A 144179-nucleotide genomic window follows, 5' to 3' on the forward strand; every position below is an offset into this window, starting at 1 on the left:
CTCTACTAGAAAAGAAGAAATAAAAGAGTCTGATGCTTCAAAATCAAATAACATTGAAGAAGAGATACCACCTATCACACCTGATGTCCCTACAATAGTGGCCTGATGCTTAGCTTGATGGTTATCAACCACCACAAAAATGTGATGAGACTTGCCTATATCTCCAACTATAGGCTTAGAAGTAGCTATCTTCTATTGCCCTGACATCTGAGAAGTACGTTGAGGATAATGAACAGAAATGTGACCTGGCTATCCACATGCGAAGCAATCTCTCCTGACAAACACTCTACTACCTGGTGTTGTATTCAACTACTGAACATTGCCTCTAATAGAAGCTAGCTAAGAACTCTGCTCTGGTTGAGAAAGAATAGGTCTCCTATCATGCTGACGACTATGACTCCTATCAACCTGAAATCTGGAACCTCATGCAAAGCTCTGCCCTTGAGAAAACCTCTTCTTGAATTGCTGACCACCAAAAAAAGAAGGATGGCTCCTAGCATATCCTGAAGACCGATGTTGTGGTCCTCTCACCATAGATCTTATAACAGATGCACTAACTATCTGTCCTCCAGTCACTCCTCCTCATGCTAATGAAAGATTATCCTCTGCTAGCCTTGCCTTCTCCATACTTGCCACCAAGGTCTTAGGTCTGTGCATTCGAGCCTCTCCACTAATACGATCACTAAGACCTCTCACAAAGTGTTGAATCAATATTAGCTCATCATCTGCATACCCAACATACTTCCTAAGCTCGAAGAATCTGCACTCATACTGCTCCACCATCATCCTCTTCTGTCTCAAATTGTGGAACTCACCGACCTTCCTTTTCCTCCAATGATCTGAAAGAAATCTAGCACGAAACCGCTCCAAGAATAACTCCCAAGATATCATTGCTATGTCCAAATGCAGTTTCTATTCCTCCATTGCCACCATGTCATCGCAAAATTGCGAAGGTGCAAAATCGCACATCTCACCTTGGTGTTACTGCTACACTGATGCATAGCAAAACACCTACCTAAGTCCAATAACCATGTCTTTTCCTCCATGCCACTGCCTAAGCCATCAAAAGTAGGAGGAAGAGTCCTATTTAGATCTCTGATGTGACTAGCTGCAAGTGCCTCCTGATCCACCTCAATTCTCCTCCTAGTAGAACACGAACACTCTCTCTCTTGATTCTCTGAATGACGAGATCCCTCTTGCAGGTTCTCCTCCTATCCCAGTCCTAGGCTACCAAGAATATCCTGAAGCACGTTCACCAACTGTGGAATCGAATCATCTCTAGGCTGCTCCTGCTCCTATTCCTCATGGTGTGACTCTTTATAAACCTCGAGACGAGGGTTCCTATGAGTACCCATGCGACCAACACAACAATGATCTCTACCCCTAATAGGCATCTTATCTAAGAAAAACACAAAGGAAACTATAAACTAAATATCTAAGCGAACTATAACATGGAAAAAAAAATAGCAAGGATAAAACTGCTAGGATACCCCATGCCAAATGGTAAAATGCACAATGGGCTCAATCAAAACCAAAGTACCTAGTGTTGAACATGGGCTCTGATACCAAGTTGTAATGCCTGCCAAAATACAGTAAAGAAACTAAACAGTAATATGCAAATGGAGATAAAAAAAAATTAATTAACATCTAATAACAACTAATGCAACACATAACATCTCCATCTATTTACATTCATTAACCATTTAACCAATATGAACATACAACATTGCTCATTTCATGAAATAATGCAAGTGGAAATAACACAACATCATTAACCTTTCCCTAGGGTACTTTAACATCATTACTTAATTCATTACCACAATAACATACTACACACATGATAGGTATATTTCATCTTCATTTAAGGCATCATATTCTAATTTCCTAACTGTGAGATATGCAACCTAAAATATTATTTATTCCTCATGATATGCATAATTTCCTCTCTACCAATGCATCTATATGAATCATTCATCTTTACTAGATCCAATTAATATCTTCTAACATATTCACTTATTAATCTACGAATATTCCTCTTTTAAGATTAATTTACATTCTAACCTGCTTCCTAACATTCCATGAGATAATACAATTGAATCCATAATACAAATCCATTTCTATTCCAACTATAATCCACTTATATCCATGATTCATAAGATCACATCTCTAAAATAGTATAATTACAAATATGTCTTAATTCTAATTCCAACTACAATTCCTCTTACAAATACAAATACATTAAATACATCATGAGCATAGATCTTTCTACTACAAGAATTCATCTACTATATACAAGAATGTTACATTATATGCATTTCATCTTATTCATTACATAAAATCTGCTACAAGGTGCATCCATAGTCCATCATGAAGAAGAATCTACATCCACACAAGAAGAATCCAAGAGAACATCCCAATGGCTAAAAACCACCAACCTCCCTACCATGTGGAACCAAAGGAACCACCCCCCATGCTAGGAGATGACACAAGGCGCCAACACACACTCTAAACCTAAGCTGACACTCTAACCAAAGAGACTAACCACACACAGACTCTCAAGAAAGAATGAACTCCCAGAGGCATAAAACTCATCAAGACATAAATGTATCCAATAAACATAATCGTAAATCATAAAGGGGAAACACATGTAGGAGTGGAGTGTCATCACATGTCATCCTCAAAACAAAATAACATGATAACATAAGGCACTAGCCTGATGGACATGTGGAGCCATCTCAAGCTATGAGAGCCTAAGGGAGATTAGCTTACCGTCTTCATGGCCTTCTCATGCTTATCCTAAAATATCCTCCCTAGGACTAACTCATGAGGCTCAAATCAATTTATCATCTTATTAATCAATCTAACTACCCAACCCATCAATTATTTACAAATCATGGAAAACTCCAATGTGCCCTGGTGGTCTAGACTGCATGCATCCTTACAAGGAAACTCATGCAAGCCTATCTCTCATGACCCCATTTCTCACAAGGAAGCCAACAATAAATCACAACAATAAATCACAAGAGGCTCTACCAACATAATTCATGAAAATAATACTCAATGTAGCCAATAACTTCCACACATACTCTCATAACATATGCAAGGCTACAACAACATCAATATAGAAAAATGAGCCTCTTAACTAGCAATAAACAAAGGCATATCAAGCCATCAAATGCTGACATCAAATAAAAGATATCATCACATTAAGGCCTACCCACTTGCTGGTCCAAGACAACATAATAATCGTCTCAAACATCCATGGCCTATCCACATGGAAGAGAGTCTAAACTATCTGCAATGGCGTAGAGAAGTAAATATACTTGAACCATCAAAATACATCAAAACTGATCAAACTAAAAACTGGAAAATATTAATAGACCTCAAATAAAGCCTCTGGTACAAAAATCAATTTGGCAAAATACCTCAAAAATGACTAAAACTGAGAAAACACAGAACACAGACAGTTTATCGCTTTTGTCTCATAGAACAACACTTCTATAAAAAAGAATAACACCTTCGTTTTGTGGAACAACGCTTTCATTTCTAGAATCGCGCATACATATCCTGAGAATTTCTTCACTGATATTATCAACAATTGGGAAGGCTTTGATATGCAATCTCAAAAAATAAATTTTGAAAGGGGTTTCTCACTTAGTTAAAGATGAGAAAAATGTTATGTTGTTAGAGAGATTTTTAGAAGCATAAATTATTAGTTAATTAAACCAACTTCATCTAGACAAAGCTCCATGTCTAGAAAAATATATGGTGGCATTGATTGAAGACTCTAGGATCTTTGGAAAATGCTAAAATAATTGAAAAACACTTTCATCTTGTTAATCTCTAAAATATAGAAACAATATTTCATGGATGAATTTCATCCCATGTCTTTGTATAACACCATCTACAAGATCCTAGCTAAAGTTGTTGTAAATGGAATCAATAAAATTTTATTTGATGTTATCTTAGATGATTAGTTTGGGCTTGTGTCAGGTAGATATATTCTTGTGGTGTCATCATTGCATAGGAAGTGATTCATTCCATAAAAGAAAATCCATGAAGCAAAGCATGTTGATTAAATTAGACATAAAAAAAAGCTTACAATCAAGTCAATTGGAATTTTCTCTTCAAAGTGTTGGAGGTTTTTGGTTTTAATAATGTGTGGGTCAATTATATTTTCAATTGCATCTGTATCTTTAAATTTTTAGTGCTTTTAAATGGACACCCAAAAGGATTTATTTCAACTTCAAGAGGTCCACAGCAAGGTGATCATCTCAAGATCCCCTTTCTCTTTATCATAATGGTAGAGGATTTAGGATGTTCAATTTCAAAGAGTGTAGATGCAGGTAGAGTAGAAGGAATCAAAATTACTAAGAATTTTCTTATCATTACACAACAATGATTTGCTAGTGATACTAGATGCTTTTTGGTGCAACATCAAGAAAAGAAGCTCTATAGATTAATGGAATTTTAGATCTATCTATTGTATCCTAAGGACAAGAGGTTAGCAAAAATAAATTAAAAAATATCTTCTTCTTCATGAATCCTAGGCAAGAATAAAAAATCAGGTGATCTCTTAGCTTCAACAAAGTATAGTTGCCTTGCAAATATCTTAGCACCTCTTTCAATTGGTTTGAGGATGATGAAACTTTGAGATCCTTCTGGGGACAAAATCAAGAGCTAATTGTCTTCTATTAAATAACCATCTAATAAATGTGTATAACATCTATCAAATAATCATCTAATAAATGTGAATATGAAAGAAATATAATCATGTTGAGATAAAGTATTGATATTAATAGAGGTAGGTGGTGGAGATGGCATAGTGGCACTAGTCCCAAAACTAAATTAGAAGCTAGAATACCAAGATGTACATATCCAAAATTTATTAGAAACATTATTCTCATAGAAAGTGCAATCAATAGCCAAAGGATCTAAAGCATCATCAAGAGAAAAATCTGTCAATATGTGTAACTAAGATTTGTGATTGAACATCCTAGTACTAATGATCTCTATGCTTTCCAAATCTCTAATAGTGAATATATCAAGAATGAACTCCATTTTCTTCCATGTACCACTATGGGTAATCTAATATATAGAAATAATGTTGTTTGACAATGATGACAAACATAAGGCACCATTAAAAGTACCCACACTAATTTCAATAGATTTCGTAACGATAATTTTTATACATGTGATTACTTAACAAAATAATTGCCATAATACAAGGCTCAAAAGTAGAAAACATTATTTGTGATGAAGCCATACGATGAGAGGCTTGACCTGATCCATGAGGTGTTCTACCACTTGAAGCACTCTACCTTTTTATTTTTCAACCCTTTTAGCTAAATCTATATGCATTTGTCTAGAAGATCTTGACTATGTGGATGAACTAGAAGACATGGTCGAAAGCAAACTTACATTATTTTTTTAAACTCATCAATTTGTTTCTTGTAGAAATTATGTTCATCATACCAAATCCTTTTGCAATATGCATATATAAAGGTCTTATTATATTTTTTCCTTTTTACTAGATAAAGATGACTCAAGGGTAGCATATGATATTGATTACTTATCTTTATTACTATTTTTTTTTTTCCTTACCACTTGAATCATTTGATCCTTGGTGATTTTATTAGCAATAAGAGACAAATATTTTGAAGAATTTATAGTACCCATCTACATTGAATTTTGTGTTCCCAAGTGAGTGATGTAGAAAAATAATGAAGTGAAGGCATTCTAAATTTAATACCAAGAGAATATTTGTAGTATAAAATGTAGATATAAAAACAAACTAGCAAGAACCGAATTCAGCAAGAATAGAAAAAAATCAACTAGTAGTCATCTTTTTCAATGCTATATTATTCTAATTACAATCTAAGAGATGTAATCTTGCTGAATAAACCTTGCATGTCGTCAAGATTAAAAGAACTAAACCCAATAAGTGCGTTTTCCAATTGAAAACATTGCATAGTATGAGGTTCTTGCCAAACTAACTCTCTAAAGCAGTGCATATCTCACTTGATGAGGTAATAGAATCAACATTGTAGTGCCCCTCAATGCCTTGCATTTGAGACATGTTACTTTAACTTGATAGACTATGTTTTGACTCTTTATGTGTGGTTTATTTTGTTGTTTTGTGCTTTTGGATACATTGATGTTATTCATGTTATTGGACTATTTCATAATGTTTATGTTTCCGAATATGATTAGATGAACATATTGATGTTTATGGATTTTATGTGTAGAATAGATCTTTGTTGAATTGTTTGCTTGGGTAGGGTGAAAGGAATGATTTTATATTACTTATTTGTGAGCTCCATACGATGTCATGATTTCCTTTCAGTAGAGGGGATTAGAGATAGATATATATGTATATGTGTATGTTTGTATACAACATGTTTTTGGTGCAAGATTATAGGTACCGGACATCGACTCCACCAAGCTCCACGGGTCTGAATGTGTCTTTATAATTCCTAATGGTAGTAAAAGGAGATAGTGCAAGGTCCAAATTATACGTAACCCTAGTCATTGTCCTAACTCAAGGACATCTAATCTTTATATTTTATCCTATCAGATTTGTCATGTGGACAATATCTAATTACCCAGTTGTCAATGGTACGTCTTGTTTTGATATTGGTGATATTTTATGGTTTATTTCAGTATGTTGGATTTTATGTTATTTTAATTATTAATGTTAATTATAACCTAAGTATTAGAAATTAAATTAATAATTAATTAATATTTTTGGTGGCTTTAATTGTAATTTTGATTTAATAATTATATATTTTTGGTATTGGATATTATTTAATTAAATGATTTATTATTTATTAAATAATTATAATTTATTTATTATTTAGTTAATTATTTATGATTTATTGAATTATTATTTATTATTTATTATTGTGCATGTGCTATTTTTATTGTGGGGATTATTTTACTGGAGATTATAATTTTACTGTGGAAATTATTTTGGAATAGAAATTCTATTTTATTTTATTATTGTGGAACTAACTGTTCTTTGAGGTGGAACTAAATGTCTTTTCTTGGCTGAACTAGTTGTCCTATATTTTATGGATAATTATATTTATTTGGAATTAGTTATTTATTATGAGAATTATTTATTAATTGTGGAAATTAATTATTATGATTTATTATTTATTATTTTAAAATGATTTATTATTTGTAGTTATTAGTCTTGAATGATTTATTATTTATTTATTTCTTATTATTTTGTTGGGTAATTATTTTATTATCTAGTTAAGTGAGTGTAACAATTAGTTCTATTTTTAGTGGATTATTATATTTTTAATTGGAATTAATTATTTATTATTTCTTGGTTGTTAAGAAAGAGTTATTTATTTTTAGGGGATTTGTAATTGGTGATTTAATATTTTATTATTATTTATATATTTGTTTAATTACTTTTATGGGGATTTTATTTTTGATTTATTAATTTAATATTATTGATATTTTTAGGATTAGGGTTTGTGATTTTAATGTGAGCTTAATTAGGAGATTGACTATTATTAATGAGTTTTACAAGAATTGATTTGGAGTCCTTTTTCTTTTATGATGTTTTGGGTGAGAGAAAATTATGTTGCAATTTTGTGAAGAAAGTTTAGAGAGTGAATTTGAGGACAGGGTTTATAGCTTTCAATTATTTCCAAGTTATTTCGAAGTGTGAATTGGATTGCTCAAGCTTGTTTGATTTCTGTTTCGAAGGTCTTTTGTGTTTAGAAATCATAGTCAACTTTCTCTTCTCTCTCTTTCTTTCATAGGGTTTCAAGTAGGTATTCAATTTCCTTGTTTGCTTTTAGTTAAATTTGGCAATTATGAATAAATATGATTATTAGGGGGAATGAGATATTGCTTGAATTTTGTTCTTAATTCCTGAATGGAAAAAAAATAATTTTTGCTCGAAATTGAGTATGGGAATTCAATGTTTTAGTTTACCAATTTTTTTTGCATTCTAAATTTGTTCTTGATTTGGCTCAATTTGATTCGATTGGTGTTCATATTCCCTTTCCTAATTTGGCTTGTGAAGACAAGCAATGTTTTGTGTAAGTGGATTATTGTTATCCTTATTGATGGTTATGTGAGCCATAGGAGATAGGATGTCTAGATGCATTAAGGGGAAGTGACTATCTATGGGGGCCAAGACCCAAAGTAGTCATTGGGTTAGCTCATATCTTATTTATTTAATTAAGCTAGTATTAATAAAACTCTGGTTTTGGGTTACACACACATGAATAAGATAATGTTTGTGCCCCTATCATGGCCTCATGTTCTTGTATAGCCAGAGGATGAGATTGGGAAGGTCTATCCACCTATAGAGGTGTTGATCTAGTTACTTTTTGACTTGTGAGGGTGTTGAGATGGAAGCTTTTCCATCCTTAGTTATGTTGATCTGGGCCTATTCACCCAAAGAGGAGTTGACCTAGCATTTGTCAATCTTGAGAGATGTTGATCTGGCATAATCATGCAATACCTTGTCTCCATGAAAGGATTGCATGGTTTCACATGTCTGGAGACTATGCAATGGCACTCTTTCCTTCATTTGTTCTAGTACATCTATCATGTGTCTTATGTGTGGAAGCCTCTGAGAAGCTTTTGATTATCTTATGATTGAGTATTTGTGGGTTGGTGTATTTTGTGTTATGATTCTCTTCTTTATTCCTAGCCCTTGTTTGTTATTGTTTGGGGCCTTGTGTCTATCTCCAACATGAGGGGTGGACTAAAAGGATCCACATGGTTGGGTGTTATTGTTTTTACCATCCATTATGTTTTGGAGTCCTTGTACGTGAGCGGCTAGATAAATTTTACATTGTACTTAGATGCAGATTATTCTACTTGTAATGTATTGTTGTGTATTTTTGGTAGAGATCTTAAGAACATGTAATTGTATCAAGGTACTTGTAATGTAAAAATGATATTTGTATTGGACATTCCTATTGGAAAAATTGTAATAGGACTTTATGGTATCTTGTATGTAAGTTAATGGATATTCTATAATGGTTATGCTCATATGGTTTTATGGATGCTTCTTATTCTTGTTGAGGTTATCATAGGAATCTTTCCTTTGGTGTATTTGAAAAAGAAGTTAGATTAGATCTTTGTGTGATGCATTTAGTGATCCATGATTAAGATTAATCGGTTAACTTAATGTATTTGTTGTATGATTTTCATGAGATTTGTTATAGAGTTATGGATTTAAGTTGAGTTTAATGCATGCTGTGTGAGTGTTACTCATGTAGCAACGTTGGGGAACCCTAGAATAGAGTTACATCGATTAAGCTATTTCTTTAATGATGTTATGACTTATACATGTTGTGTATGTGTTCTTTTAGTGTTGCATTGAATTAGGAGATGAAAGATGTTTCCTTTGAAACAAATATATATATATATATATATATATATATATATTCAATGCATTAGAGTTATTAGTTGTTGTTACTTTGGGGTTCTCTGGCGGGACATTACAAACATGAAATATAAGATCAAGATAAATTGATTGACATGATTTCTAATAGGATTCATTACACATATCAAACCATTTTCTCTTTTCTACAATACCTCCTAATTCAATATATGTACTCATCCTCACCTAATGTATTTTTAGTATCTTCAATTGAATATCAATTTGATTCTTCAACTCATGATAATTATATGAAGTGAGAGTAACAACTTGGAGCATATCCAGGATTATTACAATAAAAAATTAAAATAAAACTAGCACTATATCCCTCACAATGAAGAAAGCAACCATTCCTTAAAAAAAAACTAGTTGAATTTACTTTTTCTAGTAAATCAAGCTTTAAAAATAAAGATTTGAATTTAATTTTAAAATATAAAAACTTGATAAATATTTCTTAGAAAATATAATTTTATGGTTGTGTAAGGAACTAAACCATCTTTTTCATGCTTTTTTATATGAAATTTCATCATTGTATACCCAAGATATGACCATTCTCATGAAATCACTCTTTTAGCCAAGCCTGAAGATTGTCAAAGCACTATTCATAGCCTAAAAACATTATTCCAAGCTTAAAAACACTATTCATGACTTGAAAAAATTGTTGACTACCTTGAAACATTATTTATTTCTTAAAAGCTCTATTCATACCTAGAAGCACTATCCAAACCTAAAACACTATACAAGTTTCTTAAAATACTATTCACAACCAAGGAAAACACTATTCAAATTGAAAGTAATGCTCATGTTGGAAACATAGTTCATAAGGTTGTACAACATAAAAAAATTGTTCCAAAAGCTCTCAAGTCTAAATTTTATGTGATTTATATGGATCCATCGGTTTTCACATCTTCTATGTGCATTGGAGACATCCTTTTGCACTAGGAGATATTGTTTATATCCTTATGGCAAAAAACCTCAAAAATTAGATAAAAAACTTACATATATGGTGCAGCATTATCATGTTAGAGTAAGGATCTCTATAATATTTCTTCTATACAAGAGAGAATAAAAAAATTATTGCTACAACTAATGTGATTTCTTATTCACAAAATTTAATAATTACATAAGCTATGCATTTCACATAAACAAAGAAAAAACCTAAAAAACAATCTTATCCTAGATTATAAGATAGATAGCTAAAAATAGGAAAATAATATCCTGATTCCCTAATAAAATTAGGATTATAAACATATCTACGATGTTAACAAAGGATAAGATATTGTAGATTGGGGAACAAATTTCTCTTCTACCAGCTATACTTAGTTTAACATAGCATACTTCTATCACAAGAGGACTATACTTCAACTCCCTAAACAAGTATCGTTGCAATCCAATCTTGACCATAAGAATACAAGTAGGAACTAGATATCATCATAACCCTCTTTTTGGACCTTGATATGATATTATTATTACTACTACTACTACTAATACTACTATTATATTATTAATTTTATGAGTAATGCTAGATAAAAGAGATAAATTGAATGAGGTTGAAGTTTTTAAATAAAAAAGAAGAATTAATAAGTGGTGACTCGCACATGAGGTCATAAATTATTTGGGAAATTATTTATTCTCTCAATATTATAATTGAGCACATGGTGTAGGAGTCAAGAGAAGATTCTAGAAACGAGTTCAAATTCAGCTTTCAAATGCATGGTCAAATGTAACCACCACTATGACAAGTTGTAAGGAATATGTCTTGCATGAAAATATACCTTTTTGGGGGAAAGAATCTCAATTTTTAGTTTTTAATGCATGGTAAGTGTAATTGTGAGATTTTGCCAAGATCTAGAGGCAATGGAAAGCGCAAATAAGAAAAAACAAAATAGATGATAGGAATAAATTGTATTCCATCAAGATGAAAATATTGATCAACTGGATCATCAAACGTTGTTTTTAAATACAATGAATATGAGCCTTCTTATATAGGAAAGGCTATATGTATATGTGAGCACACAAACATGACATGTGGCTCAATAAGAAACAAGGGTAAGTAGGAAATAGTTGTGGTAGGTAGGAGAAACAATAAAATATTCCACATGAAGTGGATAACCCACTGAAGGTGGAATTATCACTCCACAATAAGTGGATATGATAGAGTAGTAACAAGATCAACACCATAAAAAGTGGAAATTCTCCTACACACACTATCCCAATGTAACACAAACACCCAAGTGTCTCATACCCAAACAACTATGAAATGCATTTCCTAAGTAAACTTAAGTAAGGTGTAATAATATCCAAGATGAATAATTATTTACACCAACACCCCCCCTTAAGTGCAACTTAGGGGAATGCACTTAAGTCTACAATGCAACTAAGCAATGCAAGATGGGTCCTAGCTACGAGGCCATGTTAGGTACCCATGTACAAATGTAAATGCATGCAAAAAAATGCAATGAAATCTCTCACAAAGTGAGGAAAGAGAGAAAAACCCAATGGGAGAAACCCCTCCCCCAAAAGAGAGATGAAAGCTATACAAGAGAACTCTCATAGAAGTATGTGAGGAACAAAACCTCATGTGAGGAAAAAGTCCACCCATATGAGAGAAGAAGAGAAGCCAGGAAGCTTCCCCTCAATGTGGAATATGCACCAATGATAGAAGCTTGATGATGTATGAAGAAATTTCTCCATGAATGTTGAACAACATTCCTCCCCTTTGGAAGAAACAAAAGAAAAGGTGTATCCATGAAGTCTCCCCAATCATGAAGAGAAGATGTATGAAAAAAGCTCATGATGAATGGAATCTCTGAAAACTACTCAAGTGTCCCCATGTCGATGCTAAAAGATACCCCCTCCAAAGGTGGTAAACTACTGAAAAAAGGCACTCCATGATCTATTGGAGATGGATGTATAACAATGTCCAAAGACTCACATGTCTCCTCTAAACATAAAGAGACCTCCTCCAACTATTGTACATAAGTATCCACAATCAAGTCAACCTTGAAAGAATGACATGTAGAGAATGAACAAGAGGGTCAGAGTGTTCCGTCACAACAATCGAAGAAGGATCATCTTCATCAAAGAGAAGATAAATATCATCAATTATGTCTCACAAATCTGCAATATAGGATTCCAAAAACAAACCTGCAATGTCTGTCAAGTACTCATCCCATGAAACTGAAGCTGGAAGACAAGATATATCCTGCTGCATTGAATCAAAAGAAGGCAAAATTGTTGCACTATCTACATCATCAGGTGCAATAGGTGATGTCATATCAATAGGAGGAGATGAAACACAAGGCTCAAGAATAGGGTCACATGTGAGAATCACCAAGTTCAAGTACCCAAATTTCTCCTCAAAATCTGAATCATCGTGCAAGAAGTATGATCATCATGTGTAGAATCATCATTTGTGAAATCATTATCATCAACAAAATCTGAAAAGGAGTATAAACGAGATGCATGATCAACCACCCCAGTCGCAATGATCTCTAGTCTCCAAGTCTCTAATGAAAACTGACTCAGGTGTGAACTCCATAATTCTCTTAGTTGTGCCATGTGTGATTTGATAGATGGAAAGGAGGTTATTTGTCAAATAGGGTACACACAACACATCATTGAAGGAGTTATCCCCAATGGAAATAGTTCCTTTCCCAATCACATCCATGTATGTATGATTTCCCATCAAAATTTGAGGCATGGTGCAAGGCTCAAATGAAGAGAACATAGACTACAAAGATGTCATGTGATGCTCAAAGCCCCTAACTCTAGAAGCCATCTCCCTAAATCATGACATGTAGTAGCACAAAGAGTTTTTCCTTTTCTTGTTCCAAAAAAGTGATTCTTCCTACTTGTAGAAGCCATGAATGCTTGCCCTTTCTCTTTTGAATGTGAGGAAGTGGAAGTTGATGAATCATCCTTCTTGTAGACATTAGGCAAATCAATGTTATGCTTTTTGAGGATATGTGTGAGCTCATCAATCTTCTTAGAATGGCAACGACGCTCCTCGTGACCATAATTTTTATAATAGGAACAAGTAGGTCTCTCTCTCTTTGGTGAATTGTCCTTCTTGGAAGAGGATGAATCTCCTTGTTGTGGAGAAGGTGGTTCTTTGTCCTTAGGCTTTGATTTCCATTTCTTCTTGTTTGAGTTGTCCTTTCCTTTATTTCCTTTGTTCCCTTGATTTGCCACTAATTCTTGAGACTTAGAAGTCTTAAGAATGCCCATGCTTATCAACTTAGTTTGTTCCATCATTAACATTTCAGAGGAAGCATCAAATGTAGGCATTGTGTAGCTTGAACCCATTGTCATCCTATGGGTTTGGAAACTAGAAACAAATGTTGCATATTCTTGTGGAGGTTTTCCCATCAAGTTAAAGATCAATTGAGTATCCTTCTTATAAATGCCACAATCTTTGAGTTGTGCCCTCAACTCTTTTTCCTTAGTGACATAATCTTGTATAGTATCAAAGTTCTTGGGATCTAACATGGTGAGATCACTATCAATATGATATCCCCTAATCTCATCAACTTGACCATACAAGTCTTGAAACTTTTGCCAAGCATCCTTGATTAGAGTACATTTCTCAATATGAAAAATGAGATCCTTTGATACATACTTTCTTAAGCTACCAATTGCCATGATATTTTTAGTGAGCCAGTCCAAGTGACGAATAAGATTATCCTTAGGATCGGTGGGAGCAACAATAATTTTATCAATATAATGAGTTAGTCCTTTTTCCATAAGTTTATTCCATGCATCAATTTTCCAAGTAGAATAATTATGAGGAGTTAAGAGGAAACTTAGGAGAACCCATAACAGAAAAAATGAAAAAAATAGAAGATAGAGAGAGGCACAATCAGAGAAAACACCCCCCCAAATTACTCAATCAAGAAACCCCCCCAAAATCATGATTTGGCACTTTATACCTAGTGCCTATACAATGGGACACTTGCAAAAAAGGCAAGGTGGACTTCTGATTTAAATTTTACAACTTCTCAAAATGAGATATAAGAGACTTCAACAAATACTGCTAGTGAACTAAACTAAGATCCAAGCAAAATACAAGTATCAAATAGGCAAAAAAATGACCAAATATTGAAAGTACAATTTCTACTCAAAATCACTACAAAAAATGGTAGATTATGAAAGTAGACAAAAAATTATGCACTTTAAAAAAGGAGACACCTGAAAAGAAGTCCATATGAGCCCAAATGAAGCCTCCAAAGTTGTAAAAATCGGGATTTCATGATTTTAGAAAAACCAGTATCCGAAAATCATAAAAATCATGCACCATTGTATAGATCAGGAAATTATACCCCAAAACAAAAAACATTGCTCGAAAAAAGGAGTCTGGATGAGTGAGATATCACTATTTGAAAATTGTCTGCAAAATTATAATTTCTGGAAAATTTTCGTCGTAGCTTCAAACTTCAAATGCCTCTAGATTTGGCCTCCGAAGTCCATTTTGGATGAAACAAAAGGTAAAACTGACTTTCTTGGACCTCCTCAATCCAATGGTGACCTCAGATTTGACCCATTAAGCTTCAATAATAACCTGCAATAGAAAGCTCCAAAATATACAACCCCAAATAGCATCAAATTTCTCTCAATTGGCATTCCAATGACACTCTAATGGCTCTGATACCATGTGAGATTTTGCCAAAATCTGAGGCAATGGAAAGCACAAATAAGAGAGAATAAAATAGATGATAGGAATAAACTGTATTCTATGAAGATGAAAATACTGATCAACTAGATCATCAAGCATTGTTATTACATACAATGAATATGAGTCTGCTTATATAGGAAAGGCTATATGGATATGTGAGCACACAAAAATGACATGTGGCTCAATAAGAAATAAGGGTAGTTAGGAAATAGGTATGGTAGGTAGGAGAAACAATAAAATATTTCATATGAGGTGGATCACCCATCGAAGGTGGAATTATCACTCCACAATAAGTGGATATGATAGAGTATTAACAAGATCAACACCATAAAAGGTGGAAATTATCCTACACACGCTATCCCAATGTGGCACAAACACCCAAGTGTCTCATACCCAAACAACTATGAAATGTATTTCCTAAGTAAGCTTAAGTAAGGTGTAATAATATCCAAGATGAATAGTTATTTACACCAACAGTAACTCCCAACAATCATTTTTGCATGAAATTAATTGTAAAATTTCTTATTTTCTCAACATGACAATTTAGCATGTGTTATAGGAGAAAATGAGAAGCTTTTAGAAGTAATTTAAAATCCCATATTATTGCATGTGACTCCTCCACTAAGTTATCAATCAATTTTGCATGAGGACAAATTGGGAAAAGAATCTCTGATTTCAATTAATTCATTCGATAGTGGAAATGTTGCATATTTTTCTATATAATGTATGTTAAACTTTCAAAAAGGGAGATCATGGTTTTGATGCGAAAAAGTAATTTTCTCAAGCTCTTGTAGATGCTTGTTAATAGTATTAGGATTTTGTAGCCACTTTTCATTGTAGAATTGTTAAGTTTGTTATTGAAGAATTTTCACCAAGCTACAACGAAGTATTGAAGAAGGCTAGTTGGGAGATTGGAGATGATTCAACAACAAGAGCTTCGTCAATCCAGGTTCCCCTCTTTGTATTCACTTAATTGCATGTATGTATCTTGTATTTCAAAAGAAATATCTTTTATCTCTCTCTTGAATTTTAATGAGAATTTTCCTTCAAGAAATCCTCATTTAATTAATTAGATAGATTAAATTAGATAAGAGTAATCTTCCTTCTTAATCTTTCCAATTTCTTGACAATGGAAATAAATTAATTAATTAATTAAAAAAAAAATCCCCGTAGAAAAGGATTTAATGAAGTAACCTTTTAATGTGCATATGCAAAACTTTACTTAATCGGTTATCATATTATTATTTTTATTTTATTTTATTTTATTATATTAAAAAAATAAAAATAAATCAAATTTTAGGAGTAAAATGATACAAATAAAATGCTTTTTAGAAAATAGAAAGAATCACATGCATTATCTCTATAAGGGAAAAATCTTTTTTTTTTTTTTCAAACATATTTACCCTCCTTGAGTAAAGATCTTCATATTCGATATTAGCTTTTATCTCAAATATGCATTCAATAACTATTGTTTTTTTAATGAAAAATCTCTTTCTCTCTGAGTAGCTTTTATATTATTATTTTTTTATGAGAAATCTCTTTCTGTGGGTGAACTAATTTTCTAGAAAACTCCTTTTCCATGAAAATATTATCTCAAAATATATATTTATTTCATATAAACTATCTCTCTTGTGAACTTTTTCTTTCCTCTAATATATATATATATATATATTGTAGCATCCTAAAATTGCGACACTTGCAATTTCGACTGCATTTCGGTCTTCACGAAGGTGACGCAACACGCAACCTGAATGGAGACCCCAAAACTCGCTCACGACACCAAAAACTGCATTTTTCAAGCACCCTGGCCTGAACCTCCTTTGCACCTCGCTGTCCTGGAGGTGGGACCAGAGCGCCCAGCGCCCTGGTCCCTGGGTCCTATTTTGGGCCCGGTCTCCTAAGTGATATCGGGTCTTTTTGATTGCAATTTGGAAAATATACTTCCCTGGTCAGCCTAAGGTCGGGAAAATCAGTCTAATAACCCTAATTGACAAGTATATAAACTACATTTTTCTCTCTCATTTGCATATAACAGATGAATGAGGAAAAGGCGTGGAAACTATACTCAAACATTCAAGCATTCAAGCATTCAAACAATTGATCATTTCAAGTCTCCATTCAAGGCTAAGTGTTGCATTCAAGTCAAGGATTCAACCATTGAAGAGGAGATCACTTACTTCATGCTACAACATACTACAACATACAACATCTAAACCTTCACACATAAGGATACCAACATCCTTAGAACAAGGTATTAGTACTTGTTTGTCATTATAGTCATTTACATTTACAACACTTGCTCATTTCTTGGTTAATTCCAAAACCAGGGTTTGACCTAAAGGCAAACCCCTAATCCCTAACCCCCCATCGTCTTCACTTTTCTGTGTGTAGGTTGCAGGTACGCAGCTGAGATTGAAGATTTGGAATCCTTGTGCAGAGACGAACCGATCCCACTTCGTTTCGTGGATTTTTCGGAGGACCGTGGCACCGGGCGCCATCGTCCCGGCAACTTTTTCTCAAATTTGCAGGACAGCGCCGTATCGACATTCTACTGCTAATTCCAGGTCCGCAGCTTCATTCTATAACCTAAACTCAGTTTATAAGTGAATCTTTATGACTTTCTATGCATTCCTAGCTTAATCAACATTCTTTACAAAAGAGGGTAGATTTGCTTTCCAAACCCTTGAAATTCATTTAGCATCCAATCCTACATTCTGTGGGATTGGATCTTATGAGTTTCAACCCCTCTTTTGAATGTAAAGTCTATCTCCCAAGTGAAAAACCCATCGAATCCTAGCGAACCTCCCTTCTCTCTCCTCAGAGTTGGAAGAGGGGAGACCAACTAGGGTTCGACCGCGATTTTTCCGCTTTACATATATATATGTATGTATATATGTACATATGCCAATAATATATCTTATTTTATCTCAATATATATATAATATAGATGCCAGATTAATATCTATGTTTTTCTTTTCATGCCAATTTAAAATCTTATTTTATATATATATATATATATAGTATATTATATTAAATTGAAAAAAGTTGCTTTGCTTTTTTTACAAAACAATCGTTATTATTTTAATAAAGAAAAAAAAGAAGAAAAAGAAAAAAAAGAAAAAAAAATAAAATATAACCTTGTTCTTATGCAGTGTTAAAATTAATTTTAAATTAGTTTATTTAAATAAATAAATAAATAACCTTGTTATTGTGTAGTGTTAAAATTAATTTTAAATTAGTTTATTTATATATAATTTAATTTAGAGTTGGTTAAATTTTATTTAAGGAGGTTGTTTTATATTAATTTATTTTAGATTACTTTTATATTAAAAGTTGTTATAAACTTAAATGAAATTTTATAAAAGGATGCTTTTAAAATTTAACAAATTGATTTATTTCGAATTGAACTCAAATATTTATAGAATAGTTATTTGTCCCTTTAATATTATTTGATTATCACAAAAATAAACTTTAATTCCAGATGGGATTTGAAACTTATTATTTAAATAATGCATTCAAATTTAACTCACTTTATCAAAAGGGGATTTACTCAAACTTAGACTATCTTTTTCAACAAATAATTAAAGGAACAGTTATCTCTTCATAATGGGAAATGATTACCTTTGAAACAAAAAATGGATCTTATCCTACTTAATTGATGCTTATAAAATTTAAATGGATAATTAAACTTTCGAGTTCATTAAATCTTGTTATTAAATAAATTAGTTGAACTAGGAAAACAAAGGAATGCAAAATAATATTTCATTGATGGTACATCTGGAAAAGATTTTGCACATGGATGATATAAAAATAAAAAAGGTTGGCTCTGCAACTACGTCTACATCTACATCACGCCCCTAGGGTTTCACATGAGGCTGTAGGGGTCGTAGCCACTAACATGGGGGAGTGCAGCGACCTCCTCCACGTAGGTAGGTTTCTCTTGCTTTCTTTTCTTTCTTGTCTTTTGAGTCTGCTTTTTTCTTGCTTGTCCTTCCCACCATCGTTTGCACTCCTCTCTACGTGTGTGGGCTAATGCGCATTTATGGAGGGCTCGTCCGAAGGTGTCTCCAATTTGAACAACAGATCAAGAGTCAAAGATGTGAAGAAGAAAACCTTCAAAGACATCGTCAAACAACCTTCCTTCGCCATTGCAGAGGGTACTAGGTTTGTGTCTCTTGATAATGGCGACCCCTGTGGAGAAGGTAAGGACCCTAACTCTATCTTGGGCTCCATCTCCATTGCTTCGAATGAATTAATGTGTAATGAAATTGCTCTGGAAAACAATAGATTAAAGGATATTTTTATTTTCTTTGCTACTGTTGATGTAGATAAATGTCCAGCCCGAAAATTTCTTGATGACTGGTTTAGAAATGTCTGGAATATTAAATTAGGATATCATGTCTCATTCTGTAGATTAATACAAAAGGTTTATTCGTAGTGTTTTTCAAGGATCACAAGGCTCAATTAGAAGTCATTAGCAAACAATATTGGATGGTGGGTAAATGTACTTTTCGAGCCCTAGGGTGGTCTCTTGAAGCGGTCAATGAAGAAATGTTAGCACTTTCGTGCCCTAGGTGGCTTCTGGTTAAGAATGTTCCTCCACTGCTATGGAGATTCATACCACAATTGCTTGAATCGATTGGCAAGACTATCCAAATGTATAACTCGACCTCTCTCATACCTCCCTTGGATGCTAGGGTTCTGGTTTTGATCAACCCTGGCCGTGACCTTCCTAATTCAGTAAACATTAACTTAAGAAATAAAATTGTGATTTTCCCTATTGAAATCCTCGGAGGGATTAATGTGCTCTTCCTCTATAGAAAAGAGGGACATATTAAAAAGAATTTCCCAATTGTTAATCGACATAAATGAATGGAGAAGCCCCGCAATGATGCTAGTGACTCTCCTCCGATACACAAAAACCATGCTCTGCTCATTGACAATCTTAACTCCCTTAGTATAAAAATCAATAGAGTTATGAATGAAGAGAGTAATAGAAGCCTTGATACTAGCAAAAATGATAATACCAGTATCTCCAATAATATCCCCGGCTCCCATTCTACAATTTTGGAAGCCCTGAAACAGATGGGTGAAGATCAGCAGGATGGTTTTCAAATTGTTGGAAAAACCCCTAGGAAAAAGAGAAACAAAAATGCCCAACAATTGGCTTTGGAGAAAATTAGAGTGAATAACCCTAATAATTTTAAGCATAAAAAGGATAAATCATCTGTGGTGTACAACCTGGCCTCGCCTATGGATGATGATGTGCAGGAGATCCCCCTAGAAATGAGATTCTCGATCTTGAAAGCAACCTCTACCAATGATAGATCCATAGATCAGGAGTTAGAAGAGAGGGACGGTGTCAGTAGTGAGTTAGGTAAGGGAGGGAGCCATAGTGGGACAGTGAACTTAAAGGCTACTCATAAGAACTTTGTAGATATGGATGTGTCCTATGAGCTTTCCTTAACATGTGTCATTGATAATGTAAAAGAAACCCCCTCTCTTACAAAATCCACTCCTGAAATGGTCGTGTCCCTTCCCCATAAGAAGTTTGTTGAAATTGAGGATAACTATGTGATTGAGGTCATTGTTGCTGACCCTAATAGTTGTGATGTCGGGTGTAGTAAACCATTACCCCTTGAGGATGAAACCCTAGACTGTTGTAATAGCTTGAAGGCACTCGGACCTTGTTCTGAGAGTGGTGAGGCCCCCAGTCAGCCTGATCCCAATAAGGAACCTGATTTCGAGGATGACTCTCAAAATGATGAATGCACTGATGAAGATGGGGAGTGGATGACGAATTCAAAAAACCCTGAGGTTATACCCAGAAGAAGAAGAGGTAGACCACTGGGTTCAAAGAACAAGGGCTCAACTAATAGAAGGAAAACTAAAGAAAAGAAAGATCCCCCCAGATGTTTTAATAGCTTCAAGGCTACTAAAGAGTAAAGAAATCACATATATTTATAATGAAGTGCATCTCATGGAATATTAGAGTTCTGGAGTCACCAGACAGGAAGCAGATAGTTAGGAAGTTTGTTAATCAACAAAAGGGTGCAAATATTGTCATGTTACAAGAACTCAAAGAAGTTAAATTTACCCTAGAGGTCAATTTAGAATTCACCTGGAAAGACTCTATTAAGATCTATTCAAGCCATGATAAAGGTAGAGGGGGAGTTGCGCTCCTCATCAACTCCAAATAAAAAGACCACATTGTTAACCAAGGGTTCTCACCGTGTAACAAAGTAGTGTGGGCTTCACTAGACATTAATAAAACTATCATTGGAGTGTGTTCAATTTGTGTTGCCAATGATTATAGGGAAAGGACTGAACTATGGGATTGGATTGCCTCCCTCCTTGATATTCTATGGATTATTGGGGGAGATTTCAACATGATTGAAAGTCATGAGGATAAATGTGGTGGTATACCTATGGAATGGAAAGGAGCGAAGAAATTACATTGGGAAAGAATGAAAAATTATAGGAAACTATTTGACCCCGTACATGGTAACAAGAAGGATGCAAAAGAAATTAGGTTCACTTGGTGCAATTACCAGAGAGGAAAACATAAAATATATTATGGACTGGACAGGTTTTATGTTGATAGAGAACAATTCACCTTTGCACCAGATAATCATGGTAACATTGTGACAGTATGGCCGGTTTCACTCTTAGACCATCACCCTGTGATTTCCCTAATTAAACTCAGAGACACTCCAGCAAAGCAAGGGAAAGTAGGAGATAAATTCATCCTCAATACCGATCTCCTCAAGGATCTGGATGTGTTGGTCACCTTAAAAATTATTAGACTTCTCAACAAAGGAAACAAGGAAATTAGATCTCATGTAACCAGATGGAACCAAAATGTTATGAGTTGGCAGACACTACTCCAAACTATTCGAGAAAACACTTTCTGATGAATTGTACCAATGCGAGTTAGATGTCCAGAATAGCCCAAGCAAAGTAAAATTTTCAGACAAAGTGTCTTAGGCGAGGGATGCTTTGAGGAAGCACCAACAAGTTAAGATTAGAGGTCCAATTCTTAGGAATCGAAGTTAGTGGATGCAATTCGGTGACAAAGGCTCTAAATTACTCTTCAACATGCTCAAGCAGAAACAATTTAAAGAAAAGATTGATAGGATAAGGATAGATAATAAAGAGGTAGTGGAATTAGAAGATATTAAAGAGGCTTTTTGCTAGTTTTACAAAGAACTCTTCTCCTCGAAAGATACCCTTAAATCTCAAGAAGCCAGAGAAAAGTGCAGAGCTATTATTCCTAGTAAGATTACAATGGAGGACGCTCAAATTTTGAGGGAAACTATCTATGTGGGTGAGCTAAAAAATGATATTAGGAACTTGAGCAATGACAAAACTCCAGGCCCAGACAGACTACCTGTCGAATTTTATAAAGCTAAAGAGGAGTGCATTTTCCAAGACCTCCATGAACTATATTCAGAGGCTTATGAGAGGGGATCTCTAGGAGAACTTATCAATAAAGGGACTATTAAGTTATTACCCAAAGAAGGGTACAAATCACTTATAAAAAATTGGAGACCCATTACTCTCCTCAATGTGTCCTATAAAATTCAAGCCAAAGCTCTTGCACTCATACTAGAGAATGTGCTACCCAAATTCATATGTCCCACTCAAACAGGGTTCATAAAGGGAAGATTCATACTGGAAAACCTAATCACCAACTAGGAGGCAATGGACTGGGCAAATGTATCAGGACATAATATGGCCATGTTTCCTTTGGATTTTGAGAAGGCCTATGACAGGGTTGAATGGGAGTTTATCTTGATGATGTTAGAAGCCTTTGAATTTCATGTGGAATTCTGCAAATGGGTGAAGATTCTCCTTAAAAATGCATCTGCTCAGGTAGAGATTAATGGATCTCTCTCGCAGATTATTAAGCTTGGTAGGTCTATTAGATAGGGTTGCCCTCTTGCCCCTACACTTTTTGTTATAGCCTTTGATGCCTTATATTATATCTTAAGGGATTATACTATATCCCCTAAAGTAGGAGGTGTTAAACTTCCTGATGGGTTTGAACTGATTAATACCCAATTTGTTGATGACACTGCACTTTTTATAGAACTCACCAAGAAAAATATGGAAGCCCTGGAGTGCAAAATTAAGTTCTTAGGTAAGATTTAAGGGGCCAAAATATCTCAGGTTAAATCCACCCTGCTTGGGTGGGAGGAGGAGCCTCCGGATTGGTTCCACCAGTTTGGAATCCAATGGGTGGGGCCTAATAAGATTGTCAAGTACTTGGGAATACCCTTTGCCATATCCCCTTCTCTCAAGGAGATGTGGCTATGGTTTAGAGGAAAATTTGATAAGAAGATCAATAAATGGAATAATAGGTATCTTTCACTTGCTGGAAGAGTGCAAGTGTGTAAAAAAATTCTATCCTCATACAACATATACTACTCCTCGGTGCGGATGTTCTCCAACTATCAAATCCTAGAAATACAAAAATTTGTTAGGAACTTCCTATGGTCTGACAGGAAAGGAAATAAAAAGATACACTTTGTTAAGTGGGGGTGGTGCCACATAGAGTAGAGTCTGGGAGGGCACGGGTTAAAAGACTTGAGAATACAAGGGGTTGCCCTTGCTACAAAATGGATCTTCTAGGCTTTTGATGGCAATGAACCTTGGAAAATTTTGGTAAGAAACAACATCTTGAGAGCTGTTCTGAAGAAGGCTAAATCCTGGAAATTTCTACCTTTTTGTGACCTAGCAGTTGGAGGTTTTGCAGTCTCAGTGCAAGGTTCGAGTGTCTTTAAGTCTATTTGGAAATCCTGGGAAACTATTAGACCTTTCATCACAAATAATAAGGCCAACAACAATGACCACATCCATGGGGAAAGGTCTATCTGGTGGAACCTTCTCCATTCGTCTAAACCTCTTGCGCTTATGCAAGGGTGCTCTACTAAAGCCTCGGTCGTTAAAGGCATTCGCTGCTTTAAAGACATTATTGAGAATGATAGGCTTCTTAGCTAGGAGTCCCTTAGAGATAGATTTGATCTGCATAATTCCCATAAGAGAACCTATAACATGATGAAACATGCTTGTTCAGACCTGCAGTTTCCCAAGAAATGCAAGATTATTAATGAAAGATGTATTGATCTTATGTGGAACAATAATATTTTTGTGTCTAATATCAAAGCTATTACTATTTATAATACCCTAACATATGATGAATCTATTATAATATATTGTAACAATCTGTGGTTTGCAGAACTCTGAGTGAAACGATGGCAAAATATATTTTCACGACTATGGATTAGTCCTATCACACCCAAGAAAAACCATTTTAAATGGTTGATGATAATTAATAGGCTACCATTTAGAAAGGATCATAGTAATAGTGATATCTGTAAAGTGTGTAGAGTACCTGAATCTGTTAGGCACATTTTCTTTGAGTGTAATATTGATAGAGAAATTTGGCTTTTATTTGGTATATCTATTCCTAAGCAGATTATTGTTCAAGATGTTCTCACTGGATATATTAAGGGATTGAAAAAGGATATTAACTTATTTTGGCATATTATTTCCACTAAAATTTTATGGTATATATGGAAAATTAGAAATGAAGATAAGTTCCAAGGTATAGCTAGGGCCCTTACTGAGTCATTTTGTGGACTCACCCTTCATCAAATTTTTCTACAGGTATCTATTACGATGAACATTGAGAAGCACAAATTCCTTAGATTCATTAAAGACAGAAATGCTAAGATGTACCTACATGAGATGGAGAATGGATACAAGTAGAGGCAAGCCACAAGAGAAAATCAATTTGTTCATTTAGCAATGGAGAGCTTTGGATTAGAGATTGGGAAAATCAGAGACCCAGCGAAGGATCACATTTAGATGCTTACTCAACTCCTTGAGGGTAAGCAGGCCATGTGGATGGCGGCCTTTCAAGAACATGAACAGACTTGATCTGGCTTCAACACTCCATTACCTCACACATGATCTAGCTTTGATAGTACTTTCTACAAATATATGCATAATTTTGTGTAAATTTTGTGTATAGTCCTATATATTTTTTTGGATCTATGATCCATATGTACACTCAGCTGTAGTTAGTTATACACTCAATATGAAATTTTTATTTTTTCCGATTTTCTCCTTATATGCAATATAACAAAAAATGATTTTGCATAAGTTAAGATAAATGAAATTATTCCAAAATATTGATTTTATTTTCATCATGTATCACTAACTAGTCTCAAATAAAACCCAGTAGTAAATAGATCCCCTCAAGATATTCAATACATTTCAATTATTTAAGTCCTTTATTCGTTGAATATCAAAAACACCCTTTCTTCAATTAGTGTAAAGTATTAAAGGATAAAGGGATTTACCTCCCAAGTAAATGTGTTTAGATATGTAATTACCCTTTTTATGTACTTCAAGTAATATGAACTAATTCAAAATTTGAATATTAGATCATTCTTTAAGCAAAGTTAGATTTAAGATATAGGGTATAAAAGGAATTTGAATAGTCAAAACTATTAGTAAAAGGAGAAGTTTCATTTACATTGCAAGTAATTAGTATAGATAAATTTAATTAAGATTTAAAACGTAGAGGTCAATTTCATAGTTAAATCTTCATACAATCTAAATGGTGTTATCTATATTGGAAGAATATTAGTATTAATTAGGATTTAAAGAAATTTTATTGAAAACAAAAATAGTTTTAGCAAATGGAGATGAAACAAAAAAAAATTGAGATCCTTTTTCATTGTTTGTAATGAAACTTAGTTTTTAAGGTGAAATAAAGTAGAATTTCATTGTTCTAGATTATTGGATCCTATTCTTATCAAGCCAAAGAGTTCAAGGAAACCTTTCCCATGATCACTTAAAGAATTAAATAATAATTCTAATTAAAGTAAATTTTAGTAGGAAACATTAGCTCTCTTCTAAGAATTTGAAATTGATAAGGAAAGTTATCTAAAGATAAAGTTAACATGAAGGAATAGTTAAGAGCTCAACTAGAAATAGATTGATTAAAAATTATTTATTAGGGAGCCTTATTATTATTTACCTTGGTTAACTAGCAAGTGTTTAGGCTCTTTTCTAATCATTAGTAATAAAAAAATAATGTGATTATTTTAAAGTTTATTGTTGAATAGTTTCGCCTTCAAGCAAGTAAGTATTAAATCCACTTCCAAAGCATTTTTTTATTGATAACTTAATTTTAGGATTCATATTTAAGTAAGGGTATCATTTGTAGATCATAATTAAAGATAAAATTTATTCTACTTCAAATGGAAAAATTAGGGCTTATTGTTAAAAGGTTTTTCCCTTAAACAAGTAAATGTTAAATTCTTTTCCAAAGTCTTCTTTTTTTGTTTTTCTTTCAAGCAATTTAGTACCTTTCAAGTATTAGAATTCATACTTAAAGTGTAATGGTCATTTTCATAGGTTATCTCCTATAAGTATCATAGTTTTTAAGCGATTAGTGCTTTCATGTATTTGATTCAAGTTTTATAAATTTAATTATTATCATAGCTTTCCTTCAAGAAATACTATTTCAAAAGTGGTTGAATTGTTTAGCATGTAATACTTATATCTTGGTTTTTAATTTCAAACAATAATTCTTTGCATGTACTAGCTTCTTTTCATAGTTGTTTTAGTGTAATGTTTGTTTATGATTTCATGAATTCATAGTTAAATTCTTAGATAGACACCTAAATAAGAGGAGTTGGAAACAAAAAACCTTAGCAGCATTTAGTATCTATGGTGCCTCTGGGTCACACTTACTGGTAATCTTGTCATGTTGAAGTACTACAATTAACGCCTAATAAAGATGCAACAACAACGTTTGTGGCATTATCCCTATAAATCATTGGGGAGAAATAAGGTTATTCAGAAGTTAAAATCCAAGGGGTGGGTAATCCCTCTTGGATCGATAATCTAAAAAGAATAATTTTAAAATGAATTTACATTCGAACAATTAAACTTTATAAAACCCCATTACGTTTTAGATGTGTGTGATGATCTTAGAAAAAAATTTTATCTTGATGAATTCAGTGGATGATAACGGATCGAGGGTGATGAATTTAATAGTAAATAGGGTGTTGTTATTTTAGGCCACAAGCGAAAGGCCACTTTGAGCCTTTTTTCTATAGAGCTACCATCGTGGGTAGCAACTATATGGGACATTAACCCTAGAAAGGGTTGTGTACCCACCAAACAGTTTACATTAAACCATAGTTAGAAACCAAAACTACATACTTTACACCTTGATCACGTGTCGAAACGGGTATGTAGGCAGCCTAGGGATGGAGTTGTCCCTTGTACTCAAGCGTTTGGGGTTTAGGTTATGGGTAAGTAGTTGGTTCTCGAAGCTCCTTGGTCTTTTAATAAAATGGCGCAAATACTAATTGAAAGGTTAAAATTAATTCAATGCATACTCAAAAGGAATCCCGTATGGATTCGCTTTACTTCCCAAGGCTTTAGGCCGAATTCCAAGGCGAAACTCAAGCTTGTTTATGTAATTATTTTTATACTCCTAAGGATGGTGACCTTGGTGCACTCCTAGTAGGGCAGTGTAGTCTTTAGAGAGTGGCTCAGGACCCAGATGGTCCTGATCAGTCTAAAGTCTCTGGCTAGAGCATATCCTATTCTTATGAATAGATGCCTACCTCGTTTAGGTAGATGCCTATCCCAGATTAGATAGATGAAACCTCCTGTATTGTATGGATAGATGCCTAACCCGTATGGTTAGATGTCTAACCCATATGGTTAGATGCCTAGTCTCGTAGATGCCCATCCCGGTTGGATGGATGCCTATCCCGTTTGGATAAATGTACCTGAGTATGCAATTGAATCAAACACAATTAATAATAAGTAAGAATAATAAATCTATATATATATATATATTAGTTGAATTTTGGGTTAAGTTAAGTGGGTTATTACAGATATACCACTTTTTTGTACTTGAACCAAGTAACTATGCCAAGAGTTTGAATAAATAGGACCTCAAGGTCTTGGAGATTGATCAAAGATCTTGACCTCACATTTCACTATTGAATGAGATGCCTTTGGAGTAGGAAATCTCAAAATTATGATGTCTTTAACTTTATTGTCAATCTGTAGGCCAAACTAATGAGTTCAATAAATTTCTTAGGTAGATTGGTGACCAGGTTATAAGTTAGAGCGAGAGGAAAATAGTTTGCAGCTCATGATAATAAAAATGAAAAACCCAAAAATTAGTGATAATTGCACAAAAGAGTGTCACTTTAGGTCCATAAGCAAGAGCTAGATAGGGAGTCTATGAGCAAATAAAAATTTATTTTGAATAGGAAGAAAAAGTAATAGAGGCAAAGAATACCACCATGTTAGTGTAAAATAGGTCAAAGAAAAAATATGCATTCCATTTAGTGGAAATAAGCATTATGCAAAATAAATAAATATTAATGAGCTACAAGCTCCACAAACAAAATGTCTATGTAGTATCTAGAATGCACCTTTGACAATATTTATTAACTAATTAAAAATAGAAAAAAAATTCTATTGTAATTTTCAATTAATTAATAAATACGGTCAAAGGTGCATCCTAAGTGATGCATATATGTTGCATTTCACAAATAACTCTTTAAAATGTTGAAAAGTGGTCGTTAGTCAAAATAAGCTAAGTTGCATGGGGACTTGTCTATAGAAACTACAAATGGAGTTTGTATCTCTTTACTTGAACTTGTATTTGTAACTTGTAAGGGTATAATAGAATTTCATGATATGTATGTTTCTAATGATGCAATAAGTGTACATTTCTAATATAAGATTTTTTTAACTTGCAAGATCTTATGGCAATTTTGTAACTTACATGGATATATTTTAGTCCTCTCTTTTTATTTGGATGTATTATTAAACCGTTTGACAACAGTGCAAATTGGCATCTATTTTGAGTTTGTTTTGTTGATTTTTTTTATTGCAAGAGCAAGTCAAAATGACCTCAAAGGCATTTCATTTAGTGCTTTGTTGAACTCTACAAATTTTCTTGTAACTTCACCAAACTATTAATGGTGATAATAAATTTACTACTTGAGTCACTTAAATTCACATAAAATCTCACAATGAGATTTTTTCAAAACCTTAGGTTGTCCTAACATTTATTGCTTTTTTTTCATTGCATGAAATCTCAAGCACTTTGTGCATCATTTTACTAGACAACTATTAGCTATTTACACACATGTGCTCTTGGAATGTTTTCTAACCCTTTACCAAATCATTAAATTGATCAACAAGGTTTGACCAAGGAAAAAGGGGAAGTCACCTCCATACCCTTATATTAGCAAAGATTCAGTGGTGTTTTTTAACACCACCAAGTTTTTCATTTACAATTGCCTTACAAGAGAACATTAATTAAGCTTATAAAGTCCTAAAGATTCAAGGTTTCAAGGTCATATAGAAGATTTAAGGTTGTACTTTTCAATACAAAGTTATAGGTTTGATGATTACAACTACAAGAACAAGCTTAATTAATTTTCCTCCATAACTCCAAAATTATTATTTTGCATTTCATTTCATTTACTTTATGATATTTCAAATCTATACTAAATACATGTTTGAAAAGTCAATTTACATACCATATCGAGTATGATTATGCAAATGAATATGCCATTTCCAAGTATTAATCTTATTGCTCACTATAAGATTAAGTGATGAACTTGGATGAACATTTTGGTTTTCTACTCTATATTGCTAAAAAAAAGTGTCTAATGTATTTAAGAAATCTTATAGAATCTTTGGAAGGAAAGAGTATTTGAATATATTTATAGATACCTTTCAGATTTTGAGAAATGTAATCCTCTTAAATATGTGTAAGAAAATAATAGATAAAATAGACCAAAATAAAAATACACTCCAAGCAATCTTCCAAAGGAAGGATATTTGAATCTAATTATAAAACATCTATCTCATAGATTTTGAGATGTGTTTAAGAAAATAAAAGAAAAGATAGACCTTAAAAAAGAGTACATCATAAAAAACATATCTAGAAAAACTTATTAAGATCCTTGAAAAGAAAGAGTATTTGCATCTAATTAAAGGATACATCTCTCATAGATTTTAATATATGTAATTCTCTTAAATATATATAAACTAATAAATTAATGAGATAGACCAAAACAAATATACATTCCAAGAAGCACTTGTTCTTTCTTCCACTCTTACAATATCTGATCTTTTGTCCATATTTTGTATTATACACTATTCCACCTTTTGTCCTGTCCTTTACTTTGTATAGAAGGCATTGCCATGTAAGAATTCTCTTTAAAATTCTCCTTAAAATAGATAACAAATCTTAAAGAGATGCTACCTGGCAGTAAAATCAACATGAAGATAGACTTGATTACCTGTAAAACATTACGATCCACATCTTTAACGTTGACAAAAAACCATTAACGGTTAAAATAATTATCTGCGTTAATATGATACTTGCCTTGAGCATACAGTATTGTTTAATTTATAAAATTTGTTTCATATTAATCTTCTTCCTTATAATAAACTAAACAAACCGTCTGAGCAATTCACTTCCGCGGAGGCGCAGTTGGAACAACTTACATGGCGTAACCCGCCAACTATGAATACAGACATTTCCTGCGCGTTTAATTAAAACCGCCACGTTCTCTACTCGCCGCTTTGATTTCTTCTAGCATTATATAGCTTTGGAAAAGACAATAAATCGTTTACCAGTTTCAGCAAATGGATTCCGAGTTTCTTGACAATTCTGAAATGGCGGATGATTTCACGCACTCTCGTGATGATAATGTTTCTGAAAAGCCGCAGTTTTATGTGGGGTTGGAGAAACGTTTTGCGGATTTGAAGGGGCTTTTGTTCCACAACCAGGTGTCGGTCATCGGTGTACATTGTATGGGAGGTGGTGGAAAGACTGCTCTCGCTTTGTCTCTCTGCAATGATCTCCAAGTTAAAGGTATGTTCTGTCTAAATTCTTTTCATGATTGTCTGAATGTTCTCAGCCTTTATTTTAAAAACCATTCTATTTTAAATCTATGGGTTTTCTTTTGTCATGTAAGGATAACACAATATCTTCCTCCCATTCATATATCAACTCCCTCTCAAATTATTTGCAAAGCACCCTCAAAGGTTTTCCATCCACAAGTAATCATGCCAACTCCTAAAGAGATTCAATATTTCTTTATTGTAGCAATTACATTCTTCTGGTTCTATGGTTTTCTTCTCTAAAAATAACTCTTGCTAACATGGTAAGTATTTATTCTTACCAATTATTTTCGCCTTCTCACATCTCTTAAATGTTTTTGTTTTAATTTTATTTTCTTTGCTTCCAATTTTCCTTTGCCTCACACTACTCCAACATCCACCATAATTCCTCCAACTCAAACTTCATTTTTTGTATCTTCCTTTGTTTGCCTTTTGTTGGCTTCTACCTCTTCTTTTACCTTGTTTCTTATTCTAGCTTTGTTATCCTCTTATTTGTGTTGTGACATAACTACATCTATGCATCCACAACTATAGTCATAGCTCTCCTATGAGTTATTCAGAAATTTTGCTATATAAAAACTAAAGCGATCTCACAAACTTTCTACTTTAGGCATATTTAGATGCTTTAATAACAAAACGATCCAAATGAACATCTCTTTCTCTAGACTAATATTGGAAAAGAATACCCTAGTCTTACAACTCATAATCAAATTGGAAGCTAAAAGACAAGCAAAAGTCAATTTGAAATAGGAAAACACTCTAAACACATGTAGCTAATAGAACCCAATGCCTTATTTTCTCAAAATTTAAAAACATTACATATAATATTTCCCCTCTTCAACCAATTGAATCAAACCTTTATTTATAAAAAAAATAATTGTTATTTCAAAATAATGTAAAAAATCATTTTATTTTTACATCTAGACAACTCAATAAAGAATTTAAAATAAACGCAACAAAAGAAAAGAAGTTATTAACAAGGAAACATAAACATATAAAAAAAACTTAAATGTGGGAGGAAAATATTTAAGACATGTTTCTATTAGCAAAGAAATATTTACAAATGACATGCTTCTTTCTTTCAAATTAACATGTAGATAATGATTGTTTTTTTGATGTAAAAAATAGAATAATTACATATAATTGTTATTATTAGAAAAAGTAATTTATGGTAATTTCTACCACTATACAAACACTTGGATAAGCTAATCTCTTCTTATAAAGTCAATATGATTGACATGTGTTCTTTGCATCCAATTTAAATTTTTTGTTCAATCTTTCTCAATTTACCTTGACATGTGTTATTTGCATTCAATTTAAAGTTTTTGTTCTATCTTTCTCAATTTACCTTGTATAAGTAATACCACTTCTTGCTTAATTGTCATCAACTTCTTTATTGAGTAAATATTAGTCTTCGTGTATTTTGATTTCCTTGAAAGTCTCTAATTATAGAAAATTAAACTTGAACATCAAATAATTCAAAAGTTGGTGTTAATTTTTTTTTTGTCATTTCATGGAAGACATTTTTTATTATTCTATGTATTGACGAGATCTGAAACTACGTTTGATTATTTGATGATTGTAATTTTTAAATCTAAATTCATATATTTAAAATTTAATAATTATTACTTTAGAATCTGTGTTATATTGAGGTCTCTATGTTGCATGCCCTAGGTTAAAATGGCATATTTTCATCCATGTCAAGGTATTTAATCTTAAACACACTTGTTTTTTTAATGGATTCCAGATTATTTTCACAACAATGTGATCTTTGCAAGAGTTTCACAATCTCCAGACCTAAATGGGATATTAGAGACTATTTGGGAGAAGATAACTAGAAGCAAAAGAACAGAGTTTAAGGATGTGGAAGATGCGCATACAGAGCTACAACAATTCATTTTACATCAATCCAAGCCAATTCTAATTATTTTGGATGATGTTTGGTCTAAGGAAATTTTGGAAAAGTTATTATTTGAAGATTCAGGATGCAAGACTCTCATAACTACCAAAGACAAGTCCACCATACCCACAAACCCCTCTACACAACTCTATCACCTACCATTGTTGGGCCCAAAGGATGCTCTCTCACTTTTCTCCTTCTGGGCTACTGGACAGACATCAATTTCAAGTGATACAGATGCAAATATAATGCAGGAGGTATGGATTTTGTAAATAATTGTTGTTTTGTATAAGATAAAACTAGTTAATTATTCATTACATAGATTTGTTATCCTTAAGGACTACTTGTAAATTTTCTATGACTTGTAGGTGGAATCAAAATGTGGTGGTCTGCCACTTGCTCTAAAGCTGTTTGGCAGTTCTTTGCAAGGGGAATCTCAAGATGCCTAGAAGAACAAGCTTTCTAATGGAGAATACATGTCGGATTATCACAAAGAGGGTTATTCAGATCATTGCAAACCAGTATTGACTCCTTAGATGATGTAACCAAGGAGTGCCTTTTAGACTTAGCAATATTTCCAAAGGACAGAAAAATATGTGTCGATGCACTATTGGACATTTGGGTTTATGTTCGAAAGCTACAGAAGCATGATGCTTTTGCTATCTTATCAGAACTTGCAAACAAAAAACTGTTAAATTTTACCAGCAAATCAAGGTAATTGTCTGTCCTTTTTAGTATATTGCATTTCTTGTTCTTATGCTTTTCAACACTAAGCTGACATGCTCTCATTTCAACAGGGGAAGCACAACAATCTCATATAAAAATGCCTCGGAGTTGAACATTTCTCAACATAATGTAATGAGAGATTTGGTATCGTATTTGGCACACAAAGACAACGCAGTCCACAGCAAGAGGTTGGTCATAACAAGGACGGAGAGTGGTTTGCTAAGTGAAGAGGAGTTGATTAATGATAGTGTTTTGGACACTCAAATCCTCTCTATTCTCACAGGTGACTTATTCAAAAACTAACACAAGCATTTTGGTTATTTCTTTGAAATACTAAACCAGTGTTTTTAATGTCACCGTTGATGTCAAATTGTAGAGTAGAATTGAATTCAAACATGATGCTCTGCTTGTTATTACCGAGTTTACATCACTAAGTAAACTCGACAGCCTATTATAGAGCTTTGATATTCAAGTCATTTGTTCAGTGCATAAACTCAACAGCCTATGTAAACTATTCAAGATATCTAGATTTTTTTGGATGCTTCAATGTCCTCCCTGATAAGTAACAATGCCAAACTATATTTTCAATCTTCATACTTTTTCATGGTGTGACATTAAGGACTCTTCTTGATTGCATCACAAATACAAGTACTCTTTTCCCCATACATTTTCCCATTCCTGGATTCAACTTCAAAATTAAGAGAATATAGCCATTATAAGTAGTAATCATAATTAATGCAAATTGGTCTAACTGGATTTCGTTCTGATTTTGATACATGCAGAACCTATGGAGGAAAATCACTGGCCTGATATTGAATTTCCCGAGACAGAGGCTCTGTTGTTAGCCTTCACTTCAAGAGAATACTTTCTTCCCTCGTTTCTGAAATCCATGAAAAAACTTAAGTTTTTTATGGTATTCAATTGCTGTACAAAGAAGGCAACAGTGAAAGGTCTAGAAGTCTTATCTTCACTCCCTCAACTCAGGAGTGTCCGTTTGGAGAGATTGATTTCACCGCTTGTTGAGAAACAGAGCATTGAAGAACTACAGAGCTAAGACAAAATATCTTTGAGCTTATGTTAAGGACTCAGAAATATATCCACATTCTACACAACCAAGGTACAATATTTTAACCTGGACCACAGCAGTGATTTGGAAGAGTTGCCTCTTGAGATCTGCAATATGCCGTCTGCCCTGTCATTGTCTATTACCAACTGCCATCTGCTTCAGAATTTACCATATGATCTTGGAAATATTAGCCAACTAAGAATATTAATGTTATCGGCATTACCAGGCCTGAAGGAGCTTCCAGTTTCAATTGGAAAACTTGAAGAGTTGGAATATCTGGACATTTCAGTATGCGAGCGCTTGAAAGAGCTTCCAAAGGAAATAGGGCAACTCAAGAAATTAAGGGAGTTTGATACGAGAGGATGCTCTCGTTTGAGAAGGTTACCCACAGCTGTTTGTGAACTAAGCTCCCTGAAGCTTGTTGTGTGTGATGAGAAGATTGGAAAGCAGTGGATGAGGGCTAAGAACATTTCTATACCGGAGCTTACAGTTGAAATTGTGGAAGCACGGTTTAGTTTGGAATGGCTTGATGATTAACGTATTGTGAGACAATCTTAACATCCTTCATACCCAAATGCATGCATAGTTTAAAAGATGAGGGTATTATCAAGGATGAAATCATGCTGCAGGCTAAGTGTCTTCGCTCAGCATGAGGGTAAGGTCTCGCCATCAGCGTGACACTTTAGCTCTGATCATACTCTCCATGCGTCTACAGCAAATGGCGGTATTACCTGATAATGCCCAGCTTGATTTGGGAGAACTGTTTCCGACGCTTGTTCAATACATCTGAAGAGGCTTGGAGTTTATTCTGGATTGACTGGGGTGCTTGAAAGATTGCCCATGCTACCTTCTTGCGTCGCTAATTTGTGTGGATTGAATAGTTTGTATCAACAATGTAACTGTTCTTGTAATTTTTGTGCCCCAAATGTCGGGGGCTCTATTATGGTTTGCCTTGCTGTTCGCTTCTTTCTTGTTTTGCTTCTGTAGCTGTTCCTTCTCGAGCTGGTCAATTCGCTGCTATGACATTGTATTTGTAATCTGATTCTCTTCTTTCAAATAATAAATAAATATATATAGAGAGAGAGAGACAGCTATATTTTCAGCTTATGAGTCGTGATTAATTATCTTGCCATTATCAATGCAGTTCTACGGTTTGCACACTCATATGATCAGATTGGATTAATTGTTGCCCTGTACTTAGCGGTTTAGACTGTACTCATTTTCGATACATATAGATTAGATTAATCCAAATGCAAATAAATTTTAATCAATTTTCAGTACTGTTTTGTATTTACTGATTTTGTGCAATATATAATTGTGAATTATTTTTTTTGTGTTTCCTTTCAGTAATGTAGACAAGTTATTGATTTACTACTAGTGAAGTTGAATGGTTCTAAATGAGATTAGGGGGGAGGACCCAGTAATTGAGCCCATTCCAATTGTTGTGACAGTAGTTATTAATTTAATATCCATACTTGTTGAATTAATGTCCGATGCTTTTTTGGCAACATTGCACCAATAGTGTGACCTTAATACCCATAATTGAATGAAATGTACCCTTAGTTTTAAAAAGCAAGCAATCATCTGATGCCACATTAGTTGTACAAGTATGGGAGCCCCTTATGCACCACTATTGGTCTCACCTTATTTTTGGGCTGTTTTGGATACCTTGACAAAAAGCATGTTAATGTGACATCATATTTGATGATGTGGCCCTAAAACCTCAATTATAAGCAAGAGAGTTGCCAAAATAAATATAAATTATAACATTTTTGTCAAAAAAATAAAATTGATTAAACTAATAAAATAATTAAACTGTATGAAAGCAATAGTATCTTGGAGGAATAGGCACGATGAGATCTAGAAAGGATGGTTTGTTCTACCCACTACCACGATGAACCCCAGGATTGGTTGCTTTAAGGAAAATACATATTTGGCTAAATGTTGTGGGATTGGCAGCAAGAGCAAAGAAATCATGGATTGGTGGACCTCATCCTTCCCAGGTATGGTCTCTATAGACTCCATCGTAGTCCCATATTTTATATTGGCATGACCTTCCACTTTATTAATATAGTATGGAAGTCTCGCTTTGACCTTGCCAACCATAGATTTCAAAAGTCTGTTGGTTGGCTTAATCTAGTTGGTCTTCCCTCGAAGTTCTGGTGCTCAGAGGTTCTTAAAAATAGGGGATGCCTTAGGTTCTCTGGTCGGTATTGAGGAATCGGATTTCCTAAATGGGCTGAACGAAGATGTGGCCAACATCTATGTAGAAATAGACTTGGGACTAGGCTTTACAATGAGCTAGAAATAGTCTCAAAGGTGGGCAGATGGAAGCATAAAGTCTAAAGGTTGGTTGAGGGAACCCCTGGCAGATGCATTCTAAGAAACCAAATAGTTAATAGTAACTCCATGGGAGGATCTAGGGGCTCACTTTTTCATTTACAGGGCCAACTTTAGTATTCTACCTCAGTTGGCAAGCCACACTAGGCTCATGACATGGTAGTTCAGGTTCAGAAAATTTTTAGCAATGGAGCTTTGGCTCAGGATTTTGAAAAAAAATTCAGGACCAGAATAATAATATAGAGCCTGAAAATTCTCCTAATAATGAGCATATTTTAGAAAGCCATAAGATAGTAGAGCAGGTGCAAATGACCCCTTTTGTACCCCACTCATATCTTACTCCCAGTAGAGTACCTAGTGAGGATAGCCAAAAATGGTCGAGGCTGGGTCATAAGACTTGTACTGTATCCCAAGTTCCTCCTGAGAGCTCTCATCTCATTTTGTCCCTGAAAGTCAAGATGAAAAACAATACTCTAACTAGAAGACTTTTTGGTCCAAAAAAATTTCCCATTCTAAATTGGGGAGCATTTAACGTTTTCATTTAAGCCTAGAAAGGCCTCTAAAAAAGGAATCGAGTAAGAAAGATGTTGGCAAGGGGGCTTCATCCTCTACCAACCCCAAATAAGGACAAAGTAACTTCTTTATTTAATCTTTTGTTGGAGGTAGAGACTCTTAAGAATGACATCATCCAAGAAATGGAAGAATCAAAGAATTCCCCATCCCTGGTTCAGGACCTGGAGGACCAACATTTGACTCCCAATAGAGTCTCTCAGAGAAGTCCAAATGGAGAGCCCAAAACCCCTCGAATATCCCCACTCATTGATCCCTATCTTTTGAAAAAGGGTATTAAGCTTTCTTTAGAATCTCCAAATCCATTCATGGATTCTCCCCCTTTGCAAGCTTCATGCTTTGATTTGAATATGGATTCAAAAACTCAGTTCCTGCTTCATGAATACATGGATGATGAAGAAGTCTCAGTACTAGATATGGAAACCCCCCTAGCAGCCATGTATTCAAAAATCAAAGAGAAAAGGAAATTGGGTCTCAAGGAAATGATAGAAGGGTGTCACGACTCGAATTAGACCTTAGTTAGATTTATTTATTATGTCAGATACCTTTTGATTAACTTTTAATAATGATAGATGATATTGTGTGGTTTAGTGACAATGATGATGGTTAGTTATTTTATGATGATAATGTTTTAATGCTACTTTACTGTTATGATTAATAATACTTAATAATGATGTTTTATTGATATGATGTCGTTATTTAATGATGATAAATAATAATGTTATGATGTTAATATTTTGCTAGATTTTTATGTAATGGGATCTGACGAATTTTTGTCAAGTATAAGTTGCAGGGTAACCGTCGAAGGCGGACATATGATTGAGGAGGGGTTTTTCTAGCTCTCCAGTAGCAACCTAAGTATTGGAACCTTGTACAAAGTACCCAATTAGATAAGCAATTAGTAAATTAAATTAGGGAGTCTAAAATATATTGATAAAATAAAAATAATAATAAGGATAAATTATTAAATATACAAGTATTTAATATCACAATCAAGCTAGAAATAATTATAAAATAATTATTTAAAAGAGAGTAAATAAATTAATTAGTTGAGTAATTAAAAATAAAATTATTTGATAATTAAATTATAAAATATAACAGATATTTAAGATATAATATCTTATAAATACTAAAATTAGAGGACTAATTAAAATAAATAATGAGATTAATTCAAGAAATTAATTAAAATATTAATTAATAAATTTAAATAAATGATCAAGGCATGCAAAAATACAATGTTGGAGTAAACTTATGTACTAAAAATATAGACGATATGTGAGAGCCTAATAATTAATTATTTTCTTAAAAACTAAATCTTTAACAAATTGTAATTTAATAAAATCAATTAACTATTTTGTGAGTTCTAATTTTAATAATTAGTTTTATTTTAAGAATTTAATCATGCAAACAATTAAATTTTATTTTTAGAGAATTCAGTGTTTATAAATATAGGAATAAACCTGTTATTTGATGATTCCAATTCTTTTTGAGCTTCTTGATTCGTGTGATTGCTGTGAAGTTGACAAGGTAGATTGAAGAGATTGTTTAAAATTTGGGAAACGCCTGCGATTCTTCTTTCTTACAGCCAGGTTCATTTATTTTACATATTTTATTGAGTCTTTATTTGATCTTTTTCTTTTAAAATTGGGTATTGTGGATTTAATGCTAGTTTGTTTGATGTGTCAGTTGTGTTGTCAACACCTTCTTCTCAATTTATCATAAAAAGTAGAAACTGGGTTTTTAGGAAATTTACTGGGTTTTTGTGTTTCCAATATTTTTAGTTATTGTGAAAATTTCAGAGAAATTGGGATCTAGGGTTTTAAGAAAATACTGAAACATTACGACTATATTTGGAGAGTCTTGATAGTGGTAAATTCTAACTTAAATAGAGATTCTTAATTTAAAATTATTGAAAATATTAAAATTTAATTTTGATTTGAGCAAATTATATTATAAAGGGAAAATTTATAAAAATCTATAAAGAAAACATATAATAATATTATTCTAACATTAATCCGCGGAGGGTTAATTATTTTTCTGTCTATGAGGGATGATTATGGAACGAGAGTGCTTGTTTATGGGCTAACCAGGGAAGGGTGATTTTCTTCACCTCCCCAATAGGGTAATGATGGCCATCATATTTATTTATTTATTTTTCTCCCTGCCATAACACATGTAGTTAGTTCAACCAGGATGGGTTGTTAGTTCTACATGATCACACATGATTCTTTTACTACCAGTTGGTACCGGCTTGCTAGGATACTCCGTCGTGACGGACGGGAGCTTATCAAGAGCACCGGGAAGCTTATGCTTCATTTGGTTGGGCGGATAAAATGCCTAGGTCATATGTCCGTCATCCGATTTGCGAGAGGAGGTTATCCAGATCAAACGGAGGCGACACATCCGGAGACAAAGAAAGTCAGAGATTCCAGATAAAATTTTATGTAATAAATAAATATGTATATTTTATTTCATTGCAAAGACCAAAATGGTCGCATGTAGAGGTTATGAAAAAGGACCTATAAAGGTCACATGATGTAAAGCGACAAGAAGTCGCCATGCAATGTAACTAACAAATAAAAAAAGAAGAAAAAGGGCTACTAACATACTAACCCACTAACATGCATGATTTACTTTCTTAGATTAGTTTTCATTTACGCATGCACGCATATTTAATTATCTGGTAGATTATTTAATTATGAGTTTTTGCATGTTAATTTAATTCGTAATAATTTCATGCATATGATTTACGCTACTCATGCGCACACGTAACTCGACATCGTAACTAATTATGGTTTGCATTCTATTGGACCTCATACGTAATTTTAGATTGTTATTGTTCACATGCACATTTAATTCCTACATGTTATTTATGAGTTGCATGGTTGTTTAGTTACTTATCTATTACTTGCATGTTAATAATTATTGCTTTTGCATGTGTAATAATGGTTAATTTAATAATTAATTAAAACAGTGAGTTTAAGTTTGGTTTAACTAGGGTTAGGACAAGCGGGTCCTTACATTGGGAAAGAGAAGTCAGACTATGGCTTAACATCTCCTAAGAGGGGTAGGAAAACACTCAATGAAAAATTAGTCATTGATAAAGAAGATAAGAATCAAGCCAAGATCATTGACCTTTGGAAAGTAGGGAAGGGTACCCCCCTTCCTGAACAACAATGAAAACATTTTTATTATAGAATGTTAGGGGCCTCAATGCCACTAACAAACAACTAGTGGTCAAGAGAAGAATGTTCTTGTTCAATGCAAATATTATTTTACTTTGGGAAACTAAGTTAGATTGTCTGCAAGCAATGACATTTGGGTCTAGTATAAGTTCCCATTTTTCAGGCTTCTCAACATGTGGTAGTGTATGCAGAAGGTGGATACGGGGGCCTTTTGATAGTTTGGAAACCTTCCTTTGTTCAAGTGGAGGGAGTTTCTTCTAATAGAAATTGGCTTCTTGCGAAGGTTACCAACCTTCAATAAAATGTCTCATTTAACTTGCTTAATGTTTATGGTCCAACATCTCCTCTCAACAAACATAGTCTTTGATTGGCCCAAGATGGTGTGATATCCCAACTTTCGGACCAATATCTCTTCATTGGAGGAGATTTAAATGTTATTAGAAACTCTTAGGATAAGAGGGGTGGCATCAATAGACTTGGAAGATCTCAGCAAGACTTCAATGACTGGATTGATAGAAATGGGCTATTAGATATTGACTCCGGGGATAACACTTTTACTTGGAACAACCAAAGAAAAGGTTTCAGTAACATAGCTAAGAAAAAAGATAGATTCTTTTGGCTGGAGGACTTCTCCTCTTTTCCTTTCTCTTTGGAATGCTTTGTTCTACCCTGCTCTAGCTCCGATCACTTTCCTCTTTTGCTCACCCTATAGGGGGATAAGGATGGTTTAAAATCGCCCTTCAGATTTGAAAACATGTGGATGAAAGATCCTAATTTTTTATCAATGATTGAGAAATGTTGGAAAGAAGGATCCTTTGAGGGATCGAGATTATCTGCTTTGTGTCCAAGCTAAAATATGTTAAGCAGAAGCTACTCCAGTGGAATGCCACACATTTTAAAACACATTTTCACTACCAAAAAGAACTTAGAAGATCAACTTGAAGCAATGAATGAAATAATCATCAAGGATGGCATGAATCAATCCACCTTTGAGCAAGAGAAACAATTATTGTTGGAGTATGAATATATTCTCTCTAAAGAAGAAATATTTTGGAAGCATAAATCTAGAGAAAATTGACTTTAAGAGGGAGACAAGAACACCAAATTCTTCCACAATGTGATGAGGATATGGAGAAGCATAAATAGAATTTCTAAGTTGGAGCTTCAACATAATTTCTTTATTGAAGACCCAAAAGAGATTAGAAAATAAATAGTTTCCTTCTTCTCAAAGTTGCTTAACAATGAAGTGGGTTCAAATCTAAATGAGCAAAAGAAACTTTTACCTTTGATTCCAAAAATAATCTCTAAGGACTAGAACAAGAAGCATAATGAGAGACTTACCCTAGAAGAGGTGACTATTGCATTGAATCAGCTCCCCTCGGGTAAGGCCCCTAGGCCAGATGGCTTTCCAACAGGTTTTTTCAAGAAATGTTGGAATATTATTGGGTTGGACTTATTGGAGGTGCTGGAATTCGCCAAAAGATTATGCAACCTTTTAAAAGAGATAAATAATACATTCACAGCACTTATTCTGAAGAAGGAGAAAGCTACTCGCTTAGAGAACTTCAGACCAATCTCCCTCTGGAACACTGTCTACAAAATCCTATCCAAGGTTATGACAAACAAATTGAAACCTCTTACGGAAATCATCATTTCAAAAGAACAGACAGACTTTGTTCCTAGGTGCTTGATCATAGATGTTGTCATTTTGTCTCAAGAAGCAATCCATACTCCGTAGAACACAAAAAGACCAAGTTTGATAGTGAAATTGGATATTTCCAAAGCATATGATAATGTGGACTGCCATTTTCTATATAAAGTCTTGCAAGCATTTGGGTTCAGTAAGCAATGGATCAATTGGATCTCTGAATGCATATCAACACCTAAGTTTTTTATTCTTGTGAATGGGAAGTCGAAGGGTTTCTTTTCCTCTTCAAATGGTATCCGATGGGGAGTTCCAATTTCTCTTTTTATCTTCATAATAATGGCAGAAGCATTGGGAAGAGCCATCAATTCTAAATGCTCTAGCAGACAACTGGAAGGAATCAAAATTACTGCCAGCTTTGTTGCTACACACCAACAGTTTGCCGATGATAGTCTCCTTCTGGGTGTAGCAAAGGTTAAGGAAGCAATCCAATTCCAAGAGCTTTTAGATTCCTATGGGAAAGCTTCAGGTTAGACAATCAACAAAGAAAAATCTGAAATCTACTTCTTCTCCACCTCAATGCATTTAGAAAATAGGATCTTAAGAATCTTTAATTGCAAAAAAGGAAACCTTCCTTGCATATACTTAGGAATTCCCAAAGACAGGGGAGTTAGAAATTCAAATCAGTGGGATCCTTTAAAAATTAAAATGGAGCAGAATGCCAATTCTTGGAAAGGGAATTGGCTCTCCTGGGCAAGAAGATTGGTTATGCTTCTAGCGGTCATTTCAACCCTCCCAATCTACTTATTGTCTTATCTATCCCTCTTGATAGGCGTGAATTCATTTATCATAAAGAAGATGAGGAACTTCTTTTGGTAGAACACTGAAGAAAAACATAAAATTGCTTTGATAGCTTGGGACAAAATTATCAAACCAAAACCATTAGGAGGCTTAGGAGTACAAAATCTTCAAATTCAAAATAAGGCTTTGGGAGCCAAGCTGGTTTGGAAAATGCTTAAAGATCCCAAAGCAAGATGGGTTAGGATGATAACCACAAAATATGTAGAAGCTAGGGAGTCTCAGAACCTCTTGAGATCTGTTACTCATCCAAAGGGATCCAGGATATGGAACTTTGTCCTCAAATGCAGAAATCTAATAGCAATTTTTTTCTCCTGGGGTGTTCATGACAAATCTTCAATCCTTTTTTGGGAAGACTCATAGGGAGGTTACCCAAGCATTGATAGTTTATTAGATATACCAACAATAAAACAGTGGTTAAAGCAACATTGGGGCATCTGGGTTAGTGACTATGTGATCTTTGAGAGGGAGAATTCCCTTCTAGAATGGAACTAGAAGAAATTGGAGGGACTGCCCCTTTCTCCTAATGTAATAAGGCAGTTGATAGAAAACATTAAGGACAGGCAGTTATTTTTTAAAGGTGTGGATGCATTGATTTGGGTCTCTTCCAAATCAGGTCACTACAATGCAAAGGATGGTTATAATGCACTAATAAATCAAGATGAATAGGAGGATCAAGGCATCCCTCAAAAGCTTTTTGGAACAACAAAATCATTCCAGAAGTAGGCATATTTGCATGGCTTGCAAAAAAAAAGAAGATTCTCACAATAGAGAGGTTTTGCTAAGATGGGCTATGAGGGCCCATCCAGATACATCGTATGTAAAGCCCAAGAAGAAATAGTAGATCGTCTACTCCTATGTTGCCCATTCACTTCAAAATGTTGGAGATGGCTATGTGCCAAACTAGGATGGACAACAACCCTTCCAAATGATATTGTCTCACTCTTTCAATGCTGGCCTACATACTCTAAGGAAAGTACCATGAGTACAATATGGGAAATCTCCCCTTAATGCCTTGTCTAGGAGATATGGAAAGAGACGAATAGAAGACTATTTGATGATAAAGAAAGAAGGTTTGAGTTAGTTCTATCCTCACTTGAAGCTTCAATTGTGGAGACTATAAATAGCAGATTAGCCCTATCTTCATATTTAAACAAAGACTTAATGGCTTGGGATAACAAAATCAAGTTCAAATGGAATGATAACAAAATTCCTCCTCATGTAGGGAAACAAAGCAATGATAGAAAGTCTGCAAAGTGGACTCCTCCCAAAGAGGGTCGGCTAAAAATGTACTTTGATGGGGCCTCAAAAGCTAACCCAGGTGCTTCTAGCATAGGATGTGTAGGAAGAGACCATAAAGGAACTATCATAGCAAAGATGGATATGCCAACCCCTTCGAACAATAACAATATGGCAGAGTTTAAGGCCCTTCTCTTAGGCCTCATAGAATGCTCTATACGAGGGTTCAGGAACATAGTCATTGAGGGAGTACTCAACTATAGCAATAAATGCTATTAAAACTATGAACTCTCCTAATTGAAGATTGCAAGCGCTATTGGAATTTTTTTTTGAAGGCTTTATCTAAGCTTGATAATTTTATCTCTAAGCATGTTTACATAGAAGCTAACATAGAAGCAAATGCCCTTTCAAAGTCTACAACAAAAGGTATCAATTTAAGATGGTGGGCAGATGATTTCAATCCTAATTAGGGTAGTTGCTGAAGCCACGAGTTCATCCTCATTTCAGTTGTTGGAGATGCTAATCTTTGAGTTCACATACATGGAATTGGAGAAAAAGTCTCGTTGGTTTCATTAACAGATACTTTTTCAATTTAAGTATAACTTACTCGCCATACGCTTCCCCTCCTCAGCTGAGTTGGCAATCTTCGCTCCCACATCAAATCAAATCCAACACTTACTCTAAACTGTTAAGCTGGCACTTCCAGCTAACTTTATAATTTTGATCTAAGATGGCGTGAAAAGGGTTGTTTAAGGATGTCATTCAAATCTAGCATTCCCCTTTTAAAGTATGAAGGACACCGCCATCCGCAACACCGTGCATGAGTTGTCAAGCGGGTAGTAGCCCAAATTCCAAGCATAATAATTTCACTCTCTTGAGAAAATATACTCTTGCCACCTTATCTCCAGGTCTCATTAACTCGAGGTGTTTTGCAATTAAATCTACTCGAAAACCACGATAGGGAAGGGAAGTTTCATCTCCTTTTCCAGATTATACGATACCATTTCTTTGCCTTCTAGTTCCTTCTCCTGATTTCCAGTTTACTTGAGCACTTCCAGCTTCCTTTGCAGAAATGGCTGGGGGAGAACCCTTTGGTTTCATCCTGAGGGCATATCTGCACCCGATTTCTTGCTTTGGTGTTGATACCCCAATCTCGCTCACCTCACCAACCTGCCAAGTCTCTTTCAGGGAAATCACAGATTTAAGGCTTAAACGGCTCCTCTGAATCCCTAAGTCGACGGTCATTCTGGCAGTAAAACTAATTCTCGAGAGTGGTCATATAAACAGGCAGGAGTTCTCGCGAGACAATACCAATATCTCCTCAAGATTCGTGCATGGCTTCCCTTCTTGACAACATGGTAGAGAAAGAGGTGGTTTGGTCGTTGGCTAAGGAACTTTTTTGATGAAAATTTCTTGGGTGGCTTGCAATTAGTTTTGAATAAAGCCCTTCCCGACTCTGGGATTCCTCGTCCATGTGATATGGTTTTATTCAATGTCCCAGGGGAGGTTATAAACTACTACCCCTTTTTGTTGGACCTAAAGGATTCTGACCTTACGCAACACAGAGCATTTGCAATAATGGCCTTCAGATTCCTCAAATGGAGGTGTTTGGGGGACGAGCCTGAAAACAGAGATCGGGAAGATGAATTTCTGGACTTTGCTAAACTGTTTGGGATACTCGTCCCCAAAATTGAACAAGAAGACCAAGAGAATGTGGGGGACAACAATGCAGGTCTACAACGGGTTCATGGTCGTGGTCGAGGCAGGGCTCCTGGCAGAAGAAGGGGTCGACCTTGTGGAAGTGGACGTGGGCGTGCCCAGGTAGCAGCTCCAGCCGAGGGCTGAATTGCAGATATCTACAAATATGATTTTTTTGAAAAATGTTTAAGTTTTGCTTAAACTCTATTTCCGTTTTTTTAAAGAATCTACTGTTGGTATGTAAACTGTGTTTATGAGATGTTCATATTATCTCAGCTTTCGGTTTTAGAGGCCTCAGATGCCTCCACTTTTATGTTCAAAAAACATTATTCTTGTTGGAACTACACTGTGGATGTAGCTAGACTCTCTAGAGCACTTTGCCCTAGTTTAAGATTTTGGATGATCCTTTTGAAAATTTGCTATCTATAAAGCTAAAAATTAATATAATCTTTCGGCAAAACCGTTTATCGATCAAAAAATATTTAATATCTTGGAGGAGCTAAAAATTGTTACAAGGAGCTGATAAAAAAAAAATCGTTACAAGAAAATTGATTCTCTTTTGTTCAAATCCCTTAGTGAAAATTTATAAAAATGATGCACAACGATTGAACATGATAGATAAATTAAGACTAGCTATAAGACGTGGTGTCACTGCATAAAAGATAGACCGTATATATATAGATCCCAGATGTCGAACACTAGGAATTATTGTCCAACCTCACAGTGCTAACCTGCTCGAGTTTAACAGGAAATATGCAAACACTTTCTTCGTTAGCGTAAATGCTTGTTTGTGTTGGTTTGAAACTAACAGAAATCCTTCTTTGCAATCCATATTCGAATCATCACAAAATCAATAGGAATTGACTGCTTTAAGATACTCGACCCAGAAGTACATGCACAGTGAATTGAGGATTCAAGGAAGAGTTAAAAGATTCAATATGCCTTTTCCTTAATATGCAGTCATTGTAAATAGTTAGTTTTAAATATCATCTAGTTCATAGTCAGCAGTAACTTTTGATTTATAAAACTAATATTGTATTCTTTTGTAAAACTAATATTGTATTCTTTTGTACAGATGAAGTATCAAATCATTCGGCAATGACTGGGACAACCGATATCTTCGAAGACAATTGTTTACATGTATTTGTCTGTTTTCGGTGATGAGTAGGTCGTAACTTTTCCATCGGCCACTTTCTTAAACCCTTGGAGAACCTTACAAAGCGGATACGATCAGATGTTTAAATCGGATATTTACAGAGAGGAAAAGGAGTAATATCAAGCTTCAAGTTTTAGATTTTACACGTGTAAAGTTGAGAGTTGTATATAGCTCTTAACTAACAGATTTGTGTTTAGCAGTCAAAGATGAGCTTCGATTTCAAGGCTCCCTGATGTAGATCCGACGAAGAGCTCAAATCTCTAACCCGAATTATAACTTCGTTTATCTGAGCTAGAATTACCCAAGGATCAGCAAAACCCCATTTTTAATGTGTTGTTCAACATCCTTATCAGGGGTGAAATGTGAGAATATTGGCCCTTATAACCCCTTTCTTAGATATAGGTATCCTTGGCAGATAGTCCGCCTAGAGGAGGAGATTCATGGCATGAATCTCATTCCTGCCCATATATTGCTAGATTCTAGAAAACTTAAGCAATAATTGCAAGATTATTAGAGCAAATGTACTGACACAAGGTATCATTTTATCAGAGTTCATAGTAATGGCGAATTTTATTTTTTAAACATTGTAGGTGTGCAGACATTTCACCAAGATATTACGAAAACAAATTTCATCTATCAAGTATCATAAATGGTTGTAATTGTGATTAAGGGGAAATCCCGACTACCCTCAGTACTGTTCACTCTGTAAGCTTCACTCTCTCCCACTGTTTGTTGTCTTCTCGATGTCACTTATACGTGCGAGATTTATTTTCTACTCATCTCTGCACCATTTTTCTTGTTTTCTCATTAAGTTTTTAAAAAAGAAAATTAATTGTCAAATCCTCGTTTTCGAATTTTCCTGGGCTCAAACAAGATGTAGAGTTAATCACATTTAATATTTTTTATTTTAAGATTTTTAGGTATAAAACAGCATCTGATTAAAAACATAAAATCTGCAAATCACAACAGAATTAAACACTATTTCTACTGGTTCAATCTTCTTAATCTGCCTTCTTAATATTATAAAAATACAAAAATTTGATAAAAAACTGATAAAAAACAATTTTGTTATACAAATTTATATTTTTGATCAAATACCATTTTATATTGTAAATAACCGTATCCAAGAAAGGCAGGGGTAGAAGGTAGCCGCTATCCAGCCATCACCATAGCATCCTTTTTTCTGTGGCAGTGCTATGATTTCTGAAACGAGTAGATGGAGAAAATCTGAACGCATGCAACTGCAATGATCCTTTCTTATGCTTAATATTGTCACTAATAATAAAAAGCCACGTTAACTAACGTTGAATTGCAGTTAAGTCTCGCTGAAGTTAAATTGTGTTAAACTAGAGTTAAGTCTCGTTGAAGATATAGGCTTCATGGAGCATTATCTAGGAAGCATTCGGCAATGACTAGGACAACCGGTATCTTCGAAGACAATTGGTTACATGTATTTGCTTGTTTTCAGCGAGAAGTAGGTCGTAACTTTTCCATCAGCTGTTTTCTTAAACCGCTCTTCGATTGCCTCACAAAGCAGATACGATCCGATGTTTAAATCAGAAATTTGCAGAGAGAGAAAGGAATAATATCGAGCTTCAAGCTTTAGATTTTATTCATTTAAACTTAGAGTTGTGTACAGCTCTTAACTAAAGTTTCTACTCATCAATCAAAGATGAGCTTCGATTTAAAGGCTCTCTGGATGAGAGCAAATGCAAAACTCAAATCCCTAATCCCAACTATTCAGCAGCTTTAATTATCTGAGCTCGAACTGCCCAAGGATCAGCAAAGTCCCATTTTTTATCAGTTGTTCAACGTCCTTATCAGGGGTGCAGAGGTGTTAAAGAAATGTGAGAACATTAGCCCTTTTAACCCCTATCTTGGATATAGGTATGCTCATCAGATCCACCGCCTGGAGCAGGATATCCAGGGTTTCATGGATCTCATGCCTGCCCATATATTGCTAGATTCCAGAAAGCTTAAGCAACAACTGCAAGATCATTACCAGGAGTTACAGCCTGAGCCTGCAGATCTGAGCACCATGCTGAATGAATCCATCTGCGAACAAGCTTCTACCCTTGCTAATAACGCCCCTCGTAATACCATGTTTCTTCAGCAAATATCTGGGTAGAGGAACTTGTGTCAGAATTGTGAAATGGAAGAGGGTTTTAATTACTCTGCTCATGACGTTGTTTCAGTGAAACCTCAGTTTTATGTGGGGTTAGAAAAATCTATTGGAGACTTGAAGAAGCTTTTGTTCCAGACACAGGTATCGGTCGTTGGTATGCAGTGTATTGGTGGTGGTCGAAAAACTACTTTGGCGCTGGCTCTATGCAATGATGGTGATATTAAAGGTAAACTGATCTTCTCCTCAATTTTGAGTTTTTAATCCTTTGCCAGAGATCCAATCTATCTCAGATTTCTGGTCATGAATGTTAAGATTTTGCCTGTTGTTCTTCTGTATGTGATTGTGAGATAAAATATCCGACAAGATTTCATGCAGTTCAGACTTAAGGAACCTCTAAATTGGTCTCAAAATTCGCTCTGTTCCGCCTCACCCTTGAGAATAAAAATTATTTTCAACAGCAGAGAATTATGAAGGCACAGATATACCCATTTAATTAACCAAATAAATGCATACTCAGTTGTTCTTATAAGATCTAAGAAATTGCAGAATAGCTACAGCATTGAAAAGCTAGTGAAATATTAACCTGATAACATTATGTTGTTAAGAGTCTCCTCTGAGCTCATCAAACTTTCTGATGCAAGCTACTAGTCTCAAGGATGATGCAGATCATCTACCTTGAATGCCGCCTGCACGTCTGTTTGTTGCTCAGCATTTTTAGGAATCGGTTTTACTAGTTTTAGTAGTTAGTCTTATTTGTTTATTTATGAAGGAATTTACAGACAAAGAATCGGATATTTCTATTTTGCGGATTAGAAAATAAATGGAGGTGGATCATCATAGGATGTAGAGGTTGTTGTAAGATATTTATAACTTGGTGTACAAAGAGTATGTTGTAGAGGTGTAGAAAGTCAATTGGAAAAAAAAAATGGTTTATTTTTTGTACAAAAATTGTGTAGTATATAAGGTCAATTGGTAAGCCATTAAAAAAATGATGTTATTTGTGCAACAAAGGTCTCAATGGAGAAGTGATAGCTTCAAATCAAGTATGCATCTACTTACAAGGATCCAATCATAACTTAAACAAATCCTTTGAATTGGAAAGATAATCAAGTTCCATTACCAATAGGCTCATGTTATGTTTGTGATATGGTGAGAGGGAGAGAGAGGTAGAGATAGCAATAGAAAGAGGGAGAGATGGATGGGAGAAGAGCCAAAGAGAGACAGGTAAAGAGATATATATGGATAAGAAGATAGAGATATAGATGGAGATGGAGATGGACAAAAATGAGAGGAATATGGAGAGAGAGAGAGAGAGAGAGAGGGAGAGTAGGGGGCAAGTGGGAGAGATAGAAAGATAAAGATAGAGATAGTAAGTGATATATAAAGTGAGGGAGAGATACAGTGGTAGAGACATAGAGATATAACTAGATAGAGATAGATGGATATATGAAAGAAGAGATATGGAGAGATAGATATAAAGAGGAAGATGGAGGTAGAGATAAAGATAGAGTGAGAGAAGAAGAGTAGAAAAATAAATAGAGCAATAAACAAAAGTTGAGGAGAGATAAAGATAGAAAGATAGGGGGATATAGAGGGAGAGGTATAGAGATATATAGATGTTGATAAAGAGTGATAGAGGGATAGAGATATATAATGAGATATAGAGAGAGGGAGAGAGTGAGAGAGATAAAGAGATAGACAAATAGAGATGGAGAGAAGGTGAGAGAAATAAGGAGAGATAAAGGGATATATAAATATATTGGAAGAGAGAGAGAGATATGGGATAGTGAGAAGAGGAAGGGAGACAAGTAGAGATAAAGAGATAGATATGGAATAGTGAGGGAATGAGAGAGGGAAATATGGAGAGATATAGAGAGGGTGAGATAGAGAGGAGAAAAGGGAGAGAGATATGTAGAGGGGAGAGAAACTGGGATAGATAGAGGGAAATATAAAGAGATGGAGAGGGATAGGGAAAGATATAGAGAGATAGGAAAGAGATATAGAGATAAGGAGATAGAGGTACAGAAAGATATGGACAGAAAGATATAGAGAGAGGAGAGAGATCAATATATAGAGAGAGGGAGGAGTGATATAGATAGAGGTAAATATAGATAGATAGATAGATAGATAGATAGATAGACGAGCAAGAGAGACATAAAGAGAAATATAGACATATAGGTAGTGTACAAGAGAGATGGAGTGAATAGCAAGGGGAGAGACAGGTGGAGATAATGATATATAGATAGAGAGGGGGGCATAGATAAATGGAGATAGAGATAGAGGGTGCAAGAGTGAGAGAGAAAGAAGTTGAAGAAGTAACAAAGAGAAATGTTTAGAGAGATGGAGATAGATAAAGTAGGTGAAAGATAAAGACATAGAGATAGGGAGGGAGAAATGGAGGGTGTGTGTTTGTATATGCATTAGAGGGAGAAGAGAAATAGAGAGATATAAAAAGACAAAGTGATGGGGAGAGAGGGAGAGATGGGGATAAAAAGAGGTAGAGATGGGATAGATAGGAGAGATAGAGTAGATGCAACTTATGAAATATAAAGGGGTTGTGAGAAAGGGAGAGATAGAAGGGGAGAGAAAGAGGGATAGAAATAAATGGAGAAAGAAAGGAGATAATAAGAGAGGGGGAAATAGATAGAAAGATAAAGATTTAAGAAGTGATATCTATATATATATATATAGATAGATAGATAGATGGATAGATAGATAGATAGATAGATAGAGAGATGGAGAAATGGAGTGTGTGTGTTTGTGTGAGTAAGAGAGGTATAGAGATAGAGATGTAGGGAGAAACAAGGAATGTGTGTGTGTGAATGAAAAAGATATGAAGATAGATACATAGAGGGAGAAAGATATATATGTTACCGCATCATTCTTCCTTCAAAATAAGAGTAAATTCCCCTTTGAAATTTCATTCAGAGTCCTTGTCTTTCTTGCAATGCCTCGGTTTGAGCCCTTAGTCCCTTTGTAAATTATCTTTAAATCAAAAATGTTGAGTTTTAGTAATTGGTTGAACTCCGTGAACACATTGAACCATCTTGAATCAGGTTCATTCAGTTCAATCAGGTTCATTCAATCCAATCAGGTTCATTCAGTTCAATCAGGTTCATTTAGTTCAAGCAGGTTCAAAAGTTCAGTCGGGTTCAAAATGGTTCAAAGTAGTTCAGCAGGTTCCAAAAGTTCAAGCAGTTCAGGAATGTTCAACATGTTCAATGAAGTTCAAAGGTTCAACGCACAACCAAAATGGAGAGGTAAAGCAATCAGTGGACAAATTTGGTCAACCAACAAAAGTTTGGAAGAGGGATAATGATTCACCATTTACTCAAGCAGCAATTGGTTATTTTTTTTAGAGGATTGAGAAAGAGTTAACACGAAGAATGTTTATAAATTTCTATGCAGCCTGTAAATACAAATTTTCTGAGATAGCAAAATTAGTCTCTATGCAGGGGGTATATCTCTCACTTCAATCGTTGGATCAAGCTGGATTTCGGATATCTTTTATGAAACCTATTTTTTCAAGTTCTCACCAAAGGAATTGTGGAAATTCAATGTGATCTGTAAGATACACTTAACAGAATACAAGTCCAAAACAGAAAACATTTTCTGATTTTTGTGACAGAAAAACCATCATGTTGCGGGGGGCATATCTTTTCATTCCACCGTTGGCTTTTTACCATTTTTTTATATGTCGTGCATAGACAAGTTACGCACGTTTCCACTAGAGTGATTAACAGAATTATGTCTCCTTCAAAAGATATGGATGACTGAGTGCGGGTCTGTCCAAAATGACCAGCAGCAATCGAGTTTCTTGTTTTCAAATATTAGCAAGGCATGACTTATATTTGTAACGAAGGAGCCCATAATTAATTCATAAAACTTATGTATTTTAAGTTATAATGTTTTCATATTAAAACATTATGATTGAATATTACTTTGAAGCCAAGTAAGTGTTGATAGAATGAAGACAGTTATTTATATCTAGCTGTCAGCATATGATATGCCAAGATTCAGTTTTTGAAACTGAAAGTGTCTCACCAAGAGGAAAAGAAGGACAAATATGCAAAGAAAGGGGGAGAGAGGGGGTTAGAATAGGGGAATTAGTTTTCTAGTTTTTAGAGGTTCTGTTTCGGGGAAGGAAGTCATCAGACTTTGAAAATCTGAAATTGGAAGGGATTTATACATGTATTGATGTGTCTTTGTTGCATAAAATACATATATATAAAATATCATACATGTTTGGGAGAAGGAAAACCTTTGAGTTTTGAATCTGTGTAGTGATATTTCTTTGCAAATATTAATTTAATCAAATGAAAGTGATTGTCTTTCTGATGGAAAATATTGTTCTTATTCTGAGACTCCTTTCTGTGTGATTTTAAAAGATAAATGTTTGAAAAGAGATTTTATTTCTTTTACCTGTTTTTATGAGGTGTTGAGTCAAAGTTATTGAACTTTGTTTCAATTATTTCTGAATCTCATGGTGAAACATCTTGAAGATTGTAAACTATTAGCCTCTCATCTAAGAATGAAGCAGGTAGCCTTACTTGCTTTCCGGTTAAAAGCAAATGTGTGGTTAGAACCAATTAATTTATTGAACATTTGACCGGAGAGTTGTACCCTGTAAAATTCAGAGGAAGATTATCAATCTCATGATAATCGATCCAACTATTAGTGCTTTTTGTCCTTCATTCTGGGCATTGGGAGTTAATTTGCATATTCATTTTTGAAAGACAAATCTGTTCACTAACAATATATAAATTGATAGAGAGTGGGGCATACAAAGAGAAATAGAGAAGTAAATAGATAAAAAGAGGGAGTGATAGGGAGAGAGACAAAGAGGGAGAGAGAGGGATATAAAGAGGGAGAAATAGAGAGATAGGTATAGTGGGAAGGATAGAGGGAGAAGATAAATAGAGATATAGGGATAGATAAACCTTACCACCAAGTATTTGAGTTAGAATACATAACATTATGTTGTCATAATGTAAAGGAGAGTTTAAAAAAAAAATGTTTCTCAATGGATATTTATTGAGAATTGTATATTCCATTTGAATTCTTTATAGTTGTGTTTGTTATCATTCAAAGAGAGTTTAACAATTCCCATATTAGAATTAGAGAAACGAGTACATCAATTTTGTATCACAAAATTTAAGATGTCGGGGATAGAGAATTTTTGTGAAGCTTTCTCTAGAAGAAGAGAAAAAAAATAATTTTTCAATAAATAAGAAAAATAATTGAAGTCATAGAAAAACAAATAAATGTGTTACTAAATCTTCAAACTCAATTAGAAGAAGGAAATAAAAATTACAAATATTGAAAGAAGAAAATAGAAAAAGTAAGAGAGTTAAGATTGTACATAGAGATATTTGACAAATAATGAGACTTTCTTGATTAGAAAGGTGAATAAGTGAATAAGGAATTAGCAATAGTTGAAGAAGAAAAGAAGAGAATATAAAAATGGCTGCAATATAAAGAAGAATTATTAAAGTAAAATAAATACAGAAAGAGAATGAATTAAAAATCAAATAGAGGCTACTCTTATTACTCTTCTTCTCTCATAGTCTCATCACACTCTATGTTGCTCTGGGATGTTTCCTTTCTCTACTAAACCTTGCCGGTTTGTTTAATTGTTGAACGTACAGTTATACCGGTACTTAATCGCTACCGGTTAAACCCTCTCACCAGTTTTCTTTCTCTCTAACTCTGCGACTTTCTTAGAATAAATTCTAAGGCTAAAATCTTCTCAGCACTTAATCTTTTTCTTCTCTTTTCCTTTTTTGCAGCATCATCTTGCTCTGTCTCGAGCTCATGTATTTATGTCATGGTTTTGTGCCAAAAGGCAATTCAAATTTAGAGTGGCTAGCATTTCCTATTCCTGACATGATCTGCATGAGATCTGATCCAATCTATCTAGGATCGATCACTTGTACTCCAGGGATGCACTTGTACACGTTTTCCATTGTCTAATGGATACTTGCTAAAGATAGCAATCACGAACTCGATTTCCTGCCTTGAAATCCGTCGACACATAAAAATGCCTTTCTTTTTCCTTTTTACGATCTTCTTGCAATTAGATTTCCTTTTCATTGATGCAAGCGCAAACTGCTCCCTGATCTTCCTTTGTCATCCTTTCTTCCTTGAGCCGCAACAATTAGATACAATCCCATGTTTTGTGGCTATTTCATTAATGGCAATTATTTGTTTCAATAACCCTTCCGATGGAGGCTTCACTGACCACAACAAGTTTGCCACCTCAGCTCCACATAGCATCACAACGATCAACACATGTCTCACCGACACACAGTCGGTTTAAACCTGATGATTTAGCAATCTCATACCAGTACATCCCTTTGCCGATAGAACCTTCTTCTTCTGCTAACCAATAGAGTACACTATACCGACATAGAAGTGATTTGGAGAACAATTTGTAAGGGCCAAAGAGAAATGTTATGTCGCACTTGGGGCTAACTAGAGTAGTTTAGTCAAACTAACTTTGGCCAAACTTTGTGTTGCCACGTGTCACTCATTAGCGTAGCCATGGCACCTAGATGAAACCAAAATTTTAATCGAACTAAGTTCATCCGAACTTTTTTTTTTATGATGCCGACTAAAACCCCTAATTTTTAGCATTTTTCAACAATAAAAAAATATCAATTTTTTTTTTTAATTTTAAAAATTACAGACATAAATTTAATTAATATTTCTACATTTTATCAGTTTACATCATTTTGAAATTCAATTTAGAAATTTCACTTTTGTGCAGTCAAAGTTAAATAATTTTAGTTGTGTTGGCCACTTCCTTTATAAATGTGTGACACAACATTTTGCTTTTACCCGTAGAATAGGTAAGAGAAGATTTATAAGTACTTTGCTAGAAAAGGATTGTATTTCAAAAAGACAAAGATAGCGAGACATAACATATCAATACAAAAAGTGAGTTGGTCTCCAAAGAAATGGAAGACTATTATCATACATGAAATAGATTGAGTTCCTAGTAGACAAATAGTGAAAGAGGTTAATGGTACAAACTTTTGTCACACTTTTACAAGGAAATGGTCAAAAAAAATAAACGAATTCACCTTCGACCACATAAAAGTGGTCTTTAGGTTTTGAATTTCAAAATGATGTAAACTAATCAAATGTATAGCTTTTGATGAAGTTTATACTTGTAAATTTATTTAAAAAATTAAAAATTGGTTTGATATTTTATATATGAATTTAAGAGTAGTATTTGATCTGCTAAAATTTTAGAAAAAGGTGAGGTCAAGTTGACATCACAAAAAAACTATATTTAAAAAGAAAATCTCATTTTCCCCAAATAAATAACTTTAACACCTAATGCTTGAGAAAAATTAATGAAAATTTTTATTGTGATAACATTTTTAAGTCAAACTTTATAAAAAACATCAGAGTATTTATATGACATCAATTTTTTTCTAATTTTTTGTACTCTTAAAAAAATAGATTATACCATTTTGGTGAGGATTCTCTTCTCTAATGCACCATATATTTTTGAATTTTTTTGAACATGTTCTAATATTTTTTTAAATTTTTTTAATCAACCTCATATTGTCTTATAAAAACTCACTTGTATTATATTTTAAAAAATTAGATTAATATTTTAAAAAATGCTTACAAAAAGATTCTATACTCAGAGGTTTTCAAAAGGGTATTTCATATTTTTATGAATGTTTCCTTAATTAAAGAAATTTAGAATTGAATTTGTTTTTTTTTTAATTTGTTCAGAATGAGAGGTGAAGTTGTCAAATAGGAAACCATATAAACAATTTTATTTAAAATGGTGTCGATTGAGACACTTATGATTGAAACTCTTGTTGGATGAAATTTGTAAGTAATGTCGAAAGGAAGTTGCCTTTGAGGGAGACTGTTAGATAGATGTCTTCTGTCGAGTTTTAGTCTTGCTACTTTCTCTTGTTGCATCTGAAAGGTTGAAGAAAATATTTTATGATGTCATATTAGAGCATCTTGAGTTGTGATAGTTCCATTGATTGATATCACTATAAAGTTGGTTGAGACATGTAGGTATTATCATGGTGTATCTATTCATGTTGATAGGAGTATTTTGGAAGTCTATCCCAAAAATTTGGATGTTTTTACCTTGATAGTATGCTTGCCGAAGTAACTTGTAGTTGTCCACATTTGCTAACACTTTGGAGTTGTAGGGCTTTATCTCATAGCTCAAACAATCAGTAAGGTTTTACAAAGGCTTTGGGTTCTTCCCATGTAGGTCCAAGGTTCAACTCTCATAGGCTAAGTTTATCCAATGACTATGTTGTTTGAGCTCGCCCATTTGTCCATTGATTTATTCTCACCTCAACTCACTCCCTCCATACCCAAAAATCAACAAAAAGTAAGACCAAGGCAAGGTGTCATTGGGTCACTAAGCTAGGTCTCATTGGGTTATCTCACGATATCAAAACACCAAACCTTTAGAGTTGTGGTTTGAAATTTGAATGGAGATTATGCTTACACATGTTCTATCTATATCCAATATTTTTAAAATTTTGGTGTGGTGGAACTCAGTGTTTTTTTCACTTGTTTTCTATTGCATTGCAAATAGACCTTATTCATGTTGTAGTGGTGTGGTAGATGTTTTTCTTATGTGTTGTTGAAAATTTAGGGTGGATGTTCCTAAAGATCAAATTGATCCTCAATAAGATCCACATAAAATCCAATTCCTTATGTGGAACCATGTGTGAATTTCTTATCCCTGACCTATTACACATTTGATGCGGTCAACTTGTGGATGAAGTGTATTGTGTGTGTTTGTTGGAGATTGTGAGTGAACAACCCATTGGAATTTCTTAAGATATCTTGTGAAGCGTGTGGTGTGGTCCATCATATCAATTTATGTATAGGTTACTTCTAGGACCTAGCCTACTACATATTTTGTGAAGAAAATTTATGTGGCCAACTTGTAAATGATCTATTATGCTTTAGGCCAACTTATATTTGTAATTGTACCTATGACACACATATATATGAGTGTCTTAGATTAATTTCAAGCGTGTCAAGTATGCAAAATGATATAATTCTAAATATACAAGTACATATCATGCATGCTAGAGAATGAGACAGAGTGTGGTTTCCTGATTCATGTGTGTTATTATCATAACATCATAATTCACAAAGGAGAGTGTGTGAATATTGCTTGAAGGTCCTAATACTATATATTTTATGTTGAGATTAAGGTTTTAGTCCCTAAGTTTGTGCTTAGACCTAGGCAGATGAGATTGGTGTCTCTAGTGAGGTGCTATGTTTTGTTCCAACTTTTCAACAATAGAGTGTTACACTTCCATTCAATGTTGATTTGCATGTTTAGGGGAATGGAGATTAGACTTCACTACACCCAAAGGAGTTGTTTTTCTATATGTAGCCAAGAATCATGTAACCTATGTAGAAGCCAATAGCTATGTATGGGGTTGAAACATGCAAAAATAATCGTTGCTAGATGAATATCTATAGGATATGATGAAAGGATATAGACACGATGGATGTAAATAATTTTGTAGGCTACATGTGTATTTTTTATTGCATTAGATTAAACCCATTCTCATTTGTATATAATTGGCAATAAGAGGAACTCATAGTAGTCTTATGTAGATGTTGTCAATGGTCTTGAAGATTTTGGTCAATCAAATTAGATTTGAACAAAGAGGTTCAAATTCGAAAGAGAAGGGGAGGATGAGGTGGAACATCTATCTTGAATGCCTCCTCCACATATGTTTTTTATTCAATTTTTTTAGGAATTGGCTATACCAATTGTAGTAGTTTTTTTAATTGTTCTACTTTATTTAATATAATTGACAATAAGAAGAATTCATAGTAGTCTTATTAGTACTTGTCCGGATGCAATACTATTGCATTCAAGTGAACTATAGTTACGTATTAATAAATTATTTGCTGACTAATTAAAAATTATTATTATTTTTAAATAAATTTGAATTTTATAAAGATAAGATGTATCTTTTTTAACTTTATTATTTGTTAAACTCATTTTTTCTTGCTATAATTGATTGCATAATTATTATTTTTTTAAGAAAATAAAAAAGTAGTTTATATTTAAAGATAAACAAAATGATATACAAGAGTTATTTCATTGTTTGTGCAACAAACATTTTGGTATTTCTTTTTTATTTGACTAACCATTGATAATCCTATCTTTTTAGTATTTGAAGGTTTGAAAGTTATTTTTTTAACTATATGTCTCGTAGTACAAAATGGATAAAAGTAAAAAATAAAAATTTGAATTATTTTACTACACAATTAATATACTATTAAATATTATTAAATTTTAATATTTTATTTAAAATTTATAATATCTTTTTATTTATTTATATTAATTTTTAATAAATGAATAATTTGAAATATATAAGTGAAAGATGCATTCTTAAAGTATATCTCTAATATGTTTATATTTTTTATCTATTAAATTAGAATTAAGATTACAATTAGTGTTAAAGTTAAGGTTAGAACAATTAAATTAAAATTATGATTGTAGTTAATTAAAATACATTGATTAATCTATGTATGATTTAATTTTATAATTAAGAATAAAATCAAGTTTAAATTCAAATAATTCTAAGCTAGAATTAGAAATAAAATTATATAATTAAAATTATAACTCTAATTAATATTTTTTTAAATTGTTTTAATTAAATAATTATTAATTACATTATAATTAATAATTTTAAGGTTACAATCACAACAATTGATTATAGTCTATTTCCAAACTATTAATTATATTATATTTATAATCAGTAATTTATTATTATTATTATAATGAAAAAATCAATATAACTATGATTAAGGTAAGAATTACGATTCAAACTATAGGAAAAATTAATGTTAAAGTTAAGCTTACTCTTAGCAAAAATTAATGTTAAAGTTAAGCTTAGGCTTACACTAATAGTTATTGCTAGAGTTAAGTGCAAATTTAGTTAGAGGAATGTATTTAATGTTAGATTTAGGGGTAGCACTGAGCTAGAGTGTAAATTAATGTTAAGGTTAGAATTAGGGAAATGGTTACAACTAGAATTTGAACTAAACTAGAATTGAGGTTAAAATTAGGGTTAGGTTTAACTTTAAATGGGGGTTAAAGTTAGAATAAGGATTGTTATTAAGGTTATAATTAGTGTTATGTTTGCGGTTACAATTAGGATTAGAATTATGATTAGCATTTGGGATACATTAGGGTTACTATTAGTGTTAGGTTGTGAATAGGATTGGAGTGAATGATATTGTTAGGGTTATAATTAAGGTTATGTTTCCTCTTAGTATTAGGTTAAGAGTTTAAACTAGGAATACATTTAAGGTTTAGAATTAGGGATAATGTTATATTTAAGATTAAAATTAAGGTTATAGATAAGATTAGGTTTAGGTTAGAGTTAGTGTTAGCATTAGAATTAAGGTTAGGATTACAATCAAGATTATGTTTAGATATACAATTAGATTTTTTATTACAATTAGGGTTAAGGTTAAAATTAAAATTAGAGTTATAGCTAGAATTATAACTAGGGTAAGAATTATGACTATAGTTAAGGTTAAACTCAGGGTTCTGCTAAAAAATATAGACTTACAAATATATACCTATATCTATATATTAAATCCTTTACAAATATATAAAGTTATTTTTATAATTTATATTATTATATGATATTGTACTATACTATATAAATTATATAAAATTATTTTAATATAGGCAATTTATTTATGTTATTCTTAAATTAAAGTATCTAGTTACATCAAGTTTGTTAACTAGTAATCAATATATTTATTAACAAATGACAAAATAATTATAGTAAACATTTCTTCTATCTATCTATAAGAAAAAAGCTCTAAAACCAGTTATGATACTAAAAAAATATGTCCTAACCACTACATAATTTAAAATCAATAGGTTTTTATAAGTTTAATGTGTTACTTTGATTGTCTCAATTTTATAATTGATAGATCTAGCATTGAATTCAACTTTAAAGTTCAATTTGATCACTGCAATATTACAAATGCATGTACTTTCTACTACATGACTACAACACATATGCCTTGCAAGAATCTACTATCTCAAACTATTATCCTACATATCTCAAAATTGGTATGACATAACTCATCTATCAACAAACCTGAAAATTGTGATTAATTAAACTACATTTGGACAAAGAAGTTCAGATTCTAAAGAGGAGGGGAGGATGATGAGGAACATCTACCTTAAATGCCTCCACGTTTGTTTGTTGTTCAGTCCTTTTAGAACTTAGTTATACTAAATTTAGTAGCTTGTTCAATTGTGCTAGTTTATTTGTGGAGAGACAACAATCAGTTCTATTACGGGGATTGAAAAAATGAAGGTCAATCATAGTGGGATATAGGATATAGAGGTTATTATGGGATATTTAGAAATACTTTTTAAGAAAAGCAGGGAGTGTATTTCTACGAAAGAGAGCTGATCGCTACATATTGACTGTTACGATCTGTTGCAACGACCTTTTTTTCATTGCATGTTTATCGAGAGTGGTACATTCCCCTTTTCAGTCTTCTCTCTGTCTTTTTTTACAATAAGTTTTAAGCCTACTACGATTGTTTTCGCTCAACGTTTGTTTCAAAATTATTTTACTATAGGCCATAAGTCAAGGGATGTAAGTTTCCTCCTATAGTTTCTAAGATTTTCTGGTTTCTCTATGATTATCAGGATATTTTCAAAACGTGGTTTTCCTTACTGTTTCACAGTCACCAAATGTGAAAGGACTTATAGAGACACTGTGGGATAAAATTATCGGAATGAAGAGTCCTGAGTTCCAGAATGAAGAAGATGCACGTATGCATCTGCAGAAGCAGCTTCAATGGCAATCTAAACCAACTCTGCTGGTATTGGATGATGTCTGGTCCAGAGTAAATTTGGAGAAATTACTATTTCAAGATGCAAGGTTCAAGACTCTTGTCACAACTAGAGATAGCTCTACGATCCCCAGAAACCAATCTACTCGATTGTATCAGTTACCATTGCTGGGCCATGAAGATGCTCTGTCTCTTTTCTGCTACTGGTCTTTCGGACAGACATCAATTCCAACTAATGCATTAGCAAGTTTGGTTAACGAGGTATGAGCTATGAATTCAGTCAACAGCTTTATTAGTTACTACCTTGAAAAAGAAAAAATGTGATTGAAGCTAGAGCTTCTTGTGATTTTACGAAAAATTTGCATTTACTAGATGTTTCGGGACTCAAAACAATTGTCATACAACCTTAGTTAGAAGTTGAAAGCAGTTAATTTATGAGCATTGTGACTTAAATTATACATGTAATTTCTTGGAACCTACACTCTATCCCACGGATATTGACAAAAATTTCCATTTGATGAATTACAGGTGCAAGCAGAATGCAAAGGCTTGCCGCTTGCCCTAAAGGTGATTGGAAGCTGTTTGAATGGAGAACCTCGTGCAGCCTGGGAAACAGCAAAGAAGAAACTTTCCAAGGGAGAATCGATATCAGATTATCAAAGGAATGGGCTAATTACGTGCTTGGAGACCAGTATTAGTTTTTTGGATGACGTAGCCAGGGAATGTTTTCTAGACTTGGGGTTATTTCCGGCAGACATAAAAATCTGTGCTGATGCGCTGTTGGATATCTGGGTTTATTTTAGGAAGATGGAATGGCAGGAAGCCTTTGCCATTTTGTGGGAACTTGCAAGTAGAAATCTGTTGAATCTAACCAGCAATTCTAGGTAATTGCTGATCCTTGAATATTTAGTTTTTCTTGTTGTTACGTATTTGAAACTGACCTGACATGGTGGCCGAATTTATCAGGAGCGCAGCAGCAATTTCTTATGGAAATGCCTCCGAGCTTTACTTTTCCCAGCATGACGTAATGCGAGATTTGGCCATACATCTGGCAAGCCAAGGCCATATAATCAACAGGGAGAGATTATTATTGTCTAGGAAGGAGCAAACTTTGCCAGGGAAATGGGAGTTGCTTAATGAAAGACCGTTTGATGCTCAAATCGTCTCCATTCACACAGGTGAGTTATAAGACAACACAGACGGATTGCTTCCAATTACTATTTTTTTTGGCTGAAATGCTAGCCATATATTTGAGAAGAAAACTAATGAAAAACTAGATTTTATCTATTACATCAAATCCACCTCTATATAACTTCTCCTAAATTATCAAATTTTCTGAACTTATTAAATGTATATTTCTTTTATCCTTGCATATGAGAATCTAACGCACCTCAGAGAGATTAATTACCCTAAATCCAGAATGTGCTAATTGGAATCCATCTCTGAATTTTCCATACAGGTCCGATGGACGAAAGCGAGTGGATCGAGATGAATTTACCAAAAGCAGAGGTAGTGATAATATTCTTCGCTGCAATTGAATTCCATCTTCCCCCATTTATAAAATCCATGAAAAACTTGAAATTTCTCGTGGTATGCAATTACAGTTCAAAAAGGGCCACGATAGAGGGTCTGGATGTCTTATCTTCTCTCCCTCATCTAAGAAGTGTTCGCTTGCAAAGGTTGGTTGCACCCAACCTTCAGAAACAGAGCAATGCACTACACAACTTGGAGAAGCTGTCTTTAAGTGTATGCGAAGGGTTTGGAAGTGCTTCCACATTCAATTACCCCAAGCTACAAGAGTGTAACCTGGATCACTGCAGTGATTTAGAGGAGTTGCCCCAAAATATCTGCTATATGCCTTACGCTCAGATGTGGTCTATTACCAACTGCCATCAGGTTCACAAGCTACCATATGACCTTGGAAATCTAAGCTCTCTAAGAGTGTTAAGGTTGTCAGCACTGCCAGACCTAAAAGAGCTGCCACCATCAATTGGAAACCTTGGGGAGCTGGAATATCTAGACATTTCAGTGTGCGAGGCCTTGAAAGAACTTCCAGAGGAGATAGGCCAACTAAAGAAATTAACTGAGCTAGATATGAGAGAGTGTTCTCGTTTGAAGAGGTTGCCTATAAGTGGTTGTGGACTGATCTCTCTGAAACATGTTATTTGTGATAAGGAGATTAAGACGCAGTGGTTGTGGGCCAAGAAAATTTCTATTCCGGAACTTAGAATTGAAATTGTGGAAGCGCAATTTAGATCTGATTGGATTGATGATTGAACTTCTGCTCCTCGCACTCTTGACCAAACACATCACATTATATGGATCTTAGTAGACGTACATATCATAGTTTACAGGTATCATGACCCCAAATTTCGTACATTTCAATTTTGATGAATACACTTGATACTTCCTAGGCATTTTGTTATAGGCAAGCCACTTGAAAAACTTGGTTAGAAAATAGGAAACCTTTTGCATGCATCTGAGTGTGAGGATTGAAAAAAGCTCTGAAACCGATCTACATTTTTCTTTACTGCATTGCAGGAGTATTTACCATCAATAAAGAATATACTACCTCCCTCCATGATGCAGGGCTTTCGAGCGCGGACATACCTAAACGAGGAAGTCAGCAGATATGATGCAACTAAGGAGGTATGCAAAGGCCATAAAATTTTGTATGTAGGATTGAAGTCCAAGTTTCTATTTAATTCTACGTATGCTCTGAAATAGAATCTACATATATGTATTGAGCGATAGAATAGAAAAATCCTATGAAACTGATCTACATTTTTCTTTACTACATTGCAGGAGGAGTATTTACTAGTGATTAGTCAACCATCCATCCAGAGCTGAAATGTAATTGCTTAGGAGCGATTGAAATGTTGAAGATACTTTATCCACCTCTTATATATATGTATACACACTTTAATAGTCAAAAAGGTTTTTTTCTTAAAAATAAAAATTCCAATACTAGTTTGTTTAAATATTTATTTATGTTTATTATAAATTAATTTTTAAGGTATACTTTTAATAACATATTAGTCATATAATTATTAATTTTTAAGATATAAATTAATTTACAACATAAGATTTATAATATTATTATAAAACGTTTCTTAATATATATGTATGATTAATTAACAAAGTTATAAAATTAACCTATCTATTTAAAAACTCTAACTCATTTTATTGTTTATAAATATCTTTCATTTAAGAAAAATCACATGTATGTGTAATGAAAATGTGGTGTTTATGATATTTTCGTGATTGTGTGAATACAAACATTTTATTCAACTTAGAAAACATTTCAATAGTCAAATATTATTCTTGAAAAAAAATTATGTCATTTAAAATATTATACTAGCATAGATATGTTAAATACATCTATCTAAAAGATGTTGAGAGATATATGTCTCAAACCACCTACATTGAAATTGCTATTGAGAATAGATAGACAACTCCAAACTAATATCTCTCAAAGTCTTTTAGATAGATGTATTTAAGATATCTATGCTAGTAGTGTTTGTAGTGCACCATGTAAAATTTTGATTTTACACTTTTTTTATGATTCTATAAATATATTATCCTCTGCAAATAACCCTCACATATTCATTGATATATATAATATAAATTATATTTATTGAACAATATTGAAGCATTTCATTTTTTTCAAAAGTTTAATAAATATTCTAAAATATAATCAATGAGATTTCATATTTATCCACAAATATAATATGATTTATATTTAAAGAGTAATTAAATTTTAATAGAAGAATTATGTTTAATGATGTATAGAGCAAATAAAATTATTGTATTTTCAATATTTGAGATAATCTTCCTCAGATTTCCTCTTCAAGAGTTGTTTTCCTATTTTCATTCATTTCATAATGATAATGTGAAAATGGTGGCAAAATTTTGATTCCATCCAAGGACTCAATATATAAAAAAATTAAGCATCCTCTTTCTCTTGGTTATATATCAATTGTTGTCATAGTCAAATGCTTGTCATTAAATCGAATCTCAAATATTATGTGACCTACAAAACCAATAGGCATGTGTTTATGTCTCACCACCTACAATCATGGTGGAATATTTAACTATTTGAGTGCACCTAATATACTGTAATTCACACAATTGTAGAATAATATAAGTCCAAGCCATATGCTTCAACAAACACCTTAAATACAAGGTCGTGCGGTATAGGTGTGCTAGCATAATCTTCCCCTAAACAAATTTATAATGTATCACTCTTTCATATCTATAATAGCGTGGATAAGCCCCCATGCAAATGGATACTACAATCATCCATTGTAACATGCATGACCAAGGTCACAATCATAACAAATCACACCAAGGAAATGGTTGTCCTCTCCTACTCCATCCATTGTAAATATTTATAGTTTGTATCATCCTCAATAAAATGTCAATGTAGTGCATACATCTACGTAACTCATACATACTTCATAGGCCTCTACTTCACCACTACTACTTATCACCCTCACAATAATAGTTAAAGGATGTTGTGCACATCTGGTAGGGTGATAATGATATCTCTCGTTGGTAGTCTAAAAAATTGCATATCTAAGTTTCATCTCTTCATCAATACAACCAAAATCCTATACTTGCATTAAATCTCTACAATTTGGTACAACCAATAGAAGCCTACTCAATAAAGCATTATCATATTAACCTATGTGATAGCTATTGAGAGATTGTTATTATCATTGACGTCAAATTTGGTGCTCCAAATTGGTCCAAGTTGATATTTGAGATGTTGTTGATTGATATACGATGTTGTATATATAGATTGATATGTAAGAGGTTATATATGTTGAGTTGCAATACAATGGAAGATAGATATGCATACTTTACAGATTGAAGGTCCTTGTTGTTGTTATTTTTGTTGTTGCTATTATTGTTGTTGATGTTGTTGTCACAGTGTTTGAGATTATTATTGTTCCAGAACCATGAGGACATGAGTATATGAATGTGAGAGTTTTTGGGGTTGGTTGTGACATTTGTTTATATGCTTCAAAATTTGTTCTTCAGATGTCATAGTTCAGTTGTATGTTTAGATATGTTGTGCTGAGTAGAGTTTTGTGCTCTGGTTTGCTCGAGTTTATTTAATTGTTGGTAATTTTCATTTGGTGTTTTGGTTTTCACTTCTTGAATCATGTGATGCTGACTTGGATCGTGATTAGTGTGCTCTAGAATCTTTGGTCTTAGCTATGATTCATTTGTTCCATTTTGTGATCCGGTAATTGTGGCACTATGGTAGCATGTTGAGATTTCATGGATATGTTCTTTTTTGATCTATCTAAATTTGAAGATCTATATTGATATTTTACTCTAGTGATTGTAGTGTCATTAAAATGTTCTTTATGTTAAATATCTCTGAGAATGACTTGTTGTATATTTCCAAATTGACACACACACACACATGATCTCTTTTGGTTGTTGAAGAATGAAGTATGAGGGTATATGTGTGAGTAAGAGTGTGTGAAAGCATGAAAACAGAATGAGGATGAGTGAAGAGTAGAAGTAGTATGCAACAAAGGTAAAGTATTGGTTCAGTATGAGCAGATTATTACAGTGAGTTGGTGAAGTGATTTGCAGAGGTTCTTAATTGGATTTATTGCAAACTATCAGAGTATTGCAGGAAGTTTGTTAAGTGATTTTTAGAGGTTCTTAACCGGATATGTTGCAAGCAAATAGTGTGTTGTCAAATATTTTACTGGAATTATTTTCATGCATATGTAGATGTAATTTTCTAAGTTCACTCTTTTTTTGTGGTAAGCCTTTTCGTCTGTAAACCGATTTTATTTGAGTAGTAAGGTCTCTGGGAAATGAGCCCTCCACCAATGAACCTGTTTTGTAACCTCATATAATTAGTTATATTATCTTGAGAGTTAACCCTCTCTGTGGTTTTTCCTTCTTTTAGTTTTCCACGTATAAAAATATTTGGTGTCCCTTTTGTGGTTTTGTGGTGAAATTCATTTCTATGTTTTCAAGGATAATTAAGATTACATTAAGATCAACATATTAACTATTTTAATTTTAGAATTTGAGTGGAATACTGATTCACTCCCCCTCTCAGTATTTTGGTTTGTTCAATAATTGGTATCAGAGCTTGGTCCCTTGCTTATAGCTTAACCACTTGAGGGAGATCTTGATTTGAATAGATGGCTCCTATGGAAATGAATGGAGAATATCAACTGGATGAAGAACTGAAGACAACCCTTAAAGATCTTGAAAGTGTGGAATCTAAGAATGAATAATTGAAATAAATTGTGAAGGTAGCAAGTGAATGCATGCAGAAGCTGAGAGAACAAACCTGAAAGTTCAAAACAATGCATAAAGAAGTTATTAAGGAATTGAAGCAAGCAAATGAGACTATTGTAAACCTGAAAAATTGTAGATAGAAGAAAGAAGGAAGGCGAAAGAAAGTATAAAGAATGCAATTAATCTAAAGTATGAAGAAAATGGGAAGTTAGAATAAGAATTGTTGAAGCTAAAATTGGAAAATCTAAAGTTTGTGAAAGTTGTGCATTATTGGACCAACTTCTGCCAATATAGAAAGAACACAAGGATAAGGAAGGATTAGGATTCACTATTGATTATTCAAAAGACAAAGGTAAAGAGAAGGAGAAGATGGAGATTGAAAAGAAAACTGAGGGTGCAAACAAAGTTCAAACTCCTAGATCTACTTCATATAGACCTCCGATTTCGCAACCTAATGCTCAAAGGTATCCATCATTTAATGGCTATTGATTTCAATGCAAGTATTTTGGACATAAAGCTATTAATTACAAAAGAAATGTGAATTGGGATATTCAATGCTTTAGATATGGAAAATCTAAACGTAAGGCTAACAACTGCAATAGTCAAGTCAATAACAAAAGCTATAGGTCATTTGTGAATAGAATAAATAGATCACAAGTGAATGCATTTTTCCAAGGTCAATGTCACACATGTCATAAATTTGGTCATAAATCTAATTAGTGAAGATTCAAAGGAAATCTAATGAATTTGAGACATGAGAAGGTAAAGAGCTTTAATTGCAACACATATGGACATTTTGCTAACAATTGCAAGAATGAAAAGGATCTGAAAAATAAAAGGAATGTCATGGTATGCAAAAATAAGGAGTCTATTGAGCCCTCTGCACCTATATCCAGTGTGGGTGCCTCTTCCTTCGAAAACTAGTCCAGTACAATTAATACTCAAGGGTGGATTTAATGAAAAATATACTTGTCCCACCTATGAGAAGGGAATGCTTGTGGCTGTAAAGCGGAAAAATCACGATCGAACCCTAGTTGCTCTCCCCTCTTCCAACTCCAAGGAGAGAGAAGGGAGGTTCGCTAGGATTCGATGGTTTTTCACTTAAGGGAGATACTTTACATTCAAAAGAGGGGTTGAAACTCATAAGATCCAATCCCACACAATGTAAGATTGGATGCTAAATGAATTTCAAGGGTTAGGAAAGCAAGGCTACCCTCTTTTGTAAAGAATGTTGATTAAGGAAATTAAGCTAGGAATGCATAGAAAGTCATAAAGATTCGCTTATAAACTGAGTTTAGGTTATAGGATGAAGCTGCGGACCTGGAATTAGCAGTAGAATGTCGATACGGCGCTGTCCTGCAAATTTGAGCAAAAGTTGTTGGGACGATGGCGCCCGGCACCACGGTGGTCCGAAAAATCCGCGAAACGAAGGGGGATCTGTTCGTCTCTACACAAGGATTCCAGATCTTCAATCTCAGCCGCGTACCTGCAACCTACACACAGAAAAGCGAAGACAATTGGGGGGTTAGGGATTAGGGGTTTGCCTTTAGGTCAAACCCCAGTTTTGGAATTAACCAAGAAATGAGCAAGTGCTGTAAATGTAAATGACTGTAATGTAAAACAAGTACTAATACCTTGTTCTAAGGATGTTTGTATCCTTATGTGCGAAGGTTTAGATGTTGTATGTTGTTGTATTGTAGCATGTAGTATGTAGTGATATGTGATCTCCTCTTCAATGGTTGAATCCTTGACTTAATGCAACACTTAGCCTTGAATGGAGACTTGAAATGATCAATTGCTTGAATGCTTGAATGCTTGAATGTTTGAATCTTGCTTTCACCTTTTTTTTCATCCATCCAAATGAGAGAGGAAAATGTAGTTTATATACTTGTCAATTAGGGCTGATAGACTGATTTTCCCGACCTTAGGCCGACCAAGAAATATAATTTCCAAATTGCAAACAAAAAGACCCGCAATCTCCTTAGGAGACCGGGCCCAAAATAGGACCCAGGGACCAGGGCACTGGGCGCGCTGGTCCCACCTCCCGGGACAGCAGGGTGCAAGGAGGTTCAGGCCAGGGTGCATGAAAAATGCAGTTTTTGGTGTCGTGAGCAAGTTTCGGGGTCTCCATTCAGGTTGCGTGTTGCGTCGCCATCGTGAAGACTGAAATGCAGTCGAAATTGCAAGTGTCACAATTTTAGGATGCTACATTTAGCCCCCACTTTAGCGGGAGTATGTGTGTTCATACTTCCGGTAAAGTACAAGGAAACAACATTGAAAGACTTTCACCACGTCAAGGAGGCAAGATACACCAAGCCCCCAGTGGACTAAGGATCTTACAACTTCGATTGACAAAGTAAAAGGGAAGATCCCGAGGGAGAACCATGACTGTCAGTAGTAAGGTTCCCTCACTATGAGTCATGCAAAAAGAAATACCAAAAATTTTCAAGGCGAAGCTAAGTTCGCCAAGAAATTTTCAAGTATCTTGAAGGGATAGACAGGGTGTATGCCCCCCTACGTTAAAGCGATCGCACACGCCTCAACGGGGGTGATTGTTTTAACGTAGTGATACACATAAGGAATGAGAAGGAAAAGGAGCACGTTATCGCAAAGATTTAGCCCCCAAGTGTGAGATAAACCCAAGGATAATAAACACAAACACAAAGCACGAGGTGACTTCGCTTTCCTCGGGGTCAGTATGCTGTATGATAAGTCATTTATATATATATCATATGTATGTATGCATAATTGTTCTTCATTCCCCAATCAAGGAAGGTCACTTAGAAGAAGGGAACACATGTGTCTTTTGAGTCAACATGAGAGAGACCAAAGAGATCTCAGTGCTTTGCATCGTCCTCAAGTAGACAACACTAAGGACGACAAATAGAAGAATGAGAATAACATATAGAAGAAGTAACAAAAGAGAAGGGGTGAGAATCCACTATGCTAATGTAACTAGTCTAGCATGTCATCTACCCCCCGATCTTGCTGATCAATGTTTCGGGAAGGCAGGGAACACGCTAGAGGAGGAACATCTAACACAGCAAATGGAGCTATCACAAGATCCAAACAAGGGCTATGTTCATGTTCCAAGCCACGTTGTTCTTGTCTAGGAGCTAGGATAAGTGCTTTAGAAAATTCATTAGATAAATGGTTATCAACATCAACAAGTTCATATTCACTATCAGAAGCAAGAGGAGTAACATTTTCATCATGAATAACATTTTCATCCATATCATCATCAAGATTTATAAAAATAGGATCTTTAACTCGCACAGGATCAAGACCATCATGCATCTTATGTTTAGGAGATTTAGGCTCAATATCCGGTTGAAGAGAAAATGGAATAATGCTTGTTGAAGGTGTTTTTGGAGATTGTAAAGTTTGAGAAGCAGCTGCTTGAGCCCTAAGACGACGCTTTCTTCGGCATTCACGTGCAGAACGATTTCGTCTAGTCTTAGTAGGAAGTGTGGAAGATTGAGGAGGAGGAATGTTCTCATCCTTATTACTTGGGTGTTTAGGTTGTGGTCTCTTAGGCTGGATAATAGGAGAAGAAGAAGGTCTCTTTTCTCTATAAAAGGCAGGAGGAGGAACTGCTCCATATAAAGGAGGAATTTTTGGTTTAGGAAGAAGACCAAGTCCATCATGACGAGGAGGGATAGGTCTACTTTTAGAAGGTTTATTCAGCATAGACATAGTCACATCCATGGGGATAGGTTGGGAATCTTCTTGAGAAAAGACATTAGTTTTATCTTTCAAAGGAAGAACTTCCTTCTCAAGAATGATAGGAATGTCAAGTTTAGGTGTTCTAGGTTCACTTAGAGATAGGATCATATCTGTTTTCCACTTTTAATAAGATTTAAAAAGATGATCACTTCGCGGAGGAAGAGACTGGAATTGTTTAGGCCAAAAGTAATCAATAGGAACACTAGAAGTTCTTTCAGCTGGTTTAAAGAAACTATGATTGACTATAACAACTTCACCATTATGGGGAAATTTCAAACACTTATGAATAGGAGAAGCAATAGCTTTCATGGAAGATAGCCAAGGATAGCCAAGCTTCACACGAAATTGTTCGGAAGATGGAATAATAGCAAAGTTCACCTCAAGGGATTTGTTATGGACCTCAATAGGCAATGTAATAGAACCAATTGCAGGAGAAGAAAATGCATCAAATAATTTCACAACCACATCTGTTTTGTCATAGATTACTTGATTCAATTGCAAAGTAAAAAGAAATTCTTCAGTAATAATATTAACCATGCACGAAGGATCAATAAGCACTCCACTGCAAGGTGTATTCTTGACTTTTGCAACTATGTATAAAGGACCATCAGGTGCTCTAATGGTTTCACTAGAATCAAATGTGATGGAAGGTTCTTTAGGGATTTCTTGCTGCTCTACAAAGTTAATCACATTCGGAGTCATAGACACAAGACCATCAGATGAGAGAGAGGAATCATTAGCCTCAATCGCATTAGAAGTATGAGAAGTATGAGAAGGTAATGGATCAGTAAAAATCTGAAGATTTTGGTTAGGAGGAGCTACAGATGTGTTGCCTTTATCATTCATTCCAGAAATAGAAATAGTATTATTATCAATCAAATCCTGAATTTTACCCTTTAAAGAAAAACATTTTTCAGTATCATGACCAGGCTGACGATGAAAGTGACAAAAAGCTTTATGATCAAAATAAGGTGAAGTAATCTTTGCAGGATCAATTTGCCTTATAGGAGGAAGAGTAAGCACATTTTGTTCCAATAACTTATTCATAATACCATGCAATGATTCATTCAAAGGAGTATACTTTCTTTCTTTCTTGAAAAATTTAGAAATAGGAGGCACACCTGATGCTGCATTCACATTGTTGTTGATGATGTTTTCATTGAATTTGATGGAATCTCTGTTCGGTCTAATCTTCCCAAATAGTTGTTGACTGCTATCACCCTTATCACTCGGAGCCATAGGATGTGATTGTTCCATTTGACTCACAATCAGTTGATAATTGTGAAGAGTGGCACACAACTGTTGGAAAGAAGTAAACTCAGAAAACAGAAGTTTGTCTCGAATATCTTTTTGCAAATTAGAAATAAAGATTCTTTGAACATCATTATCAGGCACTGGAAAAGAAATTTGAGCATACAAATGCTTATATCTACCAATGAAATCAGTCACTTTTTCTTTAACACCTTGTTTACAATGCATTAAATCAATCAAAGTAACTTTAGGACTTATATTGTTTTGAAATTGTTGAATGAAAGCATTTGCAAGTTGTTCAAAAGAAGTAATAGAATAAGAAGGCAATGAGCAATACCATTGTAGGGCTTTGTCTCTTAATGTTCTAGTAAACAGTTTCGCAAGCAACCTTGGGTCATAAGCAAAATCAGTACAAATTGTTTGAAAAGTCTTAACATGTGTTAGAGGATCTCCTTTACCATTATAAAGCTCCAAATGCAGGATTTCAACATGTTTAGGGGGAATAGCTCGAACAATGTCAAGAGAAAGTGGGCTCGCAACATCAAATGTAGGCACACTAAACTTAGATTGATTCATAGAGGCAATTTGTTGCTGTAAAGAAGAGACAGTTTGTGCAAGATTATTAATGGTAGCTTCAGTCGAAGAATTCATATTAGATGTGTTAGATTGAGATGGAGGTGTTATGTTATTGAAACAAGGTAAAGAGTAAGGTGGTGGGACCCTATGATAGTCAACCATAGGGGATGATTGGATAGGAGGAACACTACAAGGAGGAATGGAATGGTTAAATGAATTGCCCCCTTGCATCATGTTCATTTGTGAAGATGTAATAGGAACACTCATTGGAGGAATGAATGAAGTCAGATTGAATGAAGGAATAGGGTTAACTGAAGAAGGAGGATTGCCCCCATGACTAGTGATCACAGGAGGAATGTCTTGTATAGAAGTAGCCATTATGTTTGATGTAAAGGTAGATATGCTAGCAATAGGAGTTGTCAAAGGAATAGAATGATTGACTTGTGTAGGAGGTTGTGTATAACCTAAAGTTTCAGCACAACTCTTCATAGGCATCACATTCGAATCCACAATGTGTGCAATTCTGCACAAGATATCAATTCCATTCTTATCACTTTGAAGCATGCGTTTTAAACCCTCAATTAAAGGAAGAGCTTGACTATCGGGATACTCATGAGACATCCATTGGTGAAAATCGTCAAATTGGTTATCCAATTTCGAAAGTTGTTCAACAGAAACCTCATGGAGAGCTTCTTCATCATTAGGAAGATTAGAGGAATTACCCATGTCCTCGTTAAAAAGGCTATTCAAATTAGGTTCCATCTCCTCGGTAGTTAAACCTCGGAAAGACTTAATTCTACGGCTTCGTCTAACGGGAATAGTGTAAGTAGGGCTTATTGTTGTAAAACTCATGCACTAGGGAGAGAGAGAAAATTTTGAATTTAGAGATAGCAATTTTCAGTAAAATCAGCCAATCTTCCAGATTTAAGCTATTAAGTGCAATCACGACAGTCTCCCGAAATTTCAGAAAAAAAGTTCGGGACCGTGGCGCTCGGAGTGCAACACGGTCTTTGCAACTTTTTTCAAAATTTGCAGGGATGAAAGGTATGATGATTTTAGAGCTAATCTGAAAAAATTGAGGGGTTTTACGATTTGTAGATAGGCCAAATTAAAGTTGCAATCTCAAAATTGAACCCTACCCAGATTGTCGAAAAATGCAAAATTTTGAATTTTGAAAAAGAGAGGGAAATTGAAATTTTGAATTTTATGATTTTAGAGGGAATGTCAAAAGCAATGCAAATTTTAAAATTTAAAAATTGACTCAATTTCACGCAAAATTCAATTTTGAAGGCGGAAATCAAAGTTGTTGTAATTAAGCACTTAATTTCAAAAGTCACAAAATGCAAGAATTTGAATAAAGCACTGAAATTTCGAATGAATGCAAACACACTTTTAAAATTTAGGACAGTAAGTACACAATTTTGACACAAAATTTCAATTTCGATGATTTTTGAATGATTAGGAGCCCTAGACCAAGCAATCACAAGACCAACTTTGACTGTAATTTTGAAAGTGTTATAATTGATAAAATCAGCCAAAATTTTGGATTTTAGCAGGAAAATACAGTAAGATCTTGCTCCCAAAATTTCGGAAAAAATGTCGGGGACGATGGCGCTCGGAGTGCACACGGTCCTCGCAACTTTTTTCCAAATTTTCAGGGATGAAAGATATTGTGATTTTATTGCGGAATCCAAAGTTACAGCTGATTTGGAGATGTTTTGATCAGTGAAATTGTCGGACAAAGGTTGAATCAAGAAGGTTTCAAAAATTAGGGTTTTGACACTTAACCACTTAATTTTCAAAATTAAAGCACAGATATGAATTGATAATTTGTAATAGAAGGGCAGATCTGAAACAAACATTAACAATTAAGCATTTCACAAGTTCAATTTTCAAAAAGAAAATTTAGGGTTTTTATGCAATTAACCTCTAAAATTTTGCAAAAGATCAAACATGGAAATGTAATCAATTTTTAGATCTAAGCATGAAAAATCAGAAAGGATGTTCACGTCGGGTTCACCAAAATGTAAAGTGGAAAAATCGCGATCGAACCCTAGTTGCTCTCCCCTCTTCCAACTCCAAGGAGAGAGAAGGGAGGTTCGCTAGGATTCGATGGTTTTTCACTTAAGGGAGATACTTTACATTCAAAAGAGGAGTTGAAACTCATAAGATCCAATCCCACACAATGTAAGATTGGATGCTAAATGAATTTCAAGGGTTAGGAAAGCAAGGCTACCCTCTTTTGTAAAGAATGTTGATTAAGGAAATTAAGCTAGGAATGCATAGAAAGTCATAAAGATTCGCTTATAAACTGAGTTTAGGTTATAGGATGAAGCTGCGGACCTGGAATTAGCAGTAGAATGTCGATACGGCGCTGTCTTGCAAATTTGAGCAAAAGTTGTCGGGACGATGGCACCCAGCGCCACGGTCCTCCGAAAAATCCGTGAAACGAAGGGGGATCTGTTCGTCTCTGCACAAGGATTCCAGATCTTCAATCTCAGTCGCGTACCTACAACCTACACACAGAAAAGTGAAGACGATTGGGGGGTTAGGGATTAGGGGTTTGCCTTTAGGTCAAACCCCAGTTTTGGAATTAACCAAGAAATGAGCAAGTGCTGTAAATGTAAATGACTGTAATGTAAAACAAGTACTAATACCTTGTTCTAAGGATGTTTGTATCCTTATGTGCGAAGGTTTAGATGTTGTATGTTGTTGTATTGTAGCATGTAGTATGTAGTGATATGTGATCTCCTCTTCAATGGTTGAATCCTTGACTTGAATGCAACACTTAGCCTTGAATGGAGACTTGAAATGATCAATTGCTTGAATGCTTGAATGTTTGAATCTTGCTTTCACCTTTTTTTTCATCCTTCCAAATGAGAGAGGAAAATGTAGTTTATATACTTGTCAATTAGGGCTGATAGACTGATTTTCCCGACCTTAGGCCGACCAGGAAATATAATTTCCAAATTGCAAACAAAAAGACCCGCAATCTCCTTAGGAGACCGGGCCCAAAATAGGACCCAGGGACCAGGGCGCTGGGCGCCATGGTCCTGGGGACCAGGGCGCCGGGTACCCTGGTCCTGAGGGACCAGGGCGCTGGGCGCTCTGGTCCCACCTCCCGGGACAACAGGGTGCAAGGAGGTTCAGGCCAGGGTGCATGAAAAATACAGTTTTTGGTGTCGTGAGCAAGTTTCGGGGTCTCCATTCAAGTTGCGTGTTGCGTCGCCATCGTGAAGACCGAAATGCAGTCGAAATTGCAAGTGTCGCAATTTTAGGACGCTACAGTGGCAAATCAAGTTGTTGTTGATGTTGCTGGCAATGTAAGTTTTGGTAGATTGTGCATCCAAAAGAGTAAAGTTATGGCTGATGTCATTTTAATAAGATGGTTTTGGCGATGAAATCCTAGGTGTTCCAAGTGAGATAAATTTTCAATATTTCAATCATTTTAGCATCTGGATTTCATTAAATTAAAGGGTAGAGAAAGGAAAGAAGGAGATTCAGAATTTGAGTCATACATAAGGTATTTTTTACATCTCTTCTTATGGATTCTAAGATAATGACTATTTAGATAATTGATAATTTGTGTCTAGATTAATACAATCATGAGAAAATTAGGAAATTGGTAAATTCTCTATCAAATGAAAGTATCAGATATTTAGGGCATAAGGGTTTAGATCTTTGGAATGAGCTTCATTGGTTCAAAGATGAAGACATGATAAAATATATCTTGAATTGCATTGAGCATGCTCATATGATTTTGGACAAGCCATATCTGATTTTGAAAGAAGTTGTTTTTGTTGTGACTAGTTTATGTGATAATCGACCTCTTCTGGTAAAGAAATTGATCATAAATAAAGAGGTTGAAATCCTAATCGACATATCAGGTGATCAATGGGCACTCATAATTAACACTATTTCCAACCCTATAGTGAGGTAAGTTGCTTATGGAGTTTCTTATAAGATCTATTTCATAAATATCTAGAAGGTTCAACTTTGGCTATTATTGTATACATTGCGCATCAGATGATAAGAGAAGATAAAAAATTTAATTTATGTGAATTGTTGAGAGCACAATTAGTAACAGAAAATATTACTTGATGACTAAGGACTACGGTTATCCTGTCAGATTTGGCTCCTTGATTGTTTGTTTGATGCTTTATTTCACAATCACTTTGCCCCTAAAATAAAATATTACATGGAAATCAAACATTTTAGTTGGAAAATAGATTTTAAGATATTTAGCTTGTTTGGAAAGCAAAGATCTAGCATGCAGAGAATACTTCTTGGAATTTCAAAAGAAGTTGTTCTCCGATTCGGTTCCCAGTTCTATCGATACTCCTAAAGGAAGTGCCTCTGGTAGTAAGATTTCAAAGAGGAACAATGTGATGTCTCTTTGAGATTAATGAAGAAGGCAAAAAGTGAGGTTGTGCATGAGGTTATTTCTCTAGATAATCCAGAACCGTCAATTATGGTTAAGGATGAGCATGTTGTTGAAGAAAGAAAGGATGAAGAAGATGATCCATGCAGTGTTGATAATATTCTAAGTTTTTCTAAGGAAGAAGTTGGATTGAAAAAGGTTGGTGAATTGTGGATTGAGTGTCCCACTTATGATTAGGATCAAATTGAGGAAATTATGATTGCTTATCTGGTTCAAAACTATATTTCTCTAGACAGTACTGTAGACACCTTATCAAATGTCCTGTGTGATGTGCTTAGAGATTAGATGAAGTGGTCTGTTAAGGTATCAATTGCTAAAAAAATATATTCAAAATGACATGGAGAAGAAGTGCATATATGCTTAGAATATAATATCTGAAGAAATAAAGAATATGAGAGTTTGTGTGGTAAAAGCAAGCAAAGTTTACAGATGTCGTTTCCAATGGCATGTTGTTGGGGAGCATTTCAAAGAAAAAAATGACTTTGTTGAATCTAAATTGTGTTCCTTGGGTAAGGTGTTTGACATTTTTCAGTGATATTGATGGTGCAAAGAGAAGGAAGAAAAAATGTTTGCAATCAAATCTTACTTTTTATTAGAAACAGAAAGAAGATGTGGTAAGTATATTCTTGAAAGTAAAACATATTGTTGAACCTTAGTTAGAACATCTTTATTCCCAGATCATTATCAGATGTAGTTGATATAATTATGTAGAATGATAGTTTGAGCTTAAGTATCCATTTGGAAATGAACTCTTGGAAGTCTTTCTATCTGGAATTGAAGGAGAAGTATAAGAGGGTCTTTCAGAAGAGTAAATGAAGTTTTCTTTCCTTTGCAGTACAGTTTTTGTTTTGGTAACCCATTTTTGTTGTTACCCTTTGCCCTTGCCTTTTCCCTTGATGTCAAAGGGGGAGAAGTATTGTATATTGGAGAAATTTTGTGTTGAGTCTTGAATCTTGGAAGCATTATCTGAGGGGGAGTGATGGCAAGTTTTGATATATGTTCTTTTCCATCAATGACAAAAGGAGGGTTTGTTGAGAAATTTTTGTTTCCATTGATGTCAAATCTGGTGCTCTTGATTGATATATGATTGATATGCGAGATGTTTTTGATTGATATGCAATGTTGTATATGTGGATTGATATGTAAGAGGTTATAAATGCTAAGTTGCAACACAATGGAAGATAGGTATTCATGTTACAGATTGAAGATCCTTGTTGTTACTATTGTTGTTGTTGTTATTGTTGTTGTTGATGTTGGTGTTGTAGTGTTTGAGATGATTATTGTTCTAGACCGATGAGGACATGAGTATATGAATGTGAGAGTTTTTGGTGTTGGTTGTGACATTTGTTCATATACTTCGCAAGCTGTTCTCTAGATGCCATAGTTCAAATGTATGTTTGAATATGTTGTGATGAGTAGATTTGTGTGCTCTTGTTTCCTCCAATTTATTTGATTGGTGGTAACATTCATTTTGTGTTTTGGTTTTCATGTCTTGAATTGTGTGGTGTTGACTTGGATCATGATTAGTGCACTCCAGAATCTTTGGTCTTAGCTATGACTTGGTTGTTCCATTTCGTGCTCCAATAATTGTGACATTATGGCATAATGTTAATATTTCATGGATATGTTCTTTTCTGATCTAGCTAAATTTAAAAATCTATATTGATATTTTGCTCTGATGATTGTAGCATGTCATTAAAATATTTTTTTTGTTAAATATTTTTGAGGCCGACTTGTTGTGTATTTCCAAATTTATACACACACACACACATGATCTCTTTCAATTATTGAAGAATGAAGTATTAAGGTATATATGTGAGTAAGAGTGTGTGAAATCATGAAAGTGGAATGAGCATGAGAGGAGAGTAGAAGTGATAGGTGACAAAGGTAAAGTGTTGGTTTGGTATGAGAAGATTGGTGTAGTGAGTTAATGAAGTTATTTATAGAGGTTCTTAATCGGATGTATTGCAAACTATCAGAGTATTGCAAGAAGTTTGTGAAGTTATTTGCATGGTGTTCATGACAAAGGGTCCATGCTGTACCATTGGCTCATTCTGGGGTTTCCCTCCAATTTCTACAAATCTATAGGGCTTTCTATCAATATTGTTATTTCACACACTCACCCCATCACCAAACAAAGGTAAAGTGTTGGTTTGGTATGAGAAAATTGGTGTAGTGAGTTAGTGAAGTGATTTGTGGAGGTTCTTAACCGGATCTGTTGCAAACTATCAAAGTATTACAAGAAGTTTGTGAAGACTATATCATTGTTGTCCTCTTCTTTTTTCATGCATAGTTCATAATTTGGAGCTGTAGATTATTTCTCAAATTATTTTTCTTCTAGTTGCTATTTTTTTGTTTACCGCAATATGCTTGCTCATGCACACCAAAGTGGAAAAAACTTAAGGGTGAAAAGTGCATTCTTGGCAAATTTTCTTTTTATCTCTTATACCACTTTGTATGTGTATTCTAAATACTTTTACCTAACTCATTATTTAACCGATTGGACTCTTCCACTAACCTCAAACTCAAATTCATACTCTAAACATCATCTTACCTATGTTCAAAACATTCTTCTCTCAAATCATTTTTTCCTTTATCAATTCCATGATCATGGATATGACCTTGACCTAGTTCATGGTTGTAGATGGCCTTGACTTTTTTTGTCCATTTTCAAAATTAATTAAGGTTTCATGTTGACTCAATCCCAACTACCATTATTTTCAATTCCAGTGCCAAAAAAAACTAATTATTTGCCTAGGACATATATAAAAGGACGTCACTCCTAGGTCATTTCATAAAGTAAATAATTGCTTAACATCATTATTTATCACTCTAAAATTAAAAAATTTAAAATAAATCAAATATGTATAATAGCTCTATTGTGCCATCTATAATGGTCTTGTAGGAGTTCATGATACAACCATGGAAGCCAAGAATCATCTACAAGCAAAACACTTGTCACACAAAAGAGATCAAGCAAAAATAATATTCTCTATAAAAACTTGAGAATTCTATATAATTGCACACAAGAATATTGGAGATACAATTACAATGAATGAAACCCTAGATGCAAATCCCTAATGCAAGATTAAATTAGCTAGTGCCAAGTGTCACAATCATAATGAATGAGACAAATTAAGCTATTATTAGCCTAATTAAATAAAAGGAAAAAGAACCTAAGATTAGCTTAAGTGAAAAAGTAATTAAAGGACCCAATTAATTAGTAATTATATAATGTGTCATAACTATTCCAATAGATCTATTGTGCAACAATCATTTAAATTATACAAAAAACTCAAATTATGAATTTTGACAACCCTCACTTCACATTATTGTTTTTTTGTCATCATATGGAATCTCAAACACTTGGTGCATCATTGTACTACACCATTATTATCTATTTACACATATGTTGTATATGCTCTTGGATTTTCTTCTAACACTTTACAAAATCATTGAATCAATCAACAAGGTTTGATAAGGGCATAAACGGACTCATCACTTTCATACCCTTATATTAGCAAATATTCAATTTTGGGATCTTTTAAACACCACCATTTTTTTCATTTATAGTTGCATGTATAAGAGATCATTAACTATAGTTATTGAAGTCCTAAAGATTTAGGGTTCAAGGTCATACATAAGATTTAAGGTTGTACTTTTCAAGATAAGATTACAAGTATGAGGACCAAGGTTACAAGTAAAATCTTAATCAAGGTTCATGCATAATTTAAAAATTTACAGAGCACAGTTATTGCAATATGATAATTTCAATGTGACCTCATATTTCAAGTTGCAAACCTCTATCATAACTAATTTAGTATCCTCTTCAATACCAAAGTTTGTAGTGTATAATTTCAATTAATTTATTATATTTCAAATCTAGTTCAAATACATGTTTGAAAAAAATAAATTGTATAATAAATATGCCCTTTCAACCCATCGATATCATTGCTCAATATAAAATTAATTACTTGATAGATTGGAATGAACATCGTAAATTCTTCCTTATCAAAATCAAAAAAATATCTAATTTATTTAAGAAATCTTACTAAAAACTATGACAGAAAAGAATATTTAAATCTTAATAAAATACCTCTTTAAAATATTTAATCCTATTAAATATATAAAAAAAAATAATAGATAAAACAATATACCTTTCTTGCACTATTTATTCCCTTATCCACTACTTTCATTATACACCATTCCATCCTTTATCCTCACTTTATTATATCTTAGACATTTCTTGTTACAATAAATCTCCTTTAAAAATCTCCTCCTAAAATGGATAAGAACAAAAATATTTAATCCTATTAAATATATATAAAAAAATAATAGATAAAACAATATACCTTTCTTGCACTATTTATTCCCTTATCCACTACTTTCATAATACACCATTCCACCCTTTATCCTCACTTTATTATATCTAAGACATTTCTTGTTACAAAAAATCTCCTTTAAAAATCTCCTCCTAAAATGGATAAGAACAAATTATAAAAATCCTCTTTAAAGTTATTCTCCTAAAATGTACAGGAACAAATCATAAAAGGAAATAAGATAGAACATTTCTTATAAAAAATCACAATCTACATTTCTAGTATCCACTAAAAATCATTGAGAATTTTTTTATTTAAAATAAACATAAAGTAAGAAAGAATGCAAATTTCACTAGTGAGTTTTTTATTTTCAAATCATCAAGAGTATAAAATAAATATGTTAATATGATAATTACCCTGAGCAAAAGTTATTGTTTATTTTTTTATTTTTTTTATATTAATCTCTTCCATACATTGAATTAAAGAAACCGAATGAAAAGTCAGCTTCCACGGTATTGTAGATGGAATAACTTGGGCGAGTTTTCTATGGATGCGTCTATTCTGGCTCCAAAACGACAGTACGGATTGACTAACACACGTGTTAGTCAAGCGTTTTACACCGTCGATTTTGCAATTAACAACTGCGATTGACTAACCTGTCGCTAACAGGCTGTATGAAAGGTCCTTTTTGAAACCAGAATAAACACAGCCGTTTTGTATCACCTTTCTAATTTTTTATATAAAGAAGATATGTACATACAATCAATACTTTTGGAAAGACGAGATCTATCAATTAGCAGCAAGCTTCAAATTGGAAGGAAAATAAGCAATTGTAGAAATTTTAATAAATGGGTTCCAAACTTATTCACAGTTCTGAAACAGTGGATGATGCACATACTCTAATGATGATAATGTTTCTGAAAAGACTCAGTTTTATGTGGGGTTGGAGAGATGTATTGAGGATATGAAAGTGTATTTGTTCGACAGCCAGGTGTCGGTCGTTGGTGTGAATGGTATGGGAAGTGGCGGGAAGACCACTCTCGCGTTGTCTCTCTGCAATGATCTCCAAGTTGAAGGTGATATCCCCTCTAAATTCTTCATATTTTTCTGAATGTTCTAATCATTTATTTCAAAAGTCATTGTAATTTCTGGGTTTTCTTTTCTTATGTCAAGATTTTAGGTATGCATATAAAAAGAGAAAAGTTAGCAAATACCAGCCGTGTTCTTATTGTATTTTGCCTGTCATGCGGGCTAACCTCTCTATCGTAATCAAATTGGAAGCTTAAAAACAAACAAAACTTGATTCAAAAACAGGGGAACATTTTGAACACATGCAGCTCATAACCTTTCTTTCACACCACAAAAACAAACAAACAAAAAGCCATTACATACAGATTTTCCCCTCTCCAGAAAACCGAATCAAACTTTTGTTTATATATAGTGTTTTTTTTGGTCGATAATAGGTAGGGTCAGGAAAATATATTGATTTTAAAGAAAATTTACACAAAGAAATCACAAATTTTTACAATAATCCAATAGGACATAAAAACTTTGGATATAAAATTATATTCATGAACATACACAGAAGGAAAAAACCACATCCAAACCCTAAAATTATCTAAATTCAGGATGGGATTAACTGCTGATTACAAACCATTTATCTTTTTCAGATAAAATCTATAAAAGCTTTATCAAAATTTGTAAGCTTTATCAAAGTTTATATGTAATGTTTTGAAATCATGCAGAAATTCCTTTTATTTCTGCTATGCTACCTCTGTGCTACATGCAGATAACCCGATGTAGAATTTAACATAAACACAACAAACAGGGGAGAAGTTATTAGCAAAGAATCATGGAGCACAGATAATAAAGCACGCAGGAAAAAACAGAAACAAATTTCTATCAGCAAAGAAATATTTAGAAATCTTATACTTCCTCTTTCTTCCTAAGCTAAACGAATGCATTCTCAAATACAATCTAAAGGCACCATGTTTACATATTAGTGAAATGTACTCTTTAAATATCAAACATAAACCCATATATTTAAATTTAACTAATTGTCCTCTTAATTTTAAATATCATCGTATAGAAGACACCTCTAGAAACAAAACCAAGAGAACTTTGTCGCATTACCTAAAATTCAATCTTTGTGTTATATTATGGGGGTCTCGTGCTACATGGTTTAGGTTAAAGGACATATTCTCATGCATGTTAAGGTATTCGGCCTAATGCCCTATGCTCTGCCATGGTCTATTACCAACTGCCAGAGCAGTGATTTGGCAGAGTTGCCTCTTGAGATCTGCAATATGCCCTATGCTCTGTCATGGTATATTACCAACTGCCATCTGCTGCAGAATTTACCATATGATATTGGAAATATGAGCCATCTAAGAATATTAAGGCTATCGGCATTACCAGGCCTGAAAGAGCTTCCAGTATCAATTGGAAAGCTTGAAGAGTTGGAATATCTGGACATTTCAGTATGTGAGGGCTTGAAACAACTTCCAAAGGAAATAGGGCAACTCAAGAAATTAAGGGAGTTTGATATGAGGGAATGTTCTTGTTTGAGAAGGTTACCCACAACTGTTTGTGAACTCAGTTGCCTGAAGCTTGTTGTGTGTGATGAGAAGATTGGAAAGCAGTGGATGAGGACCAAGAACATTTCTATACCGGAGCTTACAGTTGAAATTGTGGAAGCACACTTTAGTTTGGATTGGCTTGATGATTAACTTATAAGAATAGTTTAAAAGATGGAGAGTATTATCAAGGATGAAATCAGGCTGCAGGCTAAATGTTTTATCTCTCAGCTTCAGGCTAAGGTCCACCATCAGCATCACACTTCAACTCTGATCATATCCTCCATGCCTCTACTGAAAATGGCGGTATTTCCTGATAATGCCGAGCTTGATTTGGAGTTTATTCTGGTTTGACAGCGGAGTTTGAAAGATTGCCCAAGCTGCCTTTTTGCGCAGCTAATTTATGTTGATTGCCCAAGCTGCCTTCTTGCCAAATTTAGGGGGCTCTTTTATGATCTGCCTCCTTGTTCGCTTCTTTATAGCTGTTCCTTTTCCAGCTGGTCAATTCGCTGCTATGACTTTGTATTTGTAATCTGATTCGCTTCTGCTATGACTTTGTATTCGTGATCTGATTCGCTTCTTTCGATTGGACAAAATATATAATGTCATCTACATTTTCAGTTTATGGGTCGTGATTCATTATTTTGTATGCTCATTGCAGCGAACATTCTAGAACGATGACATTTATTCCTTTTTTATTCATTGAATAGTAATGCTATCTTTGTTACATCTTCACTTCAAAATGAAAATGCCACAAGGGAACTATAAATTCACATTGCAACGTGTTATTTTTAAAGTATATAAAAGATTCTTGATACGTATTCTTGCTTTTGTAAATTTTAATTACAAATTTTAGCAATATTTTCTTGGGGCATGATATTCACCTTATTTACTTTTAGTTGTCTAGGTATTTAATATCTACATCATGCATTTAATGTTTGAGTCATATTAGTTGTTGATACTACATCACACATTGCCGTTATAAACAAGGCATCTTATTGTACATTTCATATTCAACTAATATTCAATTAATGCATTCTTATCATGCAAGTTCTATTTGTGAGAGATCATTTGTACATGGATACTTAACTTGGCCTTATAGTTGGGACCCATTATCATCTTGCATTCTTTTGCATAATAATTTCATCTCCCTAAGTTGCACTTAAAGGGGTGTGTTAGTGTGAATGGGGTTATTGCCTAACTAGACATTAGTGGGAGCCTATTCACATGACTTAAGTTTACATAGGCCCTACATGTGAAGTTAGTTATAATGGGGCCATGTTGCTCTCATTTATTTTTAGTTGTCTAGGCATTTAATACTTGTATCATGCATTTAATGTTTGTGTCATGTTAATTGTTGATACTACACTGCAAATTTCCTTTATAAACAAGGCAACTCATTGTACATTTCATATTCAATCAATGCATTCTTATTATATAAGTTATCTTACCATTCTTTCTTGTGGAAGCTATTTTGGTCTAGCAAGGATTGATTCTAGGAGTGTTGAGAAATCACCTACCAACTCCTCTGATTGTCTTCTCAAAAGCAATGGCCACATTCATAATATTTAAAGATTTCTAAGATTTGACATGCTATGTGAAGTTTGTTTCTCAAACTTTAATTATCAATGATCCTATTTTATTGCATTAATTATCAATGTATTGAATCTTATTCTATGAATATTCTTTTAGAATTTTTTCTTGTAGGCACTACAAGGCTCAAGAGCGAATCTTTGTCTTCGAAATTATTATAAATGCCTACTAGCAATTTTTGTATATGGACACTTAGACTTTTCCTTCACTATCCCTTAGAAACTACCGATACATAAAGGTAGAACTATATTCCTATGAGATATTCCATCAAAAATTAATTTTATTATTCAAGATGGGGGGTTATTCATTTTGCTAGATGTCTCTCTAAAGTGTTCTTACATCCACTAATTGAACCATAGGTTGGAGGAGACTTGGAATGACCATGTTTTAATAAGTCCATTGTCCTAACCCAAGAATTTATTCAAATCGAATTTATTTGTATAAATTCAACACATACCTATTTATAAGATTGACCTTTATAGTTTATCAAAGATTGCTTTGAGCAAAGAAGGGTTTGTCCTAAAATTCTATAGTTGAATTCTTTTCACAAATTTTATAAAAGAAGAGAAGTCCCATTTTTCTATATAAAAGCAAGTGTGGATTCTTTATGTAAATTATACCATCTCAAAAATTGAAGTAAGGTGTTCGGAAAATTTCATTCTCAATAAATTTTATTACACAACTATTTCTAACACTTCTGACTAAAACTACAATTAAGGAAGAAATTAGTGGATTCTTTCATTCCTCGTCACAAGATATATATTTGAATGAAAGAGATACCTAGCTTATCTAAGATTTTCCTGGCTAGAAAAATATTAGATAAGTTAAAGTAATTTAACAATGAAAGTAACATAAACTCCAATATTGGATGCATTGTCATTGTAACAAATTACTTCTTCGATTTGGTAGTTGAATCATGTATGTACATCATTTTCGCAATCCTTGCATTCCCAAGCCATGAGAAGAATAAGTTTATTAACCAAACAAATTAAAGAACCTAAGCATAATGAACCTAACGAACCATAGGGATGTTAGTATTAACAATACATTGTACCTTCCATTCCTTGTACAATCAATTCTCATGCAATTTGGTGATACATAACGTTCACTTGGTTCAACATTTTCACCTTCAATGTCAATTCCAAAATTTAATTATTATGTGGTTTGGTGAGAGAGAGTGTGGGGGGGTGAGAGGGAGAGGGAGAGGGGGTTGGCAAGGGATAGAGGGAGAGCAATAGATAGGGACATAAGGGGAAATGGAGAGGGGGAGATAGGGAGAGAAAGGGAAAGAGCTTGAGGGGGTGGGCAAGGGAGAGAAGGAGATAGATAGAGAGAGAGAGAGGGAGGGGGAGAGAGAGGGAGAGTAATTATTATTCATTTTTTATTTGAATTGTGACTAAAGTCCTGATTGATAGGCTGATCGAAAAACGTCTATAACTTTGAAATAGTATCACATTTTTTGAATCTGAAACTTGAATCATATCCTATGGTTCATATACTATAGGATTTTTTTTAAAAAGAATTTCATAAAGTTTTGACCAAGTAATGGTGGTCAGACATACGATTTTCTATATTTTCAAAAGTTGTAGTGAAAAATTCATAATTAATTATTTACCTCGAAAAAATTACCAAAAAATATGTGTCACATTCATACATGAGTCTTCTACTTATATCTAAAATATTATAAAATAATATAATGATTTGATTGTGGTTAGGGTGGTTAAACAGACTCCCTACTTTTTATCTTTTTTTTTGAAATTTAAGTACTATTGCATTGAAATTTCAAATTTTTGCTAAATAGATTTTACTTTTTAGAAAACAACTAGTAGCTTAGCAACTACATTCAGTTTGCTACAAATTCTACTCTTACATATTTTTTAAATAATGTTGATAACTTATTCAATTTTTTACCTCAAGTTTCCTAACTCTGTTTTTTTTAATTTTTATTGCCACTCAAGCACCTAGTTTGGCCCACATAATCCTGCACACACCCCATAGCAAATAATTTAGTGACCCAATATCTACATTAGGTTTATCTATGCATGCATAGATTAGTTTCATGTCTTTTTCGAATATTTGGTGGATTAGATGGCATTGATGTAGTATGTTTAATAATATCTTTTTCATCTATTTGCATCATTGGACCCACAAATACATATTCACTTGCAATAAATTATCAAACTCCATATGAATAGAGTTTAATTAATCAAAAATATTTTCATCTAAACTAGATGTAAGTTCATTAAGAGAATTTTCATCAATCTCAACATCTTTAGAAAACTTACTATGTTCTATTTTATATTTAAGTGCTTTGTATATCCTCTCTATATTGACTCTAAAATTATGATTTATTCCACATTGACTCATACTTCAAATAATAATAATTGGAAAATCTTTTGTTTAATGTGTAAATTTTTTAACTATTTCTTTTCCTTCTTATGGAAAACCTATGGTATAAATCTTGTGGAAGAGACACCCAGAGCCAATTGAAGCATCCAATAAGAGAATAATTCTTATAGTGTGTTATGCAATCCAAAACCTCCTTTCTAGAGATCACTTTCAAGACCACAAAAGAACAAGGGAATCATTTAACTAGAGGAGATGAATGCCCAGTTGGGGGTTTTCTAAGCTTCCCTATAAAGAAGCCCTTAAAGAGGGAATTAAGTAAAGCATTTACTCTAGAGGCATCAAGCAGGGTATGCGACAAGGAGGGCATGTCTGATATGTCTACTAGCAACCTAGAAATAGGGGAATCACTTTTAGGTGAACCATTATCAGGGAAACATTAGCCTAGAGTGGGAAGGAAGAGTTTGAAACTCAAGAGTTGTCATGTTATAAAGGAATAAATCACACTTATATCTCATTTCTACTCTATCTCTATCTCTCTGTATTTCTTTTTACATCTCTCCCTCTATCTCTATCGTGTCCCGTCTCAATCTTTATAGCACTATATCTCTCTACTTCTCTATATATCAATTCCTCTCTCTCTCTCTCTCTCTCTCTCTCTCTCTCTCTATATATATATATATATATATATATATATATCCCTCTCTCCTCCCTCTACTTATCTCTCCCTCTCCTTCTCCAGTTCCCTCCCCATCCCCATCTCTATCTCTATCTTCCTCTATATTTCTACCTCCTTATCCCCTTACCCGTCTCCCCCCCTCCCTCTCTTTCTCACCCTATCTCTCTCTATTTTTATCCTTGCATGTCCCTCCATCTCTATTGCAAACATAACTTGAATCTATTGATAATGAACCTTCATTTTTTTCTAATTCGAAAGTTTTTTTTTGGTTGTGTTTAGATCCCTATAAGTGGATGTATACTTGAATTGAAGCTGTCACTTTTCTATTGAAACCTTTGTAACACAAACAATATTACTTAATAAATGACCCAAAAAAATGCACCAATTTTTTCCGTAATTAACCTTGCATACATCTTCAACATACACATTCACACCAAAATGTGATTGCTAGTCATATTTGCTTACAGGAATGAATGATGGAATTAAGAAACTTGTAAAAGAATCGATTAAAGAGGGACCCACTTTGAGAGAGCCACCTAGACAGAAAATGTTTAGTGTGCTAATTAATTTCGATCATGAGAGCACAGTTTTCCCGCCACCTCGATACAACGCACAACGGTAACCGACACGTCATTGGGGAGCGAAAGCGATTGGAAATACTCAATACAAATCTTTTGTTAAATCGTCCACCATTTAAGAACTGCCAAGAAAAAAATGAAACAAAGCCACTTGTTTTAAACTTTTCACAAACCGTAATTTCTTCGCAATTTGAATCTTACTGCTGCATAATTGTAGGCGGGTTCTCCTTAAAATGTTCCTTTTATGCGATTTCTTGTCTTTTTTGCATGGATATCATACACATCTTCGACATAGCAAATGTTTGACACGTCGTATACGCAAATAAATCTGCATTGTGCTTTTCTCTTTCTTCTTTACATCGCAACGATTTTTAAAATCCTCCTTAAAATTGTTGGAATTCAATTCTAAGACTGCATATTCCTTCCGCTTTCATTACAGACTTCATGGAAACTAATACAAAAGCTTCAGGACGCATCTATTCACTCTATAAAAAAACCATTTGACAGTGTAATCTGATTCTAAGAGTAAATCCTCACTATAAATCCTTCTACTTTCTTCTCTTAATCATTAGAGAACAGATCTGTGTCGATTCTTCTTCTTGATCATCATTCGCATCATTAGTCATTGCAAAGCTATAATTATCGATTTACAACATTATGTACCAGTTTGTGAATCCGTGTTTCTTCTCCATTGGATGAGCTGTGAATATAATGGACAAATCAAGGGTTAAAAAATTGGTAATCATCCTCCTTTTGGTTATTTGTTTTGTGAATGTCTATGGCAGGCACAATCTTGATGCCCATATTGCAAATAAGAATTACCGTGTCAAGTTGATCCAAAGTGTGGAGAAGATAAAGTCACGGTGTCAAAGCATGGAGAAGATAAAGTCACGGTGTCAATCACAACGGAGTTGTGGAGGAGACATTACGGACAATGGATGCTTCTCACATAAGAAGAAGGGGGCGTATAATTCAATACCCTGATTCAGTGTCAATAGATAGTGCACGGTGTGCCTTCGATTTTCAGTTTATTGTCCATAGACTCCAATTTGTTGTGAATCAATAACAGATAGCAATCAAAATTCTTAGCACATTTATAAGAAGATTTTTGAGATATTTGTATCTTTAAATATGCAATATCGTTGATGAATAATTCAAGTCAAGTTGTACTGATGTCTCTGTCTTTAATATCCGGTTCATTTTGTTCTTATGCTTCATAATTTTCTTACTATATGCACAAATTCCTCCCACGCATGCTAGTATTTCGTTTTTGTTTTCTCTCCTTTGTTTAGGCAATATGTAAAAAGTATTTTCTTCCTTTCCTTATAGAGCCTAAGGACCACATGTTAAATATTAATTGTTCATGTTCATCAATCAAAATATTTATAACAGGGCTTACTTAAACATAGATTTTGTACTAATGGGAGGAGTAGGTAGGTCATTTTGAGGATAAGTATTAACTCATTCAAAGGGTTTAATGAATAAAGACTATGAGTTATTAGTTTATTTTGAGAGACCTTGATTCTAAAAAACACATGAATCTTTAACGCGTGGAAACATGGTGATGTTAACTTCAATACTATTATATGAACAATTGACGATTAATCTTTATCCTTATCGATGATTTGCATATATATCCTCCCTAATAAAGTTAAACTTGTAAAGGCAAGAAATTTCATAAGGTGAAACAACCTAAAAATAAGTCGTATCTGATTTTTAATTGTAAAAGAAATCAATAATCTGCAAAAAAAAGTTTCAACAGATGGCTTCGATTAATTTTAGTTATAGTTTTGAATGGTCAATAATTCCAAATATGGTATCTAAAAAATCTCATTTTTTTGTGAAATTTGATAAATGTATTGGATATTTGACTTGGCTATTGAAAATGGCAATGCTTAGAAAGATAATCTATTGTGCACACCAAAGAATCTTCTTTACCAATTCCACTATCTTGAATAACCAATCTTCTCTAACAACACTCCACTATAAAATGAAAAATATATATATTATCTTGTCCTAATCCTTATCATTTTCTTTGTCTTATCTTTTTACTACCTATTGTTTGTTGCCAACTTCCATGGATTATATTAATTAACTATAACAAATTAACTTTCTTCATCCAATGACAATGTTAATTCTATGATCTCGAACCTCAGATATCATAAAAACTCAATATAGAAATATGTATTTATAATTGATATTTATTAATAATTGTAGACGTATAAAAATGACCATATTCCTAAATGAATATTGAATGTTCATTTTATTCTCATTCCTCTATTTAGTTAAATCTAATTAAATTAAATCATCCACATTCTTCTATTTAATTAAATAAAATATTCAATTTATTTATTTAAATTCACTTAAACACCTTTATATCATTTAATTGAATAAATTATTTTATTTAATTAAATCTCTTCTCTCTACATTTTATTTAATTTACATTTAATTAAATAGTTCGCCCCAATTAAATAAATCTAATTTATTTAATCCCCCACTTGCGACTAAATTAAAATAAAAACATTTTATTTTAATTAAATCCTATTATCCCTCACCCACTTGCATTTTCCTACATCTCCCACTTGCCTCCTAACCCTCTTTCTAGATTCTTCTAGAAACCATCTAAACCTAATCAATTAGTCTAAATTCTTCAATTATCCCATTTCCCTAAATTTGAGGAGGTCACTTCTCAAATTTGGAGGAAAGTCTTCTAAAGGCATTAAAGCCTTTATGCCTTCAACAAGCTAACTTGTTGAATACCTCCAAATTTGGAAGGACTCTTACAAATTTGTCCCCAAAGTCTTTCAAACCATTAATGGTTAACTAACCCTTTGTGGCATGGTTAGAGACTTTTTGCCTAACTCAACCCTCATCTAACCCATGGGTCTCATCAAGAATTCATTGCTTTGACCATGGTTATCTCCTTAACCCTTGCACAAGAGTTTACCCCTTGGGTAAAAGCTTTATCCAATGGATAACCCTAACCTAACCTTAACCCTTACCTCCTAAGGTAACCATGAGGTCTTCTCAAGCACTTAATGCTTCTTACATCCCCTCTCAAGCAGTCTTATGTTGACAAGTGTCACCATTTCATTGGTGAGAATTGAAAACATGGATTGATAACTTTCAATCACGACCCTTGAAAATATCCTTCAATCTTGACCATCCATTGCCCTGTTTCTTCTATAAATAGAGCCCTCATCCCTCCATTTTTATCATCCAAGTCACTTTGCTCAATGATCTGAGAGAAAAGGCATTGGCTTGAGGGACCTTGTGAGATAGAGAACCATGGAACACTCCTTGGGAAGTTGAGCTATTCCTCATAGTGCCATAACTTGCACCAAGAGTCCCATGGGTGTATAGGCAACTCTTTGAATACTTTCACAATTCAAGTTTCATTGAACCGCTTTTCCCGCATACATTTCTGGCGCCCACCGTGGGGCGTAACCCCATTAATCAATTCGATTTTTGAATATGACCAAGTTTGTAGGTGTGCAAAAAATGAGAATTGGCTCATAGGGAATCTATCTTATGCATCCGATTAACACTTCAGCGCATCCAGTATACTGTTCAGTGCATCTGACTCATATCTTAGCACATGGGAAACCTTCCTTAGCGCATAAAGTTTTTAAGTCTTTCCTGTAGCTTTTAGCGTGGGAATTTAGCAGTCCAGCGCATTTAGAAAATAGCTTCACGCGTAGGGTCTATCTGATAGCGCATCAGGGGCATTCTGTAGCACATACAGTGTATTATGTAGCGCATCACAGACAGAGGGCAAGAAATAATTTGTAACAGAGACTTTGAGAGTTATACTTGTGGAAGTCCACAAAACCATTCTTTTGCTAACTGATTTAACTGTTATTTTGCAGGTTACTGATAGTTTAATTGCAGGTTTGGAGCCTATTTTTATTTAAGTTAGGTTTAAAGTATTTTGAAGATTTTACTAACTTGGCTAAGCTAGTTAAAGATTTAAATTCCTTTCATTTCTTGTTTAAACTAAAAATTGAACTCACACCTTATTTTGGGCACCTCAAAAGAACAACAACAAAAATATGTTCTTTCTTAGGAGAAAATTTTCATTTTGAGGCATCTAAAAAAATCTAACAAAATTTCTTTTTGCAAAAGAAGCTTTAAAAATAACCTCACCATCCTTTGGTGTATAAAAGGATCAACTTTAAAAATTTTGCAAAGTAAACGAACCTCATTTGTCCAATTTTATTCCAAGTTAAAGAGGGAAGTTCTTCCCCTTTGTTGATTTATTTTTGTTGACCAAAATTGAAATTTTGCTTTGTTGACCAGCTTTCTTTTCCTAGACCAGATAATCATTGATTTGAGGAAATAAAATAAACACCATGTTTTTGTGGAGCAATATCTCCATATAGATTTTATCAAAATCATTGTGATAAAAGGCTAAAAAGAACACATGTGTGCTTTGCTTTGAAAGTGGAAGGTATATGCTCTCCCCTTAACTGGGTGATCAAAAAGCCAAACCACTCTTACGCTTTTAGTGTTTTTAAGCATTAAAACCTTTAGCAGGTCTGCCCTCCCAAGGAGTCAACAAACTCTTAAATCCATTCTTTGGCCGATGTGAGGGGAATGACCTAAGTGGGGAATGACTTTGAAGCCAAGTATTTCAACCCACTATAATCAAAAGTGGAAAGTGATGAAAGTCCTTTTCAATGGTTGCGCGCAGCGATTAGCCTTCCCCTAGTATCTTTACGATACGTAAAGCCTTTCTTCTAAATGTTGGGAGGCCTCCCAAGGGGGTTTATCACTGACGACTTAATAAGAAGCCTGATTATGAACTTTAGCATTAGGAACCTTGAGCCGAGTCAGTATCCAAACATTTGCAATATCATAGTGCAAGGGTGGGGAAGAATCCGCCCCTAAGATTGCTCACCATATATCTCCCAAGATAACTACTCAATTGTGAAGCAATTCAACTTGAGTTAATTTCTGGAAAAAGGCAAAAAAATGAGTGCCCCCTAGGGGGTGACAAGGTTGTTTGAGCTAATAGAATATCAAGACTAGTGAGCTATGGTATTGTTGATGACCCTTGAATAAAGAGTCTAACTGAATTGTATTTTCTGTATCAAAACCTGTTAAAACACTGGGGATTTGAACACATCCTCGCAGAACATACACTCATTGTTTAGACTAGGCGAAATGGTTATCTCTTTTGTGTTGTGCTTTCATTCCTTACTTCAAAAAAGCATCCATCATCATTCAGACGAAGTTCAAAAATCACAGAAAACCACCAAGTCAACCTACCAGGGCAGCCTAGCGCATAAGAGAAACATCGTAGCGCTTTGGAACCATCATTTAGCATGCGAAAGCTTCAACATAGCGCATGACTTCTAAAATTTAGCGCATAATCAATCCCATCATTCAACAGTTCGAACCTTAGCGCTTTCCAGAAATAGCCTAATGCATTGAAGCAATAGCTTAGCGCATTGACTTCAAAAATTAGGGCATTAAGGCCAGCAATTACCACATTGATAGGACATATTAGCGCATAGCTTTTCAAACGAAAACAAAATCAAACAATCCAAATTAGACGTCAAAAAGGCAGCTTAGTGCGTAGAGATCATTCTCTAGTGCTTTGCAGACATTTGGTAGCACATTGGGTTCTGGCTTAGCGCATAGCCGAAAATAAGAAAACAGAGAGCAAAACAGATACTATTTTTGAAAATTTTGAAAAACAGTTTAGGAAGCATTTTTTCCTCACTTAGAATCTATCAGACAGAAAATAAAAATCAGAGTATCAAAACTACTCCGAAAGCAAGATTTCCTTAAAACAAAGTTGTCAAAAGCCAAAAACTAGTCAAAAGATAAAACACATCTCTCCTATCAGAATCAGGTAACACCATCACACGTATCAAAAGGTCCTTCAATCAAACGGATTTTTATCCCAAAACATACTTGTTTCAAACTCAAAGTTGTCATATCAAGCTTCCATATCAGGAAAGCTCTTATTCCATAACATTTGAAACACTTTGTCATGAGGGGGCATCTAAACCTTCATTTGATAAAAGTAAAACTTAAAGTTTTCAAACAAGATATCTAAATCCAAAACAAATCAAAGGAAACCATTGATCGCCTGTGCATGACTAATCCTCATATCCTGAGAAGAAAGAGTATTTATCATAATACTAAGTTGAGGAAACAACAACCTAGTTTTCTGAAACTTGCCAAAAGGAATAGATTTTTATACATCAATCGCCAACTCTTCAAATCTCATTGAACATTCCTCTGTCATATGTGCTTATATATTCAAGACAAAACAAACGAATTTGACGAGGAAGCATTGAGGAGTAGAGCATTCTGTCAAAAAGCGGCATTCAGCCAACGCTTGAATCGCGGAGGAAAAAACAACCCGACTTTCTTCCCAGAAGTTTGCATCACCTACAACACAACTCGAGTAGAGCCGCCAACACCTGAACAAGACACAATAAGAATTTGTTACCTTCATCATAGAAAGTTTTTATTAGATGCCCGTTATCACTCGCTCTCAACGAAACAAACAAAGAGAAACACAACCAGAGTCCAGTATGGGGAGACGATTATCAAATCCCTTTGACTATATAATCTAAAAGACACGGAGATCACTGAAGAACTCCTTCAAGAATGCCAAGAAAGTGCCTCATTCCAAAGACTCATGGAAAGACTCATAGAGACTGACAAAGAAAAATATCTACTCATGCTCGAAAGAAAAGGAGTTAGGATTCTAGAAGACTTTGATTCAAACACTTTTAGAACAAGGTCTCAACTCTATACTTATCAAGAACAACAAAGAGAAGAAGATGCAAGTGACCTTAAGAAAAACATCCCTGAGCAAAACATACCGTTACGTACACCATTCCAAAATAGAAACCATGAGAAGCAAGAACTCTTCCCTTGAAAAATAAATGCACCCTTGGTTGCTCTCACAAAGCAAATGCAAATGCTACAAAAGCAAATGCACGACATGCAACATGGTACCTTTTCCCCCAAATTCAGACATTCCCAAATTTGACAAGTATGATGAGAAAAGCGATCTGTGTGATCATGTCCGGGAATTTTGTACCATGAGCCTGGAATTTGCCCATGATGACACCTATTTGATGAGATTATTCCCAAGAAGCTTGGGAGGGCAAACAATGGAATGGTTATCCAAAATCACACCTCTTGTCAAATCCTTTGATGAGTTAGTCAACAAATTCATCACTCAATATTCCTACAACATTCAACATGCCATCACCATGCTAGATGTCTACAATACCAAACAGGAAAAACAATGAAATATTCATGGTCTTCCTTCAATGTTGGCAATGAATGGTCTCAAGATATCCTCGAGATGTGCCGGAAAAGGAAAAGATGGAAATTTTCATCGATAAATTGAATAGCGAGATGAGTTACATACTCAAACTCCAATGCATACCATCTTTTGCCAAATTAATTAAAAATGGCATCCAAGTCGAGGAGGCATGTGTCAAGAAAGGAAGATTGAAATTCTTCAAAGAAGGAACAAATTCATCCAACTACAATAACCAAAACAACAATAACTTAGACAAATCCAAGTTCTGGACCAGAAACAAAACCACTAAAAATGAAGGAGGAAACGAAGCTAATGATGTGAAGTCCAAACAACCAGTGTTGGCTTTATCAGGTAATCCTCAGGCTACCAAGAATCCAAAAGGTGCTAACCAAGACACTGCCACTTATGCAGCCAATAACAATCAAGATCATCTCAACACAAACAACACCAACAATGCTCAAAATAATAACACCAATCGAGGACCCAATACAAACTCACGAGGTAACACCAGCAACTTTCCTAAACACATTTACACACCATTAGGGTAATCATTGGAGTCCACATTCAGAGAGCTCTTGGCAAACAAAATTATCTCCTTACCAACAATCAACAACTTTGAACCACAAGTCAAACCACCTTGGTGGAATGACTCGCATTTTTGTGATTTTCATCGAAACAAAGGACATCAAATAAATGATTGCATGAGACTGAAAAACATTGTTCAAGACATGATTGATAGAGGCGATTTAACAGTCGATGGTTTCAAGACAAATGGTGACCATGGATCCTTTAAAAATCCTCTTCCAAACTACAACAAGGATGGAGCTTCAACCTCAAACGATACACATGGAGCTCATATCAATCACATATACAACAATGAAATCAATCATATATCAACAGGTGACAGTCAAGTAAATGTCATTACAATCAACAACAAGCATGAACATGAATCAATCAATGTAACCACCAGAGCTCAAAAATATGTTTTGAAGGGGCATACATCAGTAGCAAACACTCCCCAAAATTCAATATGATCTGATCAATCAACTATGCAAAACTCTTGCTCAAATATCTATACTTGAGTTACTGAAACTTTCACCAAAATACAAAAACATCTTGGAACAAGTGCTATTGGAAACAAATGTACCTCAGGATCTGGATACTAACAGATTCCAAGCCATGGTGGCTCACATGAGAGGGCCTCATAATCTCACCTTTTCTGAGCATGATAATATCACATTGAGCCATCCACACAATACTCCACTCCACATTGAAGTCTTGGTCTACAAACATCATGTCAAAAGAGTATTAATAGATGGAGGAGTTGGACTCAATATATGTACCTTAAAACTTATTCGTGCATTAGGCTTCTCTAAGCAGTCTATTGATCCATGCAAAAAGATCACTATCAAACCATATGATGATGAAGAAAGATCATCTGAGGGAATAGTGATGTTGCCAATTTAGGTGGGACCAATACAAAAGGACACTATGTGCCAAGTCTTAGACATAGACCTCACATATAATATCTTATTAGGTCGACCTTAGATACATGAAATGTAAGCAGTACCTTCAACCTATCACCAATGTGTTAAGTTCCCATACAATGGACAAGAGATCTCTATTTCAACGGATCATAACCCCTTTCAACATTGTAATGCTATGGGGGAAGCCCAATACAATTTGGTTCCACATAACAGAGAAAAACAAACTTCCTCAGCACCAGATCTTCAACAAGCAAAGTCTAAATCTCTATCTATGGATTTCAAACAGAAGATGAAAATCAAAGAACAAGGCATCGGAGAGTACTCTTTGGAACCTTTGTGTTTATTCAACTTACCAGCATCACCTAAATCTCATGGGCTACCTTCAGCATCCATACGTGAAACAACACAGCCCATCACCAAGTTTGATGGCAAGTTTACTCAACTAGGCACAATAGCACATGAACCAGAAGAAAAGGACATCCTTAGTTGGCTATACAAGGATGAGGAAAAAGATAGAGCAGCTACTATGGAAGTCTCTACACCAACAGAGCTGTATGGAAAAGGCTACCTAATCATGCAACAGATGGGATACAAGCCCTATCGGCAAGCATCAGGGAGGTGTCACCGAACCATTAGATCCTCCTTCATAGTTTTATAAAGACAAAAAGGGATTGCGCTATGAACACACTCCACCACCAAGGAAGACACCAAGCAAATATCAAAAACCTCAGTGAAAGGAAAAGAAGAAATACAAGGAAGACTCACGGTAGGAGACACTATTTGAATTAGTAGAAATAATACGAAGGGAACGTGAATACAAGGAAAAAGAGAAATCAGCCATTTGAAAGGAAGAAGTACCTTGTGCAGAGGTACATCATGTTCAGGAACCTGTTACAAACAAAGAAGAATCACCCCGTGACAACATCATTACTCCTCGAGGAGAGACAATATATGAACAGATGCAACGAGTCGAAGCAGGATCTACTACGGAATCTGAGAAAACTATCAAACTAGTATCAATCATCAAAGACCTGTTTTCACCCTACAACATACTAGTCCACAACACTGAAAGAATCTGGGATAATACCTCTAAGACTGATTCAAATGAGTATGAATCAGGAAGCTATTCCAATGTTACTGAACATATTGCTGAAAATACCAGTCATACACCCCTTTCTCAAGAAGAACAAGGCACAGAGCCTAGAATACTTGAACTGGGTCCACAGAATATCTATGATGCCACGGAAAATGAGCAGCAAAACTACGAGAAAGTTTACACAGAAGATGATACCATCGAAGACCTCGACAAGATCATTAACTTATTCAATATCCTGGCCAACCTTGATGATACCTCCATCCTGACACTTATAGAAGATCAACTCGACCCACCCCATTACTCTTTACCACTCATCTTTCCTGACCTCATAGATTGGGATGAACCTGAAAATCATTACATACTGATATTCCCAAATGATAAGTCCATTATCCAATACTTATGTACCGTTAACTTGGAAACAAACTCTACCAGTGAACAAAGTAATGACATCTACAATCAGGGGAGTGCCAAGTCTGTGAGTCACAAAAATGAAATAAATTATAAAGGATCTACTACTAAAAACCAGTCAATGGCAGCACTAGATCACAAAAAAGTAAAAATAAAAGACGCATCTGCAGGTGAAAATCTTTTTGAGGTACTTAAAGATGAGAAACTTGACACTCTTCCTGAATACTATTAGGAGAGATTACCTATATTGATTGAGCCCACTCAATCAATCAACATTGGTACAATAGAAGAAGCCAAAAACATACACCTACCAGAATCTCTGACAAAGGCAGAAAAATAAGTTTATCAAAATCTTTAAAGAAAAGAAGGTCAATTTTGCTTGGTCATATGCAGATATGCCTGGGATTGATCCATTTTTTAATCATGCATCACTTGTCTATTTCTCCAAGAGACAAGCCCATTAAGTAAAAATTGAGAAAGATGAATCCACATGTGACACTCATGGTCAAAGATGAGCTAAAGAAACTATTAGACATCTAATTTATTTGACCTATAGACTATGTTGAATGGATCTCCAACATTGTGCCAGATTCAAAACCAGATGGCAGTATCAGGATATGCACCAATTTTAGAGATGTCAACAAAGCCTATCCAAAAGATGACTTTCCTTTACCCAGTATCGACATAATTGTAGACCTCACCGCAGGCCATGCAATGTTATCACTAATGGATGGTTTTTTGGCTATAATCAAATCAAGATAGCTCAAGAGGATCAAGATAAAACAACATTTACTTGTTCTTGGGGAACATATTGTTGGAATGTCATATCGTTTGGCTTAAAGAATGTTGGGGCAACTTATCAACGAGCAATGACACCAATCTTTCATGACATGATGCATACCTTCATGGAAGACTATGTGGATGATTTACTCGCTAAGTCATTTACTCGAGAAAAACATCTAGGCATCTTAGAAAAGATTTTTGACAAGTTGGAGAAATTTCAAGTCAGGCTCAACCCTAAGAAGTGTGTCTTTGGGGTAACATCATGCAAGTTATTAGGCTACATCGTATCAGAAAAAGGCATTGAAGTAGATCCAGCAAAGGTACAAGTCATCGTGGAGATGCCACAACCTAAGAACATCATCCAACTCAGATCCTTTTAAGGATGGCTCCAGTCAATCAGGCACTTTATCGCTCAACTGGTAGACAAAATTCTACCATTTAATCATTTGCTACATAAAAATGTACCATTAAGAAGGGAAGCCAAATATGCAAAATCATTCTATCAAATCAAGCAATACCTAATGAACCCACCAGTTCTGGTACCGCCAATAGTAGGGAAGCTACTTATTTTCTACATATCAACAACAAACATATCACTAGGGGCACTTTTAGCACAAGAAAATCAGGACGGAAAAGAAAGAGCTATCTATTACATCGGTAGAACTTTGAATGGATATGAGCTCAATTATACATTCATTGAGAAGGCTTGTCTCACAGTGGCATTTGCTTCTCAAAAGTTCTGGAACTACATGCTAGCTCATACAATCAAGCTAGTAGCAAATATTGATCCTCGGAAATACTTGCTCAACAAAGCGACTCTCACAGACATATTGGCTAAATGGGTAATGATTCTCAGTGAATTTTATATCCACTACACAGAGCATCGATCTATCAAAGGACAAGCAATTGCAGATCAATTAGCCAATGCACCATTACCAGATAAATAACCAATGGAGATTGAATTTCTAGATAGGGATGTTCTTACTATGACCACCAAGCAATGGACCCTATACTTTGATGGATCCTACACTCAACATGGCTCAGGTGCTGGCATTTTGTTCATCACTCCTGACGGACACACCATACCAAGATCATATAGGCTTATGTTTCCATGCACAAATAACATTGCTAAATATGAGGCACTGGTTATAGGTATCAAAATGGTCGTGGAATGGAGAATCATAGAATTGAAAGTCTACGGAGATTCACAACTAGTTATAAATCAAATCAACAATGACTATTAGGCGAAAGATGACAAGTTGCTACCATAGAAACGAATGGTGGATGATTTTAAACAGTATTTTGTACACATCACCTTCGAGAAAATACAGAGATTAGACAACAAAGCAGTCGATGCAATGGCTACTATCGCTTCACTACTACAAATTCCAGAACAACAGAGTCGTTACGAGTTTCTGGTAGAGCAACTATTTTCCCCAGCCTATGACCATTCTGCATCCCATGTTATCTATGCCCTAACCGGTTCAGACTCTCCATTATATGGAACAATATACGACTATCTCAAAACCAATACCCTGCCCATTGACCTATCTTGAAACCAAAAATGCAACTTTATCCGACAAGCCGCGCGTTATACCCTCACTAGTGATACTCTTTACCGTTGAGGTCTAGATGGTACTCTTCTTCATTTCCTTGATCGTAATGAATCTGACTTGACTTTACAAGAGCTTCATGAAGGTATATGTGGCACACATTCAAGTTGTCCTACTCTTGCTAAAAAAATTCTAAGAATGGGATCTTACTGGCCGACAATGGAAAAAGATTCTTATCATTTTGCAAAGAAATGTCCTAAATGCCAAATCCATGGCAATCTTATACATATACCAGCATAGGAACTGTAGCCATTCACAACATCCTGGCCCTTTTGCCAGTAGGGACTGGACTTAGTAGGCAAAATACACCCTTCATCTTCAAATGGACACAAGTTCATTATCACTATAACAGAATATTTTACCAAGTGGATTGAAGTAGTCCCCATGACCACAGTTACTGGAAAGCAAATTACCTCTTTCATTCTTAATTATTTGATCTGTAGATATGGCATTCCAAGTTCCATCATCATAGATAATGGACGGCCTTTCAAAAACCAGGATGTGAGAGAACTATGTGAATGATTCAAAATCCAACATCGTTTCTCTACACCTTACTACCCACAGGGGAATGATCAAGTCGGGGCATCCAACAAAACAATATGAAAAATCCTCAAGAAAATAGTGAATGATGCTGGAAAAGATTGGCACGTACAACTCAATCTAGCACTTTGGGCATACAGAACTAGCATCTGCACATCTACAGGAGCTACGCCATATTCATTGGTGTATGGATCAGAAGTAATTTTACCCCTGGAGGTAGAGATCCCATCACTCAGAGTATCTTTGAAAGGCCTCATTCTGGATGAAGAGTATCAAATAATCCGACTGCAAGAGCTAGAAATTCTAGATGAGAAGTGACAACATGCCTATACTCACCTCAAAGCATATCAGCAACACATGTACCGAAGCTACAATCACAAGGTCATCCCTAGGAATTTTAAAATTGGTGACCTAGTACTCAAAGAAAATCCCAGAAATCAATAGGATTGGGAAAAGAAAGGGAAATTTGAACCTAACTGGTTAGGTCCCTATGTCATCATATCAACCTATGGATCAGGCACCTATCAGCTAACAACTTCAGAAGGAGATTTGCTCGATGAACCAACCAACAGCATCCATTTGAAGAAATACTACACTTGAGCACTCTAATGCACAAAAAAGCTAAAAAGTCAAAAACATCAAAAAAAATAAATCAAAAATAAATCAAAAGAAAACAAAAAGGTGCAATAAAAACAACTGGTGAAAACTCGGCAACAAGCGCTATTGTGAGAGGACAACTCCTTTATCTATCTATACTCTCAAGCTTTTTATATCCATAGTCAAGCACTATCGGCCATCGCCCAACATCTTTGTCAAAATAGCATTATCCAGGACATACTTAGAGTAGTCACTATCCTAGTTTATCTGAATATCATTTCATCATATCCCATCATGGCTTGGTAATCACTGTACATATCCATGTCAGGAAGTAGATATGGCTCGGGGCAACATTGATCAACATTTTGTCCTAAGTCAAAACTTGCAGTAGACTCAAAGCATCATATCCAACAAACGAATCAAAAATCAAGAGAACACAACATTGATCACTTAAACAAATTCACAACGCATGATGGATGATTTTCTGAAGTATAAAATGTTTGCATCTGGCATGGAGTTTTGACTATTTTTGCACTTGAACTTCTTTGAATTATTGGATCCTCTACATTTTCTCAACGATGCATCAAGCTAGAGAAAGTAATAAGGAATCCAATATCTTTTTAGTTTTTTGTCTATGAGGCGATCACTTGTACTATGCAAATGCTTGTCTCGAGACGTGATTTAAAGCATATCACTGAAGACATGATTCCACTTTGCGAATACAAATGGTTTAATCTTGTCTTCTTATATGCAAGCCGCACTCAGGTCATCTTGGTTCAATTATACCTCGACGCTTGTGCCATCTTGCAAAATCAAAAATCATGCAAATTTATCTCAGGTCATTATGGTTCAATTAGACCATTATGCTTGTATAAATTTTCAACATATTCCCAACAAATTAATGCTCAATGATGATAATCAAAAAGAAAGCAAAAACATGTGACTATACAGGAATGACAACACGAAAGAATGGGGATGATCAATTAGTTGCATATCATTTTACAATTAGTTGCATATCATTTTATAAACAATTGCATCTCACATCATTATCAATATCATACATCTAATTTTCAATATACATCTCACATAATTATCAATATCATACATCTCATTTTCAAGATACATCTCACAACACGTCATACATAATACATCTCATACATCATACACTATCGCATCATTATCCATCAAATATCAAATCACATAAATTACATGCATCTATCTAACCATTGCATCATCATCATAGAATCATTAAAAGCATGTATAGAAAGAATCATTCATAAAACATCACATGAGGATCAAAGAAAATGGTGTCATATATATATTTCAAAAATGATCAAGTGTACAAACGATATGTCATGTCTACCACAAATACAACAAAATGATCAAAATACAATGGAAACAATGTCTCTAAGGTATGACTATATCCTGAGGGTGATGGTCTCGTAGCAAATGTCCTCGCATCTGGATCTCCAGGTGGATCCTGACGAGTAGGCCCAATCACGCCTCTGCTCTCTGTCCTCGAACCATTCTGCCTGGATCGACTAGATCTCATCGCTGTGAAACTAGGGACTCTGCACTCCCTAGGAAACAAATCCTCATAGTGTCGTCAGTAGTACTCAGCCTCCTTGGTTGTATATTGCATCTCCCTCAAGGTGTCTCTCATCGAGCCATTAGCTGCCGCCCTCTCCAAGCTATCTGCTCGCACCTCCGCTCTACCCAAGTGCTCCAAAACTGTATCCCACTCTGTGGTCAACTCTGTAATATGACATTGATGTGCCAACAACTATGTTTGTAGACGCTGCACTGACAATTGTAAGGATCTGATATGAGCATCCTCTTGGTGAGTAAGAATCTGAATCTGGAGGGGTACCTGTGTAGTGGTACCCTCTGTCCCTCTCCCTATCCTCTGCGCTGGTGGGGATAATACATCTAACCTCCTCCTCTGGGTCGGCCATCTAAAATCATTTGTACCTCCCACTGCTTCTATCACCTCTCCTACTTGCTCCCCACCACTAGCTCCAATTGCCAACCCTCCCCTCCCTCTATCCTCTACGACTCGCCACACTACTCTCTCCACCTGTATCCCTCTATCTCCACCAACCCCACCTCTATCTTGTCTCCTCCCCCAATCTCCTCTCCCTCTATCCCCACACCAACCTCGACAACCTCCTCCACCATCTCCACCATCATCACCTCCACCATCCCCACCTCCCTCCTCCAGCTCCTCTCCCTCCTCTCCCCGTCTTCCTAGCCTCTTGGGCTACTCATCCTCATCATCATCAAAAGAGGGAATCATCTCCACTAGATCTGATATCCTGGCTATAGCATGAGATGCAAAGAGTGCTAAGAACTCCTCTATCATGCCTGCATCCACTATCTCATAGGCATAGTCCCAGATTTGTCTGGCTAGGTGCATGAACTCCTCAACCTGCCGCAATGCTATCAATAGTGGGAACCACTCTGGCACATCCTGCCTCCGTCGAGCATACAAGCATGCTCCCTATGGTATCCCCTGTTGTCATCCATACTGTCGATGAACCCGACTATGCAGAAATCTCTCAATAACAAAGGGCGTCTGCCCTATAGACATAAGGCATCTCCATCCTATCCTCTACCCACACCTCATAATGCATATACAATCTCCAGACGATCGTGTCAATATCATCAAGCACTCACCTCCAATGCTCTAGTTTGCCTAGCTTACGCTGGACAATTATCCCTCTGTATCCATAGGCATAATCGCACCCAACCGGCCTATCTCTGTCTGCAAGTGGCCTTGTTGCATGAATATGCTCCCACGCCCATACCTATAGTAGCGTAACCCCAACTGATAGACTGCTATATCCCAAGTAGACCACCGAATGCAAGTCACTGTATAAGTGGGCCAACATCACAGACCCCCATGCAAATTGGCGACCCTATGTCACCATGTCCTCGAAAAACCAATCCCCATCCCACTGCCATTCCCTTCGACCTACAGTCGGGACATAAAAAGCCACCTATAAGTCCTGCCAGCACTGATGGTAGAGGACCGTAATCCAAATCAATGAACTCCTGCCAGGGGATCTCATATCCACAAATCATATCATCCTGTAATATCCGTCGAAGAGCCTCTGTACTGTTGGTATTTTGGTATGGTTTTGTCATTGATGTCAACACCTACTAACACTTATCAACTATGGCACTTTGGAGAATCAGCAACATTCACCGGCAAGCAAATGACTCATGCACAGTCACCGGTATCTGGTACACCGGTAGGATATAATGATCATCGGCACTTGGAATGGCATGGAAAACACCTGGTTATGTCGAAGACATCATTTGGACACTTTGTCTTGAAGATTTGTTTATTGGCATATTCGTATTTGTATATTTGTTGTTACCGGCAAATAGGTCCAGGTTATACACCAATAGGCTTATCTTTTCCAAATCAGCATGGCATGCTTTGCAGATGATTTTATTATTGTTGTAAATGCATCAAGCCAACAAGTTGAATCGGTTATTGCATTGGATATTGTTTTATTTGTAAATTGATTTTATTGTAATATCCTTTAGAGCCGACCTACTAAAATTGGTCCTAGGTTATGATATAAATGTAAGGTCTTATTTGTAAGATTGGATGTGGAATGCGAAAAAGAATTGTGTGAAGGTATATGCGATAATAAGCAGAGCTATACACGTAGACATCATTTCAAGATTGAAGAAAGGTTTTTGTGAAGACAATCAGAACTACACCGGTACTGAATCCAGTATAGAAAGATGCCAATGTGAGCAGTACATCCTTATTGGATTTAACCATCCAATTGTAGTCAGTGTGACTCCTATTTTGTGTTTGAGTAGTGAGCTCTAAGCGCTTGGCCTTTCTACATGTGTAGACCCCATTTGTATACACTTACTATCTGCAGTAGTATCATCTGATTGTGGGTAAGGTTTCCCACCGTGGTTTTTCCCCTTATAGGGTTTCCACGTACAAATATTGGTGTTATGTGTTGTGGATAACTTTTCCTTTTTGTTTCATGCATTAATCTTTACAGGTATTGCAATTAACTGATAACACTGTCTACCAGTATAAAAGACTGGTTTACTGGTACTAAGCATTTAGTTGGTTAAATTGTTTTTGGTTTAAATTTATTTGACAATTGATTCATCCCCCCCCCCTCTCAGTTGTCTTCAGGACCTAACATGTACCACCCTCCTCAGTCTACTCATATGGAAAAAGTGCACCTACCACAGGAATTCGCAAAATCCGGTAGTAATCCTCAGGTGTCACTGTAATCTCACATGTCGCCAAATGAAAGGTGTTGGTGTCACTATGCCACCTCTCGGCCAAAGTTGTCAACAAACCCCGATTAATGATATACTAGGGCATCTCTAACAAGGAGGATAGTCCACATCTCTCAATAATTTCATTGTCTTCCTGTGTCAGTCGTGGTATCAAAGACCATGGTCTCAAAATTGCTCTCGTGACTGTACAACCCCAAGTCGTTTCTGTCACAAGAAAAACATGTCCAATATCAGTTCCACCATCATATCAAAATCCATATCAAATCATCAAATTCATATCAACTTGAAACAATCAAGTTCCACATCATATCAATCCATATCAACATCAGATCCTTTCAACTTGAAACAACACAAATCAAACCAAGTTATCTATTAGATCCATATCAACTTGAAAAACAACTCAAGTTTCACATCCATATCAACTTGAAAAACAACTCAAGTTTCACATCCATATCAACTTGATACACAACTCAAGTTTCACATTTATATTAACTTGAAACACTGAATATCAAATCAAGTTCATATCAAAATCCACATCGACATCAGATCAACATCAACTTGAAACATTGAAAATCAAATCAAGTTATCTATCAACAATACATATCAAAACACCATATCAAAAATCATATCGAACAATTTATCAAAACAACAATGTCAGGCACACAGACTGACTATTGACCCCATCCCGAAAAAATTGGCAGACAACTCCATACCCTCACCTATTTTCATTCATCTCAAACTCCCTCAAAAAATCCTATTTTCATCAACATTTTTTGCCCATGCACTAAAAACTTTTATCCACGCGCTAGGTTGCTCACTATACGCTTTCCAAAATACTCTACGCGCTACTACATTAACCCTATCCACTAAACTACAACTATGCACTCCCCTGATCTAGCGTTGCGCCACCTAAATCAGCCTATGCACTAAACCTTGGCTATGCGCTATCCTAGTCTATATCTTTGTTGTACTCCTGACTCGATGCCCTAGGCTACACCTACGCACTAGCCTAACCTACCCATGCGACCCCCTGTTGATCCTATGCACTACCCTTTCACCCTGTGCGCTAGCCTACTAACCTGTTGCGCTAAATACCCTCAGTACGCTATCCTAACCCCCAGCCGCGCTACCTAACCCAACCCGGAAGCTACCCTAGTTTCTAACACTAGACGAGCTACCCTTCTTATCGTATGTGCTAGGGTGTAGACCCTACATGCTAACCCATTAAATTCCGTGACAAAAATTGAAAAACATGCCCAAAAATGACAAAACAAAAAGCAAAAAGGGGCAAAACTTAATGACTTACCGGTGGTCCATACGTGGCGGGCCTTTGATACCTCCGAACGAGCTTGAATTGATGAGAATCATAGGGAACCAGCATCTTGACTTTCTCTCCAAATGTCACTTTCTCCAAAGTCAACAAGCCCAAATGATACAAAAGAAATCACTTTTTACCTTTTTATAGAGTAAACGGAAATTAGGGTTATGTGGTGGAACATGTAAATTGCTCGCGGTCTCACTTCTAGCCCTAAAAAACATCACTATCAGGAGATGAATCAAATTAACGCATTCAACATAGACAAAATTTAAATGCAATAAAACTTATCAAAATCAAATCAAATTTACAAATTTTTTATTCATCTCCCGAGGGGGCATTATCAACATCATTTATCAAATCTTGGGCAACATTTATCAAATATAGGGCACGACATGAACATCTTGATACATGACATCATACTGATCATGATCAAATTTTAATGACACATCATTTTTCTTTGAATCAACATGTGCACACACTTCACTTCAAAGAGGGGCAAAATGTAGACGTATAAAAATAACCATATTCCTAAATAAATATTTAATGTTCATTTTATTCTCATTCCTCTATTTATTTAAATCTAATTTAATTAAATCATCCACATTCTTCTATTTAATTAAATAAATTATTCAATTTATTTATTTAAATTCACTTAAACCCCTTTATATCATTTAATTGAATAAATCATTTTATTTAATTAAATCCCTTCTCTCTACTTTTAATTAAATTTACATTTAATTAAATAGTTCACCCCAATTAAATAAATCTAATTTATTTAATCCCCCACTTGCAACTAAATTAAAATAAAAATAATTTATTTTAATTAAATCCTATTATCCCTCACCCACTTGCATTTTCCTACATCTCCCACTTGCCTCCTAACCCTCTTTCTAGATTCTTCTAGAAACCATCTAAACCTAATCAATTAGTCTAAATTCTTCAATTATCCCATTTCCCTAAATTTGAGGAGGTCACTTCTCAAATTTGGAGGAAAGTCTTCTAAAGGCATTAAAGCCTTTATGCCTTCAACAAGCTAACTTGTTGAATACCCCCAAATTTGGAAGGACTCTTACAAATTTGTCCCCAAAGTCTTTCAAACCATTAATGGTTAACTAACCCCTTGTGGAATGGTTAGAGACTTTTTGCTTAACTCAACCCTCATCTAACCCAGGGGTCTCATCAAGCATTCATTGCTTTGACCATGGTTATCTCCTTAACCCTTGCACAAGAGTTTACCCCTTGGGTAAAAGCTTTATCCAATGGATAACCCTAACCTAACCTTAACCCTTACCTCCTAAGGTAACCATAAGGTCTAATCAAGCATTTAATGCTTCTTACATCCCCTCTCAAGCAGTCTTATGTTGACAAGTGTCACCATTTCACTGGTGAGAATTAAAAACATGGATTGATAACTTTCAATCCTGACCCTTGATAAGATCCTTCAATCTTGACCATCCATTGCCCTGTTTCTTCTATAAATAGAGCCCTCATCCCTCCATTTTTATCATCCAAGTCTTTAGCATCATACTTATACTTAATTTTAGCAAGCATTTAGCCTCTCTTTGTAATAGAAATAAATCTAATAAATATTTTAGAGTATTTCTATCATCTTAGATTAAATCATATAACTAGTATATCACGTTAGGATAGTCTTTTTACTAACCTTGTCATCTTATCATCTAGTTTAGTTCATTTGTTGGAATCATACATAAATAGGATGCATTCATGCTAAATTTGATCTAAAGCATCCCTCATTCTTGCATTTGCCATCCCTAAGTCATTTTGCTCAATGATCTGAGAGCAAAGGCATTGGCTTGAGGGACCTTGTGAGATAGAGAACCATGGAACACTCCTTGGGATGTTGAGCTATTCCTCATAGCTCCATAACTTGCACCAAGAGTCCCATGGGTGTGTGGGCAAATCTTTGAATATTTTCAGAATTCAAGTTTCATTGAACCACTTTTCTCACATACATTTTTGGCGCCCACCGTGGGGCATAACCACATTAATCAAATCGGTTTTTGAATATGACCAAGTTTGTAGGTATGTGGGAAACGAGAATCAACGCGTAGGGAATCTGTCTTAGCACATCTGGTTAACATTTCAGCGCATCTGGTATACTGTTCAACATGTCGGACACATATCTTAGCACGTGGGAAACCTTCCTTAGTGCATAGAGTTTTTAAGTCTTTCCTGTAGCTTTCAGCATGGGAATTTAACAGTCCAGTGCATTTAGAAAATAGCTTAGCACATAGGGTCTGTCTAATAGCGCATCAGGGGCATTTTGTAGCGCATAAAGTGTATTCTGCAGCACATCACAGATAGAGAGCAGGAAATAATTTGTAACAGAGACTTCGAGAGTTAGACTTGTGGAAGTCCACAAAATCATTCTTTTGCTAACTGATTTAACTGTTATTTTGCAGGGTACTGATAGTTTAATTGCAGGTTTGGAGCCTATTTTTATTTAAGCTAGGTTTAAAGTAGTTTGAAGATTTTACTAACTTGGCTAACTTAGTTAAAGATTTAAATTTCTTTCATTTCTTGTTTAAACTAAAAATTGAACTCACACCTTATTTTGGGCACCTAAAAAGAACAACAAAAATATTTTCTTGCTTAGGAGAAAATTTTCATTTTGAGGCATCTAAAAAGAACCAACAAAATTTTGTTTTTGCAAAAGAAGCTTTAAAAAGAACCTCACCATCCTTTGGTGTAAAAAAATTTGCAAAGTAAACGAACCTCATTTCTCCAATTTTATTCCAAGTTAAAGAGGGAAGTTCTTCCCCTTTGTCGATTTATTTTTGTTGACCAAAATCAAAATTTTGTATTGTTGACCAACTTTCTTTTCCTAGATCAGATAATCTTTGATTTGAGGAAATAAAATAAACACCATGTTTTTGTGGAGCGATATCTCCATATAGATTTTAGCAAAAACATTGTGATAAAAGGCTAAAAAGAACACTTGTGTGCTTTGCTTCGAAAGTGGAAGGTATATGCTCTCCCCTTAACTGGGTGATCAAAAAGCCAAACCACTCTAACACTTTGTGTTTTTAAGCATTAAAACCATTAGCAGGCCTGCCCTCCTGAGGAGTCAACAAACTCTTAAAGCCATTCTTTGGCCGGTGTGAGGGGAACAACGTAAGTGGGGAATGACTTTGAATCCAAGTGTTCCAACCCAATATAATCAAAAATGGAAAGTGACAAAAGTCATTTTCAACGGTTGCGTGTAGCGATTAGCCTTCCCCTAGTATCTTTACAATACGTAAATCCTTTGTTCTAAAGGTTGGGAAGCCTCCTGAGGGAGTTTATCACTGACGACTTAATAGGAACCCTGATTATAAACTTTAGCATTAGAAACCTTGAGCCGAGTCACTATCCAGACATTTGCAGTATCATAGTGCAAGGATGGGGAAGAATTCACCCCCAAGATTACTCACCATATATCTCCCAAGATAACTACTCAATTGTGAAGCAATTCACTTTGAGTTAATTTCTGGCAAAAGGCAAAAAAAAGGGGCACCCCCTAGGGGGTGACAAGGCTATTTGAGTTGACGGAGTATCGAGACTAGTGAGCTATGGTATTGTCGATGACCCTTGAATAAAGAGTCTGATTGAATTGTATTTTCTTTATCAAAACCTGTTAAAACACTGGGGATTTGAACACATCCTCGTAGAACATACACTCATTGTTTAGACTAGGCGAAATGGTTATCTCTTTTCTGTTGTACTTTCATTCCTTACTTCAGAAAATCATCCATCATCATTGAGACAAAGTTCAAAAATCACAGAAAACCACCAAGTCAACCTAACAGGGCAGTTTAGCGCGTAAGAGCAACATCTTAGCGCTTTGGAACCATCATTTAGCACGTGAAAGCTTCAACATAGCGCATGACTTCTAAAATTTAGCGCATAATCAATCCCATCATTCAACAGTTCGAACCTTAGTGCTTTACAAAAACAGCCTAGCGCGTTGAAGCAATAGCTTAGCACGTTGAGTTCAAAAATTAGTGTGTTAAGACCAGTAGTTAGCGCATTGATAGGACATATTAGCGCATAGCTTTTCAAACCAAAACAAAATCAAACAGTCCAAATTAGCGCATTAAAAAGGCAGCTTAGCGTGTAGAGATCATTCTCTTGCGTGTTGCAGACATTTGGTGGTGCATTAGGTTTCTGGCTTAGCGCATAGCCGAAACTAAGAAAACAGAGAGAAAAACAAAAACTATTTATGAAAATTCTGAAAACATTTTAGGAAGCCCTTTTTCCTCACTTAGAATCTATAAGACAGAAAATCAAAATCAGAGTATCAAAACTACTCCAAAAGTAAGATTTCCTTAAAACAAAGTTATCAAAAGCCAAAAACTAGTCAAAAGATAAAACACAACTCTCCTATCAGAATTAGGTAACACCATCACACGTATTAAAAGGTCCTTCAATCAAATGGATTTTTATCCCAAGACATACTTGTTTCAAACTCAAAGTTGTCAAATTGAGCTTCCATATCAGGAAAGCTCTTATTCCATAACATTTGACACACTTTGTCGTGAGGGGGCATCTAAACCTTCATTTGATAAAAGTAAAACTTAAAGTTTTCAAACAAGATATCTAAATCCAAAACAAATCAAAGGAAACCATTGATCGCTTGTGCATGAATGATCCTCATATTCTGGGAAAAAAGATTATTTATCATAATACTAAGTTGAAGAAACAACAACCTAGTTTTCTGAAACTTGCCAAAAGGAATAGATTTTTATACATCAATCGCCAACTCTTCAAATCTCATCAAACATTCCTCCGTCATATGCGCTTATATCTTCAAGACAAAAAAAATGAATTTGACGAGGAACCATTGAGGAGTAGAGAATTCTGTCAAAAAGCGGCATTCAACCAACGCTTGAATCACGAAGGAAAAATCAACCTGGCTTTCTTCCCAAAAGTTTGCATCACCTACAACACAACTCGAGTAGATCCACCAATACCTGAACAAGACACAGAAGAGGAATTCGTTCCCTTCATCACAAAAAGTTTTTATAAGATGCCCCCTATCACTCGCTCTCAACGAAACAAACAAAGAGAAACACAACCAGAGTCCAGTATGGGGCGACAATTATCAAATCCCTTTGACTATCCAAATCTAGAAGACACGGAGATCACTGAAGAACTCCTCCAGGAATGCCAAGAAAGTGCCTCATTCCAAAGACTCATGGAAAGACTCATAGAGGCTGATAAAGAAAAATATCTACTTGTGCTCACAAGCAAAGGAATTAGGATTCCAAAAGACTTTGATTCAAACACTTTTAGAACAAGGTCTCGAATATATACTTATCAATAATAGCTAAGAGAAGAAGACACAAGTGACCTTGAGAAAAACATCCTTGATCAAAACATCCCTGAGCAAAACACACCCGAGCAAAACACACCCGAGAAAAACATCCCTGAGAAAAACATACCGTTACATACGTCATTACAAACTAGAAACCATGAGAAGGAAGAACTCTTCCCTCGGAAAAAAAATGCACCCTTGGTTGCTCTCACACAACAAATGCAAATGCTGCAAAAACAAATGCAAGACATGCAACAAGGATGATAGTACAGTATTCCTTGAATGAAATTTGTCCTTATCCTTTTGACAGAGGGTTATAAATGGTACCTTTTCCCCCAAATTTAGATATTCCCAAATTTGACAAGTATGATGGGAAAAGCGATCCACGTGATCATGTCCAGGAATTTTTTACCTTGAGCCTGGAATTTACCCATGATGACACTTATTTGATGAGATTATTCCCAAGAAGCTTGGGAGGGAAAACAATGGAATGGTTATCCAAAATCACACCTCCTATCAGATCCTTTGATGAGTTAGTTAACAAATTCATCACTCAATATTCCTACAACATTCAACATGCCATCACCATACTAGATGTCTACAATTCCAAACAGAAAAACAATGAAACATTCATGGTATTCCTTCAATGTTGGCGACAAATGTTCTCAAGATATCCTCAAGATGTCCTTGAAAAGGAAAAGATGGAAATTTTCATCAACAACCTGAATAGCGAGATGAGTTACATACTCAAACTCCAATGCATACCATCTTTTTCCAATTTAATTGAAAATGGCATCCAAGTCGAGGAGGCGTGTGTCAAGAAAGGAACATTGAAATTCTTCAAAGAAGGAACAAATTCATCCAACTACAATAACCAAAACAACAATAACTTAGACAAATCCAGGTTTTGGACCAGATACAAAACCACTGGAAATGAAGGAGGAAACAAAGCTAATGATGTGAAGTCCAAACAACCAGTGTTGGCTTTATCAGGTAATCCTCAAGCTACCAAGAATCCAAAAGGTGCTAACCAAGACACTGCCACTTAGCCACCTAGTAACAATCAAGATCATCTCAACACAAATAACACCAACAATGCTCAAAACAATAACACCAATCGAGGATCCAATACAAACTCACGAGGTAACACCAGCAACTTTCCTAAATGCATTTACACACCATTAGGGCAATTGTTGCAGTCCGCATTCAGAGAGCTCTTGGCAAACAAAATTATCTCCTTACCAGCAAACAATAACTTTGAACCACAAGTCAAACCACCTTGGTGGAATGACTCACATTTTTGTGATTTTCATCGAAACAAAGGACATCAAACAAATGATTGCATGAGACTGAAAAAAATTGTTCAAGACATGATTGATAGAGGCAATTTAACAATCGATGGTCTCAAGGCAAATGGTAACCATGGAGCCTTTAAAAATCCTCTTCCAAACTACAACAAGAATGGAGCTTCAACCTCAAACAATACACGTGGAGCATGTATCAACCGCATATACAACAACACCATCAATCATATATCAATGGATGACAATCAAGTAAATGTCATTACAATCAATGAAAAGTGTGAACATGAATCAATCAATGTAACCACTAGAGCTCAAAAATGTGTTTTCAAGGGGCATACGTCAGCAGCAAACACTATCCCCAAAATTCAATATGATCCGATTAGTCAACTACGCAAAACTCCTGCTCAAATATATATACTTGAGATACTAAAACTTTAACCAAAACACAAAAACCTCTTGGAACAAGCGCTATTGGTAACAAATTTACCTCAGGATCTGGATACTAATAGATTCCAAGCCATGGTGGCTCACATGATAGGGCCTCATAATCTCACATTTTCTGAGCATGGTAATCTCTCATTGAGCCATCCACAAAATACTCCACTCCACATTGAAGTCTTGGTCTACAAACATCGCGTCAAAAGAGTATTAATAGATGGAGGAGCTAGACTCAATATATGTACCTTAAAACTTATCTGTGCATTAGGCTTATATGAGCAGTCTATTGATCCACACAAAATGATCACTATCAAAGCATATGATGATGAAGAAATATCATCCAAGGATACAGTCATGTTGCCAATTCAGGTGGTACCAATACAAAAGGACACTATGTGCCAAGTCTTAGACATAGACCTCACATATAATATCTTATTAGGTCGACCTTAGATACATGAAATGCAAGCAGTACCTTCAACTTATCACCAATGTGTTAATTTCCCATGCAATGGACAAGAGATCTCTATTTTGGTGGATCATAAACCCTTTCAACATTGTAATGCTATGGGGGCAGCCCAAGACAATTTGGTTCCACATAACAAAGAAAAACAAACTTCCTCAGCACCAGTCTTCAGCAAGCAAAGTCTAAATCTCTATCTATGGATTTCAAACAGAAGATGAAAATCAAAGAACAAGGCATGGGAGAGTACTCTTTGGAACCTTTGTGTCTATTCAACTTACTAGCATCACCTAAATCTCATGGGTTACCTTCGGCATCATACGTCAAACAACATAGACCATCACCAAGTTTGATGGCAATTTTATTCAACTAGGCACACTAGCACATGAATCAGAAGAAAAGGACATCCTTAGTTGGTTATACAAGGATGAGGAAGAAGACAAAGTAGCTACTATGGAAGTCGCTATACCAAAATAGTTGTATGGAAAAGGCTACCTAATCATGCAATAGATGGGATACAATGGCAAAGGCCCTATTGGCAAGCGTCAAGAAGGTGTCACAGAACCATTAGATCCTCCTTCACAGTTTTGTAAAGACAAAAAGGGATTGGGCTATGAACACACTCTGCCACCAAGGAAGACACCAAGCAAATATCAAAAACCTCAATGGAAGGCAAAGAAGAAATACAAGGAAGACTCATGGCAGAAGGCACTATTTGAATCAGCAGAAACAATACGAAGGGAATGTGAATACAAGGAAAAAGAGAAATCAGCCATTCAAAAGGAAGAAGCACCTTGTGCAGAGGTACATCATGTTCAGGGACATGTTACAAACAAAGAAGAATCACCCCCTGACAACATCATTACTCCCTAAGGAGAGATAGTATATGAACAGATGCAACGAGTCGAAGCAGGATCTGCTACGGAATCTGAGAAAACTGTCAAACTAGTATCAATCAACAAAGACATGTTTTCACCCTACAACATACCAGTCCATAGCACTGAAAGAATCTGGGATAATACCTCTGAGACTGATTCAAATGAGTATGCTGTTCCAATGTTACTTAAGATATTGCTAAAAATACCAGTCATACACCCCTTTCTCAAGAAGAACAAGGCACAGAGCCTAGAATACTTGAATTTGGTCCACAGAATATCTATGACGCCACGGAAAATGAGTAGCAACACACTGAGCAAGTTTATACAGAAGATGATACCATCGAAGACCTCGATAAGATCATTAACTTATTCAATATCCCGGCCAACCTTGATGATACCTCCATCCTGACACTTACAGCAGATGAACTCAACCCACCCCATGACTCTTTACCACTCATCTTTCCTGACCTCATAGATTGGGATGAACCTGAAAATCATGACATACCGATATTCCCAAATGATGAGTCCATTATCCACTACTTATGTATAGTTAAACTGAAAACAGACTCTGCCAGTGAACAAAGTAACGACATCTACAATCAGGGGAGTGCCAAGTCTCTCAGTTGCAAAAATGAAATAAATAAAGCATCTACTGCTGAAAACCAGTGAATGGTAGCACTAGATCACAAAAAAGTAAAAATAAAGGACGCATCTGCAGGTGAAAACCTTTTTGAGGCACCTAAAGATGAGAAACTTGACACTCTTCCTGAATACTATCAGGAGCGATCACCCATATTGATTAAGCCCACTCAATCAATCAACATTGGTACAATAGATGTAGCCAAAAACATACACCTAGAAGAATCTCTGACAGAGGCAAAAAAACAAGAGTTTATCAAATTCTTTAAAGAAAAGCAGGTTAATTTTTCTTGGTCATACGCAGGTATGCCTGGGATTGATCCATATTTAATCATACATCACTTGTCTATTTCTCCAGGAGCCAAGCCCATTAAGCAAAAATTGAGAAAGATGAATCCACATGTGGCACTCATGGTCAAAGCTAAGCTAAAGAAACTATTAGACGTTGGATTTATTCAACCTATAGACTATGTTGAATGGATTTCCAACATTGTGCCAATTTCAAAACCAGATGGCAGTATCAGGATATGCACCGATTTTAGAGGTGTCAACAAAGCCTATCCAAAAGATGACTTTCCATTACCCAGTATTGAAATAATTGTAGACCTCACAGCAAGCCATGCAATGTTATCACTAATGGATGGTTTTTCTGGCTATAATCAAATCAAGATAGCTCCAAAGGATCAAGATAAAACAACATTTACCTATCCTTCGGGAATGTATTATTGGAATGTCATGTCATTTGGCTTAAAGTATGTTGGGGCAACTTATCAATGAGCAATGACAACAATCTTTCATGACATGATGCATACCTTCATGGAAGACTATGTGGATGATTTACTCACTAATTCATTTACTCGAGAAGAACATCTAGGCATCTTAGAAAATATTTTTGACAAGTTGGAGAAATTTCAAGTCAGGATCAACCCTAAGAAGTGTGTCTTCGGGGTAACATCAGGCAAGTTATTAGGCTACATCCTATCAGAAAAAGGCATGGAAGTAGATCCAGCAAAGGTACAAGCCATCATGGAGATGCCACCACCTAAGAACATTAGCCAACTCACATCCTTGCAAGGACGTCTCTAGTCAATCAGGCGCTTCATCGCTCAACTAGCAGACAAAAGTCTACCATTTAATCATTTGCTACATAAAAATGTATCATTCAGATGGGAAGCCAAATGTGCAGAATCATTCTATCAAATCAAGCAATACCTAATGAACACACCAGTTCTGGTACCACCAATAGTAGGGAAGCCACTTATTCTCTACACAACAGACATATCACTAGGGGTACCATTAGCACAAGAAAATTAGGAAGGCAAAGAAAGAGCTATGTATTACATCAGTAGAACTTTGAATGGATACGAGCTCAATTATACATTCATTGAGAAGGCTTGTCTCATAGTGGTATTTGCTTCTCAAAAGTTTCGGCACTACATGCTAGCTCATACAATCAAGCTAGTAGCAAAAATTGATCCTCGGAAATACTTGCTCAGCAAAGCAGCTCTCACAGGCATATTAGCTAAATGGGTAATGATTCTCAATGAATTTAATATCCACTACACAAAGAGTCGAGCTATAAAAGGACAAGCGATTGTAGATCAATTAGCCAATGCACCATTACCAAATAAACAACCAATGGAGATTGAATTTCTAGATAGGGATGTTCTTACTATGACCACCAAGAAATGGACCCTATACTTTGATGGATCCTACACTCAACATGGCTTAGGTGCTGGCATTCTGTTCATCACTCCTGATGGACACACCATACCAAGATCATATAGGCTCATGTTTCCATGCGCAAATAACATTGTTGAATATGAGGCACTGGTTACAGGGATCAAAATGGTCATGGAATGGAGAATCATAGAATTGAAAGTCTACGAAGATTCACAACTAGTCATAAATCAAATCAACAATGACTATCAAATGAAAGATGACAAGTTGCTACAATACAAACAAATGGTGGATGATTTCAAATAGTATTTTGTACACATCACCTTCGAGAAAATACAGAGATTAGACAACAGAGCAGTCGATGCAATGGCTACTATCGCTTCACTACTACAAATTCCAGAACAACAGAGTCGTTACGAGTTTCTGGTAGAGCAACTGTTTTCCCCAGCCTATGACCATTCTGCATCCCATGTTGTCTATGCCCTAACCGGTTCAGACTCTCCATTATACGGAACAATATACGACTATCTCAAAACCAATACCCTACCCATTGACCTATCTCGAAACCAAAATCGCAACTTTATCTGACAAGCCGCTCATTATACCCTCACTACTGATACTCTTTACTGTCGAGTTCTAGATGGTACTCTTCTTCGTTGCCTTGATCGTAATGAATCTGACTCGGCTTTACAAGAGCTTCATGAAGGTATCTATGGCACACATTCAAGTGGTCCTAGTCTTGCTAAAAAACTTCTAAGAATGGGATATCACTGGCTGACAATTGAAAAAGATTCTTATCATTTTGCAAAGAAATGTCCTAAATGCCAAATCTATGGCAACCTTATACATGCACCAGCATAGGAACTACAACCATTCACAACATCCTGGACCTTTTGCTGTGGGGACTGGACTTAGTAGGCAAAATACACCCTTCATCTTCAAATGGACACAAGTTCATCATCACTATAACAAAATATTTGGGTATGTGCACCAAGTTGTGGTACCAAAAGGGGGTCTTAAGATGCCACTTTTTTCTGAAATTAACAAAGTTTGAACTTCAACAACAAATTGAAGATAGTTAGACTCCAAATTTGAAGATGAAACAAGAACAAGAGTCAGAGTGCTTCGAGTCTACTTTCTAAACTACTAATTTTTTTCAAAAATGGTGGAGATTAAGGGCTTCAAATAGGGGGGCCACAAAAAGTGGTCCTGTTTTTATGCAAAAAACATAACATAGCATCTGTTGTGGCACCCCTAAAATTTTAACTTTTTTTTTGAATTTTTAAAATTGCTTCAGTGAGAAATTAGCTAACACCTTGTAGTTTATGCTAGATTTTTCAACTAATTTTTCAATGAGTATAATTTTTTTTACTAATTTGTGAAGTGGACACATCCTGAAAAACAGAAATTTGAGCATGCTCCCCCTAAAATCATTGATAACTAATCAAAAATCAAAACTTTTTTTTAAAAATTGTGTAGAATGGAGTCTAGTTTCTAAAAATGTAAGTTTCTTCAAAATCCGATGAACGTGTAAAAAACTATACCCAAAATATTGCATGTTGGTTTTTGACCAAAAATGAACACACTAACAAAAGAAATTCTAGATGAAAGCTTTAACGAAATCAAAATGTGAAAAGAATTACATGCTTGGATAGCTAAGAGAGAGAGCAAGGTCTCTATGGTATTTTTTTTAGTTTTATTGAAACACGTGCAAACCTGATGGAGAGCACGGCCAAAAATATGTGAAATTTTCTAATCCTCTGTTAAAAACATGTCTCGGGCCTGAAATGGTCGTCCAACCCTTTGCGTTGGATGCCCAAGTACAATCCAACCCAAAGGGTTGGTAGTTCCAAATGAGAAAAGTCAACTTTTTTCATTTGGCGAGCGCCAAATTTGGCGCATGCCAAATGTCCCGTATTGTCCAATTTGAAGGTTTTGTGATGCAAATTTTTCAACTTGGGCACAAGTTATACCCATCATGAGAGGAGAATATATACATGAAATATAATATTTAAGTATAAGTCACTTTAAGTTATATTTCAAGTGTATATATAGGTAGGATGTTTGAGAGTGGTTTCAACTCTAGAGGAGTTATAATGTAGATTCTTGTATTTAGAGGATCATATGACTTTCATACTTAGTCAAATTTCAGTAATCAACATTCTCCTATTAGCATTCTTTAGATCCGTATCTCACTATCTTTATCTTCCCTAAACTCTCCACCTATCTCTCTCCCTCTCTTGTCTCTCTCACTTCTCTCTCCCCTCTCTAGGTATATCCCACCCTCTCTAACTTTCATCCCTTCCTTGTACCCTAATTTATATCCTTGACTCCCTTCCTCTCTCTTCTCTCTCACTCTCTTATTATTTCTCTCTCCTCCCACTTGTTTCTCTTGTTCACTACCAATCCCTTCTATCCTCTCTCTCCCCATATCTAGGGCTCTCCTTCCCTCCCTATTCCCCAAACTACCTCTCCCTCCCTATATTATTACCCACCTCTCTCTCTCCCTCTAGGTTTCTCACTTATCTAATTGTCCACCCTCTAGTTATCTCCCTCCCTCTCCACCTTTCTCTCCCTTTCCCTTGCCGCTATCTATTTATGAACACTCTCCCTCTCTTCTCTCTCTCCAAACCTAAATCCATCTCCTCATTCTCTAGGTCTCTCGCTCCCTCCATTTCTACCTCTCCATCCATCCCCTCTTACTCATCTCTTTGTTCTTCTATCTCTTCTCTTGTCTCTCCCTTCCCTCTCTATATCTCTCCCTTCCTTTCTTCCCCTCTCCATTTATATATCCTTCCCCCACTCTCTCATTATCTCTCTTACTCTCTCTCTTCATTGTCTAGTTCATTAACTCTCCAACCCACCCTCTCTCCCCTCTCTAGGTTTCTCCCTCCCTTCCTCTCCACCTATCTACCTTTGCATATAGGTCTCATTACCCACCTCTCTTTATCCCCCTCTATCTATCTGACTCCTCTCCCAATATCTAGGTCTCTTGTGTATCTATATGTCCCCTCTATAGTTCTCTCTCTCCCTCTCTATCTCTCTCCCCCTCCTCCTTAACATACAACCCACAACAACACCAATTGGTGTCCTAAGGGGTCACAAGACACCATATGACCCATTAGGATATAATATGACCCCTGACAACACCTAAGGAATCATATGGTGCCCTAAGACACCATATGACACCTTAGGACATAATACAACCCATAACGACACCATATGATGTCCTCAGGGGTCATATGGTGTCCTAAATGGTCATAGGACACCATATGACCCCTTAGGATACAATATGACACCTAAGGGGTCATATGGTGTGACCCCTTAGGACATAGTATGACCCTTAACGATATCTAAGGGGTCATATGGTGTCCTAAGGGGTCATAAGACACCATATGACCTCTTAGGACACCATACAACCCATAACGATACCATATGGTGTCCTAAGGTGTCATAGGACACCACATCACCCCTTAGGACACCATATGACCCATAAAAACACCATATGGTGTCCTAAGGGGTCACAGAACACTAGATGACCCTTGAGAACACCATATGACCCATATTGACACCATATGGTGTGAAGGGGTCATATGGTGTCCTAAGGGGTCATAGCACACCATATGACCCTTTAGAACACAATATGACACCTAACGACACCTAAGGGGTCATATGGTGTCCTAAGAGATCATAGGACACCATATGACCCCTTAGGACACAATATGAACCCTAACAAAACATAAGGGGTTATATGGTGTCCTAACAGGTCATAGAACACTATATGACCCCTTAGGACACCATATAACCTAGAACGACACTATATGGTGTCCTAAGGGGTCACATAGTGTCCTAAAGGATCATAGGACACCATATGACCCCTTAGGACACCATACAACCCATAACGACACCATATGGTGTCCTAAGGGGTCATAGAATACCATATGACCCATTATTACACAATATGATCCCTAATGACATCTAAGGGGTCATATGGTGTCCTATGGGGTCATAGGGCACCATATGACCCCTTAGGACACAATATGATGCATAACAACACCATATTGTGTCGTAAGGGGTCATATGGTGTCCTAAAGGGTCATAGGACACAATATGACTCCTTAGGACACAATATGACCCCTAAAAACCCCTTATGGGGTTATATGACACCATATGACCCCTTAGCACACTATAGAACCTATAATCACACCATTTGGTGTACTAAGGGGTCATATGGTGTCCTAATGGGTCACATAACACCATATGACCCCTTAGCACACCATAAGACCCATAATGACACCATATGGTGTCCTAAGGGGTAATAGAACACCATATGACCCTTTAGGACACCATACAACCCATAACAACACCATATGAGGGCTCATATGGTGTCCTACACCATATGACCCCTTAGTACACCATATGACCCATAATGACACCATATTGTATCCTAAGGGGTCATATGATTCCCTAAGGGGTCATCGGACAACATATGACCCCTCAGGACACCATACAACTCATAACGACACCATATTGTATCCTAAGGGGTCATATGGTGTCCTAAAGGGTCATAGGACACAATATGACCTCTAACGACCCCTTAGGGGGTCATAGGACACCATATGACCCCTTAAAACACCTTATAGCCCATAACAACATAATATGGTGTCCTAAGGGGTCATACAACACCATATGACCCCTTAGCACACCTAACAACCCATAAAGGACACAATATGGTATCCTTCATCTGACACCATATGACTCCTTAGGACACCATATGACCCATAAAGACACCATATGGTGTCCTATGGGATCATATGGTGTCCTAAGGGGTCATAGGACACCCTGTGACCCCTTAGGACACAATATTATCCCTAACAACACCTAAGGGGTCATATGGTGTCCTAGGGGTTCATAGGACACCATATAACCCCTTAGGACACAATGTGACCCCTAACAACACCTAAGGGGTCATATGGTGTCCTAAGGGGTCATAAGACACCTAATGACCACTTAGGACACCATACAACCCATAATGACACCATATGGTGTCCTAAGGGGTCATATGACACCATATGACCCCTTCAGAATAGAGAGAGAGATGGTGACCTTGAGAATGGAGAGAGACAATAAGAGAGTAAGGAATATATATGAAAGAGTCATATGGTGTTTTATGACCCCTTAGAACACCATATGACCTCTAACAACACCATATGGTGTCCAAAGGGGTCATATGGTTTCCTAAGGGGTCATATGATGTCCTAAGGGGTCATATGGTGTTATATGACCCCTTAGGACACCACATGACCCCACATGACACCATATGACCCCTAATGACACCATATGGTTTCCTTAGGGATCATATGGTGTCGTTAGAGGTTATATGGTGTCCCATGGGGTCATATGGTGTTCTATAACCCCTTATGACACCATATGACCCCTAACAACACCAAATGGTGTCCTAAGGGGTCAGATGATGTTCTATAGGGTCATATGGTGTTCTATGACCCCTTAAGACACCATATAACCCCTAACATCACCATATGGTGTCCTAAGGGGTCATATGGTTTCCTAAGGGGTCATATGGTGTTCTATGACCCCTTAGGACACAATATGACCCCATACAATACCATATAAACCCTAACAACAACATATGGTTTCCTAAGGGGTCATATGATGTTTTTGTAGCGTCCTAAAATTGTGACACTTGCAATTTCGACTGCATTTCGGTCTTCATGATGGCGACGCAACACGCAACCTGAATGGAGACCCCGAAGCTTGCTCACGACACCAAAAACTGCATTTTTCAAGTACCCTGGCCTGAACCTCCTTGCACCCTGATGTCCCGGGAGGTGGGACCAGAGCGCCCAGCGCCCTGGTCCCTCAGGACCAGGGCACCCAGCGCCCTAGTCCCTGGGTCCTATTTTGGGCCCGGTCTCCTAAGGGGTCTCGGGTCTTTTTGTTTGCAATTTGGAAATTAACTTTCCTGGTCGGCCTAAGGTCGGGAAAATCAGTCTATCAGCCCTAATTGACAAGTATATAAACTACATTTTTCTCTCTCATTTGGGATATGAAAGAGACATACATGATGAAAAAGGCGTGGAAACTATACTCAAGCATTCAAGCATTCAAGCATTCATTCCAAGTCTCCATTCAAGGCTAAGTGTTGCATTCAAGACAAGGATTCAACCATTGAAGAGGAGATCACTTACTACATACTACTACAACATACAACATACAACATCTAAACCTTCGCACATAAGGATACAAACATCCTTAGAACAAGGTATTAGTACTTGTTTTACAGTCACTTACATTTACAGCTCTTGCTCATTTCTTGGTTAATTCCAAAACCGGGGTTTGACCTAAAGGCAAACCCCTAATCCCTAACCCCCCAATCATCTTCGCTTTTCTGTGTGTAGGTTGCAGGTATGTGGCTGAGATTGAAGATCTGGAATCCTTGTACAAAGACGAACAGATCCCCCTTCGTTTCGCGGATTTTTCGGAGGACCGTGGCGCCGGGCGCCATCGTCCCGACAACTTTTGCTCAAATTTGCAGGACAGCGCCGTATCGACATTTTACTGCTAATTCCAGGTCCGTAGCTTCATACTGTATTCCTATCTCAGTTTATAAGCGAATCTTTGTCACTTTCTATGCATTCCTAGCTCAATTCTTCTATGCACATTCTTTACAAAAGAGGGTAGCCTTGCTGTCTTAACCCTTGAAACTCATTTAGCATCCAATCTTGCATTGCGTGGGATTGGATCTTGTGGGTTTCAACCCCTCTTTTGAATGTAAAGTCTCCCCCCTAAGTGAAAACCATCGAATCCTAGCAAACCTCCCTTCTCTCTCCTTGGAGTTGGAAGAGGGGAGAGCAACTAGGGTTCGATCGCGATTTTTCCGCTTTACATTTTGGTGAACCCGACGTGAACATCCTTTCTGATTTTTCATGCTTAGATCTAAAAAGATTGATTACATTTCCATGTTTGATCTTTTGCAAAATTTTAGAGGTGATTGCATAAAAACCCTAAAATTTCTTTTTAGTAATTAAGCTTGTGAAATTTTTAATTGTTAATGCTTGTTTCAGATCTGTCCTTCTATTAAAAATTATCAATTCATATGTATGTTTTAATTTTGAAAATTAAGTGGTTAAGTGTCAAAACCCTAATTTTTGAAACCCTCTTGATTCAACCTTTGTTCGACAATTTCACCGATCAAAACATCTCCAAATCAGCTGTAACTTTGGATTCCGCAATAAAATCACAATATCTTTCATCCCTGAAAATTTGGAAAAAAGTTACGAGGACCGTGGCACCGAGCGCCATCGTCCCCGACATTTTTTCCAAAATTTCGGGAGCGAGATCTTACTGTATTTTTCTGCTAAAATCCAGAATTTTGGCTGATTTTATCAATTTTAAAACCTTCAAAATTACAGTCAAAGTTGGTCTTGTGATTGCTTGGATTAAGGCTTTTAAACATTCAAAAATCATTGAAACTGAAATTTTGTGTCAAAATTGTGTTCTTACTATCCTAAATCTGAAAAGTGGGTTTGCATTCATTAAAAATTTCAGTGCTTTATTCAAATTCTTGCATTTTGTGACTTTTGAAATTAAGTGCTTAATTACAACAACTTTGATTTCCGCTTTCAAAATTGAATTTTACGTGAAATTGAGTCAATTTTTTAAATTTCAAAATTTGCATTGCTCTTGACATTCCCTCTAAAATCATAAAATTCAAAATTTCAGTTTCCCTCTCTTTTTCAAAATTCAAATTTTGCATTTTTCGACAATCTGGGTAGGGTTCAATTTTGAGATTGCGACTTTAATTTGGCCTATCTACAGATCGTAAAATCACTCAATTTTTTCAGATTAGCTTTAAAATCATCATACCTTTCATCCCTACAAATTTCGAAAAAAGTTGCAAGGACCGTGTTGCACTCCGAGCGCCACGGTCCCGGACATTTTTTCTGAAATTTTGGGAGACTGTCGTGATTGCATTTAACAGATTAAATCCAGAAGATTGGCTGATTTTACTGAAAATTGCTACCTCTAAAATCAAAATTTTCTCTCCTTCTCTAGTGCATGAGTTTTACAACAATAAGCCCTACTTACACTATTCCCGTTAGACGAAGCTATAGAATTAAGTCTTTCCGAGGTTTAACTACTAAGGAGATGGAACCTAATTTGAATAGCCTTTTTAACGAGGACATGGGTAATTCCTCTAATCCTCCTAATGATGAAGAAGCTCTCCATGAGGTTTCTGAAGAACAAATTTCAAAATTGGATAACCAATTTGACGATTTTCACCAATGGATGTCTCATGAGTACCCTGATAGTCAAGCTCTTCCTTTAATTGAGGGTCTAAAACGTATGCTTCAAAGTGATAAGAATGGAATTGATATTTTGCGTGGTATTTCACACATTGTGAATTCGAACGTGATGCCTATGAAGAGTTGTGCCGAAACTTTAGGTTATACACAACCTCCTACACAAGTCAATCATTCTATTCCTTTGATGACTTCTATTGCTATCATACCTACCTTTACATCAAACATAATGGCTACTTCTACACAAGACATTCCTCCTGTGATCACTAGTCATGGGGGCAATCCTTCCTTTTCAATTAACCCTCTTCCTTCATTCAATCCGACTTCTTCATTCACTCCTTCAATGAGTGTTCCTATTACATCTTCACAAATGAACATGACGCAAGGGGGCAATTCATTTAATCATTCCATTCCTCCTTGTAGTGTTCCTCCTATCCAATCATCTCCTATGACTAATTATCATAGAGTCCCACCACCTTACTCTTTACCTTCTTTTAATAACATAACACCTCCATCTCAATCTAACACATCTAATATGAACCCTTCGACCGAAGCGACCATTAACAATCTTGCACAAACTGTCTCTTCTTTACAGCAACAAATTGCCTCTATGAATCAATCTAAGTTTAGTGTGCCCACATTTGATGTTGCGAGCCCACTTTCTCTTGACATTGTTCGAGCTATTCCCCCTAAACATGTTGAAATTCCACATTTGGAACTTTATAATGGTAAAGGTGATCCTCTAATACATGTTAAGACTTTTCAAACAATATGTACTGATTTTGCTTATGACCAAAGGTTGCTTGCAAAACTATTCACGAGAACATTAAGAGACAAAGCCCTACAATGGTATTGCTCGTTGCCTTCCTATTCTATTACTTCTTTCGAACAACTTGCAAATGCTTTCATTCAACAATTTCAAAACAATATAAGTCCTAAAGTTACTTTGATTGATTTAATGCATTGTAAACAAGTTGTTAAAGAAAAAGTGACTGATTTCATTGGTAGATATAAGCATTTGTATGCTCAAATTTCTTTTCCAGTGCCTGACAATGATATTCAAAGAATCTTTATTTCTAATTTACAAAAAGATATTCGAGACAAACTTCTGTTTTCTGAGTTTACTTCTTTCCAACAGTTGTGTGCCACTCTTCACAATTATCAACTGACTATGAGTCAAATGGAACAATCACATCCTATGGCTCTAAGTGATAAGGGTGATAGCAGTCAACAACCATTTGGGAAGTTTAAACTGAACAGAGACTCCATCAAATTCAATGAAAACATCATCAACAACAATGTGAATGCAGCATCAGGTGTGCCTCCTATTTCTAAATTTTTCAAGAAAGAAAGAAAGTATACTCCTTTGAATGAATCATTGCATAGTATTATGAATAAGTTATTGGAACAAAATGTGCTTACTCTTCCTCCTATAAGACAAATTGATCCTGCAAAGATTACTTCACCTTATTTTGATAACAAAGCCTTTTGTCAATTTCATCGTCAGCCTGGGCATGATACTGAAAAATGTTTTTCTTTAAAGGGTAAAATTCAAGATTTGATTGATAATAATACTATCTCTGTTTCTGGAGTGAATGATAAAGGCAATACATCTGTAGCTCCTCCTAATCAAAATCTTCAGATTTTCACTGATCCATTACCTTCTCATACCTCTAATGCGGTTGAGACTAATGATTCCTCTCTTTCATCTGATGGTCTTGTGTCTATGACTCCAAATGTGATTAACTTTGTAGAGCAGCAAGAAAACCCTAAAGAACCTTCCATCACATTTGATTCCAATGAAACCATTAGGGCACCTGATGGTCCTTTATACATAGTTGCAAAAGTCAAGAATACACCTTGCCGTGGAGTGCTTATTGATCCTTCATGCATGGTTAATGTTATTACTGAAGAATTTCTTTTTACTTTGCAATTGAATCAAGTGATTTATGACAAAACAGATGTGATTGTGAAACTATTTGATGCATTTTCTTCTCCTGCAATTGGTTCTATTACATTGCCTATTGAGGTCTATAACAAATCCCTTGATGTGAACTTTGCTATTATTCCTTCATCCGAACAATTTCGTGTGAAGCTTGGCTATCCTTGGCTATCTTCCATGAAAGCTATTGCTTCTCCTATTCATAAGTGTTTGAAATTTCCCCATAATGGTGAAATTGTTACTGTCAATCATAGCCTCTTTAAACCAGCTGAAAGAACCTCTAGTGTTCCTCTTGATTACTTTTGGCCTAAACAATTACAATCTCTTCCTCCGCGAAGTGATCATCTTTTCAAATCTTATCAAAAGTGGAAAACAGATATGATCCTATCTTTAAGTGAACCTAGAACACCTAAACTTGACATTCCTATCATTCTTGAGAAGGAAATTCTTCCTTTGAAAGATAAAACTAATGTCTTTCCTCAAGAAGATTCCCAACCCATCCCTATGGATGTGACTATGTCTATGTCTAATAAACTTCCTTCAAGTAGACCTATACCTCCTCGTCATGATGGACTTGGTCTCCTTCCTAAACCAAAAATTCCTCCTTTATATGGAGTAGTTCCTCCTCCTTCCTTTTATAGAGAGAAGAGACCTTCTTCTTCTCCTATTATTCAGCCTAAGAGACCACAACCTAAACACCCAAGTGATAGGGATGAGAACATTCCTCCTCCTCAATCTTCTTCACTTCCTACTAATACTAGACGAAATCGTTCTGCACGTGAACGCCGACGAAAGCATCGTCTTAGAGCTCAAGCAGCTGCTTCTCAAACTTTGCCATCTCCAAAAACACCTTCAACATTTTCTCCTCAGCCGGACATTGAGCCTAAATCTCCTAAACATAAGATGCATGATGGTCTTGATCCTGTGCGAGTTAAAGATCCTATTTTTATAAATCTTGATGATGATATAGATGAAAATGTTATTCATGATGAAAATATTACTTCCCTTGCTTCTGATAGTGAATATGAACTTGTTGATGTTGATAACCATTTATCTAATGAATTTTCTAAAGCACTTATCCTAGCTCCTAGACAAGAACAATGTGGCTCGGAACATGAACATAGCCCTTGTTTGGATCTTGTGATAGCTCCATCTGCTGTGTTGAATGTTCCTCCTCTAGCGTGTTCCCTGCCTTCCCGAAACATTGATCAGCAAGATCGGGGGGTAGATGACGTGCTAGACTAGTTACATTAGCATAGCAGATTCTCTCCTCCTCTCTTGTGTTACTTCTTCTATATGTTATTCTCATTCTTCTATTTGTTGTCCTTAGTGTTGTCTACTTGAGGACGATGCAAAGCATTGAGATCTCTCGATCTCTCTCATGTTGACTCAAAAGACACATGTGTTCCCTTCTTCTAGGTGACCTTCCTTGATTGGGGAATGAAGAACAATTATGCATACATACATATGATATATACATGACTTATCATACAGCATACTGACCCCAAGGAAAGCGAAGTCACCTCGTGCTTTGTGTTTTGTGTCTATTATCCTCGGGCTTATCTCACACTTGGGGGCTAAATCCTTGCGATAACATGCTCCTTTCCTTTCTCATTCTTATGTGTATCACTACGTTAAAACAATCACCCCCGGTGAGGCGTGTGCGATCGCTTCAACGTAGGGGGGCATACATCCCGTTCATATCTTTTCAAGATACTTGATAATTTCTTGGCAAATTTAGCTTTGCCTTGAAAATTCTTGATATCTTTCTTGCATGACTCATGGTGAGGGAACCTTACTACTGACAGTCATGGTTCTCCTTCATGATCTTCCCTTTTACTTTGTCAATCGAAGTCGTAAGATCCTTAGTCCACTGGGGGCTTGGTGTGTCTTGCCTCCTTGACGTGGTGAAAGTTTTTCAATGTTGTTTCCTTGTACTTTACCGAAAGTATGAGCATACATACTCCCGCTAAAGTGGGGGCTAAATGTAGCATCCTAAAATTGTGACACTTGCAATTTCGACTGCATTTCGGTCTTCATGATGGCAACGCAACACGCAACCTGAATGGAGACCCCGAAGCTTGCTCACGACACCAAAAACTGCATTTTTCAAGTACCTTGGCCTGAACCTCCTTGCACCCTGATGTCCCGAGAGGTGGGACCAGAGCGCCCAGCGCCCTGGTCCCTCAGGACCAGGGCGCCCAGCGCCCTGGTCCCTGGGTCCTATTTTGGGCCCGGTCTCCTAACGGGTCTCGGGTCTTTTTGTTTGCAATTTGGAAATTAACTTTCCTGGTCGGCCTAAGGTCGGGAAAATCAGTCTATCAGCCCTAATTGACAAGTATATAAACTACATTTTTCTCTCTCATTTGGGATATGAAAGAGACATACATGATGAAAAAGGCATGGAAACTATACTCAAGCATTCAAGCATTCAAGCATTCATTCCAAGTCTCCATTCAAGGCTAAGTGTTGCATTCAAGACAAGGATTCAACCATTGAAGAGGAGATCACTTACTACATACTACTACAACATACAACATACAACATCTAAACCTTTGCACATAAGGATACAAACATCCTTAGAACAAGGTATTAGTACTTGTTTTACAGTCACTTACATTTACAGCTCTTGCTCATTTCTTGGTTAATTCCAAAACCGGGGTTTGACCTAAAGGAAAACCCCTAATCCCTAACCCCCCAATTGTCTTCGCTTTTCTATGTGTAGGTTGCAGGTACGCGGCTGAGATTGAAGATCTGGAATCCTTGTGCAGAGACGAACAGATCCCCCTTCGTTTCACGGATTTTTCGGAGGACCGTGGCATCGGGCGCCATCGTCCCGACAACTTTTGCTCAAATTTGCAGGACAGCGCCGTATCAACATTTTACTGCTAATTCCAGGTCCGCAGCTTCATACTGTATTCCTATCTCAGTTTATAAGCGAATCTTTGTCACTTTCTATGCATTCCTAGCTCAATTCTTCTATGCACATTCTTTACAAAAGAGGGTAGCCTTGCTGTCTTAACCCTTGAAACTCATTTAGCATCCAATCTTGCTTTGCGTGGGATTGTATCTTGTGGGTTTCAACCCCTCTTTTGAATGTAAAGTCTCCCCCCTAAGTGAAAACCATCGAATCCTAGTGAACCTCCCTTCTCTCTCCTTGGAGTTGGAAGAGGGGAGAGCAACTAGGGTTCGATCGTGATTTTTCCGCTTTACAGTTCTATGACCCCTTAGGACACCATATGACCCCTAATGACAACATATGGTGTCCTAAGGGGTCATATGGTGTCGTTAGGGGTCATATGGTGTCATAAGGGATCATATGGTGTCCTAATGGGTAATAGAATATCATATGACCCCTTAGGACACCATATGAGCCCTAACAATACCATATTGTGTCTTGAGGGGTCATATGGTGTCACAAGTGGTCATGTCATGTACTAGGATGTTAAAATGTGTTATATATTGTCTTAGGACGTGATAGAACACCATATGACCCCTCAGGACACCATATGACCCTTTAGGACACCATATGGTGTCGTTAGGGATCATATGGTATCCTAAGGGGTCATATGCTATCATTAGGGGTCATATGGTGTTCTAAGCGGTCATATGGTATTCTATGACCCATTAGGATGCCCTATGACCCCTTAGGACACCATATGTCCCCTAAGACCACTATATAGTGTCTTAAGGCATCATATGGTGTCGTTAGGGGTCATATGGTGTGATTAGGGGTCATATTGTGTCCTAAGGGGTCATATGGAAATCAATGACCCCTTAGGACACCATATGACCCCTAACGACACCATATGGTGTCCTAAGGGGTCATATGGTTTCCTTAGGGGTCATATGGTGTTCTATGACCCCTAAAACCACCATATGGTGTCCTAAGGGGTCATATGGTGTTCTATGTCCCCTTAGGACACCATATGACCCCATACGAAACCATATGACCCCTCATGACACCATATGGTGTCATACGGGGTCATAGAACACCATATGACCCCTAACAATATCAGATGACCCCTTAGGACACCATATGGTGTTGTTAGGGGTCATATGGTGTTCTTAGGGGTCATATAACACCATATGACCCCTTAGGACACCATATGACCCCTAATGACACCATATGGTGTCATTAGGGGTCATATGGTATCCTAATGGGTAATAGAATATCAAATGACCCCTTAGGACACCATATGATTCTTAACGACATCATATGACCCCTTAGGACATCATATTACCCCTAACAACACCATATTGTGTCTTGAGGGGTCATATGGTGTCACAAGTGGTCATGTCATGTATTAGGATGTTAAAAGGGATTATATAGTGTCCTAGAGTGTGATAGAACACCATATTACCCCTCAGGACACCATATGACCCTTTAGGACACCATATGGTGTCTTTAGGGGTCATATGGTGTCCTAAGGGGTCATATGGTGTCCTAAGGGGTCATATGGTGTCATTAGGGGTCATATGGTGTCTTAAGCATTCATATGGTATTCTATGACCCATTAGGATGCCATATTACCCCTTAGGACACCATATGACCCCTAACGATGCCATATGGTGTCGTTAGAGGTCATATGGTGTCTTAAGGGATCATATGGTGTCATAAGGGGTCATATGGTGTTCTATGACCCCTTAGGACACCATATGTCCCCTAAGACCACCATATAGTTTCCTAAGGGGTCATATGGTGTTGTTAGGGGTCATATGTTGTCACTAGGGGTCATATTGTGTCAGTAGGGGTCATATGGTATTCAATGACCCCTTAGGACACTATATGACCCCTAACGACACCATATGGTCTCCTAAGGGATCATATGGTGTCCCTAGGGGTCATATGGTGTTGGATGACCCCTTAAGACACCATATGACCCCTTAGAACACCATATGACCCCTTAGGATACCATGTGACCCCTAACAACACCATATGACCCCTTAAGACACCATATAGTGTTCTTAGAGATCATATAGTGTCCTAAGAGGTCATATGGTGTCCTAAGGGGTCATATGGTGTTCTATCACGCTCTAGGATACTATATAATCCCTTTTAACATCCTAGTACATGACATGACCACTTGTGACACCATATGACCCCTCAAGACACAATATGGTATTTTTAGGGGTCATATGGTGTCCTAAGGGGTCATATGATGTTGTTAAGAATCATATGGTGTCCTAAGGGGTCATTTGATATTCTATTACCCATTAGGATACCATATGACCCCTTAGGACACCATATGACCCCTAATGACACCATATGGTGTCATTAGGAGTCATATGGTGTCCTAAGGGGTCATATGGTGTCGTTAGGGGTCATACGGTGTTATATGACTCCTAAGGACACCATATGACCCCTAACAACACCATATGGTGTCCTAAGGGGTCATCTGATGTCGTTAGGGGTCATATGGTGTTCTATGACCCCTTAGGACACCATATGACCCCTTAGGACACCATATGGTGTCATGAGGGGTCATATGGTTTCGTATGGGGACATATGGTGTCCTAAGGGGACATAGAACACCATATGACCCCTTAGGACACCATATGGTGGTTTTGGGGGTCATAGAACACCATATGACCCCTAAGTACACCATATGACCCCTTAGGACACCATATGGTGTCGTTAGGGGTCATATGGTGTCCTAAGGGGTCATTAAATGCCATATGACCCCCCTTAGGACACAATATGACTCCTAATGACACCATATGACCCCTAACGACACCATATGACCCCTTAAGACACTATATGGTGGTCTTAGGGGATATATGGTGTCCTAAGGGGTCATATGGCATCCTAATGGGTCATAGAATACCATATGATCGCTTAGGACACCATATGACCCCTAATGACATCATATGACCCCTTAGGATACCATATGATCCCTAACAACACCATATGGTGTCCTAAAGGGTCATATGGTGTCCTGAGGGGTCATATGGTGTTCTATCATGTCCTAAGACAATATATAACCCATTTTAACATCCTAGTACATGGCATGACTACTTGTGACACCATATGACCCCTCAAGACACAATATGGTATTGTTAGGGGTCATATGGTATCCTAAGGGGTCATATAGTGTCGTTAGGAATCATATGGTGTCCTAAGGGGTCATATGATATTCTATTACCCATTAGGACACCATATGATCCTTTATGACATCATATGTCATTAGGGGTCATATGGTGTCCTAAGGGGTCATATGGTGTCGTTAGGGGTTATATGGTGTTATATGACCCCTTAGGACACCATATGACCCCTAACAACACCTTATGGTGTCCTAAGGGGTCATCTGATGTCGTGAGGGATCATATGGTGTTCTATGACCCCTTAGGACACTATATGACCCCTTAAGACACCATGTGGTGTCATGAGGGGTCAGATGGTGTCCTAATGTTGTCATTAGGGGTCATATGGTGTCCTAAGGGGTCATAGAACATCATATGACCCCTTAGGACACCATATGTTGTTTTTAGGGATTATATGGTGTTGTATGGGGTCATATGGTGTCCTAAGGGGTCATAGAACACCATATGATATGACCCCCTAGGAAACCATATGCCCCCTTAGGAAACCATATGCCCCCTTAGGACACCACATGGTGATGTTAGGGGTCATATGGTGTCTTAAGGGGTCATAGAACACCATATGACCCTATAGGACATCATCTGACCCCTTAGGACACCATTTGGTGTTGTTAGGGGTCATATGGTGTCCTAAGGGGTTATAGAACACCATATGACCCCATGGGACACCATATAACCTCTAACCACACCATATGACCCCTTAGGACACCATATGGTGTCATTAAGGGTCATATGGTGTCATGTGGGGTCATGTGGTGTCCTAACGGGTCATATAACACCATATGACCCCTTAGGACATCATATGACCCCTTAGGAAACCATATGACCCCTTTGGACACCATATGGTGCTGTTAGAGGTCATATGGTGTTCTAAGGGGTCATAAAACACCATATGATTTTCTCATATATATTCCTTACTCTCTTATTGTCTCTCTCCATTCTCAAGGTCACCATCTCTCTCTATTCTTAAGGGGTCATATGGTGTCATATGACCCCTAGGACATGATATGACCCCTTAGGACACCATATGGTGTCATTATGGGTCGTATGGTGTCCTAAGTGGTCATTAGGTGTCTTATGATCCCTTAGGACACCATATGACCCCTTAGGTGTTGTTAAGGGTCACACTATGTCCTAAGGGGTTATATGGTGTCCTATGAACCCCTAGGACACCATATGACCCCTTAGGTGTTGTTAGGGATCATATTGTGTCCTAAGGGGTCATAGGACACCCTATGACCCCTTAGGACACAATATGATCCTATACGACACCATATGGTGTCTTTATGGGTCATATGGTGTCCTAAGGAGTCATATGGTGTCAGATGAAGGATACCATATCGTGTTCTTTATGGGTCGTATGGTGTGCTAAGGGGTCATATGGTGTTGTATGACCCCTTAAGACACCATATTATGTTGTTATGGGCTATATTGTGTTTTAAGGGGTCATATGGTGTCCTATGACCCCCTAAGGGGTCGTTAGAGGTCACATTGTGTCCTATGACCCTTTAGGACACCATATGACCCCTTAGGATACAATATGGTGTCGTTATGAGTTGTATGGTGTCTCGAGGGGTCATATGGTGTCTGATGACCCCTTAGGGCACCATATGACCCCTTAGGATAAAATATGGTGTCGTTATAGGTCATATGGTGTACTAAGGGGTCATATGGTGTAGGATGCCATATGAGCCCTCATATGGTGTTGTTATGGGTCATATGGTGTCCTAAAGGGTCATATGGTGTCATTATGGGACTTATGGTGTGCTAAGGGGTCATATGGTGTTATATGACCCATTAGGACACCATATGACCCCTTAGGACACCAAATGGTGTGATTATAGGTTCTATAGTGTGCTAAGGTGTCATATGGTGTCATATAACCCCCTAAGGGGTTTTTAGGGGTCATATTGTGTCCTAAGGGGTCATATTGTGTCCTATGACCCTTTAGGACACCATATGACCCCTTATGACACAATATGGTGTTGTTATGCATTGTATTGTGTCCTAAGGGGTCATATGGTGCCCAATGACCCCATAGGACACCATATGACCCCTTAGGTGTCATTAGGGATCATATTGTGTATTAATGGGTCATATGGTATCCTATGAACCCTTAAGAAACCATATGGTGTCGTTATGGGTTGTATGGTGTCTTAAGGGGTCATATGGTGTCATATAATCCTTTAAGACACTATGTGACCCCTTAGGACACCATATAGTGTCGTTTTGGGTTATATGGTGTCCTAAGGGATCATATAGTGTTCTATGACCCCTTAGGACACCATATAACCCCTTACATTTTGTTAGGGTTCATATTGTGTTCTAAGGGGTCATATGGTGTCCTATGATCCCTTAGGACACCATATGACCCCTTAGGTGTCGTTAGGGGTCATATTGTGTTCTAAAGGGTCATATGGTGTGCTATGACCCCTTAGGACACCATATGACCCCTTAGCACACCATATAGTGTCAATATGGGTCATATGGTGTTCTCAAGGGTCATCTGGTGTCTTGTGACCCCTTAGGACACCATATGGTGTTTTTATGGGTCATATGGTGTCATAAGGGGTCATGTGGTATCCTATGACACCTTTGGACACCATATGGTATCGTTATGGGTTGTATGGTGTCCTAAGAGGTCATATGGTGTCCTATGACCCCTTAGGACACCATATGACCCCTTAGATATCATTAAGGATCATATTATGTCCTAAGGGGTCACACCATATGACCCCTTAGGTGTCATATTGTATCCTAAGGGTTCATATGGTGTCCTATGACCATTTAGGACACCATATGACCCCTAAGGACATCATATGGTGTCTCTATTGGTCGTATTGTATCCTAAGGTGTCATATGGTGTGCCCTTAGGGCACCATATGACTCCTTAGGTGTTGTTAGGGGTCATATTATATCCTAAGGGGTCATATGGTGTCTTGTGACCCCTTAGGACACCACTTGGTGTTGTTGTGGGTCGTATGTTAAGAGGAGGGGGAGAGAGATAGAGAGGGAGATAGAGAACTATAGAGGGGACATATAGATACGCAAGAGACCTAGATTTTGAGAGAGGAGTCAGATAGATAGAGGGGGATAAAGAGAGGTGGGTAATGAGACCTATATGCAAAGGAGTCATCTGACATCATTAGGGGTCATATGGTGTCCTAAGGAGTCATATGGTGTTCTATGACCCTTTAGGACACCATATGACCCCTTAGGACACAATATGGTGTCGTGAGGGGTCATATGGTGTCGTATGGGGTCATATGGTGTCTTGAGGGCTCATATGGCATCCCAAGGGGTTATAGAACACCATATGACCCCTTAGGACACCATATGTTGTCATTAGGGGTCATATGGTGTCCCAAGGGGTTATAGAACACCATATGACCTCTTAGGACACTATATGGGGGCGTTAGGAATTGTATGGTGTATGGGGTCATATGGTGTCCTAAGGGGTCATAGAATACCATATGATCCCTTAGGACACCATATGACCCCTTAGGAAATCATATGACCCCTTAGGACACCATATGGTGACGTTAGGGGTTATATGGTGTCCTAAGGGGTCATAAAATATCATATGACCCCTTAGGACACTATATGACCCCTTCAGACACCATATGACATATCCTAAGGGTTGATATAGTGTCTCCAGGGGTCATAGAACACCATATGACCCCTAAGGACACCATATGACCCATTAGGACACCATATGGTGTTTTTAGAGGTCATATGGTGTCCTAAGGGGTCATAGAACATCATATGACCCCTTAGGACACAATATGACCCATAATGACACCATATGACCCCTAACGACACCATATGACCCCTCAAGACACCATATGGTGGTCTTAGGGGTCATATGGTGTCCTAAGGGGTCATAGAACACCATATGATCCCTTATGACACCATATGACCCCTAACGACACCATACGGTGTCATATGGTGTCCTAAGGGGTCATATGGCATCCTAATGGGTCATAGAATACCATATGACCCCTTAGGACACCATATGACCCCTAACGACACCATATGGTGTCTTAAGAGGTCATATGGTGTCCTGGGGGGTCATATGGTGTTCTATGACCCCCTAGGACACCATATGACCCCTTTTAACATCCTAGTACATGACATGACCACTTGTGACACCATATGACCCCTCAAGACACAATATGGTGTCGTTAATGGTCATATGGTGTCCTAAGGGGTCATATGGTGTTGTTAGGGATCATATGGTGTCTTAAGGGGTCATATGGTATTCTATGACCCATTTGGGCACCATATGACCCCTTAGGTCATCATATGACCCCTAATGACACCATGTGACCCCTTAGGCACCATATGACCCCTAATGACACCATATGGTGTCATTATGGGGCATATGGTGTCATAAGGGGTCATAGAATACCATATGACCCCTTAGGACACTATATGGTGTTGTGAGGGGTCATATGGTGTCCTAATGGGTCATATGATGTCCTTAGGGGTCATAAAACACTAAATGACCCCTTAGGACACCATATGACCCCTTAGGACACCATATGGTGTTGTTAGGGCTCATATGGTGTTCTAAGAGATCATATGGTATCCTAAGGGGTCATAGAACACCATATGACCCCTTAGGACACCATATGACCTGTAGTGACACCATATGACCCCTTAGGACACCATATGACTCGTAACAACACCATATGTTGTCCTAAGAGGTCATATGGTTTCCTAAGATAGATAGTAATGGTTTCCTAAGGGGTTATATGGCCCACCATGCTCCTGCACATACCCAGCTAGATTATATAGAGATATAAGATACCTAGAGGGGGACAAAGGCATGAGAGACCTAGATAGGGTGAGAGAGAGAGGGTTGAGATATATGGAAAGGGATAGAGAGAGGGTGGTAATGAGATATGGATGGAGATGTAGAGAGGTGGATAGGGAATGAGGGAGAAACCTAGAGAGGGTTAGAGAGGGTGTGATGGAAAGCTGATGATGTAGATGGTAAAGAGAGAATAAGAATTAGTAGGGAAGGGAGAGAGAGATGGGGATAAGGAGGGAGAGGGAGATAGAGAAGGAGAGGGGAAGAAAATAATGGAGATTCCTTTAAATGGGAGGAAGGGATAAGAGGAGAGATGAAAGAATAAAGAGAGAGAAGAGTATGAGGGGATTGAGGGAGAGGTAGACATGGAGGGACTACAAGACCTAGGGAAGGAGATGATGCAAAGGTGGGGGGAAAGCGAGAAGAGGAGGAGAGAGTTCAAAAATAAATAGGGGTAAAGGGAGAGGGAGATATAGGGGAAGAGAGAGGGAGAGAACTAGAGAGGGGACAAAAAGATAGGTGAGACAACTATATTGGGAAAGAGAGATGAGAGACCTAGATGACAAGAGAGAGGAATGAGATAGATAGAGGGGGGAGAGAGAGGTGAGTAATGAGACATGATACAGAGGTAGATAGGTGGAGAAGAAGGAAGTGGTAAAACTAGAGAGGTGAGAGAGAGAATAAAAGAGGAAGAGAGAATAAAAAAGTGGGGGAGTTAGATATATATGGGGGTATGTATGGAAGGGGAGGTAGAGTGGGAGAGGGGAAGAAATGAAGGGAGAGACCTAGAGAAGGGAGGGAGGGAGAAGAGATAGAAGAACAAAGAGAGGAGTAAGAGGGGATGGATGGAGAGGTAGACATGGAAAGAGTGAGAGACCTATGGAAGGAGGAGATAAAGAGGCTAGGGGAGGAAGAGAAAAGGAGGGAGTTCATAAAGGGATAGGGTTAAGGAGGAGGGAGAGAGAGGTAGAGAGGGACATAGAGAACTATAGAGGGGGTATATAGATAGGTAAGAGACCTATATGGCCAGAGAGGAGTGAGATAGATAGAGGGGGATAAAGAGAGGTGGGTAATGAGACCTATATGCAGAGGTAGATAGGTGGAGATGAAGGAAGGGAGAAACATAGAGAGGGGAGATAGGGTGGGATGGAGAAGTAATGACCTAGACAATGAAGATAGAGAATAAGAGAGGAAGAGAGAAGAGGAGAGAGTGGGAGAGGGAGATAGAGAGGGAGAGAGGAAGAAAGGAAGGTAGAGACCTGGAGAGGGGAGGGAGGGAGAATATAAGAGATATAAGAACAAAGAGATGAGTAAGAGGAGATGGATAGAGAGGTTGACATGGAGGGACTGTGATACCTAGAGAATGAGGAGATAGAAAGGTTTGGAGAGAGAGAGAAGAGAGGGAGAGAGTTCATAAATAGATAGAGGTAAGGAGAAGGGAGAGAAAGGTGGAGAGGGAGGGAGAGAACTAGAGGGTGGACAATTTAATAAGTGAGAAACCTAGAGGGGGAGAGAAAGGTGGGTAATAATATATGGAGGGAGAGATAGTGAGGTGAATAGTGAGGGAGGGACAACCCTAGATATGGGGAGAGAGAGGATAAAAGGGATAGGTAGTAACCAAGAGAAAGGAGTGGGAGGGGAGAGAAATAATAAGGGAGTGAGAGAGAAGAGAGAGGGAGAGAGTCAAGGATAAAGAAGCGAGAGAGACAAGAGAGGGAGAGAGATAGGTCTAGAGTTTGGGGAAGATAAAGGGAGTGAGATACATAGCTAAAGAATGCTAATGGGATCATGTTGATTACTGAAATTTGACATGTTGATTATTGAAATTTGACTAAGTCTGAAATTTTATATGATCCTCTAAAAACTAGAATCTACATTATAATTCCTATAGAGCTATACTTAAATTTTATATTTCATGTATATATTCTCCTTCGAGGGTGGATTTAACTTGTGCCAAGATTGAAAAATATACACACTCACAAAACCTGGACAATGCAAAACATTTGGTGCTCGCCAAATGCAAAAAAATGACTTTTCACATTTGGCGGGTGCGAAATTT

General features: G+C 35.9%; 4 protein-coding genes across 4 annotated transcripts; all 4 read left to right on the forward strand.

Annotated features, from left to right (window-relative positions):
- The first annotated feature begins 30738 nt into the window (after positions 1–30738).
- LOC131055886 (probable disease resistance protein At4g33300) lies at positions 30739–33921 on the forward strand. The gene is made up of 4 exons (XM_059219622.1): positions 30739–31038; positions 32815–33224; positions 33336–33681; positions 33765–33921. Exons 1-3 carry the CDS (start codon positions 30810–30812, stop codon positions 33414–33416), a joined length of 720 nt encoding a protein of 239 aa, XP_059075605.1. The 5' UTR covers positions 30739–30809; the 3' UTR covers positions 33417–33681; positions 33765–33921.
- A 952-nt stretch (positions 33922–34873) lies between these two features.
- On the forward strand, positions 34874–35296 carry LOC131855889 (disease resistance protein ADR1-like). The gene has a single exon (XM_059218904.1). It carries the CDS (start codon positions 34874–34876, stop codon positions 35294–35296), a length of 423 nt encoding a protein of 140 aa, XP_059074887.1.
- Positions 35297–49602: 14306 nt separating this feature from the next.
- LOC131055894 (probable disease resistance protein At4g33300) lies at positions 49603–64772 on the forward strand. The gene is made up of 5 exons (XM_059218905.1): positions 49603–49801; positions 62288–62694; positions 62962–63317; positions 63403–63611; positions 63893–64772. The coding sequence occupies exons 1-5, from the start codon at positions 49603–49605 to the stop codon at positions 64708–64710; spliced, it is 1989 nt and encodes a 662-aa protein (XP_059074888.1). The 3' UTR covers positions 64711–64772.
- A 20481-nt stretch (positions 64773–85253) lies between these two features.
- On the forward strand, positions 85254–85754 carry LOC131055893 (probable disease resistance protein At4g33300). The gene has a single exon (XM_057990212.2). The coding sequence runs from the start codon at positions 85254–85256 to the stop codon at positions 85752–85754; it is 501 nt and encodes a 166-aa protein (XP_057846195.2).
- The last annotated feature ends 58425 nt before the right edge of the window (positions 85755–144179 follow it).

Source organism: Cryptomeria japonica, chromosome 4 (genome assembly GCF_030272615.1).
Source record: "Cryptomeria japonica chromosome 4, Sugi_1.0, whole genome shotgun sequence".
In the NCBI taxonomy this organism is placed as follows: Eukaryota; Viridiplantae; Streptophyta; class Pinopsida; order Cupressales; family Cupressaceae; genus Cryptomeria; species Cryptomeria japonica.

Excerpts from the sequence above, each read along its gene's own strand:
- LOC131055886 (XM_059219622.1), top strand. The coding sequence starts at position 30,810 with ATGGATTCCGAGTTTCTTGACAATTCTGAAATGGCGGATGATTTCACG. Across the intron at positions 31,039-32,814 it reads CAATGATCTCCAAGTTAAAG|ATTATTTTCACAACAATGTG; the intron begins GTATGTTCTGTC and ends AATGGATTCCAG. Across the intron at positions 33,225-33,335 it reads ATGCAAATATAATGCAGGAG|GTGGAATCAAAATGTGGTGG; the intron begins GTATGGATTTTG and ends TATGACTTGTAG.
- LOC131855889 (XM_059218904.1), top strand. The coding sequence starts at position 34,874 with ATGCCGTCTGCCCTGTCATTGTCTATTACCAACTGCCATCTGCTTCAG.
- LOC131055894 (XM_059218905.1), top strand. The coding sequence starts at position 49,603 with ATGGAAGAGGGTTTTAATTACTCTGCTCATGACGTTGTTTCAGTGAAA. Across the intron at positions 62,695-62,961 it reads TAGCAAGTTTGGTTAACGAG|GTGCAAGCAGAATGCAAAGG; the intron begins GTATGAGCTATG and ends GATGAATTACAG. Across the intron at positions 63,612-63,892 it reads AATCGTCTCCATTCACACAG|GTCCGATGGACGAAAGCGAG; the intron begins GTGAGTTATAAG and ends TTTTCCATACAG.
- LOC131055893 (XM_057990212.2), top strand. The coding sequence starts at position 85,254 with ATGCCCTATGCTCTGCCATGGTCTATTACCAACTGCCAGAGCAGTGAT.